At 48.1% G+C, this 143,389-nt stretch overlaps 1 protein-coding gene across 1 annotated transcript; it reads left to right on the forward strand.

Moving 5' to 3' along the window:
• The first annotated feature begins 49,082 nt into the window (after positions 1–49,082).
• On the forward strand, positions 49,083–103,172 carry SLC1A4 (solute carrier family 1 member 4). The gene is made up of 8 exons (XM_060230704.1): positions 49,083–49,603; positions 74,955–74,997; positions 76,803–76,862; positions 85,290–85,456; positions 89,290–89,523; positions 93,377–93,571; positions 94,243–94,377; positions 102,607–103,172. The coding sequence occupies exons 1-8, from the start codon at positions 49,083–49,085 to the stop codon at positions 102,845–102,847; spliced, it is 1,596 nt and encodes a 531-aa protein (XP_060086687.1). The 3' UTR covers positions 102,848–103,172.
• The last annotated feature ends 40,217 nt before the right edge of the window (positions 103,173–143,389 follow it).

The raw sequence follows: 143,389 nt of genomic DNA on the forward strand, positions 1-143,389 counted from the left end.
TCCTGGAATTGCAACTAACCCCTAGGTGACAGAGATCGTGATACCCCACTGAAGTCCTTTATACCCGGCCCTTCTCTCTGATTCAGAGAGAAGTCCCGCCCCTCCCCAAGCCACACCCTCCTCAAGCCGCCTCCCCCCCCCCAAAAAAATCTCCAGGTATTTTCCAACCCAGATCTGGCAACAGCAATTCAAGAATAAGGGCAGTCCCCCATGGGGGACTTGGCAACCCTAATCTCCACACACACACTAAATGGACAAAAAAGCTCATTTTTTGGGTAAACAAAAGAGGGCCTTTTTGGTGGTAGCCCCACAATTCTGGAACAGCCTCCCCAGGGAGGTGTGCCTGGCCCCCTCACTGATGGTCTTCAGATCAGAAATCTCCTTCTGCTTCAGATATAATTCTATATAAAAGTAGCAGAAGAGACGGGGGCAGAGAACCTGCTGCCACAGTCCTCTTTAACTGCCCTCCACTTTTAGTCCACAATGCACACACACACACAACTGCACCCAGGCATCTCCACTAGGGCTCCGAAGTTGGTGAGCCCCGACTCGCCGGCAAGAAGGAAGTCTTCGGGGCGGGGGGGGGATCGCTGTCCCACCCAAGAGTCTGTCGCCGTGCGGCATGATGACATCACCTGAAAGAGACATATCATGTCAGGCACATCCCATGGAATGTTCTAGAAATTCAGGGGGCCTAACTCTAGGAATTAGCTGGAAATGCTATAGTTTTGTGCAGGGACGCTCCAGGGATTTGTGGTACCACAGAGTCCACCACAAATCCCTAGAATGTCCCTGCACAAAACTATAGCATTTCCAGCTATTTCCTAGAGTGTCCTGCACGACACGCCCGGCATGATACATCACTTCCTGATATCTGTGCACGCACACGATACCAGGAACAAGGGCCGTCCCCCATGGGGGACTTGGCAACCCTAATCTCCACACACTTACACACTAAATGGACAAAAAAGCTCATTTTGTGGGTAAACAAAAGAGGGCCTTTTTGGTGGTAGCCCCACAATTCTGGAACAGCCTCCCCAGGGAGGTGTGCCTGGCCCCCTCACTGATGGTCTTCAGGAGGCAGGTCAAGAGGGGCAGTCTGTCTACAGGAACAGGAAAAAAGCAAGAGTCCAGGAGCACTTGAAAGACTAACATTTAACTTCTTCAGATAGCAGCACCTTAAGGACTGAAAAAATTGTGGCACGGTAGGACCTTTCACGAGTCACGGCTCACTTCTTCATCGAAGTGAACAGCAACTCAAAAAGCTCCTTGTTGTTGTTCAGTCACACAGTCGAGTCTGACTCTTTGCGACCCCATGGACGAAGTCACGCCAGGCCCTCCTATCTTCCACCATCCTCCGAAGTCTGCTCAAATTTGTATTTGTTATATTAGTAATACTGTCCAGACATCTCCTCTTTTGCCATCCCCTTCTTCTTTTGCCTTCTGTCTTTCCCAGCATCAGGGTCTTCTCCAGGGAGTGCTCCCTTCTCATTGGGTGGCCAAAGGATTTGAGCTTCAGCTTCAGCATCTGACCTTCCAGGGAACAGTCAGGGTTGATTTCCCTTAGGACTGACTGATTGGATCTTCTTGCAAGGGACTCTCAAGAGTCTTCATCACAGCACAAAAGCTCCCATCCTACCACAAACTTTGTTAGTTTTTAGGGAGCTACTGGACTCTTAGTATGTTTTCATAAAGACTTTAAAATCACAGAACATTGAATTTGGGGGTCAACGAGGAGTACGCTTGAAGAACTTGAGGTTCGTTTGGCAGTGCTGAAGTTGTAAGTCGTTTCTCCTTCCCTTGGGAGAATTTGTGTCTGTGAACACACAGGTGAACACGGCCCCACAAAAGGGACTTGTTCTCTGCTTCTGTGCAGCCAACAGGGGCAGTTTATGGCTGTCTTTGTTTCTCTGGAAGTTGGCAGCTGTCCATCTCTTGTAAACAGCTGCCTGACATCAAGGTACTCACAGCGGCTAATAGTAGCAGAACGGGAGGGGGACTTTTTCGGCTGGACAAGCCGCCGAAAGCCCAGGGTCGGCTCTGATCATCTTTGACCGCGCTTTAGAGGAGCTGGAGTCATAGGGATGGATTGGCTAATGAAGAAGAAGACGGCAGATTTGTACCCCGCCCTTCTCTTTGAATCAGAGACTCAGAGCGGCTTACAATCTCCTATGTCTTCTCGCCCCACAACAGACACCCTGTGAGGTGGGTGGGGCTGCAGAGGGCTCTCCCAGCAGCCGCCCTTTCAAGGACAACTCCTGCAATAGCTTTGGCTGACCCAAGGCCATTCCAGCAGCTGCAAGTGGAGGAGTGGGGAATCCAACCCGGTTCTCTCAGATAAGAGTCCACGCACTTAACCACTACACCAAATGACTGAAATAACGCACCGGTTTTTGATAATATTGCATGCAACAGAGCTGGAAGGGTTAAATGTGAGGGCTTTTTTCCTTTTAACTCACCATTTCTGACTCTGTAATCATTCCATTTGTTGTGTTAGAGATAAGAGCCGGATCAAAAATGCTACACTTTTGATACGCTTGCATTTTTTTCCCCTTTGTGGCAGTGTTGAAACCAGCTGATAACCTTTTTTTTATATAGGCAGCTCTTCAGAGAATGAAGCAGTATATAAAACTAATATTTTACCAAGTGTATACAATTAATTTTTGCTTTGACTTTTTTTTTTTTTTAAAAAAAGGTAAAGGCAGTCCTCTGTGCAAGCACCAGTCGTTTCCGACTCTGAGGTGACATTTTCACAATGTTTTCACGGCAGACTTTTTACGGGGTGGTTTGCCATTGCCTTTCCCAGTCCTCTACACTTTCCCCTCCAGCAAGCTGGGGACTCATTTGACCGACCTCGGAAGGATGGAAGGCTGAAGCAACCTGGAGCCAGCTACCTGAACCCAGCTTCCCCTGGGATCGAACTCAGGTCGTGAGCAGAGCTTAGGACTGCAGTACTGCAGCTTTACCACTCTGCACCAAGGGCTTCTTTCTTGCTTTGATTAGGGATCCTTTTAAGCTCTTTTTAAAAAACTTTTCATGTTCCCTGGTATGCACCTCTACATTCATTTCGGTGACCTGTAGTCAGGGGGGGGTTTTGTAGCAGGAACTCCTTTGCATATTAGGCCACACCCCCATGTAGGCAATTCTCCAAGGTCTTAGAAGAGGCCTGTAAGCTCGTGGAGGATTGGCTACATCAGAGGTGTGTGGCCTAAAATAGGAGAGCCAGTTTTGTGTAGTGGTTAAGTGGTGTGAGGACTCTTATCTGGGAGAACCGGGTTTGATTCCCCACTCCTCCGCTTGCACCTGCTGGAATGGCCTTGAGTCAGCCATAGCTCTGGCAGAGGTTGTCCTTGAAAGGGCAGCTGCTGTGAGAGCCCTCTCCAGCCCCACTCACCTCACAGGGTGTCTGTTGTGGGGGAGGAAGGTAAAGGAGATTGTGAGCTGCTCTGAGACTCTTTGGAGTGGAGGGCGGGATATAAATCCAATATCTTCATCTACCTCACAGGGTGTCTGTTGTGGGGGAGGAAGGGAAAGGAGATTGTGAGCCGCTCTGAGACTCTTCGGAGTGGAGGGTGGGATATAAATCCAATATCTTCATCTACCTCACAGGGTGTCTGTTGTGGGGGAGGAAGGGAAAGGAGATTGTGAGCCGTTCTGAGACTCTTCGGAGTGCAGGGCGAGATATAAATCCAATATCTTCATCTACCTCACAGGGTGTCTGTTGTGGGGGAGGAAGGGAAAGGAGATTGTGAGCCGCTCTGAGACTCTTCGGAGTGGAGGGCGGGATATAAATCCAATATCTTCATCTACCTCACAGGGTGTCTGTTGTGGGGGAGGAAGGTCAAGGAGACTGTGAGCCGCTCTGAGACTCTTCGGAGTGGAGGGCGGGATATAAATCCAATATCTTCATCTACCTCACAGGGTGCCTGTTGTGGGGGAGGAAGGTAAAGGAGATTGTGAGCTGCTCTGAGACTCTTCGGAGTGGAGGGCGGGATATAAATCCAATATCTTCATCTACCTCACAGGGTGTCTGTTGTGGGGGAGGAAGGTAAAGGAGACTGTGAGCCGCTCTGAGACTCTTCGGAGTGGAGGGCAGGATATAAATCCAATATCTTCATCTACCTCACAGGGTGTCTGTTGTGGGGGAGGAAGGGAAAGGAGATTGTGAGCCGCTCTGAGACTCTTCGGAGTGGAGGGCGGGATATAAATCCAATATCTTCATCTACCTCACAGGGTGTCTGTTGTGGGGGAGGAAGGTAAAGGAGATTGTGAGCTGCTCTGAGACTCTTCGGAGTGGAGGGCGGGATATAAATCCAATATCTTCATCTACCTCACAGGGTGTCTGTTGTGGGGGAGGAAGGTAAAGGAGACTGTGAGCCGCTCTGAGACTCTTCGGAGTGGAGGGCGGGATATAAATCCAATATCTTCATCTACCTCACAGGGTGTCTGTTGTGGGGGAGGAAGGTAAAGGAGATTGTGAGCTGCTCTGAGACTCTTCGGAGTGGAGGGCGGGATATAAATCCAATATCTTCATCTACCTCACAGGGTGTCTGTTGTGGGGGAGGAAGGTAAAGGAGACTGTGAGCCGCTCTGAGACTCTTCGGAGTGGAGGGCAGGATATAAATCCAATATCTTCATCTACCTCACAGGGTGTCTGTTGTGGGGGAGGAAGGGAAAGGAGATTGTGAGCCGCTCTGAGACTCTTCGGAGTGGAGGGCAGGATATAAATCCAATGTCTTCGTCTTCGTCGTCTTCTTCGTCTTCTTCTTTGCAAAGGCCTGCCTGTAGTGGTGAAAGCTGAGTCTGTGTTGCCTTGTGCTGAAAGACTAAATTAATGTAATTGTTTGATTAGATTTTTATCCATCCCCTCCCTCAGAATGGCGCTCGGGGAGTCTCACAAATTGACAATACAGTGACGGTAATAAAACCATAGTTCTGCTCCAGGCTCTTTTTTTGGTAGAAAAAGCCCAGCAGGAACTCATTTACATATCAGGCCACACCCCCTGACACCACCATTGTTTCACACAGGGCTTTTAAATTTGCATATTAGGCCACACCCTGATGCCGAACCAGCCGGAACTGCGTTCCTGTGCGCCCCTGCTCAAAAAAAAAAAAAGCCTTGGGTCTGCTAAAATCCAATTAAATTAAAATCCAATTAATTTAACACACAGCCTTGGGCTCAAAAAAACCACCGTGTTGTTAGTAGAGTCCACCAGAATTACATTTGGGGAGGGAGGTGGCTCAGTGGTAGAGCATCTGCTTGGGAAGCAGAAGGTCCCAGGTTCAATCCCCGACATCTCCAAAAAAGGGTCCAGGCAAATAGGTGTGAAAAACCTCAGCTTGAGACCCTGGAGAGCCGCTGCCAGTCTGAGAAGACAATACTGACTTTGATGGACCAAGGGTCTGATTCAGTATAAGGCAGCTTCATATGTTCATATGTACATTGCTGAAATGCCTGACGGAATAACTCTGTCTCAATGCAGATACGTCCCACAGGGTATGAATGTCCACAGAGAAAGCACTCCACCAGGCGGGGGGCCAAAGCAGAGAAGGCCCTTGCCCTTGTTGCACTCAGGGGGGCAAATCAAGGGCCAGTCATCGCTAACCCCGCCCCCCCCCACATGTGGCTTTATAGTTGGCATACGGGAAGCTTAGTGTAGTTACAGTTGCCCGCCTCTAGGTGGCATCTGGAGATCTCACTTTTGTAATTGCTTTTCAGCTTTTACAAAAAAAATTGTTTGATGTAGTCTGCTTGCAGAGCTACGCAAAGTCCAAGAAATTCCAAAATAGATAGGGCTGCTTCCCAAAACTGGGGTGGCTGCAAACGGACTGTGCTTCTGCCCTCTTTTCGGAGCTGTCCCTTCTTCAGGCAGCTCGCCGTAAGGGCAGGCATGTCATAAAAATATTAAACGGTATTTTCAAACAATGTTTAAATCCATATTTTCTTGAGTCTTATTCGAGATACTCCCCTGTATAAAAAGGTCAAGGTAGTCGCCTGCGCAAGCACTAGTCGTTTCCAGCTCTGGGGTGACGTTGCTTTCACAAGGTTTTCACGGCAGACTTTTTACGGGGTGGTTTTGCCATTGCAAGAGCCCCGGGCACAGAGTGTTAAAGCTACAGTACTGCAGTCCTAAGCTCTGCTCATGACCTGAGTTCGATCTCCAGCGGAAGCTGGGTCTTCAGGTAGCCGGCTCGAGGTTGACTAAGCCTTCCATCCTTCCGAGGTAAGTAAAAGGAGCCCCCAGCTTGCTGGGAGGGAAGCGTAGATGGCTGGGGAAGGCAATGGCAAACCACTCTGTAAATAGTCTGCCATGAAAACCTTTCCTTTTCTTGCCATTGCCTTCCCCAGTCATCACTAAATTATTTCAATTGGCTGTGCTCTTGTCTCCAATGGATCTGGCTCAATGCTCCTTTTTGCCCTGAGCTTCTCTTGAAAAGGCCAGACAAAGAATCCAAAGGAGTCCAGTTTATGAAATCTAATAGGTGTATCTAATTGATTTGGGAGCAGAGTTGGGTGGGTGGGCAAATTCCAAACATTGGATGGGTAGGTGGGCAGACAGCCCCACCCCCTGCTCCAAGCAGCCCTTAGTCCGGCCATGAAAAGCTAGAGACTCCATGTGCTGCCTTGTTTCCCACCGACATGAGCCTGAATGGCCAGTTCTTGGGTGGGTGGGAGGCCTAGATTTCACAGGCTGCAAGGGCAGCTAGAGGCCTTTCTGGGTGGGGAGGGAGGGCGGGGTGGCCAGTACATGTCTCCCCCAGCCAGTATGTACAAGCCGCGCACGTTCCATTCTTTTCCTGGTTAGGACACAGGAAAGCCGGGAAATGGGGAGGAAGCGCAGAGATACAAATCAGCCTTCTTTTCTTTATTTTATTTTTGTACATTTATAGTCCCTCCTTTCCCATAAAGGGCTCAGGGCGGATACCAACAAGCTAAGACATTAAAAGAAACAATACAAAACATCAGAATAGTTAAAACGATGAAGCCAATAAATGAAAATTAATTATTTAAGACGGCATGGATGGTTTGAACGCATATGGCGTAATTATCAGGGGCAGCTTTTTGCCCAAAGATGTCAACTGTATCGGCCCCAATTGAAGGAGCAGTCATTGCTGGGAAACCAGTTAGATGGTATAATAGGATGAGGACGTCCGCTTGCCTCACCATAGACCTGGCGGAACAGCTCCATCTTACAGGCCTTCCGAAATGGGAACAAATCCGGGAGGGCCCGAATCTCTATAGGGAGCTGATTCCACCAAGTTGGGGCCAGGGCCGAAAAAGCCCTGGGCTGGTTGGGCCGGGCCATCTGTGTACCTATTTAAAATTAAGTAACAGAAATATAAACTTTATAAAGGACACAGACACTATTGAAGATTTTTTTAAAAAAACAAAACATGCTTAAAACATTAGTACTTGATCTTAAAAGTGCTTTTTTTGTATTTCTCCCATGGGATCCAGGGATCTGGGCAAAGGAAGCTCTGGCTTTTTCCTTCCTTCCCCAGGGGACCAGGAGGGCGAGAAGCCTCAGCCAAAAGAAGGAAGACAGGCTTGGCTTAGTAGCTCTGCTGTGAGCTTGAGAGAACCTGTCAAAGTAGGTTCTGCCTCCCCCCCCCTTCCTCTCAAGACCAGGAGGGGGAGGAGCCTCAGCCAATGGAGAAAATAGAGGTTCTGCTCTGTAGCTCCCGTGCGACTAAACAAGCCTTGCAAAGCAAACTGTGATGCAGAAGGAAGCAAGAGAGAGGGAGAAGAAAGGAGACGACAGCTAGTTGCTCAGGGGCCTGATACAGCCCCTGGGTCGCATGTTTGACACCCCTGAAATCGTAAACAGCTTACAGGAAATATTAAAACATTAAAATGATATAAGACATATTCAGGTTTGGCTCACCAGAGGTCGACATGACTTCCAGGTGCACACACATACAAAAATACATAACAAAAACAAAAAACAAAACCCCACCCAAATCCTGTGATTAATAGTAATAGCAGGAGATCTCCAGGTGCTACCTGGAGGTTGGCAACAGTAGGAGTGGTGTCAGGAGGGTTCTAATACCTTAGTGCGCAGTGCTCCAAAGCAGCCATTTTCCAACTGACCTCTGTAATCTGGAGAGCAGTTGTTATGTTAGGAGATCTCCAGGCCCCACCTGGAGGTTAGCAACCCAATCAGGGCTTTTTTTGTAGCAGGAGCTCCTTTGCCTTTTAGGCCACACCTCCCTGATGTAGCCAATCCTCCTGGAGCTTACAGTAGGCCCTGTACGAAGAGCCCTGTAAGCTCTGGGAGGATTGGCTACATCAGGGGTGTGTGGCCCAGGGAAGGAATTCTAGCAGAAGCTCCTTTGCATATTAGGCCACGCCCCCTGATGTAGCCAATCCTCCTGGAGCTTACAGTAGGCCCTGTAAGAGGAGCCCTGTAAGCTCTGGGAGGATTGGCTACATCAGGGGTGTGTGGCCCAGGGATGGAATTCTAGCAGGAGCTCCTTTGCATCTTAGGCCACGCCCCTTGATGTAGCCAATCCTCCTGGAGCTTACAGTAGGCCCTGTACGAAATGCCCTGTAAGCTCCAATAGGATTGGTTACATCAGGGGCGTGTGGCCTAAGATGCAAAGGAGCTCCTGCTACGAAGAAAGCCCTGATAGGTCCGCTACTTTTAAGCTCCACCCCACTGTCTGTCCACTTGGGTCCCAAGTGAAAGGTTGCCTAGCAACCTCCGGTGGCTTCCCTTGCTGTGCCTAGGAGCAGGAAGATTTGCAGCTCTCTCCTCCCCTCCCGCCTTGAGCAATGGGAGCCAGAGACCAGCACGTGTTCTGCGGTCGGTGGAAGGCCTATAAATAGAAAGTGAAGTATTGCAACGCCACGCCTAGCAGCTCCCTCACTTCCAGCATAGCACGCCAGCAAGCAAAGCAGCGGAAACGGAGCTGCCGCAAATCGGGTTGCCAATCTCCAGGAAACGGATGGCGATCGCCTGCTATGACAAGCGGACGGCGTGGTAGGGTTGCCAATCCCCAGGTGGAACAGGGGGGATCGACAGCAGAAAGCTTCCATGAAAACCAGCCTCCTAACAGAAACAAAACTGACACATTGTATAAACAATAAATACAGTATATTCTCAAATAGACAACTCCATCCGTCCTTAATGCAAAGCAAGGAACGTGTTTCAGCAAATTAATGCCAAAGAACATCAAGGAAATCCAGGTGAAGTAAAAGGTGGTGTCAAACTGTCCAGTATTTCTTGATATGTGCAGCCAGCAGTCCATATGGCAACAGTTTCACATTTAGATAAGATAAGATTTTTATTTATATCCTGCTTTCTCAAGCTGCATAATAAAATTTTAACAATGAGTATAAGATTGCAACAATTAATGCAACATTTCAAAAAATTCAACCCGTGTACATACAAGCAAAATAAAGTTGGCGTTTAAATACCTTCTCACAAATAGTTCCTTCCACTGGGTAAGAATGCCAACAATCTTTCAACAGTGCATAACACTTCAATTGTGATACAGACGAAACCTCACATTCACTTAATATATACACTTTTGTTTGTTGTTCAGTTGCACAGTCAATTCCGACTCTTTGCGACCTCATGGACAAAATCACGCCAGGTCCTCCTGTCTTCCACCATCCTCCAAAGTCTGCTCAAATTCGTGTTTGTTACAGCCGTAGCACTGTCCAGCCATCTCATCTTTTGCCATCCCCTTCTTCTTTTGCCTTCTGTCTTTCCCAGCATCAGGATCTTCTCCGGAGAAAGCTCCCTTCTCATTTGGGGGCCAAAGTATTTGAGCTTCAGCTTCAGCATCTGACCTTCCAGGGAAGAGTCTGGGTTGATTTCCCTTAGGACTGACTGATTGGATCTTCTTGCAGTCCAATACACAGGCGTTCCTTAAAGATACCAGGCGTGCCTTAAAGATACCAGGTGGAGGCAGGGGATCCCCCATTTTTTAGGCCCTCCCTCCCGCTTCAGGGTCATCAGAAAGCCGAGGGGGGGGTGGAAATGTCTGCTGGGCACTCCATTATTACCTATAGAGACCGATTCACAGAAGGAATAATGGAGAATTGATTGGTGGATATCTGGAGCTCTTGGAGGGGGCTGTTTCTTAAGGTAGCAGCACCAAATTTGCAGCATAGCATCAAAAGACCCTCCAGGTTTCAAAATGATTGGACTGCAGGGTTCAATTTTATGAGCCCCAAAAGAAGGTGCCCCTATCAATTATTTCCAGTGGAGGGAAGGCATTTAAAAGGTGCATGGTCCCTTTCAATGGGATGGCCAGAACTCCCTTTGGAGTTCAATGATGCTTGTCACACCCTTGCTCCTGGCTCCACCCCCAATGTCTCCTGGTTCCACCCCCAAAGTCCCCAGATATTTCTTGAATTGGACTTGGCAACCCTACTCCGTGGTCATGGATCCAGAAGAGTTAGCCCTCTTAGTCCACTGCTCCAAAGCAAGAAAGAGCCCAGTAGCACCTTTGAGACTCACCGATTTTATTGTAGCGTAAGCTTCCGAGAAACACAGCTCTCTTTGTTGAATGCATTCTTCCATGCATCTGACGAAGAGAGCTGTGTTTCTCGAAAGCTTGCGTTGCAATAAAAATTTTCAGTCATAAAGGACTCTTTCCTATTTGCAGCTGGACTCTGTATGATAGATAACAGCTCACCTGGAGAGAATGGCTGCTTGGAACATGCGAACATCAGAAGAGCCCTGCTGGAACAGACCAGTGGCTGAGGCCTTCACAAGAACTTCAGAAGAGCCCTGCTGGATCAGACCAGTGGTCCATCCAGTCCAGCCTCCTGTCTCATACAGTGGCCAATCAGCTCCTCTGGAGGGCCAAAAACAGGGCAGAGAGGTTGAGGCCTTCATAAGAACTTCAGAAGAGCCCTGCTGGATCAGACCAGTGGTCCATCTAGTCCAGCCTCCTGTCTCATACAGTGGCCAATCAGCTCCTCTGGAGGGCCAACAACAGGGCATAGAGGCCGAGGCCTTCTTAAGAACTTCAGAAGAGCCCTGCTGGATCAGACCAGTGGTCCATCTAGTCCAGCCTCCTGTCTCATACAGTGGCCAATCAGCTCCTCTGGAGGGCCAAAAACAGGGCATAGAGGCCGAGGCCTTCTTAAGAACTTCAGAAGAGCCCTGCTGGATCAGACCAGTGGTCCATCTAGTCCAGCCTCCTGTCTCATACAGTGGCCAATCAGCTCCTCTGGAGGGCCAACAACAGGGCAGAGAGGACGAGGCCTTCATAAGAACATCAGAAGAGCCCTGCTGGATCAGACCAGTGGTCCATCTAGTCCAGCATCCTGTCTCACACAGGGGCCAATCAGCTCCTCTGAAAGGCCAACAACAGGGCAGAGAGGCTGAAACCTGATGTTGTCACCTGGAACTGGGGTTCAGAGATTGATTGTCTCAGAACATGGAGGTTCCCTTTAGTCACTGATAGACTTCCTGTCAGAGTTTAGGAAGTTCTTTGTGTAGAGCAGACTGATCAGCCCAGCCCCAGCTATAGTTCTAGTGAAGACAAACTCAACAGCAGCCAGTTCAAACAGTATATTTGGGTTCAGGCAATAAGCATTAGTCAAAGTCAGTCCAATGGTCAGGTCACTCACATTCAGTCCAGCCAGTATAGAGGTACAATATCACAGTCCAGAAGAATAGTCGTTTACCAGTCCATAAATTCAACGCAGTCCATCAATCCAACAGAATAACAAGCCACTCTCCAAGCCACTCTCCACGTCTCTCCTCCAATATTCACCCACAAAAGTTAGAAGTGTGGCCACTGTTGTTATACTTCCATTAGCCAATCCCATTGCCCAATTAGCTAATGAGCAGCACATGTTGCTCACATGCTTCTAGTTTAGCTGTATAGTGGGAGTTACATAATCTTACCACAGTATTATGAACCCTTAAAGTGACATATACTGTCACTTCCCCTCTCTGAATCCGTCTAATCACCTTTTAAAGTTTGTTGTTGAGAGCTCTAGCAGGGAAATTTAATGGTGCATTTTTCAAAACTGACACACCAGGCTCAAATTATAAATGGTGACGAGAAATCAGATAATGACAGTGACCTAAGAGAGACCCAGTTTGGTGCAGTGCTTAAGTGGGCAGACTCTTATCTGGGAGAACCGGGTTTGATTCCCCACTCCTCCACTTGCACCTGCTGGAATGGCCTTGGGTCAGCCTTAGCTCTTGCAAAGCTGTCCTTGAAAGGGCAGCTTCTTTCAGAGCTCTCTCAGCCCCACCCACCTGACAGGGTGTCTGTTGTGGAGGAGGGAGAAGCTAGAGAAGATTGTGACCGCTCTGAGACGCTGAGATTCAGAATATAGGGCGGGATATAAATCCAGTTTTTTCTTCGAACACCAATTAAACCATGAACTCAATAAAAATAAATAGCAGTTGCTAATATATTATCCACCCTAACAGAAAGCCTTAAAAAGCAACAGTACAGAAGATCTCAACACCCCCCCCCCAAAAAAATCCAAAAATAAAACAGTATCAAGGCAGCAAAGGCCCTCCAAATAAAACCTGGAATAAAAGGGTTATGTGGGGGGGAGGGATTAAGAAGAAGACTGCAGATTTATACCTCGCCCTTCTCTCTGAATCAGAGTCTCAAAGCTGTATACAATCTCCTATATCTTCTCCCCCCACAACAGACACCCTATGAGGTGGGTGGGGTTGAGAGGACTCTCACAGCAGCTGCCCTTTCAAGGACAACTCCTGCAAGAGCTATGGCTAACCCAAGGCCATTCCAGCAGCTGTAAGTGGAGGAGTAGAGAATCAAACCCGATTCTCCCAGATAGGAGTCTGCGCACTAAACCACTACACCAAACTGTCTGTCTTTTAAGACTGTTGAGAATCATTAGATCTCCAGAAAGCTGTCCATGAAAAGGCCACCTGCATCTCCTGGGGGAGGTTATTTCAGAGCCTGGGGGGACACCACTGAGAAGGACCTGTCTCCTACGTATTTTTTACATCCACTTACACAATGCATCATCAAAGTCAGAGAAATGCTGATGGATGTTCAAGCATGGATCAGCCCAGTGACAACATCTATGTAGGAAAAAAATGCATGCCATGTTAGAAAAAGATATTGGATTTATATCCCGCCCTATACTCTGAATCTCAGAGTCTCAGAGCAGTCACAATCTCCTTTACCTCCCCCCCCCCACACAACAGACACCCTGTGAGGTAGGTGGGGCTGAGAGAGCTCTCACAGCAGCTGCCCTTTCAAGGACAGAGTCTCAGAGTGGCCTACAATCTCCTTTACCTTCCTCCCCCCCCCCCCCAACAGACACCCTGTGAGGTGGATGGGGCTGGAGAGGGCTCTCACAGCAGCTGCCCTTTCAAGGACAGAGTCTCAGAGGGGCTAATAACCTCCTTTACCTTCCTCCCCCACAACAGACACCCTGTGACGTGCATGGGGCTGGAGAGGGCTCTAACAGCAGCTGCCCTTTCAAGGACAGAGTCTCAGAGGGGCTCACAATCTCCTTTACCTCCCCCCCACACAACAGACACCCTGTGAGGTAGGTGGGGCTGAGAGAGCTCTCACAGCAGCTGCCCTTTCAAGGACAGAGTCTCAGAGGGGCTCATAACCTCCTTTACCTTCCTCCCCCACAACAGACACCCTGTGAAGTGGATGGGGCTGGAGAGGGCCCTAACAGCAGCTGCCCTTTCAAGGACAGAGTCTCAGAGGGGCTCACAATCTCCTTTACCTCCCCCCCACACAACAGACACCCTGTGAGGTAGGTGGGGCTGAGAGAGCTCTCACAGCAGCTACCCTTTCAAGGACAACTCTTGCAAGAGCTATGGCTGTCCCAAGGCCACTCCAGCAGGTGCAAGTGGAGGAGTGGGGAATCAAACCTGGGTTCTCCCAGATAAGAGTCCACTCATTTAATCACTACACCAAACTGGCTGTTATTGGGTTTCTCACAAAAGTGTAGAGTTGTGATCTTTGAGTTGGGAAATACCTGGAGATTTGGGGGGAGGGGGTAGAACTTGGGGAAGGGGAAGATTTGGGGAGGGCAAGCACTTCAGCAACCTGAAGGGATGGTGGCTCAATGGTAGAGCACCTGCTTGGTAAGCAGAAGGTCCCAGGTTCAATCCCCAAATCTTGAGTTGGCATCTCCAACTCAAAAGGGTCCAGGCAAGTAGGTGTGAATAACCTCAGTCTGAGACCCTGGAGAGCTGCTGCCAGTCTGAGTAGACAATACTGACTTTGATGGACCAAGGGGGTCTGATTCAGTATAAGGCAGCTTCATATGTCCATATGGTACAATGCCAAAGAGTCCACCCTCCAAAGCACCCATCTTGTCTAGGAGAACTGACCTTGGATGTAATTGTGGGAGGTCTCCAGGCCCCACCTGGAGATTGGGAATCCTATAAAAGTGGTTCTAGTGGGACGCAGATCTAACATCCGGAGATCTCTTGGATCTTTTGCGGCAGAAAATAACAGACTGCCCTTCTTACATTATGAAAAACACATGCTTTCCCACATAGAACATGAATCAGCCCTGCAGCTATGTGGCATCGCTGGAGAGAATTTTGTCTGAGTTCTTGCTGGCTTCTTCGTCGTCATCCTTTTTCTCCCACAAACAACAGATGGAGCCAGAGAATTTCACTCCGGGGAATCGGACTTCCCACAGCGTTTGTACGTTTTGTCAGCGCAAATTGCTCAGGGAAAGCTAGTTCCCTTTGGTTCCCTTCGAGGCCAAAGCGGCACACCAGGACAGAAAAGCCGTGAGGTAATTTTTTATTTTTTTAATAATACATTAAAATATTTATACGCTTCTTTCTCTAGTAAGTCAATTCCAAGATCCGAAACATCCAAAGTACAATTTACGTATTTATTTAGTTCCATTTATATCCCGCCCTCCCCGCCGAAGCGGGGATAAAAAAAATGAAATACCCAAAGCGCAATAAAATACAAGCAAGCCCCCATTTAATTCCCTCCTCCCAAAAAACGCTGGCAGGGAAACCCTGTTAAAAGCCCTCACAGGTGAAACCGCCTTGTTGCAACTTCTAGAAACTTCTAAAGGTAGCAAACCCCTTCATCCTCTCACTGAGCGAAAGGCTGGCCCTATCAGTAGGCAAACTAGCCAATTGTCTAGGGCAAAGGCCTTCTGGGGGCACCAAATTGGGTGCCCCCACCCACCCACATGAGTCAGAGACGGGCCTGATCAGCTTCTGAGATCAAACAAGATCAGGGCTGTGCGGGTTAGGGAACAATTTCAAGTTCTGTGCTTTTCATTTTCATTTCTGTTTTTGAAAATTGTTATCACTGCTGGGCGTGGGGATTGCCTTGCCTAGGGTGCCAGATAGTTTAGGGCCAGTGGCTTGGAGAATGCGTTTAAAGTTAAAGTTGCTTTCTTTCCACCTCTCCTTACCCGCCATTTATTTTCCTTCCTTCCATCTTGCGCCACTTGCTTAATATAAGAGTCACATAGAATAAACATCAGAGGATTGAGAGCCAACAGACATGAACAATCAGGTGTCTGAGAGCCGAAGGAAGGAAGGAAGGAAGGAAGGAAGGAAGGAAGGAAGGAAGGAAGGAAGGAAGGAAGGAAGGAAGGAAGGAAGGAAGGAAGGAAGGAAGGAAAATAGATGGTGAGAAGGGAGGGAGAGGTTGAAAGAAAGCAACTTTAATTTTAAATGCATTCTCCAAGCTGCTGGCTGGCTTGGCTTGGAGAAGTGATTTAACGAGATAAATACTTTATCCAAGTTGGCTGGTGGGGACTTTGAGAGCCACACAAAATGTGTGAAAGAGCCATATGTGGCTTCTGAGCCACAGTTTGGCCACCCCTGACCTTGTGGCTTTCAAACCTCTGACATTCACGTCTTACAGCTCTCAAACATCTAACGTTTTATTCCATGTGGCTCTTACGTTAAGCAAGTCTGGCCACCCTGGACTAAAGCATCAGGCAATGAGATAATTCCTCAAGGACTTTTTAAGCTTCCTGCACTGCGACCTGTTAGAAAGGTGTTTCTTTTAGCCTTGTGCCACTGACCACTCAGACACAATTGCTACAGATGTCGGTATATGGGATTAATGGTATTCGGGGGACCGTGGCCAAAATAAAGATCCGAAGCCACTGCCTCCCCTCCCCCGCCCCAACTGTCCAACCCATTGAGCAGCTGTTTACTCCTGCGCAAAACCAAGCGTGAAACGCAAGCCCATTCATGCTGCAGCCGGCCTTGGGATATCTTCTTTGTCCATGGACCCATGGGGCTCTGAGCAAGAATGGAAGCAGCTGCTGCCCCGTACAGACACACACACATACACAAATGCACATTCCCCCCTCCCAGTTTATATGGTGGAAAACTGGATTCAGAACTGGGGTGGTAAGGCAGAAAACTGTTTTGGAGCTGGCGTGAGGCAAGGCCAAATGATCCCTTCTCTGTTCACCCTGTCTATTTAGAAAGGCTTTTTGAAGGTGGTGGATTCTCCATGCTAAAAAAATAAATAAATCCAATTCTGGGAGGAGGAGCAAGAGTGGGAGAGCTTCTAGTGTCCTGGTCCCATTAGTGGACCTCCTGATGGCCCCTGGGTTTTGGCCATTGTGTGACACAAGAGTGCTGGACTGGATGGACCATTGGCCTGATCCAACATGGCTCCTCTTATGTTCTTACATCTGGGGCAGTGATGCTCTATATTCTTGGTGCTTGAGGGGGGCACAGAGGGAAGGCTTCTACTGTTCTGTCCCCACTGATAGGCCTCCTGATCGCACCTGGCTTTTTTGGTCACTGTGTGACACAGAGTGTTGGACTGGATGGGCCATTGGCCTGATCCAACATGGCTTCTCTTATGTTCTTATGTGACACAGTGTTGGACTGGATGGGCCATTGGCCTGACCCAACATGGCTTCTCTTATGTCCTTATGTGACACAGAGTGTTGGACTGGATGGGCCATTGGCCTGACCCAACATGGCTTCTCTTATGTCCTTATGTGACACAGAGTGTTGGACTGGATGGGCCATTGGCCTGATCCAACATGGCTTCTCTTATGTCCTTATGTGACACAGAGTGTTGGACTGGATGGGCCATTGGCCTGACCCAACATGGCTTCTCTTATGTCCTTATGTGACACAGAGTGTTGGACTGGATGGGCCATTGGCCTGATCCAACATGGCTTCTCTTATGTTCTTATGTGATCCAGAGTGTTGGACTGGATGGGCCATTGGCCTGACCCAACATGGCTTCTCTTATGTCCTTATGTGACACAGAGTGTTGGACTGAATGGACCATTGGCCTGATCCAACATGCCTCCTCTTATGTTCTTACATCTGGGGCAGTGATGCTCTGTATTCTTGGTGCCCTGGGGGGCACAGAGGGAGGGCTTCTAGTATCCTGGCCCCACTGATAGGCCTCTTGATGGCACCTGGCTTTTTTGGCCACTGTGTGACACAGTGTTGGACTGGATGGGTCATTGGCCTGACCCAACATGGTTTCTCTTATGTGACACAGAGTGTAGGACTGGATGGGCCATTGGCCTGACCCAACATGGCTTCTCTTATGTTCTTATGTGACACAGAGTGTTGGACTGGATGGGCCATTGGCCTGATCCAGCATGCCTTCTCTTATGTTCTTATGTGACACAGAGTGTTGGACTGGATGGGCCATTGGCCTGACCCAACATGGCTTCTCTTATGTTCTTATGTGACACAGAGTGTTGGACTGGGTGGGCCATTGACCTGACCCAACATGGCTTCTCTTATGTTCTTATGTGACACAGAGTGTTGGACTGGATGGGCCACTGGCCTGATCCAACATGGCTTCTCTTATGTTCTTATGTGACACAGAGTGTTGGACTGGATGGGCCATTGGCCTGACCCAACATGGCTTCTCTTATGTTCTTATGTGACACAGAGTGTTGGACTGGATGGGCCATTGGCCTGACCCAACTTGGCTTCTCTTATGTTCTTATGTGACTCAGAGTGTTGGACTGGATGGGCCACTGGCCTGACCCAACATGGCTTCTCTTATGTTTAGAGGAGAAGCAGAAGTAGAAGAAGAAGAAGACTGTAGATTTATACTCTGTCCTTCTCTCTGAATCAGATCATAATAAAGCTACTGTGAATACTGGAGCATCTCTCTTTAAGGCTCCAGCCACCGAGCCTGCTTCCGTCTTCTCTTTTTCCTCCCTTTGAACAATCGGCGTTTTGATTTTGCATTGATGGACCGGAAACGCCAGTGGTTTGTGGTGCAGGAGGCCATGCTGGTGCTCCCGTGGCCTTTCACAGAAAGGCAGAGATAATGAAAACACTTCATTACTCTGAGTGGAGATCCGAAGGCAGGCAGCTCGTCAACGATGAGTGTCCCGCTAGTGCCTCAGATACATCAGTTTCATGCAGAGCCCTGCCTTTCCCCTTCCATGGTACGGCAAAATGATAAACTGTGGGAGACCCTCGGCTTATAAGTGCCCCCCATGGCATTATCTCATGCAATGGCAGAGTTTCTCTTTGGCTAATAGCAGATTCCCCACCTGAGACCAGATTTGCAGTATCCTTACAGTATGGATTCTGGAGGAGTTCTGAATGCCAGCTTCCTGAATTCTGGACAATGCCTCTGTTGCAATTGGTATTTGTGATCAGAGCTCTTCCTTCCTTCCTTCCTTCCTTTCTTCCTTCCTTCCTTCCTTCCTTCCTTCCTTCCTTCCTTCCTTCCTTCCTTCCTTCCTTCCTCTTTTTCCACTGTGCTCTTCCTGCCTGCCTTCCTTCCTGCCTTCCTTCCCTCCTCCTTTTCTACTGTTCATTTTCTTTCTTTCTTTCTTTCTTTCTTTCTTTCTTTCTTTCTTTCTTTCTTTCTTTCTTTCTTTCTTTCTTTCTTTCTTTCTTTCTTTCTTCCTTCCTTCCTTCCTCTTTTTCCACTGTGCTCTTTCTTTCCTTCTTCCTTCCCTCCTCCTTTTCCACTGTTCATTATCTTTCCTTCCTCTTTTTCCTTCCTTCCTTCCTTCCTTCCTTCCTTCCTTCCTTCCTTCCTTCCTTCCTTCCTTCCTTCCTTCCTCTTTTTCCACTGTGCTCTTTCTTTCCTTCTTCCTTCCCTCCTCCTTTTCCACTGTGCATTATCCTTCCTTCCTTCCTTCCTTCCTTCCTTCCTCTTTTTCCACTGTGCTCTTTCTTTCCTTCTTCCTTCCCTCCTCCTTTTCCACTGTTCATTATCTTTCCTTCCTCTTTTTCCTTCCTTCCTTCCTTCCTTCCTTCCTTCCTTCCTTCCTTCCTTCCTTCCTTCCTTCCTCTTTTTCCACTGTGCTCTTTCTTTCCTTCTTCCTTCCCTCCTCCTTTTCCACTGTGCATTATCCTTCCTTCCTTCCTTCCATCCATCCTCTTTTTCCACTGTGCTCTTTTTTTCCTTCTTCCTTCCCTCCTCCTTTTCCACTGTGCATTATCTTTCCTTCCTTCCTTCCTTCCTTCCTTCCTTCCTTCCTTCCTTCCTTCCTTCCTTCCTTCCTTCCTTCCTTCCTTCCTTCCTTCCTTCCTTCCTTCCTTCCTTCCTTCCTTCCTTCCCTAAAACAAACAAGCAAAAATGGGGGGGAAGGATACATTCAGAACCTGATCATAACGTCTGGAGTCTGTGCGTCTCACTGAGCTTAAAAAGACCATCTGTGGGCTCATATAATTATTCTGTGACCTTAACAATCCCCAACTCCCTTCTTGTGCAAATTACAGTTAATACGAGAAGGGAAATTTTCAGATGCGCAGATTACAAACTAAAATAGTATAGAGGACAGCTGGGAATATTTAACCTCACTTTATACAAACTCTGTGTGTGTGTGTGTGTGTGTGTGTGTGTGTGTGTGTGTGTTACAGATGCCAGCCTCCTGGTGGGACCTGGGGATCCCCTGGAATTACATCTCACCTCCAGCCTGCAGAAAACAGATGCTTTGGAGGATGGACACTGCAACACTCCCCCACTGAGGTCTCTGCCCTCCCAAGGTTCCAACCCCAATTCTCCAGGAGTTTCCCCACCCTGGAGCTGGCAACCTTATCTTCTCCTTCCCCCCCTCCCCACAGCAGCTAGGGAGACCAGGTGACCCTCGAGTGTGTGTTTCCTTGCTTCTCTTTCCCCAAGGACTAGAACAGTTGCCTCACTGTTGAACTTGAAGTTCAGGATTATTTGCGTAGGGAACGTTGGCAGGAAAAGCTTCTGGCCGTGTGCCCCTAGAAGACCGTGCAGGATCTCCGAGTACAAATTGCAGCGGTGTAACCTAACAGGAGATGTGGGGCTTGAGGTTATTCCACTGGAAAGATTGAATTCTTTGGGGAAATCGCTACGCAGCAGTCAAAGGTATTTCTGGAGCAAAGGCGAGCGGCACCGTTTTAAATCCGCAGTACGGATTTTGGAAATTAGGAGAACCGATTTGGAGTCGAGTGGGACCTTTGAAGACCAACAGAAGTTTATTCATGGAGTGAGCTCTGGCAGGGAGCACTGCCCCTTTAAATATGATGGCCAGAACTCCTTTTTGGAGTTCAGCCATGCTTGTCACAGCCTTGCTCCTGGCTCCACCCCCAACGTCTCCTGGCTCCGCCCCCAAAGTCCCCAGATATTTTTTGAGTTGGACTTGGCAACCCTAGACAGGTAGGTCCGCTTGGACCTCTGTTGATAGAGGAGGAAGAGGAAATGGGATTTATACCCCACCCTTCACTCAGAGAGGCTTCCAAGAGAGCCGGTTTGGTGTATTGGTTATGTGTGAGGACTCTTATCTGGGAGAACAAGGTTTGATTCCCCACTCCTCCACTTGCACCTGCTGGAATGACCTTGGGTCAGCCATAGCTCTGGCAGAGGTTGTCCTTGAAAGGGCAGCTGCTGGGAGAGCCCTCTCAGCCCCACCCACCTCACAGGGTTTGATTCCCCACTCCTCCACTTGCCCCTGCTGGAATGGCCTTGGGTCAGCCATAGCTCTGGCAGAGGTTGTCCTTGAAAGGGCAGCTGCTGTGAGAGCCCACTCCAGCCCCACCCTCCTCACAGGGTTTGATTCCCCACTCCTCCACTTGCAGCTGCTGGAATGGCCTTGGGTCAGCCATAGCTCTGGCAGAGGTTGTCCTTGAAAGGGCAGCTGCTGGGAGAGCCCTCTCAGCCCCACCTACCTCACAGGATGTTTGTTGTGGGGGAGGAAGGTAAAGGAGATTGTAAGCGGCTCTGAGACTCTGATTCAGAGAGAAGGGTGAGGTACAAATCTTCAGCCTTCTTCTTCTTCTCCTTCCTTTCCTCTCCCCACAACAGATACCCTGTGAGGCAGGTAGGGCTGAGAGAGAAGAAGAAAAGACTGCAGATTTATACCCCACCCTACTCTCTGAATCAGAGACTCAGAGCAGCTCACAATCTCCTATATCTTCTCCCCCCACAACAGACACCCTGTGAGGTGGGTGGGGCTGAGAGCGCTCTCACAGAAGCTGCCCTTTCAAGGATAGAGTCTCAGAGCAGCTCACAATCTCCTTTATCTTCCTCCCCCACAACAGACACCCTGTGAGGTGGGTGGGGCTGAGAGGGCTCTGAGAGAACTGTGACTGACCCAAGGTCACCCAGCTGGCTACATGTGGAGGAAGAATGGGGAATCAAACCCAGTTCTCCAGATCAGAGTCCACCCCTCTTAAGCACTTAACCACACTGATTTTACTAGAAAAACCACAGATAAATAAAAGATTTCTTCCTTACTTCCCCCCCCCCCCAAAAAAGAGCATTTTTCAAATAAACTGTTTTGTTAGAGAATTTTCCCTCCTCACCTAGGGTTGCCATCCTCCAGGTGGGGCCTGGAAATACCCGGATTTTTAACTGGTCTCTGAAGGAAATGACTACTTTAGAGTGAAAATAATAATAATAAGTTTTTATTTATACCCCGCCCTCCCCGCCAAGGCAGGCTCAGGGCCGCATGAGAACCAGTTTGGTGTACAATCATAGAGGTGGAAGGGACCTCCAGGGTCATCTAGTCCAACCCCCTGCACAATGCAGGAAACTCACAAATACCTCCCCCTAAATTCACAAGATCTTCATTGCTGTCAGATGGCCAGCTAGCCTGTGTTTAAAAACCTCCAAGGAAGGAGAGCCCACCACCTCCCGAGGAAGTCTCTTCCACTGAGGAATTGCTTTAACGGTCAGGAAGTTCTTCCTAATGTCAAGCCGGAAACTCTTCTGATTTAATTTCAACCCACTGGTTTTGGTCCTACCTTCTGGGGCCACAGAAAACAATTCCACACCATCCTTTATATGACAGCCCTTCAAGTACTTGAAGATGGTGATCATAGCAGTTAAGTGTGTGGACTCTTATCTGGGAGAACCAGGTTTGATTCCCCCCTCCTCCACTTGCAGCTGCTGAAATGGCCTTGGGTCAGCCATAGCTCTTGTAGGAGTTGTCCTTGAAAGTGCAGCTTCTGGGAGAGCTCTCTCAGCTCCACCTACCACACAGGGCGTGTGTTGTAGTTGGGGGGGGGGAAGTAAAGAAGATTGTCACCGCTCTGAGACTCTGAGATTCAGAGTATAGGGTGGGATATAAATCCAATATCTTCTTCTCTGAACCCTCCCCCAAGATCTATCCCCTCCCCCCCCCAAAAAAATCCAGGAATTTCCTAACCTAGAGGTGGCAACCATATCTGCACCACGTGCAGTTAATATCCAGGGACAGGCCACTCCAACAACAAAAAGCTCCAGCCACAGCCCACAACCTTGGCATCGGGTTGAGGCCCAAAACGAAACCTTCCCGAATCAGGATTTCTTGTGCCTTGGCTTCCCAAGAAGTTCCCAGAGGGCCTGCGGTTAGCGTAAGGAGTGGGAAGAACTATTTTTAACTCAGCCCAAGACACTGCTTAATAAAACTTTTCCACCCAGAAGTCACTGAACCGGAGGCTGTTACCGAAGGGGAAAGAAACCCCTTCCACCACAAAAATACACAGCCGAGGAGGATTTTAGCCTGGGGGTGTGCTAGACCGCAGCTCCTACCAGTAGGAAAGCCCGGCAAAAGGAAAACATCTGTCTCTCTGTCCGCTGTGGGTGGATTTCAGACATATGCTGGAGACAATCTGCAGCCTTGGACATGCAAACGCTTTCTCTTCCGTACATCTCGCACTGTGCAAGTGTGAAATGTGACCAAAAACTAAGGTCTCTCTTATGCAGCAGCCAACTGTCTCGACTATTTCTCAAGCGAGGCCTCCAGCAACGGATGTCTAAGTCTGTGGATTGGGGTCACACTGACATTGAACAGATTTTCTTGCAAACTTGGGGGAACCCCCGAGGTTTGCAGAAAAATCATATATATGTGTGTCATTTCATAGAAAAAGAGGTGCCGGAGCTCATGAGCACAACTCATTTGCATATGAGCAACCACAAGGCCTGTAAAACCGCACTCTTTCAACTTGTCTTCAACTGAAAAATAGTATAAGAGGATGCCCTGCATTGCTGAACACATTGGAACTACTGTACTAGCACCAGAATTGTTTTTTAAATTGTTTTAAATTATTTTAATTGCTATTACTTCTTGTTGTTCAGTCGCGCAGTCGAGTCCGACTCTTTGTGAACCCGTGGACAAACTCACGCCAGGCCCTCCTGTCTTCCACCATCCTCCGAAGTCTGCTCAAATTTGTGTTTGTTACATCCGTAACGCTGTCCAGCCATCTCATCTTTTGCCGTCCCCTTCTTCTTTTGCCTTCTGTCTTTCCCAGCATCAGGATCTTCCCCAGGGAGTGCTCCCTTCTCATTGGGTGGCCAAAGGATTTGAGCTTCAGCTTCAGCATCTGACCTTCCAGGGAACAGTCTGGGTTGCTTTCCCTTAGGACTGACTGATTGGATCTTCTTGCAGTCCAAGGGACTCTCAAGAGCCTTCTCCAGCACCATATCTCGAAAGCATCTATTCTCCTGCGCTCGGCCTTCCTTATGGTCCAGCTCTTGCAGCCATACAATGGGAATACCATTGCTTTAACTATACAGACTTTTGTTGGCAGGGTGATGTCTCTACTTTTCATTAAATCCGCAGGTTCCCCATAGCTGTCCTCCCAAGGAGCAAACGTCTTTTAATTTCATGGCTACAGTCACCATCTGCAGTGATCTTGGATCCCAGAAATGTGAAGTCTGTCACTACTTCCCTGTCTTCCCCTTCTATTTGCCAAGGTTTGATGGGGCTGGATGCCATGATCTTAGTTTTTTTGATGTTGAGTTTCGAGCCTACTTTTGTGCTCTCTTTCACTCTCACCAAGAGGTTCTTTAGGTCCTCCTCATTTTCTGCCATTAGAGTAGTACCATCTGCATATTTGAGGTTGTTGACGTTTTTCCCAGCAATCTTAATTCCGGCTTGTGCTTCTTCCAGGCCAGCATTCCGCATGATGTACTTTGATATAAATTAAATAAGCAGGGTGGCAATGTACATCCTCGTCAAACTCCTTTTCCAATTCTAAACCAATCAGTTGTTCCATATCCCGTTCTGACAGTTGCTTCTTGTTAAACTACATCCAGCTTACCTTGATTCATAGATCTTCCATTCCACGTTCCGATGCAGTATTGTTGTTTGCAACATCGGACTGTTCTTTCACCATCAGACACATCCACAGCTGAGCGTCCTTTTGGCTTTGGCCCAGCCACTTCACTCTTTCTGCGGTTACTTGGACTTGCCCTCCGCTCTTCCCCAGTAGCATATTGGGCACCTTCTAACCTGAGGGGCTCATCCTCCAGCGCCATATCTTTTAGCCTTTTGTTACTGTCCATGGGGTTTTCTTGGCAAGGATACTAGATCCTTCTTCTCTAATTATTCTGTGTATTCTTGCCACCTCATCCTGATCTCTTCTGCTTCTGTTAGGTCCCTACCATTTTTGTCCTTTATCATGGCCATCTTTGCACGAAACGTTCCCTTGATTTCTCCAATTTTCTTGAATAGATCTCTTGTCCTTCCCATTCTATTATTTTCCTCTATTGCTTTGCATTGTTCCTTCAGGAAGGCCTCCTTATCTCTCCTTGTTGTTCTCTGGAAATCCGCATTCAGTTGGGTGACTCTTTCCTTTTCACCTTTGTCTTTCGCTTTCCTTCTTTCTTTCTGTTTGTTTCCTTCTCCAGTGGATCGCATTTTGTCTGGGTTCTCAGCCGTGGCCTGTCCATCTTGGGTGGCCCTTCGTGGCACAGCCCACAGCCTCACTGAACCGCGCAAGCCCTCTCGCCAAGACAAGGCAGCAATCCACGAGAGAATTGTTTTTAAATTGTTTTAAATTATTTTTAATTGCTATTACTTAATTTGTCCGAATTGTTAAATCCTAGTGTTCAGCTTCTGTTTTAATGTTTCGGTTTACTTGCTGTGAGCCGCTTGGAGCCTGCTTCAGTGGGGAGGGTGGGATATAAATCCAATCAATAAAATCAATCAATCAATCCAATTAATAAAGCAAACAAACAAATCCAATGAATAAAATAAAATAAATAAATCTACCATACACCCCTGACATCTCTGGAAGGTGGGCTCAATTATATCAGCTCAGCATCTACCTTTAAATGCTTCTTGAATTAGAATTGTCAGAATAAAACCTGACTCCCGTCCAATGTTCCCTCTAAGCTGCAGAGTCTTGTGAGCAAAAATTCTATTTTGTGAGCTACCGGTGTTAAAGCTGTGAGCTCCTGGCATTAAAGTGGTGACCTGCTGCATAAATTATTGTGCTCCGGGGTCATCCTTCCTGAGCTAAGGCAAAAAATGTGTGAGCCGGAGGCTACAAAACTGTGAGCTCGCTCACGCTAACTCAGCTTAGAGGGAATGCTGCTTCCGTCATACTTTTTAAATGACTTTCTCCTCGGTGGCCGCAGTGGAATGAGGAAGATTTCCATCTGTCTGCTTTAGATGTTTTGGCTCTTCCCCCATCGGTTTGTGGGGGGAAATATGAAAATGAGATCTGTCGGAGGGATCGCTGGTTTGAAACCATCAGGAAATAAGTGCTTTTCTTCACTTTTCAAAATATGGCAACCCGACACCCACGTGGACAGAAACGAAGCCGTCTTCTACTGAGTGAGAACCTGATTCCGGGATTGTCTCCTCAGACTGGCAGCGGTGCTCCAGGGTCTCCAGTTGAGGTCTTTCCTGTCACCGACTACCTGCTCCTTTTTGACTGGAGGTGCGGGGGATTGAACCTGCGTCTTTCTGCATGCCAAGCAGAGGCTCTGCCACTGAGCCACAGTAAGGACTGCAAAGACCTGTCCACAGAAGCTTCTGCTAGAATGAAAACTTTTTTTTTTGTAAGTGTTCCAGACTCCTGTTGTCTTTGTCTTCTGTAAGTGATGCTGTCCCCTCCTTACAAGAAACTATAGCGCTGTCTAGCTGTTTTTTAAAAAGTGTTGACATTCTTCAGGGGGGGGGTTTTGCAGCGTGTGTGTGTGGGGGGCTTAAGTGAACAGGAGACTCACATGGTCTTATACCACTGAAGACGGCCAAGTGAATAGCCTGTTTAAAAAGCAACTAAAATAAAAACCCCGTGGTGCAGAGTGGTAAAGCTGCAGGACTGCAGTCGGAGCCCTCTGCTCACCACCTGAGTTCGATCCCGGCAGAAGCTGGTTCAGGTAGCCGGCTCCAGGTTGGCTCAGCCTTCCATCCTTCCGAGGTCGGTCAAAGGAGTCCCCAGCTTGCTGGGGGGAAGCGTAGCTGACTGGGGAAGGCAATGGCAAACCACCCCGTAAAAAAGGTCTGCCGTGAAAGCGTTGTGAAAGCAACGTCACCCCAGAGTGCTTGCACAGGGGGACTACCTTTACCTTTTTAAAATAAAAACCGCTAGCAAAGTTGCAGCAGAAACAATTCCCTACCCATCTTGGCCACTAGGTGGCACTGTTTGTTTGTCAATAAGAGAAAAAGAGAGGGTTTGGGTTTGTTTGTTTTAAATGTTCCCAGTAATGCAAACTGACTTCTGGTGGTATAAAAACACGGTGGAAGCCAGGATCACACCTGCAGTTGCTTCTTTTACCTGCCCAAAGCACTGCAACTAAGAAGAGCAAGAATAATTGCATGGAGGCAAAGAGGGACAGCAAATGAAGGGGTGGAATTCTAGCAGCAGCTCCTTTGCATATTAGGCCACACACCCCCCCCCCCTGTGTAGCCAATCCTCCAAGAGCTCACAAGGCTCTTTTTGGTAAGCTCTTGGAGGGTTGGCTACATCAGGGGTGAGCGGCCTAATATGCAAAGGAGCTCCTGCTAGAATTCCACCCCTGGTTATTAGGCAGGGCTTTTTCTGTAGCAGGAACTACTTTGCATATTAGGCCACACCCCTCTGATGTAGCCAATCCTCCAGGAACTTACAGGGCTCTTAGTACAGGGCCTACTGTAAGCTCCAGGAGGATTGGCTACATGGGGGGGGTCTAATATGCAAAGAAGTTCCTGCTACAGAAAAAAGCCTTGGTTATAGGTGTCCCAAACCTCTTTTCCAAAAAGGTTGCCAACTCCGGATTGGCAAATTCCAGGAGATTTGAGGATGGAAACCAGGAAAGCAAGGTTTGGGGACAGGCTTCAGCAGGGTATAGAGCCATAGAATTCTACCCACACTCCAGAATGACTATTTTTCCACCAGGGGGACGGATCTCTGTCACATGATGTAGTTCTGGGAGATCTCCAGTCCCAGCCTGGAGGCTGGCAACCATTGGAGGGCAAAGGGAGGCACTGCCCCACCAAGCCCGTCCCCCTCATGTTGGTTCACTTTGTCTAAGGCAGGGGTGTCAAACTCATTTGTTATGAGGGCCGGATCTGACTAGGGTTGCCAAGTCCAATTAAGAAATATCTGGGGACTTTGGGGGTGGAGCCAGGAGTCTTTGGGGTGGAGCCAGGAGACATTGGGGCGGAGCCGAGAGCAAGGGTGTGACAAGCATTATTGAACTCCAAGAGAGTTCTGGCCATCACATTTAAAGGGACTGCACAAATTTTTAAATGCCTTCCTTCCATAGGAAATAATGAAGGATAGGGACACCTTCTTTTGGGGCTCATAGAATTGGACCCCTGGTCCAATCTTTTTGAAACTTGGGAGGTATTTTGGGGAGAGGCACTAGATGCTATACGGAAAATTTGGTGCCTCTATGTCAAAAAACAGCCCCCCCCAGAGCCCTGATACCCGTGGATCAATTCCCCATCATTCCCTATGGGAATCGTTCATAGAGGTGCATGATGGCTCTGGGGGCGGGGCTTCCCCCACCGGCCAGCTGTCTGGGGGAGGGGGGAAGCCGGTAAAACCGGGGATCCCCCGCTGGGACCTGGGCATTGGGAAGCCTAGATTTGACATAAATGAGACCTTGTTGGGTTGGCTTGGACTGGGCCGGACCAGGGCTGTACCTATTTGAGGTTAGGTAGCAGAGGTCTCTCTCTCTCTCTCTCTCGGCTTGGCTTCGCGAACGAAGATTTAAGAAGGGTGCAATAGTCCACGTTTGCTGCAGGCTCGCTGGTGGCTGACAAGACCAATGTGGGACAGGCAGGTCCGGCCACAGCGGCTGCAGGGAAAAGGCTGAGGTATAAACTTTATAAAGGACACAAAAAAACACAAATAAGTTTTGTTTCTTTGTTTTTTAAAAAAAACAACCTTAAAATAAAACACGCTTAAAACATTAGCATTCGTTGGTCTTATAGGTGCTTTCTTTGCTTTCTCCCATGGGATCCAGGGAACTGGGCAAAGGAAGCTCTGGCTCTTTCCTTCCTTCCCCAGGGGACCAGGAGGGGTAGGAGTCTCAGCCAATAGAAGGAAGAGAGGCTTGGCTCAGTAGCCCTGCTGTGCGATTGAGAGAGCCTGGCAAAGCAAGCTCTGCCTCCTCCCTTTCCTCTCCAAGGGAGGCGCCTCAGCCAATGGAAAACATAGAGGCTTTGCTGTGTAGCTCCTGTGCGATTGAGCAAGCCTGGCAAAGCAAGCTGTGACGCAGAAGGAAGCAAGAGAGAGGAAGAAGGAAGCAGATGGCAGCCAGTTGCTTGGGGGCCTGATAGGAGCCCTCCAGGGGCCTGATTCGACCCCTAGGGTGCACATTTAACACCCCTGATCTAAGGTCAGCCTGAGTACATCAATGCAACCTGGAAAAGAAAACTCTAGATCACTCAAAGGCTGAAGGAACTCGTACTGAGGCTAAGAATCTTTCCACTTGGGCAGCTGACTGAAAATGTATAATAACAATACCGGGTTACTTCTGCAGCCTTATCTTTCTGCATGAGAATGGGAGAGAAGCAGACCTCAGATTCAGCAGGAGCTCACAGGAACGCAGCTCCTGAACCTTTCTGAGGATCCCCCTTCTTCCTCCCACCTACCTTGTCCATTGAATAGAAGGTGCAGCTGCATAACAATCCTTGGATTAGGAGAGCGGGCAGCCAGCCAGCCAGCCACCAGGGGCTTTGCCACACCCCCAGCAGCCCTCATTAATCCCTGGGAAGCCCACACCACCCTTTCTCCACTTCTCATGTGATTTTGGTGGCTTGCTGGCCTTTTGACGGGGGGGGGGGGCAGCTCAGGAGAGCCCCAGGTGAGCGAGGCCTGTTTGGGCTTGCTGAATCTCTAGCCACCCCAAGCAGGCCTCGCTCGCCTGGGGCTCTCCTTTCTTGCATCGGGTTGTTTTTGGCTGGGGAGGGCGGCATATGCTAATGTTATGCTAATGAGCTCCACCACCTATCTGTCTACCAACTGACCCCTGGAGAGAAGTAATGTTAGACAGGGAGAGTGGGGAAAGCTTGAGGAAAAATAAGAAAACTTATGGGAAAACCTGGTAAGCATCATAGCTTCTGGGAAGAGAAGCATTTGTCTGACCCAGGACTGTATATTTGGAGGGAGAAGCAAACCAAACCACCCAAACCTCCCAGTTTGGTGTAGTGGTTAAGTGTGTGGACTCTTATGTGGGAGAACCGGGTTTGATTCCCCACTCCTCCAATTACAGCTGCCTGAATGGCCTTGGGTCAGCCATAGCTCTCTTATCTGGGAGAACCGGGTTTGATTCCCCACTCCTCCACTTGCAGCTGCCAGAATGGCCTTGGGTCAGCCATAGCTATTGCAAAGGTTGTCCTTGAAAGGGCAGCCGCTATGAGAGCTCTCTCAGCCCCACCCAGCTCACAGGGTGTCTGTTGTGGGGGAGGAAGATAAAGGAGATTGTGAGCCGCTCTGAGATTCGGAGTGGAGGGCAGGATATAAATCCAATCTTCTTCTTCATAACCTGGTTTAGGGGATATTTTTTTAAACCCCATCCAAAATTCCCAAAGGGGCTGCAAGAACAGAGACTTTTTGTACAACGAACTCTCTGGAGAACTCTGCAGCACACAAGAGACAAAGAGGGCTTCCCGCGGCTTCTACGGAGTTTGTGGTGACGTGATGTGAATGACAACGAAGCGTCCGGGGACAGCTGTTTTCTCCCAGAAGTGTGAACTCCTGACGGATCTCGATTGTCTCTCAGGCTGGGTTGGGAGAAATCCGTGGATTCCTTCCGAACTTGAACGGAGAGGGGGTGAAAAAAGATTGTCTGGTCTCTCTATAGAAGGAAGCGTGCCATAAAAAGGAAAGTTAAAGGCAAACCTTACCAATCGTTTATTGCCAGGCGAAAGGGAAGCATTTGAATCTGAGAGAACAAGGGTGTATGAAAATTCCAGGGTCACAAATCGGGTTGCCAATCTCCAGGTGAGCCCTGGAGATTTTCCGCTGTTACAGCCACACTCCAGACTACAGAGATCAGTTCCCCTGAAGAAAAGGGGCTGCTTTGGACGAGGCTGAAGTTTCCAAGTTCGTTTATGAATCTAAAAACAGATATTAGGCCACACACCCCGGATGTAGCCAATCCTCCAAGAGCTTACCAAAAAAAGCCTTGTAAGCTCTTGGAGGATTGGCTTCATCAGGGGGTGTGGCCTCACATGCAAAGCAGCTCCTGCTAGAATTCCACCCCCTGGGAACAACCACCCCTAAGAGTCAACCAAATGGTACAGTTGCGAATCAATTCCACCAGCCATGTCTGAGCGTGGCTGGCTTGGACACAGGGTTGTGTCAGCAAAAAAATCCAGAACATGCTGAAGACACAACTCAACAAATATCCGGTCTTATAATTCATTGCCCTGCCCTTTGGAATCGGTTTTTTCCTTGTTCAACAATCTAGTCAACAATTCTACAAACCTCAGCAGAAGACGCTCAAGGGAAAGGGTTTTAAGTTTTGTGTAAAACTTGTTGTTAGAGGTAGCGGGTAGCCCTGTTGGTCCAAAACACAGTCTTCAAGATCATGGCCAGACACACACACATTTCTCCTCTCCTTCAAAAACATTCCAATCAGAAGGAGGAGAAAGAGAAGAAAAAGGAGGAGGAGAAAGAGAAGGAGGAGGAGGAAGAGGAGGAGAAAAAGGATTAGGAGAAGGAGAAGAAGTAGAAGTAGAAGAAGAAGAAGAAGGAGATGGAGGAGGAGGAGGAAGAGGAAGAGGAGAGGAGAAGGAGGAGGAGAAGGAGGAAAAAGAGGAGGAGAAGAAGGAGGAGGAGAAGAAGCCTGCAGATTTATACCGCACCCTTCTCTCTGAATCAGAGGCTCAGGGTGGCTTACAATCTCCCCTATATGTTCTCCCCCCACAACAGACACCCTGTGAGTTGGGTGGGGCTGAGAGGGCTCTCACAGCATCTGCCCATTCAAGGACAACTCCTGCAGAGAGCCATGGCTGACCCAAGGCCATTCCAACAGGTGCAAGTGGAGGAGTAGGGAATCAAACCCGCTTCTCCCAGATAAGAATCCGCACACTTAACCACTACATCAAGCTGGCTATCGAAAGCTTTGGTGCCATTTTGGTTGGTCCCAGGGCTTTTATTTTTGTAGCTGGAACCTGTTTGCACACCCCTGATGTAGCCAATCCTCCAAGAGCTTACAGGGCTCTTCGTACAGGGCCTACTGTAAGCTCTTGGAGGATTGGCTACATCAGGAGGATGTGGCCTAACATGCAAAGGAGTTCCTGCTACAAAAAAAAAGCCCTGTCTCTACTTCTATTCTTATGTAGTGGATTGTCCCATACATCTGGTCCGGTGGTGGAAAACTGCCATCCATTCATGATCAACTTATGCCGACCCTATAGAGTTTTCAAGGCAAGAGATGTTCAGAGGTGTTTACCATTGCCTGTCTGGGTCAAAACCCTGGACTTCCTTGGTGGTCTCCCATCCAATACTAATCAGAGGCAGCCTAGTTTAGAAGAAGAAGAAGAAGATATTGGATTTATATCCCGCCCTCCACTCCGAAGAGTCTCAGAGCGGCTCACAATCTCCTTTCCCTTCCTCCCCCACAACAGACACCCTGTGAGGTGGGTGGGGCTGGAGAGGGCTCTCACAGCAGCTGCCCTTTCAAGGACAACCTCTGCCAGAGCTATGGCTGACCCAAGGCCATTCCAGCAGCTGCAATTGGAGGAGTGGGGAATCCAACCCGGTTCTCCCAGATAAGAGAGCTCTGGCTGACCCAAGGCCATTCCAGCAGGTGCAAGCGGAGGAGTGGGGAATCAAACCCGGTTCTCCCAGCTTAGCTTCCAGTGATGAGATTGGGCTAAGCCTGGGCCATCCAGCCCTTTTAAAAACCGGCCAGAAAAGTGAACACCAAGATGGAGGGGTGAAGAGCGATGATCCAATGTGGAGGCGAGCTGGCAGATTATTTTGCCACCCGAGGATGTAGACCAAGCTGGAATCGCTGGTTTGGTGTAGTGGTTAAGTGCGCGGACTCTTATCTGAGAGATTCCTCACTCCTCCACTTGCACCTGCTGGAATGGCCTTGGGCCAGCCATAGCTCTGGCAGAGTTGTCCTTGAAAGGGTGGTTGAAAGAGCCGGTTTGGTGTAGCGGTTAAGTGCGCGGACTCTTATCTGGGAGAACTGGGTTTGATTCCCCACTCCTCCACTTGCAGCTGCTGGAATGGCCTTGGGTCAGCCATAGCTCTCACAAGGGTTGCCCTTGAAAGGGCAGCTTCTGTCAGAGCTCTCTCTGCCCCACCCACTTCACAGGGTGTCTGTTGTGAGGGAGGAAGGTAAAGGAGATTGTGAGCCATTCTGAGATTCAGAGTGAAGGGCAGGATATAAATCCAATATCTTCATCTTCTTCTTCTTCTTCGGTGTAGTGGTTAAGTGTGTGGATTCTTATCTGGGAGAACCGGGTTTGATTCCCCACTCCTCCGCTTGCACCTGCTGGAATGGCCTTTGGTCAGCCATAGCTCTCTTATCTGGGAGAACCGGGTTTGATTCCCCACTCCTCCGCTTGCACCTGCTGGAATGGCCTTGGGTCAGCCATAGCTCTGGCAGAGTTGTCCTTGAAAGGGCAGCTGCTGTAAGAGCTCTCTCAGCCCCACCTACCTCACAGGGTGTCTGTTGTGGGGAGGAAGGTAAAGGAGATTGTGAGCTGCTCTGAGACTCTGAGATTCAGAGTAAAGGGCAGGATATAAATCCAATATCACCATCACCATCACAGTCTTCTTCTTCTCCTTCTTCTCTGTCATAGCAATTACACTTTCATCCATCCATAAATCTGCAAAGCGAAGCAAGAATTTCATAAACCGACGGCAATAAAGTAGGGTCTACAGAAGGACTATGCAAGCAGAAACCACATCAGGTCAACAGAGTTTCTCCCCGTTCGTTTACCCCACGGTGGACAAAGTCCTAACAAAATTCTCTAGTAGCTATTGGAGCTCTTAATGATCAACTGCTCAGATTTCATGGTAGGCTGGTTGCTTAAAATGAAAACCCCCAGCCATCTATTAACTGCCTGCCTCTCAACCCCCCCCCCCCCCCCCCCACAGCTTCCCCATGTAGCTTTCACCCCCTTGTGGAGCATTTTGGTTTCTCAAGCCCAGGGTTGCTATGCTAAGAGGCAGGCAATGGGAAAAGACTTCTGCGCATGTCCGGACACCTCAGGGTAGCTTAATCTCATCAGATCTCAGTAGCTAAGCAGAGTCAGCTGTGGTTTGTATTTGTGCCAAAACAATTACAAACAGTCTCTATTTCATTAGAAAAAATATATACACAGATACCCTACGAACAATTTATTCAACGAGGGACAGTAAAGTCCATAAATTCAGGTTGCAACAAATTGGCTCCTCAGTAATAAAGTCCATAAATTCATGTGGCAACCAATTTACTCCTGAGTAGTTGAGGAACAAGATCCCCTCAAAAGAAGGCTCGATGTATCCTTAACGTGCCTGTCGACTTCTTGGTACACGTTTCACATCCAGATGCTTTCTCGTAGAGCCAGTCCTGAGTGGAATTTTTTAACAGAAATATTTCACCGATGGCAAGCTATGTCTTCACACAACTTATAAAAGGCACACGCTTGTTGAATATATCGTTCATGGGGTATCTGTGTACATATTTTTCTAATGAACATATGAAGCTGCCTTCTACTGAATCAGACTCTTGGTCCATGAAGTCAGTATTGTCTACTCAGACTGGCAGCGGCTCTCCAGGGTCTCCAGCTGAGGTTTTTCACGCCTATGTGCCTGGACCCTTTTGAGTTGGAGATGCCGGGGATCGAAATTGGGACCTTCTGCTTACCAAGCAGATGTTCTACCACTGAGCCACCATCCCTCCCCAAATATGAAGCTGCCTTCTACTGAATCAGAGGCCGTTTTCCCACTTACCTTACCCTGGAGCGACGTCCCTCTTCACCGCGCTGCGTCTTCGCGGATTTCGCACAAACTGCTGCGCAGCACCAGGAAGAGCCGCGTGGTCCCGGGGCTTTTGCGTCGCAAATGTAAACCGCCAAAAAGCAGGTTTACATTTGTGACGCAAAAGCCCCAGGACTATTCGGCTCTTCCTGGTGCTGCGCAGCAGTTTGTGCGAAATCCGCGCAGACGCAGCGCGGTGAAGAGGGACGTCGCTCCGGGGTAAGGTAAGTGGGAAAACGGCCAGACCCTCGGTCCATCAAAGTCAGTCTTGTCTCCTCAGACTGGCAGTGGCTCTACAGGGTCTCGAGCTGAGGTTTTTCACGCCTATTTGCCTGGACTCTTTTTAGTTGGAGATGCCGGGGATCGAATCTGGGACCTTCTGTTTACCAAGCAGATGCTCTACCACTGAGCCACCGTCCCTAATAGAGACTGTAATTGTTTTGGCGCAGTTGGGGTTTTTTTTTTTTGGTCTATCATTGTGCAGCCACTCTGTTATTTTGCTGGTTTGTATTTGGGCAGGAGGCCACCAAAAAAGTTCAGGGTCACTAAGCAGAGGCGGGCAATGGCAAACCACCTCCAGTTTGGTGTAGTGGTGACGTGCGTGGACTCTTATCTGGGAAAACCGGGTTTGATTCCCCACTCCTCCACCTGCACCTTCTGGAATGGCCTTGGGTCAGCCATAGCTCTCTTATCTGGGAGAACCGGGTTGGATTCCCCACTCCTCCACTTGCACCTGCTGGAATGGCCTTGGGTCAGCCATAGCTCTCCTATCTGGGAGAACCGGGTTGGATTCCCCACTCCTCCACTTGCACCTGCTGGAATGGCCTTGGATCAACCAGTGCTCTCTTATCTGGGAGAACCGGGTTTGATTCCCCACTCCTTCACTTGCACCTGCTGGAATGGCCTTGGGGCAGCCATAGCTCTCTTATCTGGGAGAACCAGGTTGGATTCCCCACTCCTTCACTTGCACCTGCTGGAATGGCCTTGGGGCAGCCATAGCTCTCTTATCTGGGAGAACCGGGTTGGATTCCCCACTCCTCCACCTGCACCTTCTGGAATGGCCTTGGGTCAGCCATAGCTCTCCTATCTGGGAGAACCGGGTTGGATTCCCCACTCCTCCACTTGCACCTGCTGGAATGGCCTTGGATCAACCAGTGCTCTCTTATCTGGGAGAACCGGGTTTGATTCCCCACTCCTTCACTTGCACCTGCTGGAATGGCCTTGGGGCAGCCATAGCTCTCTTATCTGGGAGAACCAGGTTGGATTCCCCACTCCTTCACTTGCACCTGCTGGAATGGCCTTGGGGCAGCCATAGCTCTCTTATCTGGGAGAACCGGGTTGGATTCCCCACTCCTTCACTTGCACCTGCTGGAATGGCCTTGGGGCAGCCATAGCTCTCTTATCTGGGAGAACCCGGTTGGATTCCCCACTCCTCCACTTGCACCTGCTGGAATGGCCTTGGGGCAGCCATAGCTCTAATAGAGAGCCAGTTTGGTGTAGTGGTTAAGTATGTGGACTCTTATCTTGGAGAACCGGGTTTGATTCCCCACTCCTCCACTTGCACCTGCTGGAATGGCCTTGGGTCAGCCAGAGCTCTAATAGAGAGCCAGTTTGGTGTAGTGGTTAAGTATGTGGACTCTTATCTGGGAGAACCGGGTTTGATTCCCCACTCCTCCACTTGCACGTGCTGGAATGGCCTTGGGGCAGCCATAGCTCTCTTATCTGGGAGAACCGGGTTGGATTCCCCACTCCTCCACTTGCACCTGCTGGAATGGCCTTGGGGCAGCCATAGCTCTAATAGAGAGCCAGTTTGGTGTAGTGGTTAAGTATGTGGACTCTTATCTGGGAGAACCGGGTTTGATTCCCCACTCCTCCACTTGCACCTCCTGGAATGGCCTTGGGGCAGCCATAGCTCTAATAGAGAGCCAGTTTGGTGTAGTGGTTAAGTATGTGGACTCTTATCTGGGAGAACCGGGTTGGATTCCCCACTCCTCCACTTGCACCTGCTGGAATGGCCTTGGGGCAGCCATAGCTCTAATAGAGAGCCAGTTTGGTGTAGTGGTTAAGTATGTGGACTCTTATCTGGGAGAACCAGGTTTGATTCCCCACTCCTCCGCTTGCAGAAGCTGGAATGGCCTTGAGTCAGCCATAGCTCTCATAGAAGTTGTCCTTGAAAGGGCAGCTTCTGTCTGAGCTCTCTCAGCCCCACCTACCTCACAGGGTGTCTGTTATGGGGGGAGAAGATATAGGAGATTGTAAGCTGCTCTGAGTCTTTGATTCAGAGGGAAGGGCGGGGTATAATCCAATATCTTCTTCTTCAAACATCTCCTGCCTTGAAAACCTTGCTGGGTCTCTAAAAACCAGCTAAGACTCGATGGCATCTCCCACCCGGAAGGATCCACATTGCGACTCTAACCTATCAATTTTTGGAAAGAATTTAGGGTTGCCAATCCCCATGTGCGGGCAGGGGATCCCCCAATTTGGAGGCCCTCCCCCTGCTCCAGGGTCATCAGAAAGCGGGGGCAGGGAGGGAAATGTCTGCTGGGCACTCCATTATTCCCTATGGAGACTGGTTCCCATAGGATATAATGGAACATTGATCCATGGGTACCTGGGGCTCTTGGGGGGGGCTGTTTTTTGAGACAGAGGCACCAAATTTTCAGCATTGGTGCCACTCCTCAAGATACCCTTCAAATTTCAAAAAGATTGGACCAAGGGGGACTGTTTCTCCCCACACGTTCCCCAGAGGGTACTTAGATCTGGATCCCAAAATCTATTCGCGATCCCTGGGCCGAGGGAGACAAGACTGAAGTCCACCAGAGACAGAGCCTTCTCGATAGCGGCCCCCTACTGGTGGAACCAACTGCCGGAACTTCTGCAAGGCCTGTAAGACCACACTCTTCCAGTTGGCCTTCAACTGATTCCGAGTCACCCCGTTCTTGTAGGAGAAAATCGAAGAAATACTGAAGCCATCGGAAGTGAAACGACACCAAATGACGTTCGCGCCAGATTGTTTTTAACTGTTGCATTTTAAATCATGGTGTATTAACGTGGTGACGTTTGAATGGTTTATTGTGATTTTATTGTTGTGAGCCGCCCTGAGCCTGCTTCGGCGGGGAGGGCGAGATATAAATCAAATCAAATAAAGTAAGTAAATAAATAAACAAATTCTATGAGCCCCAAAAGAAGGCACCCCCTAGCCTTCATTATTTCTAACGGAGAGAAGGCATTGAAAAGGTGCGCGGTCCCTTTCAATGTGATGGCCAGAACTCCCTTTGGAGTTCAATTATGCTTGTCACACCCTTGGTTTTGGCTCCACCCCAAAAGTCTCCTGGCTCCACCCTTGAAGTTTCTTGGCTCCACCCCCAAAGTCCGCAGATATTCCTTGAATCGGACTTGGCAACTCTAAAGGAATTCCAGGAGGCAGAAACCCAGAATTGGAGAAACGCTGAGGGAATCATTAGATTTGTGTCGCTTTGCCGCTTCTTCATAGCCAAGAGCGACGGACTCCTTTCCTTTTTGCAATCGGAGGGGTTGCCTCTTCATTTTCACTCAGATTTCTGATAGCGCTGGCCCTTCTCCCGAATCCCAGACAAAAGTATTTCAGAAGTGGGTGTTTTGGTGTGGGTGTGTGCCGGGTTTACTTTAGGTCAATGCGGTTGTTTGACATTCTTTGTTCTTTTCCAACAAACGGTAGGTCAGCTGACGGCCTGCTCCCCTCGCCTGTTTTTCCAAGCTAATAAAGCGTCCCTCCTCTTCCCTGGCGTCTTTTACTTCTAAAAGAACTTTGTTTGATCTTGTGTTTTGCAGTTTTCGAACCAATCCAAGAGGGGATATTGAATAATGAAATAAGCAGGGCTCTTCTGGTGTCCTTAGGAAAGCCTCGGCCCCTCTGCCCTGTTGTTGGCCCTCCAGAGGAACTGGTTGGCCACTGTGTGGGACAGGATGCTGGACTAGATGGACCACTGGTCAGAGCCAGCAGAGCTCTTCTAATGTTCTTAGGAAGGATTCAGCCTCTCAGCCCTGTTGTTGGCCCTCCAGAGGAACTGGTTGGCCACTGTGTGAGACAGGAGGCTGGACTAGATGGGCCAATGGTCTGATCCAGCAGGGCTCTTCTGATGTTCTTCTCAGAGGAAGGCCTCAGTCTCTCTGCCCTTTTGTTGGTCCTCTGGAATAACTGGTTGGCCACTGTGTGAGACAGGAGGCTGGACTAGATGGACCACTGGTCTGATCCAGCAAGGCTCTTCTGATGTTCTTAGGAAAGCCTCGGCCTCTCTGCTCTGTTGTTGCCCCTCCAGAGGAACTGATTGGCCACTATGTGAGAAAGGATGCTGTACTGGAAGGACCCTCACTGGTCTGATCCAGCAGGGCTCTTTTGATGTTCTAAGGAAGGCCTCGGCCTCTATGCTCTGTTGTTGGCCCTCCAGAGGAACTGGTTGGCTGCTGTGTGAGACAGGAGGCTGGACTAGATGGACCCTCCCTGGTCTGATCCAGCAGGGCTCTTCTGATGTTCTTATGAAGTCCTTGGCTTCTATGCTCTGTTGTTGGCCCTCCAGAGGAACTGGTTGGCCACTGTGTGAGACAGGAGGCTGGACTAGATAGACCCTCACTGGTCTGATCCAGCAGAGCTCTTCTGATGTTCTTATGAAGGCCTCAGCCTCTCTGCCCTATTGTTGTCCTTCCAGAGAAACTGGTTGGCCACTATGTGAGACAGGAGGCTGTACTGGAAGGACCCTCACTGGTCTGATCTAGCAGGGCTCTTCTGACGTTCTAAGGAAGTCCTCGGCCTCTCTGCCCTGTTGTTGGCCCTCCAGAGGAACTGGTTGGCCACCGTGTGAGACAAGATGCTGGACTAGATGGCCTCTCTGTGTCACCACACCCCCCCTCCCCGCCCTCCAGCTTTGCTTGTGGGGGCCGTCCCTGGGTGTTCACTATGGGAAGGAGGCCCAAGGCTCATTTTGTAGCAGGAGCTTCTCTGCATATTAGGCCACACCCCGCTGATGTAGCCAATCCTCCAGGAGCTTACAGGGCTTTTAGTACAGGGCCTACTGTAAGCTCCAGGAGGATTGGCTGCATCAGGGGGGCGTGGCCTAATATGCAAAGGAGCTTCTGCTAGAATTCCATCCCTGGGCCACACACCCCTGATGTAGCCAATCCTCCAAGAGCTTACAGGGGTCTTAGTACAGGGCCTACTGTAAGCTCCAGGAGGATTGGCTGCATCAGGGGGGCGTGGCCTAATATGCAAAGGAGCTTCTGCTAGAATTCCATCCCTGGGCCACACACCCCTGATGTAGCCAATCCTCCCAGAGCTTACAGGGCTCTTCGTACAGGGCCTGCTGTAAGCTCCATGAGAATTGGCTACATCTGTGGGGTGTGGCCTAATATGCAGAGGAGCTCCTGCTACAAAATGAATCCTGGAAGGAGTGGTTGGGTTTTTGCAAGTTCCTTTCCTGAATTCACTAGATAATTAACTGTTTGGTTATGCGCCTTGATGTCTTCGCTAGGTTAAGGTTACAGACCAATAAAATCGCCTTGACGTATTTGCAGCCGCCAGAGCTAGGCGAGAAAGAATATGCATAATTAGCTAAATCAGACTTTTCCCTGCAGCCGCTGTGGCCGGACCTGCCTGTCCCACATTGGTCTTGTCAGCCACCAGCGAGCCTGCAGCAAACGTGGACTATTGCACCCTTCTTAGATCTTCGTTCGCGAAGCCAAGCCGAGAGAGAAATTAGCTTGTATTGGGATGCTTCAGTTGGGTAATCAACCCATTGGGGTTGGACTGGAGATTAAGGATTGAGTTTCCTTTTTAGGCCCTTTGTGAATCTCTAGAATGATGCCTTCCCTCGAGCTCTGATAACTTATGGCATGAACTAACCGTCACATCACCCTGCCAACGAAAGCCTGCATAGTCAAAGCAATGGTATTCCCAATAGTAATGTATGGCTGTGAGAGCTGGACCATAAGGAAGGCTGAGTGCAGAAAAATAGATGTTTTTGAGCTGTGGTGCTGGAGAAGACTCTTCAGAGTCCCTTGGACTGCAAGAAGATCCAATCAGTCAGTCCTAAGGGAAATCAACCCTGACTGTTCCCTGGAAAGTCAGAGGCTGAAGCTGAAGCTCAAATACTTGGGCCACGAAATGAGAAGGGAGCACTCCCTGGAGAAGACCCTGATGCTGGGAAAGACAGAAGGCAAAAGAAGAAGGGGACAGCAAAAGATGAGATGGCTGGACAGCGTTACTGATGTCACAAACATGAATTTGAGCAGACTTCGGAGGATGGTAGAAGACAGAAGGGCCTGGCATGACTTTGTCCATGGGGTCGCAAAGAGTCCGACTGTGCGACTGAACAACAACAACAAACATCCCACAAGGGAGCATGAATACAGCAGTGTGACCCTGGGTCTAAGTAACACTTGGCCTATTTCCCCCCTTCCCCAAATGTCACACAGGTTACTCAGACACCGAGATCCCTTGATGATACCGCATTTAGGTCCTGCTAAACTGTTGACATTTCTCCGTATTTCTGCCACATGGCCGGGGAGAAAGAGATGCATGTTTGTTTTGCTCTCTCTTATCTCCTTGCCGTTCTGTAAAGGCCAGCCGTTTTCTCCTGTGTGTGACATTTCTTGCTCCTGAGAGGCTAGGGCATTTTCACAGCCGGGAGGAGCAAACAGAAAGGCCGTTGAAGACAGCAGAACCAGAGGAAAATATCTCACCCTGGAAGCAATTTGTATGTGAATTCTAGGGTTGCCAAGTCCAATTAAAAAAAATATCTGGAGACTTAGGGGTTGGAGCCAGGAGACTTTGGGGGCAGAGCCAGGAGACATTGGGGTGGAGGCAGGAGCAAGGGTGTGACAAGCATCATTGAACACCAAAGGGAGTTCTGGCCATCACATTTAAAGGGACCACACACCTTTTAAATACCTTCCCTCCATTGGAAATAATGAAGGGTGGGAGCACCTTCTTTGGAGTCTCATGGAATTGGACCCCATAGTCCAATCTTTTTGAAACTTGGAGGGTCTTTTGAGGAGAGGTGCTGGATGCCATGCTGAAAATTTGGTGTCTTTACCTCACAAAACAGCCCTCACAGAGCCCCAGATAACTGCAGATCAATTCTCCATCATTCCCTATGGGAAATAATGGAGTGCCCAGCAGACATTTTCCTCCCCCCCCCCCCCCGCTTTCTGATGACCCTGAAGTGGGGGGAGGATCTCCAAACCAGGAGATCCCCTGCCCCCACCTGGGGACACAATTAACTTGCTGACCAGATGGAGGCAGCAGAGTTCCAATTTCGTGCATAAATTTGTGAAAGATTTGAATATTTTCTACATATATACCACAAGTTTTGCAAGACACTCCCTGGAGGAAGGACCTGCCATCCAAAATGAGCTTTACTCTGATAGCAGTCCATTGGAGCTCTTTTTGGACTTTTTAATGATCTGGACTACTTGCACACTGTTGTATATATGTGCATAAATATGCACATGCGGTATGTAAAATGATGAGGTTGCTAAGATGCACTTTTTTCCTTGTATGAATTACATTTTATAATAATATTTTTCACAGAGTGGTTTTGATTTGGTTGCAACTTTATTCCTCTGTGTAACCTATTGTGTATCTTCACCCACCTGGGGATTAGCAACCTTAGTCAATTCACAGAAACAGAAAGGGTGGGCTGAACTGCAGCAAAAACCTGATGTGGAAAAAGCCTAGGGTGGTGTAAGGGTTAAAGTTCTGGACAAGGATCTGGGAAACCTGAGTTCGAATCCCCACTCATGCCACAGAAGCTCGCCTGGAGGCCTTGGGCCAGTTGCCCTCTCTCAGCCTGACTAACCCGGCAAGATTTTTTGTGAGGATAAAGGCGGAAGAAAGAACGATATATGCTGCTGTGGACCACACAGAGTAAACGTCAGATGTTTGAGAGCCACAAGACATGACTGCCATTCCAGCAGCTGCAAGTGGAGGAGTGGGGAATCAAACCCGGTTCTCCCAGATAAGAGAGCTCTGGCTGTCCCAAGGCCATTCCAGCAGCTGCAAGTGGAGGAGTGGGGAATCAAACCCGGTTCCCCCAGATAAGAGAGCTATGGCTGACCCAAGGCCATTCCAGCAGGTGCAAGTGGAGGAGTGGGGAATCAAACCCAGTTCTCCCAGATAAGAGAGCTCTGGCTGACCCAAGGCCATTCCAGCACGTGCAAGTGGAGGAGTGGGGAATCAAACCCAGTTCCCCCAGATAAGAGAGCTCTGGCTGACCCAAGGCCATTCCAGCAGCTGCAAGTGGAGGAGTGGGGAATCAAACCCGGTTCCCCCAGATAAGAGAGCTATGGCTGACCCAAGGCCATTCCAGCAGGTGCAAGTGGAGGAGTGGGGAATCAAACCCGGTTCTCCCAGATAAGAGAGCTCTGGCTGACCCAAGGCCATTCCAGCAGGTGCAAGTGGAGGAGTGGGGAATCAAACCCGGTTCTCCCAGATAAGAGAGCTCTGGCTGACCCAAGGCCATTCCAGCAGGTGCAAGTGGAGGAGTGGGGAATCAAACCCGGTTCTCCCAGATAAGAGAGCTCTGGCTGACCCAAGACCATTCCAGCAGCTGCAAGTGGAGGAGTGGGGAATCAAACCCGGTTCTCCCAGATAAGAGAGCTATGGCTGACCCAAGGCCATTCTAGCAGGTGCAAGTGCAGGAGTGGGGAATCCAACCCAGTTCTCCCAGATAAAAGAGCTCTGGCGGACCCAAGGCCATTCCAGCAGTTGCAAGTGGAGGAGTCGGGAATCAAACCTGGTTCTCCCAGATAAGAGTCCACACACTTAACCACTGCACCAAACTGGCTCGGAAGGAAGGAAGGAAGGAAGGAAGGAAGGAAGGAAGGAAGGAAGGAAGGAAGGAAGGAAGGAAGGAAGGAAGGAAGGAAGGAAGGAAGGAAGGCAAACAGATGGGCGAGAGGTGGAAAGAAAGCAACTTTAACTTTAAATGCATTCTCCAAGCTTCCGGCTGGGAAGTGATTTAAAAAGACAAATGCCTTCTTCTCCAAGCTGGCCAACAGGGTGGTGGGGGCTTTGAGAGCCACACAGTATGTGTGAAAAGGCCACATGTGGCTCCCGAGACCCAGTTTGGCAACCCCCGGCATAGATCAAGATGGGTTACCATGTTAGTCTGTTAGTAGCAGTAGGAAAAAGCAAGAGTCCAGCAGCTCCTTAAAAGATTAAAAAAAATTGTGGCACAGGATTAGCAGGGCTCTTCTAATGTTTTTATGAAGGCCTCGGCCTCTCTGCCCTATTGAACATATGAACATATGAAGCTGCCTTATACTGAATCAGACCTTTGGTCCATCAAAGTCAGTATTGTCTTCTCAGACTGGCAGCGGCTCTCCAGGGTCTCAAGCTGAGGTTTTTCACACCTATTTGCCTGGACCCTTTTTTGGAGATGCCAGGGATTGAACCTTGGACCTTCTGCTTCCCAAGCAGATGCTCTACCACTGAGCCACCGTCCCTCCCCTATTGTCGGCGATTGCTTTTAAATTCACATCCCAGGAGGATTAACTGGAAATTCTTCTCTGTTGGGATATTTCTGTCTAAAGAAATCCTTAAGGTGCCATTGGGCTCTTCTCTTTTCTGACTTTAGACCCAACGGCACTTTGCAACGAGTTTATGCGCGCAACGTTTGTGCAAGGCAATCGATTGCCGTTTGCTATCTGAAATTATTTTAGACCCAAGGATGCATTTTTCAATGTGTCTTTCCACAAGGTGTGAGAACTGAAACAGATTCAGACCATGTGAAGAAAGAACAAACCGACAGATGGGATTGTGGTTAAAATTAAACACTGCGGAACGGGGAAGGTATAGAATTAACAACTCACAGATACACGGCAGAATGTTGGTCATCGTCTGAAGCCAGATATTAATGAGGGCTAGCGACTTTTACAATGCAATGCAGTGGCCGCATTAACATACCTGCCAACTGGACTAATATTGTAACATGCTCTATGATCTGGGGTGTCGAACTCATTTGTTATGGGGGCTGGATCTGATATAAATGAGACCTTGTCGGGCTGGGCCGTGTCGAGCCATTTGTGTACCTATTTAAGATTAGGTAGCAGAGATATAAACTTTATAAAGGACACAGACAAACACGACAAAAGAAACCAGCCCCTAAAATAAAACATGCTTAAAACATTAGTACTTGTTGGTCTTAAAGGTGCTTTCTTTTCATTTTTCCCATGGGATCCAGGGAACTGAGCAAAGGAAGCTCTGGTTCTTTCCATCCCTCCCCAGGGGACTAGGAGGGGGAGGAGCCTCAACCAATGCAGAAAATCGAGGTTTTGCTCTGTAGCTTCTGTGTGGTTGAGCAAGCCTTGCAAAGCAAGCTGAGATGCAGAAGGAAGCAAGAGAGAGGGAGAAGGAAGCAGACAAGAACCAATTGCTCGGGGGCCTGATAGGAGCCCTCCGGGGGCCTGATTCGGCCCCCGGTCCACATGTTTGACACCCCTGCTCTGTGTGCAACGGTTTTTGTAAAGTTCTCAAGGTACTCCCAGTACAATCCTGAGAGCCCAGTTATATCCTTCTGAGCCCACCAAAGGTCGATGAGCTTCTGTGTTTGTGCGCTACGCGCTGTCAAGTGGATTCCGACTTATGAATTAACAACTTCCGAAACGTCAACGGGCTTAGAAAGGTGTCATTCAGCTGAGGATTGCACAGTCAAATCAAGCTCAATATGTGCTTACTTCGTGGACCGTTGTAGCAAACCGCTTTCGCTTCCCTTACAAAAGGTGCTCTGTTTGCCTGGATTACAGGAAGAATAGTTTGGACATCCAGCCGTTGTTTATTGATGGTGTTATGGTAGAACAGGTGACAGAATGGAAGTTTCTGGGAATTACCATGAAACAGGATCTAACATGGGGGGCAAATACTTTAGCTCTAGAGAAAAAGGCCCAGCAACGACTATACTACTTAAGACTCTTAAGATCACAACAACTGTCAGGGAGTCTGCTGGTTGCCTTTTATCGTAGTTCCATTGAGAGCATTTTATCTTATTGCCTCTGCGCATGGTTTGGGAGCTGCACGGAAGCAGAGAGAAGGGTGCTCCAAAGAGTGACGAGAAGAGCACAAAAGATTTGTGGATGTTCTCTCCCCTCATTGGTGGATCTGTATAATATGGGATGTAAAAGGAAGATACAAAAGATCCTAAGGGACCCTTCACATCTGGGCCATTTGCTATTTGAGATCTTACCGTCAGGTAGACGATATAGAGTGTTGAAGGCTAGGACAAACAGATTTAAGGACAGTGTCTATCCAAGTGCTGTGGTTAGGCTAAATGCAGGGTTATGAAGGATTATCTGTTTTAGATGTATTTAAATGGTTTAAATGGTTTTATGAACGTTTATCTGTTTTAGATGTATTTAAATGGTTTTAATGGTTTAAATGGTTTTAGATGTATTTAAATTGTATGAATATGAATATGTGTGTTTGATGTGTTGGTGTGTTTTGTGGAAGAGCGCCTCATTTCGTTGCTCTCTTTTTGTTGAGAACAATGACAATAAATCTATCTATCTATCTATCTATCTATCTATCTATCTATCTATCTATCTATCATCTATCTATCTATCTATCTATCTATCTATCTATCTATCTATCTATCTATCTATCTATCATCTATGTCTGTCTATCTATCCCTGTCTGTCCGTCTGTCTGTCTGTCTGTCTGTCTATCTATCTATCTATCTATCTATCTATCTATCTATCTATCTATCTATCTATCTATCATCTATTCCATTCGTTGTTGTTCAGTCGCACAGTCGAGTCCCACCCTTTGCGACCCCATGGACCAAGTCACGACATTCCGTTGCTGTTGTAAACATTCCCTCTCCGCAGTACCTACTTCTGTAAGGTTTTGCCCGGAATCTGTCCCAGGACTTCTTGAGTAAATGCAGAAAAAGCTTTAATGAAAAAACAGTCACATAGCAAACACTCGTAGCATGTGTACGCAAGACTGATATAAAACAAAACTTACAATCGGGGTAGAATTCTAGCAGGAGCTCCTTTGCATATTGGGCCACACACCCCTGATGCAGCCAATCCTCCAAGAGCTTACAAGGCCCTTTTTTATAAGCTCTTGGAGGACTGGCTACATCGGGGGGGTGTGGCCTAATATGCAAAGGAGCTCCTGCTAGAATTCCAGCCCTGTTTACAATCCAAATACAGAATCTAGGAGTTAAATTCCGATGTTACCTTCGTGTTAGTTCAAATTAAACTGGCTCTCAGGTCACATGTTTTGCAAGAGATCATTAACAGCTGGAAGGTTTAGACGTGGAGTCTGCTGACCTAACTGGCTAGTTATGCCCTGTTTTCGCTTGTCTTGGCTCTTGGATGCTATCCAAAATCTATTCTTTGTTGAGTCAGCTGTGATGGCGGTTGCATTTGACATGTAATAGGGAAGGCTTATAGGGTATGGATTGATTTAAGAGCTGATTTGGCTTTGACCGAATAATAAGGCTTTGCCCGAATACTATGGGTGAATTTTTATTTGTTTTTATTTATTTAACTTACCGTACTTCCCGCCCTACGCCACAAATTGGCTCAGGGTGGCTCACTTGATAAAAATCCAATAAAACCAGTGATTGTAAAAACAGCTAAGCAATGTAAACGATTAATCCAAGGTGGCATTAAAACAGAAATCATCTAATGCAGGGGTGGCCAAACTTCCTTAGCGTAAGAGCCACGTAGAATAAATGTCAGATGTTTGAGAACGTAAACAAATGCCGGGACCATGGAGGTTTACAACCAGGAAATGACAAGAAAATACTCTCCATGTACAAAACAATATCAAAATATTATAAAAGTGATTCCTTCTTTGCAACACAATATACAATGGCCACAATACAAATTTACAGTGACAAAAATACCATCCTGAGTACACACCTCCACTACCGGCCATAAAATAATTTGTGCACTATTCACTCAATACAGTCCAACGATGAGACCAGAACTGGTCCAATCTCATTTCGGATCTAGATAATCCTTCTTCCGGGACCATGCTTTTTGCTTATAGGTGCAGTAGTTTGGTGCTGCCTTAATTCGTTACAATTCACTGTATGCCAGGCTTTTGAAATAGGAAAATAAATTAGAGAAAGCCGAGCATACAGTGAATTATTTTATTTTATGGACAGTAGCGGAATTGTGTGCTCGGGATGGTATTTTTGTCACTGTAAATTTGCCATCATATATTGTATTGCAAAGAAGGAAAAGAAAGGTGCCCCGTGCAAGCACCAGTCATTTCCGATTCTGGGGTGACGCTGTTTTCACAACGTTTTCATGGCAGACTTTTTACGGGGTGGTTTGCCATTGCCTTCCCCAGTCATCTACACTTTCCCCCCAGCAAGCTGGGTACTCATTTTGCCGACCTCGGAAGGATGGAAGGCTGAGTCAACCTGAGCCGGCTACCTGAACCCAGCTTCCGCCGGGATCGAACTCAGGTCGTGAGCAGAGGGCTCCGACTGCAGCACTGCAGCTTTACCACTCTGCGCCACGGGGGAATTACTTTAACAATATTTGGTATTTTTAAAATATAAAATAATAATATTTTGATATTGTTTCGTACGTGGAGAGTATTTTCTTGTCATGTTTGAGAACTGAAAGATATGAGCATCAGAGTCTGAGACAAGGAAGGAAGGAAGATTGGAAGCAACTTGGGGATCGCTGCCTCCGACTGAGCAGGCTGACACCCGTGTAAATAAACTATCTACACCAGGGGTGGGGAACCTTTTTTTCTGCCAAGGGCCATATGGATATTTCTAACATCATTTCAGCCTGGAAACAAGGAACGCGCGCCCAGGATTACGGAACGCTCCCTCCTCTTCCCTCTGCAAGAGCGCTCGCGCCAAAAGCCCTAATCAAGCAACCTGCGCGCGAGAGAAGTGCTCCCGCCTTGCAGCTATCTATCTATCTATCTATCTATCTATCTATCTATCCATCCATCCATCCATCCATCCATCCATCCATCCATCCATCCATCCATCCATCCATCCATCCATCCATCCATCCATCCATCCATCCATCCATCCATCCATCCATCCATCCATCCATCCATCCATCCATCCATCCATCCATCCATCCATCCATCCATCCCCCACCCCTGCTTGTGGTGCCGCCCTGCAGCCGGCCGGGGCTTTAAATCCCCGCGGCCCGTTCCACGAGCCGCATCCGAGAGGGGGGGAAAGAAAGCCAGCCGAGCCGGGAAGCGCCATTGGCGGCTCTGCACGCGGGAGGCGGGCGACGCGTCTCTGATTGGAGGAGCATCCCTTTCCCCCCACCCCCGGGAAGGGAGGGGCCTAGGAGGCCGGGGCTGAGCTCAGCCTTCCTTCGCCTTGCATCAGCCTCGCGCCGGTGGGAGGAGCGCGGGGCGCGAGGGAGCCCGCTCCGGCCGCCTGGAGCCGTGCGTAAAAAGGCGCGCGCGGAGGGCGCACGGCGCGCGCGCGCTGCGCTCCTCCTGGGTGCTGAGGCGAAGCGGAGCGAGAGAGAGACAGACAGAGCGCGCGAGAGGCCGCCTTCCCTTCGCGCTTCGCCGCCGACATGGCCAAGCCCTGCGAGAACGGCTACCTGGAGGCCGGCCTGGAGGAGGCGGAGGCGGCCAGGCGGCGTCCCCGGGGCCCTCGGCCGTGCCAAGCCGGCTGCTGCGGGCGCTTCGTGCGCAAACACTGCCTGGTGCTGCTGACGGTCTCCGGGGTGGCGCTGGGCTTGGGGCTGGGCGCCGGCGTGAGGCGGCTGGGGCTGTCCCGCGCGCAGGCGGCCGCCTTCGCCTTCCCCGGCGAGCTCCTCTTGCGCATGCTCAAGATGATCATCTTGCCTTTGGTGGTCTGCAGCCTGGTCTCGGGCGCCGCCAGCCTGGACACCCGCTCGCTGGGCAAGCTTGGCGGGGTCGCGCTCGCCTACTTCCTGCTCACCACCCTGGGCGCCTCCGCCCTGGCCGTCGCCCTGGGCTTCATCATCAAGCCCGGCGTGGGGGCCGGCGCCCTCAACTCCCAGACCCTGGGCTTGGGCGACGCCCTGCCCACCAGCAAGGAGACCGTCGACTCCTTCCTCGATCTGGCCAGGTAAGCTCCCCCGGCCGTGCCACGAGGCAAACTAGGCGGTTGCCTAGGGCGCCGGCCTTCTGGAGGGTGCTGAATTGAGCACCCCCGTGTGACTCAGTGACATTATCAGTGCTTAGGGGGGGGGGGGCGCCAAAAGTTAGCTTTGCCTAGGGTGCCAGAGTCTACCCCTTAGGAAAAAACCTGTCTTTCATATTACTAAATACATGTATTGGGGGATGTTTTGGGGAGAGGTACCAGATGCTATGCTGCAGATTTGGTGACCCTAATTTAAAAAAACAGCCCCCCAAACCCTAGATACCCTATACATGTATTTAGTAATATGAAAGACAGGTTTTTTCCTAAGGGATACCATAAAAGGGGGAAATACCTTATAACAGTACAGTACCGGTCTTTTATCCAGCTGTCTTCCCCTGTTGCTCATTTTAAATACCTTTTGTGTATGAATCTAACCTTCACACTCAAAGGAAAGGAAAGGTCCCCTGTGCGAGCACCAGTCGTTTCCGACTCTGGGGTGACGTTGCTTTCACAACGTTTTCGCGGCAGATTTTTTATGGGGTGGTTTGCCATTGCTTTCCCCAGCCATCTACACTTTCCCCCCAGTAAGCTGGGGACTCATTTTACCAACCTCGGAAGGATGGAAGGCTGAGTCAACTTTGGGCTGGCTACCTGAATCCAGTTTCCATGGGAATTGAACTCAAGTCCTGAGCAGAGTTCAGACCACAGTACTGCAGCTTTACCACTCTGCGCCACGGGGCTGCTGAGGGGAAAGAAGCACTGTTGCATATCAGAAGGCCCGCTGGTCAGAAGGGTGGTTAAAACCTCTCTTCTCAGAAAAGACATTCCTAGTTTTAAAGCAAGCTTTATTGAGGTTTGCCATTGCCTTCCCCAGTCATCTACGCTTCCCCCCCAGCAAGCTGGGGACTCATTTTACTGACCTCGGAAGGATGGAAGGCTGGGTCAACCTGGAGCCGGCTACCTGAACCAGCTTCCGCTGGGATTGAACTCACATCATGAGCAGAGTTTAGGACTGCAGTACTGCAGCTTTAATACTCTGTGCCATGGGGCTCTTGGGTAAAAGGTGAAGGTAGTCCCCTGTGCAAGCACCAGTCGTTTCCCACTCTGGGGTGATGCTGCTTTCACAACGTTTTCAAGGCAGACTTTTTATGGGGTGGTTTGCCATTGCCTTCCCCAGTCTTTTACACTTTCCCCCCAGCAAACTGGGTCCTCATTTTACCAACCTCGGAAGGGTGGAAGGCTGAGTCAACCAGGAGCCGGCTACCTGAACCCAGCTTCCGCCGCGATTGCTATTGCCTTCCCCAGTCATCTACACTCCCCCCCCCCCCAGCAAACTGGGTACTCATTTTACTGACTTTGAAAGGATGGAAGGCTGAGTCAACCTCAAGCCAGCTGCCTGAAAGCCCAGCTTCCGCCAGGGATCGAACTCAGGTCGTGAGCAGAGCTTAGGACTGCAGTACTGCAGCTTTAACACTCTGCGCCACGGGGCTCTTTAAAACAATAAAACAATCAGATAAATGCCACTAGGCAAACTAGGCGGTTGCTTAGGATTGCCAAGTCCAATTCAAGAAATAGCTGGGGAATTTTGGGGTTGAGCCAGGAGACTTTGGGGGTGAAGCTGGGAGACATTGGGGTGGAGCCAGGGGTAAGGGTATAAGAAGCAGAATTGAACTCCATAGGGAGTTCTGGCCATCACATTTAAAGGGACTGCACACCTATGAAATGCCTTCCCTCCATTGTAAATAATGGATAGGGGCACCTACTTTGGGGGCTCATAGAATTGGACCCCCTGGTCCAATCTTTTTGAAACCTGGAGGGTATTCTGGGGAGAGACACTGGATGCAGTGCTGAAAATTTGGTGCCTCTACCTCAAAAGATAAGCCCACCAGAGCCCCAGATACCCGCAGATCGATTCTGCATTATACCCTATGGGAATCTGTCTCCATAGGGAATAATTTCCCTCTCCTCCCGCTTTCTGACGACCCTGAAGCAGGGGGAGGGCCTCCAAACCAGGGAATCCCCTGCTCCCACCTGGGGATTGGCAACCGTACGGTTGCCTGGGGTGCCTGGCCGTCTGGGGGTGCCCAATGAGCTGCCCCCCATGTGACTTGGTTATGTTATCCATGCAACAAAACAGGAGTCAAGGGGCACCTTTAAGACCAACCAGGTTTTATTCAGAACGTAAGCTTTCGTGTGCTAAAAACACACTGCTTCAGACTGAAGAAAGTGTGTTTTTAGCACACGAAAGCTTACGTTCTGAATAAAACTTGGTTGGTCTTAAAGGTGCGCCTTGACTCCTGCTTTATTCATCCACTTCAGACCAACATGGCTGCCCGCTTGGAGTTATCAGTGCAGGGGAAGGGACAGAAGTTAGCTTTGCCTAGGATACCAGGCAGTCTAGGGCTGGCCGTGCCTCTGCCAGATGTGCTGCTGCAAAGCCACAGCTGCCTGGAATTGCTTGAAGAGACCAGCAAGAATTGCCAGGGAGTGAGCTTTCCAGTATCAAAGATCCAAAGGAATTAGCGTCGATAGTGTGTTGCTGCAGAACAGGAAAGAGCCCAGTAGCACCTTTAAGACTAACACATTTTATTGCAGCGTAAGCTTTCCAGAAACGCAGCTCCTCTTCACCAGATGCATCTGACGAAGAGAGCTGTGTTTCTCAAAAACTTAGTGCTACGATAAGATTTGTTAGACTTAAAGGCGCTACTGGGCTCTTATCTTGCAGCAACAGACTAATATGGCTAACTCCTCTGCAGCAGACGCCCTGCCCACCAACAAGGAGACCATCGACACTTTCTGGCCCTGCGTCTGTCAGATGTGTCGCTCCAAATTGACAGCTGGAGATCTGGCCAGAATCACCTTAAGAGCAGTGTTCTCTCCAGGAGGGGTTTTTTTTTGTAGAAAGAGCCCAGCAGGAACTCATTTGCATATTAGGCCACACACCCTAACATCACCATTGTTCCGCACAGGGTTTTGGGGTAGAAAAAGCCCAGCAGGAACTCATTTGCATATTAGGCCACACACCCCGACGGCACCGTTGTTCCGCACAGAGGGGGTTGGTAGAGAAAGCCCAACAGGAACTCATTTGCATATTAGGCCACACCCCTGACGCTAAGCCAGCCAGAACTGCATTCCTGTGCCGTTCCTGCTCAAAAAAAGAGAAAGCTTATGTGCTTCTCAAAAGCTTATGCTGCAATAAAATTTGTTACTCTTATAAGTGCCACTGGACTCTTTTCTACTTTCCGATGTCAAAGTTCCCTTCATGAGATGGAAACAGGAATGGAGATCTCCCAGTCCTTATAGCCCTCCCAATAAGACATTATTATTGTTGTGATTAATTAGCTGCCTTATAGTGAATCAGGCCCTTGGTCCATCAAGAGGAGTTAAGTGTGTTACTGCTGCTGCAAAATAGTAAAGAGCCCTGTAGCACCTTTAAGACTAACAAATTTTATTGTAGCATAAGCTTTTGAGCAACACAGCTCTCTTCATCAGATGCATGGACAAAGAGAGCTGTGTTGCTCAAAAGCTTACGTTACTATAAAATGTGGCAGGCAGAGACTCATCAATGGAGCCACAGTCCCTCCCTGCATAAAAGACTCCAGATGCTAAACTGCAATGCACGCGTTATAACCAGCTTGAGTTGAGCAGAGGAGAAGCGTTCAGGGGCAGAGAACGTTCGCATCTGTTAAGAGATAAGCTAGATTTGAGGCAAGCAGCACTATAGAAACCAGCAAGATTTTTTTTTTTTAGGTGGGAAGAGTGAGCTTTCAAGAGGAAAGTTCCCTTCGTCAAATGCAAGCCGGAATGGAGATCTCTGAGTCTGAAGGCAGGAGAGATGTTGCAAAAAAAGGAACTCAGGAAGGGCGTGGAAGTCCCACGCACGCTGCAGTCAGATAAGAACAGAGGGGAAATTACAGTGTGTTTTATACCTCTGCATCCTAGACTCGTGCTTTGAAAGCTGATTTCTCCTTCTGACTGGTATATAAGCACCCAGGATCTCTGTTCTTGTATCTGACGAAGGGTGCTTTGACTATAGAAGGCTCATGCTGTGAAAACCTTGATCCGTCTCTAAGCTGCTACAGAACTCAGCTGTAGCAAGAGGTTGTTTTTGTAGAAAAATAGGTGGTGGAGCTCATCTAGGGATTGTTACGCAGGTGCACCTACTATTCAGTGGACAAGGAGGTGGAACTCTCAGAAGGAAGAGGTGGAACTCTAAGAAAGGTTCAGGAGCTGCGCTCCGGTGAGCTCCCACTGAATCCGAGGCCTGGCTGTAGCCTTTCTATTGCAGACCCGTGTGGGTATCCTTCTCTGAGGCTAGCTGCAAATGAAAAATCCTAAAACCCAGAGCATGATGCAATCAACGCCTTTTATTGAGGCAGAACAGTTGGCACCTAACTGCACGCAAGCTCTCAGATTCCTACAGAATTCTTCTTCAGCCTTGGATGCTGTTGTGTCTCAGTAATAATAATAATTCTTATTGTTATTATCATTATTATTATTATTATTCGCAATGAAGGCACAACAGATTCATGGCAACTCAGGGCGAAGGCAAGCAGCTTGGTGTAGAGAGCTGGTTTGGTGTGGTGGTGAAGTGCGCAGACTCTTATCTGGGAGAACCGGTTTTGATTCCCCACTCCTCCACTTGCAACTACTGGGATGGCCTTGGGTCAGCCATAGCTCTGGCAGAGGTTGTCCTTGAAAGCGTAGCTTCTATAAGAGCTCTCTCGGCCCCATCTACCTCACAGGGTGTCTGTTGTAGGGGAGGAAGACAAAGGAGATTGTGAGCCACTCTGAAATTCAGAGTGGAGGGTGGGGTATAAATCCAATATCTTCTTCTACCTCACAGGGTGTCTGTTGTGGGGGGGGAAGGTAAAGGAGATTGTGAGCCACTCTGAGACTCTTCAGAGTGGAGGGTGGGATATAAATCCAATATCTTCTACCTCACAGGGTTTCTATTGTGGGGGAGGAAGGGAAAGGAGATTATGAGCCGCTCTGAGACTCTTCGGAGTGGAGGGCGGAATATAAAACCAATATCTTCATCTACCTCACAGGGTGTCTGTTGTGGGGAAGGAAGGGAAAGGAGATTGTGAGCCGCTCTGAGACTCTCCGGAGTGGAGGGCGGGATATAAATCCAATATCTTCATCTACCTCACAGGGTGTCTCTTGTGGGGGAGGAAGACAAAGGAGATTGTGAGCCACTCTGAGATTCAGAGTGGAGGGTGGGGTATAAATCCAATATCTTCTTCAAGCAGAAGAGTTTCGCCGTTGCCTTCATCCGCACAGCAGGCCCAGCCTTTCTTAGCGGTCTTCCATCCAAGTAGTAACCGTTAGTAACCCTGCTTAGTTTCCAGTCTCTGACAAGCTATTCAGCCTGCTTCAATAGACTTAATAGCAAGCGTATGCCAAGTGGCAACTCTGGGATCGTGGGGTTTTTCCAGGCTAGAGACGTTCAGAGGTGGTTTGCCGTTGCCCGCCTCTGCGTAGCGACTCTGGGCTTTCTTGGTGGTCTCCCCTTCAAGTTCTGACCACGATCAGCCTTGCTTCGCCAACAGGATTGGCCTATTCAGGCTGCTGGTCAGTTGTAATAAAAGTTGTTGTGAGAATTTTGTTCTGGTGAGGTAAGCCGGGCCTGGGAAGGGTGCCAAAAGGGAAGCCAAAAAACCACAGGACTCAAATATCTTCTAGGGATCAGTGCCGAAGGCTAAGTCCACAGCAATGACTATGTTATAGAGTGCAAGTCTGTATGTGTCTACTCGGGAGTAAGCCCATTATGTTCAAGGGGGTACGTGTGCAGCCAGAGGTGAAAAAGTTTACTCACTTTCCATGGTTCTGTCAATATCTTGCCCGCTTTAGACTTGAAAGTTTGCCTGCTGTTTTTTTTCCCTTTGTTTTGGTTGGTTAGTCAAAGGACTTGCATGGATTTTTTTTTTTGTTTAGGTGGGTAGCTGTGTTGGTTTGAAGCAGTAGAACAAACTTGGAGTCCAGGGTATAAACGTTCATGTGTATGCACGCTTCTTCTAGTCCGTTGACATTGTAGCACCAGCAGCGTATCTCTCTTCCCTGGAAATCCCGTTCATCGTAGAGCCTTTTCCCTAGCTAGGTGGCATGTACTCTGCAGTTTTAGAGGGGAGATAAAGAAAGGTTCTGACGAACGAGAGAGTCTCTCCTTGTTGAGCAGGGTCCATCTAAACTGTCGAACATGTTCTCCTCTCATTCCAATTTTACCAGGAGATAACTAGTCCCTTAATAATGAGAGCCGGTTTGGTGCAGTGGTGAAGTGTGCAGACTCTTAGCTGGGAGAACCGGCTTTGATTCCCCACTCCTCCACTTGCACCTGCTGGAATGGCCTTGGGTCAGCCAGAGCTCTCTTATCTGGGAGAACCGGGTTGGATTCCCCACTCCTCCACTTGCAGCTGCTGGAATGGCCTTGGGTCAGCCAGAGCTCACTTATCTGGGAGAACCAGGTTTGATTCCCCACTCCTCCCCTTGCCCCTGCTGGAATGGCCTTGGGTCAGCCAGAGCTCTCTTATCTGGGAGAACTGGGTTTGATTCCCCACTCCTCCACTTGCACGTGCTGGAATGGCCTTGGGTCAGCCAGAGCTCTCTTATCTGGGAGAACCGGGTTTGATTCCCCACTCCTTCACTTGCAGCTGCTGAAATGGCCTTGGGTCAGCCAGAGCTCTCTTATCTGGGAGAACCGGATTTGATTCCCCACTCCTCCACTTGCAGCTGCTGGAATGGCCTTGGGTTAGCCATAGTTCTGGCAGAGGTTGTCCTTGAAAGGGCAGCTGCTGTCAGAGCTCTCTCAGCCCCACTCACCTCACAGGGTGTCTGTTGTGGGAGGAGAAGATATAGGGGATTGAAGCCGCTCTGAGTCTCTGATTCAGAGAGAAGGGTGGGGTATAAATCTGCATTTCTTCTTCTTAATTAGTAGATTTTAGGGCCTTTTCAGTCTTTCTAATTTTTAAGTCACTAAGAAGTTTCTTATGGGAGTGAACCCTCAGATGATAGGTTCAATTGCATATAAAATTCGCAATGATATATTATGTTCTGAAGCCAGATGTTAATTGCTATTTTATATACCTTATTTACGGTTATCTTATGCAATATTCGAATATTTTGTAAGTATTTTAGCTTTGTTTTTTAGCTTTCGTAAAAAAATTTCTGATTTGTTCTGGTCATCGACTGTATTAAAATCGAACAGACGAATGGTCCATTGAAATAGACTTTGCCCAGCCGGAGATTATACAGGCTTAACAGAGATATCGGGTTCTTATCTCATCACAAGTGCCGAGTCCTATTCTGTCCTCACTTCTGTTTGTCATTATCTGCATGCTAATTTGCTGCTGTTTGCAGGTCTTAACTGTTTTAATCCAATATTGGCTGTATTCATTTCTCAGTTACTTATGCATCTTGATTCCGACCAGCTCTTTCCGGCAATTAAACTCCCCCCCCCAATATGTAACTGTCCACAAAGTCTGTTTCAATGTTTCTGAAGAAGGTTGGCTCAGTGGTAGAGCATTTGCTTGGTAAACAGAAGGTCCCAGGTTCAATCCCCGGCATCTCCAACTAAAAAGGGTCCAGGCAAATAGGCATGAAAAACCTCAGCTTGAGACCCTGCAGAGCCGCTGCCAGTCTGAATAGACAATACTGACTTTAGGGAGGGATGGCGGCTCAGTGGTAGAGCATCTGCTTGGTAAGCAGAAGGTCCTAGGTTCAGTCCCCGGCATCTCCAACTCAAAAGGGTCCAGGCAAATAGGCGTGAAAAACCTCAGCTTGAGTCCCTGGAGAGCCACTGCCAGTCTGAGGAGACAATACTGATTTTAGGGAGGAACGGTGGCTCAGTGGTAGAGCATCTGCTTGGTAAGCAGAAGGTCCTAGGTTCAATCCCCGGCATCTCCAACTCAAAAGGGTCCAGGCAAATAGGCATGAAAAACCTCAGCTTGAGACCCTGGAGAGTCGCTGCCAGTCTGAGTAGACAATATTGGCTTTGATAGACCGAGGGTCTGATTCAGTAGAAGGCAGCTTCATATGTTCATATATGCATGCACACAAAAGCTTATAAACTTAGTTGGTGTTAAAGATGCCAATGGACTCAGTCTTCGTTCTGTGAATTTTTGTGTGTGTGTGTTCAGCTTTTCTCCCCAGAATCACCCAGTTTGTTATTTAACCTTTATTCTGTTTTGGCTTTTCCCTCCACCCCAATTTTTTCTCTTTGTAGTTTTCAGAATAGTGAATGATTTTTAAAAAAATTCTGCCCCAAATGCTCTAGCAAGGGTTGGATGCATCCCAAACAAACATTATTGAACAATTGGCCTCCTGTCGCTATTGAATGTGGTGTAACAGCGAAGAATGTCAGTTTACGATTCGGGGGGGGGGGGGTCACATCTGCGCTCCTCTGTGCACTGAGAGATCTTGGGCCGGTCAGGTCTACTTTGCAGGAGTGTTGTGAGATTAAGTGGGGAAAGAAAGCAGATCTCGGCAGCTAAGCAGGGTCGTCCTTGACTGGTACTTGGAAGGGCGATCTCCAAGAAATACCAGGATCGTGACCCAGGGGCAGGCAATGACAAACCACCTCTGAAATAGAGGAGTCAGCCATGTTTGTCTGTTGCTGCAAAATATTATTATTATTTGTTTGTTTATATTCCGCCCATTCCCCCATTGGGGGCTCGGCGTGGAGTACAGCAAATAGAAATAAAAGCATAATGAAACCAATTACAGCGTTCATCAAAGTGCAGCAAGATGTCATGACAGCAAGGTGGAATAGCACAAAAGAGTACCGCAATACAGTATCACAGTACAGTAGCGCAGTGGAGCAGCAGAACAGTAGGGAGGAGGCCAACCAATCGATAAAAAGATGCCCGCTGCCTCATCCAAAGACCTGGCGGAACTGCTCCGTTTTCCAGGCCTTATTAAAGGCCAGCAAGCCAGGTAAGGCCCGGATCTCCATAGGGAGCTGATTCCACCAGGTCGGGGCCACGACTGAGAAAGTCCTGGCCCAGGTAGAGGCAAGACGGGCATCTCTTGGGCCGGGGACTGTCAGAAGATCTTGGGAGGCCGAACGAAGCGACCTCCGGGGCGTATATGGAAGGAGACGGTCCCGTAGGTATGTTGATCCCAGGCCGCGCAAGACCTTAAAAGTCAAAACGAAGACCTTGAAACGGATCCGGTACCAGTGCAGGTTGTGGAGCACCGGTTGTATGCTCACCCGTAGAGGTGATGCAGTCAGCAGGCGAGCTGCCGCATTCTGCACCCGCTGCAGTTTCCGGATCAGTTTTGGGGGAAGGCCAGCGTAGAGCGAGTTTCAGTAGTCCAGCCTGGTGTCCAGTGTCTGACGAAGAGAGCTGTGTTTCTTGAAAGCTTATGCTGCAATAGCATTTGTTAGTCTTAAAGGTGTTTCTGGACTGTTTCCTATTTTGCACCTCTGACTCGTCTCTTGCCTTAAAAACAAGTCTAGCTCGCTACCTAGTGGTGCTCAGCGCTAAAGGAGCTAGAACTTCTGGCTGCCAGACAATTTTATGATCTCCTGGCTATACCACACACAATGTCGCGATTGATCCAGGTGGGCAGCCATGTTGGTCTGAAGCAGGGGTGGCCAAACTGTGGCTTGGGAGCCATACGTGGCTCTTCCACACATATCGTTTGGCTCTCAAAGCCCCAACCGTCATATTGGTCAATTTGGAGAATGCTTTTAAAGTTAAAATTGCTTTCTTTCCACCTCTCTCTCCCCACCTTCCTTCCTTCCTTCCTTCCTTCCTTCCTTCCTTCCTTCCTTCCTTCCTTCCTTCCTTCCTTCCTTCCTTCCTTCCTTCCTTCCTTCCTTCCTTCCTTCCTTCCTTCCTTTCTTCCTTCCTCCCTCCCTCCCTCCCTCCCTCCCTCCCTCCCGGCTCTCAAAGTCTGACGTTCATGTCTTGTGGCTCTCAAACATCTGATGTTTATTCTATGTGGCTCTTCTGTTAAGCAAGTTCGGCCACCCCTGGTCTGAAGTAATAGACTATCTGTTACTTCAATTCTTACATGTTTGTTGACTTTGCTGTTTTCCAACACAACAAATGGTAGCTAAACCAAACTGGTTGTTTTCAGTTTGTTGATTTCACTGTTTTGCCATGGCATTTCTAACTTTGTACTGTTTTGCATGCTTAACCGCTGCCCACCAGCTCTGTGTAGCTCTGCTCGCTGTACCTGGTTTCATCGTCTGATTAAGTCTGCATGCACACTAAAGCTTACATTCTGAATAAAACTTTGTTGGTCTTAAAAACTGATGATGATGATGATGATGGTGGTGGTGGAAAGAAAGAGCTGCATTTGCTGCCCTGTGCTCTTTGAAGGGCAGGGCAGGGCAGGATAGAAATGTACTAGTTAGACCAGGGGTGTTTACCTCATTGGTTACGAGGGCAAGATCTGACATGTGAGACCTTGTTGGGCCAGGCCATGTATGTGTCAAGTCTGTCTATAACTCTGGCTCAGTCAAGGAGCATTCTGGGTAGAACCAAAGTATAACCAAATGCTGCTAGCTCACTCTTTCCCTACCCCCCTTTGCTGTAGAGAGTAGCTTTGCTTTGAAATGGAAATATGTGAAAGTCTTATCTGTGCCTTCTCAGGCCTGGGTCACAGAAGGGAGTCAGGAGCCCACTACGATCAAGGCCATGCAAGCCTGAGAACGAATTGGTAACATCAATGTGTGAATGTGCCCTGCATAATCCCCCCTTTAGGGAATCCCTTTGAAGTATCCCTTATATGCCATGTATCTACAGTATGCTCTTTAGTCTTTTCAATGCTTGCCTTAGACCTCAAGTAACAGTATCAATAGTTTCTTTGTATCAACGACAACTCGTTATTGAATCTGCCGACTTGACAGTATGTACCTATTTAAGATTCAGTAAGAGATACAAATTTTATAAGGAACACACAAATATATATATATTTAAAAAACTTAAAACCTGCTTAAAACATTAGCACTCATTTGTCTTAAAGATGCTTTCTTTGTATTTCTCCCATGGGATCCAGGGAACTGGCCAAAGGAAGCTCTGGCTCTTTCCTTCCTTCCCCAGGGGACTGGGAGGGGGGAGTCTCAGCCAACAGAAGGAAGAGAGGCTTGGCTCAGTAGCTCTGTTGTGCAATTGAGAAAGCATGGCAAAGCAATCTATTCCTCCCCCCCTTCCTCCCCAAGGGAGGAGCCTCAGCCAATGGAGAAAATAGAGGCTTTGCTCTGTAGCTCCTGTGCGATTGAGCAAGCCTGGCAAAGCAAGCTGTGATGCAGAAGGAAGCAAGAGAGAGGGAGAAGGAAGCAGATGACAGCCAGTTGCTCGGGGGCCTGATAGGAGCCCTCCAGGGGCCTGATTCGGCCCCCGAACTGCATGTTTGACGCCCCTGAGTCAGACTTAAGAAATGCCACATTTGAACTTGGGGGTAAAGGTATTCATGCTGGGGAGAAATGCTGATTCACAAACAACAAACCTGATGAGAGCAGTTAAAAAAAAACCACTCTGTCTTGTATATGAGATTCTTGCAGCTGATAACCTGTCACTGGGAAAAAGCTCTGTTGCCGATTTCAAATGACCTAATTTAACAAGGATTTGGGAAGTAGATTCTAGGTGGGGTTCTTCTTGTGTTTGACTTAAGCACTAACTAGCGCAACTGCTAACTTCAGTGCTAATTACCGCTATCGCTGAAGAAAAGAGGTCTAATTTATAAAAGTTTATACTTGGATAAACTTGGTAAAAAACCGTGCTGCTTGATTTCTGTTTTACTTTGCTGGAACATGTATTTGGAGAGCCAGTTTGGTGTCGTGGTTAAGTGTGCGGACTCTTATCTGGGAGAACCGGGTTTGATTCCCCACTCCTCCACTTGCACCTGCTGGCATGGCCTTGGGTCAGCCATATCTATCACAGGAATAGTCCTTGAAAGGGCAGCTTCTGTCAGAGCTCTCTCAGCCCCACCTACGTCACAAGGTGTCTGTTGTGGGGGAAGAAGGTAAAGGAGATTGTAAACCACTCTGATTCAGAGAGAAGGGCGGGGTATAATTCTCCAGTCTTCAGTCTTCTTCTCACGCTCCTGAATGTCCCTGACGATTTTGTACAGACTGGCTTGAAAAGATCCAGAATACTAGATAATACTTCTGTCATTCCTACAGGTTTCCCTCTGTCTCAAATTCTGTGAGCAGGACTCTACAGTCCCCGGAATATATAATATTAGTTGCTTCAGGGATTAATTCCAATGACCAGCTAAGTCGCCTCAGAGTTTTCCTCCTTGCAGTAGCTCAAACGAAGGGCCGGATGGCAAGAAGCCGTCTGGTGAGAGTTAGTTGCTATGGCATATTAACACAGCTGTCCTTTTGAAATGATTGCTGTGTGCGTGACTGACGCAATCAGAGAGGCTGTGACCCTTCAGCAGTTTGTGATTTTAAACCTGAGACGGTGTGTGAGTGATTTAATAGAGCATTTCTTTTCCCCACCTGGTGTGTGTGCTTAAGCACTGTCAAGTCACTTCCGATTTAGGGCGACTCTATTAATAACTGGCCTCCAAAATGCCCTATCGTTAACAGCCTTTGCAAGACCTGAAATTTGCTCAGATCTAGCAAATGGAGGGCCTGTCAGAACTTGTAACTGTTATGTATGCAAGCCCAGTGCTCTTGGCATAACCGACTCCATATTGTAACTGCTTACTAACATTTGCCCTAGTAATAAAATGTACTAACCCAAGTATCTTGCATTTCAAACAAACTGTGATCACTGAAGGGTGACCGATAGCCTCTGGAAAACATCTGCAGGTGTCCTTTGAAGCTGGCCTGCCAGAACAGCACAGCAAGGCCTCTTCCTCCTACATGGAGATAAGGGACCCTGGGAACAGACAACTGTCTCCCTAAGTGTGAGAAATGGTTTTATTGTTGCTATTGCAAACCCTTAAGAATGTATCAATCCCTGAACCCATTATCAGAGTCAACTTGTATCTCCATGAATGTAGTTCTCAATAAACGTCTTAAACTTTTGCTACAAAGTAATAAGCGTTGACTGAAGTTCTTCAAGTTCTGACAGGGCCTTTACGGCTTCCTTTTTGGTGTCAACCCATCTCACTTTGGGTCTTTCTCTTCGGCTGCTGCCTCCAACTTTTCCTAGCATTGTTATATTTTCCAGAGTCTCACCTTCCCATAGTGTTTGGTGTAGTGGTTAAGTGCACAGACTCTTATCTGGGAGAACTGGGTTTGATTCCCCACTCCTCCACCTGCACCTGCTGGTGTGACCTTGGGGCAGTCATAACTCTGTCAGAGCTGTTCTCGAAAGAGCAGTTTCTGTCAGAGCTCTCTCGGCCTCAGTTATCTCACAGGGTGTCTGTTGCTGGGAGGGGAAGGAAAGGAGATCCAGTCAGAAAGGTCTGCTCCAGTAGAGCTCTCTTCCTGTATTTTTGTCTTTCTGATCACAATTCAGTAAAACCCTGGTTTCACATGATGTCTGAACCGGGGCAGTGTATCTGTTAAGAGAACCTGAAAAAAGTCTTAAGTTCCTTTGAAATATATGCATGTCCACTGTGCCTTACACACAGCGGACTGATAGTAATTGAATACTAAATGTCTCTCTGAAACATGCATGACAAGTTTTCTTTCAAGGAAGATTTTGCTTAAATGACTTTTGCTGCTTAAATATTAAGCAAAGTCAGTGATCGGGAACGAGATGGGTAGCCGTGTGAAGCAACAGAAAGGAGCAAGAGTCCACTTGCACCTTAGGGACAAACAAAATACCCTGCTGCAAATGCTGAAGAAGAAGATATTGGATTTATATCCCGCCCTGTACTCTGAATCTCAGAGCGGTCACAATCTCCTTTACCTCCCCCCCCCCACACACACACAACAGACATCCTGTGAGATGGGTGGGATTGAGAGAGCTCTTGCAGCAGCTGCCATTTCAAGGACAGCTCTGCGAGAGCTATGGCTAACCCACGGCCATCCCAGCAGCTGCAAGTGGAAGAGTGGGGAATCGAACCTGGTTCACCCAGATAAGAATCCGCGCACTTAACCACTACAGCAAACTGCTGTTAGTCTTTGGACTTTTGCAGTATCCTAGAAGTGAATCAAGAGACGTGTGAGCTCTTTGGGGTATATGCCTACTAAAACATCTCACTTTAGCCTCATGTTTGGTTTAGTATGTCAGAAAAGGCTTGCAGGTAACTGTATTGGCCCATGCAAAAGCCAACAAACAGAATTCCTGTAATAACTTTTATTGTTGGTGGAAAGTTCCAGCAAGCTGCGACTGATAACCCCATAGGGTTTTCAAGATAAGAGGCGAACAGAGGTGGTTTGGCCTTGCCTGCCTCTGCGTAGCAACCCTGGGCTTCTTTGACAGTTTCCCACCCAAGTATCTAACCAGGGTTGACCCTTCTCAGCTTCCAAGATCCGATGACCAAGAATACGGGGGTCTTAGTTTTATGTGAGATAGCCACAGATTCCTAACCCAGTGAAACAGCACTGTTTCTGGTATTGGTGATTATTGGGTTGACATAACAAAGACTGAAAAGGTAGTTTTTATGGGAAGTATTGTTACTATTAATCATAGGCATTTTCATGAATAGGAGAGCCAGTTTGGTGTAGTGGTTAAGTGTGCGGACTCTTATCTGGGAGAACCGGGTTTGATTCCCCACTCCTCCACTTGCACCTGCTGGAATGGCCTTGGGTCAGCCATAGCTCTGGCAGAGGTTGTCCTTGAAAGGGCAGCTGCTGTGAGAGCCCTCTCCAGCCCCACCCACCTCACAGGGTGTCTGTTGTGGGGGGGGAAGGTAAAGGAGATTGTGAGCCACTCTGAGACTCTTCGGAGTGGAGGGCGGGATATAAATCCAATATCTTCTTCTTCTTCTAGCTGCAGGGTTGGAATTCTAGCAGGAGCTCCTTTGCATATTAGGCCACACACCCCTGATGCAGCCAATCCTCAAAGAGCTTACAAGGCACTTCTTTGTAAACTCTTGGAGGATTGGCTACGTCAGGGGTGTGTGGCCTAATATGCAAAGGAGCTCCTGCTAGAATTCCACCCCGGAGTAGCTGGACATGATAGAATTGTCTCTGGAACAAGGAGAATGCCCAGTCACATTCTAAGACATATTCTTTCTGATAATTTATATGGCAGGGAAATGTCTCATAAGTTCACCTTGAGTTATCAATATTCAGCGTGTTCTGTTTGTTCCAAGATTTGGCAATTAAGATTAAGAAGAAAAGGAGATTGGATTCATAACTTGCCCTTCGCTCAGAGTGGTTTACGATCTCCTTTCTCTTCCTCTCCCACAACAGGGACTTCTTGTGAGGTAGGTGGGGCTGAGAGAGCTCTGACAGAAATTGCTCTTGAGAGAACAGCTCTGAAAGAACTTGTGGACTGATCAAAGCCACGAAGTAATACACCGTCTTTCAGTTTGCAAAAATATATTAAAATGATTTTATTTATTTATTTTATTTACGTTATATTTATATCCCGCCCATTCTATACAGACTCATGGTGGCTAACAACATAAAATAGACTTAGATAGAGAACCTCCGTCTCATGAATAATTCATTCAGGGATGGGGTTTTTTGGCCCCTTGGGGTTTCTGTTACTTTAAAAGGCCCTAGCACCGCCGGCCTTTATTATTATTGTATTGTTTATTATGTGCTGTACACAATCCTTGTAATATATTTTTGCAAACTGAAAGACAGTGTATTACTTGGTGGCTTTGATCAGTCTACTAATTACACCAATTGCCCTTCAAGCAACAGACTGAAAGAACTTGTGGCTGATTCAAGGTCACACCAGCAAGTGCATGTGGGGAATTGGGGACTAATATAGTGGAGACAGTGAGGGTTTTCACTATGCATTTCCTCCAGAGTTTGTGACAGCAACTGAATTAAGGAGATCTTCATATTGCTGTCCTGTGATTAATCCCCTTGGGATTGTTAGGTTGTTGTTTTTTTTAAGGTATTGAAGGCTGTGATAGAATGAGGTATGGAAGAAATCGTCTTTCGAACCTGTGCCTTTTATTTACTTTATTTATATGCCCTCTTTCTCCCCAGTAAAGTCTTCCTTCCTTCTCCTTCCCGCCATTTTATCCTCACAATAACTCTGTGAGGTGGAGTGGGTTAGGCTGAGAAAGCGTGATTGACCCAAGATCACCCATTGAGTTTCCGTGGCACAAGCAAGGATAAGAACATAAGAGAAGCCATGTTAGATCAGGCCAATGGCCCATCCAGTCCAACACTCTGTGTCACACAGTGGCAAATTTTTTTTGTGGCTAATAGCCACTGATGGACCTCTGCTCCATATTTTTATCTAAACCCCTCTTGAAGGTGGCTATGCTTGTGGCCGCCACCACCTCCTGTGGCAGTGAATTCCACATGTTAATCACCCTTTGGGTGAAGAAGTACTTCCTTATAAGAACATAAGAGATTCGAACTTGGATCTCCCAGATCCTACTCCAAAACTAACTCTGCACCACACTGCCTCTCAGTCTTGCTGTGGCCCCATCTTGCAAGGTACGAATCTCTTTTATGAACCAAGAACATAAGCAAAATGGGAAGCGCAGTTAACTTAAAAGGATATGAAGGCAACAAGTGGATTGGCGTTTGGGAGCATACAATTGGCATAAACATCTTGACAAGGGGGAAAGACCACATGTAGTAAGGAAAGCTTTTGGATGGCCATGAAATAATTCCAGCTTAGCTTGTGCCAGTTAGAATCTGGCCCGAAAAGGATATTGAGACTGGAGGCTGAAATCTAAATGGAAACACAGATCGTGGGTTATGTAACAAGGCCAAGTTTCATTTGTAAGAGGTGACTTTGTTCTTTGTGGTTACACGGTGTTTCTACAAGTTCAGAGATGTTTCAGGATTGGGCATTTCAGGACTGTGGCCTATATATTTGTATGTTAAGTGCCATGACAGAGTTTCCAAGGTTTCCATCCCTGTTTAGCTTCTGAGATCTGATGAGATTGGCTTAGTGGGGGCCGGATCTGACATAAATGAGAGCTTATTGGGCCAGGCCATGTGTGTTCCTATTTAAGATGAGGTAGCAGAGATAGAAACTTTTATAAAGGACACAGACAAAGATAATTTTTAAAAAAACTTAAAAATAAAACACGCTTAAAACCTTAGCACTCGTTGGTCTTAAAGGTGCTTTCTTTGTATCTCTCCCATGGGATCCAGGGAACTGGGCAAAGGAAGCTCTGGCTCTTTCCTTCCTTCCCTAGGGGACCAGGAAAGGGGAGGAGCCTCAGCCAATAGAAGGAAGAGATACTTGGCTCAGTAGCTCTGCTGTGTAGTTGAGAGAGCCTGGCAAAGCAAGCTGTGCCTCCCTCACCTTTCTCCCCAAGGGAGGAGCCTCAGCCAATGGAGGAAATAGAGGTTTTGCTCTCTAGCTCCTGTATGATTGAGCAAGCCTCACAAAGTAAGTTGTTATGCAGAAGGAAGTGAGAGAGAGGGAGGATGAAGCAGATGACAGCCAGTTGCTCGGGGACCTGCTAGGAGCCCTCCCGAGCTGCACGTTTGATACCTCTGGCTTAGGGTGTGCCATCTAGGGAAGGCCATGGACGTGCATGTACTTTAGAGAACTGGGAATTAGCGAACTGCAGCCCATGTTAAGTAAGGAGATCGTGGAACAGTGAGGTCTTTCGCATCACCTACCGCCTGGTCCTTTTTTCCTTTTAGAAAAAAAAACACCTTCAACTTTAATGTCTTGCCAAGACTTGATTTCCACCTCTGTCTGGTCCCTTGGTTAAGCTGGGGATTGAACCTGGGGACTTGGGATCTTCTGCATGCCAAACGAATGCTCTGCCAGGGAGTCGCAAGAGATTTCCTTCAAACTGGCAGCTTTTACCTAGAATCACCCGCCAACCCCTCTCTGAAAAGGAGGCTTAACGCGAAGAGGCCAAGTTTGGTGTCTGATCGCAAAGACGTATCCTACTTCTGATTTTTCACATGCGTTGAATGTTTAACGAAGCCAACCTAATCTGCTGTGCTTGGCCTGAAGGTACCCTTGGTGATTTCTTAGGATAAATCATAAGTTGTTTTTGCATCTTATTTTCGGCTGAGCAAGATTTAAGAGACCGAGGCGTTGGCCTTTGTTCTTTAAGATTACAATCCTAAACAGACTTACACCCTTCCAAGTCCAGTGAAGTCAGCTAAGGACAGCACTGTAATCAGTCCTCGGTGAGCCAAAATAGCCTTTTTTTAGATGTTTTCCCTTCTAGTATGAAGGCCTGATCTGATTGGCCAGGGCTAGCCTGATTTCGGAGCCTAAACAGGGTTGGTCTTGATAAACACTTGGGTGGGAGACCACTGAAGACGTCCAGGGTTGCTCTGCAGAGGCAAGCAATGGCAAACTACTTCTTTTTGCCTCTTGCCTTGAAAATGCCACAGACGTCAACACTTGATAAACACTTGGGTGGGAGTGTGACTTAGCAATACCTTCCACCATCTGAGCAGAGATCCGTGAGTGGCTTTTATTGAGAAGGTTTAGATGGAACTCTATGTCTGGGGAAGTAGGCTCTATTCTTGGGGCTTGGGGGGAACAGTGGGAGGGCTTCTGGAGTTCTGACTCTGCTGGTGGACCTCCTGATGGCACCTGGGTTTTGGCCATGTGTGACACAGAATGTTGGACTGGATGGGCCATTGACCTTATCCAACATGGCTTCTCTTATGTTCTTATGTTACACAGAGTGGATGGGCCATGGGCCTGATCCAACATGGCTTCTCTTATGTCCTTCTGTGACACAGAGTGTTGGACTGGATGGGCCATGGGCCTGATCCAACATGGCTTCTCTTATGTCCTTCTGTGACACAGAGTGTTGGACTGGATGGGCCATTGGCCTGATCCAACATGGCTTCTCTTATGTTCTTCTGTGACACAGAATGTTGGACTGGATGGGCCATTGACCTTATCCAACATGGCTTCTGTTATGTTCTTATGTTACACAGAGTGGACGGGCCATTGGCCTGATCCAACAAGGCTTCTCTTATGCTTTTATCTGGACATGTTCATGGAGGGCATTGGGAAGAACTTAATTCAAATAAACTTGACATATATTTGTAGGGTTCCTTGCTGTAAAGACTAGAGAGCCCCATGGCACAGAGTGGTAAAGCTGCAGTACTGCAGTCCTAAGCTCTGCTCACGACCTGAGTTCGATCCGGTGGAAGCTGGGTTTTCAGGTAGCTGGCTTGAGGTTGACTCAGCCTTCTATCTTTCCGAGGTAGGTAAAATGAGTCTCCAGCTTGCTGGGGGGAAAGCGTAAATGACTGGGGAAGGCAATGGCAAACCACCCCGTAAAAAGTCTGCCGTGAAAACGTTGTGAAAGCAACGTCACGCCAGAGTCGGAAACAAGTGTTGCTTGCACAGAGGACTACCTTTACCTTTTACTTGCTGTAAAGAAAATGGATTTTATTTTTTAAAAAATTCTTTTATACCCCACCACATTGTTCCCCTCTTTTCTGTTTTATTCTCACAACAACCCTGTGAGGTAAATTAGGCTGAGAGTGTGTGACTGGTCCAAGGTCACCCAACAAGTTTCCAGTTTGGTGTAGTGGTTAAGTGTGCGGACTCTTATCTGGGAGAACCGGGTTTGATTCCCCACTCCTCCACTTGCACCTGCTGGAATGGCCTTGGGTCAGCCATAGCTCTGGCAGAGGTTGTCCTTGAGAGGGCAGCTGCTGTGAGAGCCCTCTCCAGCCCCACCCACCTCACAGGGTGTCTGTTGTGAGGGGAGAAGACATAGGAGATTGTAAGCCGCTCTGAGTCTCTGATTCAGGGAGAAGGGCGGGATATAAATCTGCAATTCTTCTTCTTCTTCTTCTTCTTCTTGGTGAATAGAGAGTCAAACCTTGGGTTGCCCAGATCTTAATCCAACACTAAGAGCTGCACCATACTGGCTCTTATTATTATTATTTTTTAAAGACTGAATTATTTCCATTCATGTCTCGTTCAGCAGCAAGGGAAGGGCATAAACCAACAGAAGGGCCGAAAGACGCTGATAGAAGCCGTTTCCCAGCCAGCTGTGTACTTTAGCGTATCATCATGACTGTGGGAAAGTTTGCTCGCTGTGACTTGGTGAAAGAGCTGCAGAGACCAAAGAGTTTATCGCTGGGACAGATAACAGCTCTTCCCTTTGTCAGCCCCAGCTTTTCTGGCTCACTTTCCCTCGCCTACAATAGTCCCTGGAAGCTATTATTGTGTTTCTACCCCTCTGTAGAGACTTTAATCTAGGATCTCTTTCAAGTCCATAGCAGCATAGTGGAACTATTGACTTTGCAAGCATTCTTTTTCCTCTCTGTTGCACCTTTTCTCTATCTTTTGTTCTGCATGATCTGAGTTTCTTGTATTGATCTGGGGGTGTGCAGGGGGGGGGCTACATTTGTAGGCATGAGTGTATTTCTAATCTTTATTTTACTCCATTTAAAAAGTAAAGGTAGCCCCCTGTGCAAGCACCAGTCATTTCTGACTCTGGGGTGACGTATCACGTTTTCACAGCAGACTTTTTACGGGGTGGTTTGCCATTGCCTTCCCCAGTCATCTCCACTTTCCCCCCAGCAAGCTGGGGACTCATTTGACCGACCTTGGAAGGATGGAAGGCTGAATCAACCTTGAGCCGGCTACCTGAACCCAGCTTTCGCCGGAATCTAACTCAGGTCATGAGCAGAGAGCTCAAACTTCAGTACTGCAGCTTTACCACTCTACGCCACGGGTCTCCTTTTACTTCATTTATACCCTAGCTTTTCCCTCCAGTGGGAGCCTGAAGTAGCTTGCATTGCTTTCCAATCCTCCGTTTTATCCTCACAACCACCTTGCGAGGAAGGTTAGCCTGAGAGTGTGTGATTGCGGCCTGAGGGCCAAATCAGGCCTTGGGAGGGCTCCTATCAGGCCCACGAGCAATTTACTGTTGTCTCCTTCCTTCTTCCTCTCTTGCTTCCTTCTGCAGCACAACTTGCTTTGCCAGGCTTGCTCAATCGCACAGGAGCTACAGAGCAAGGCTCCCCCCTTGGGGAGGAAGTGCAGGAAGGAGATCTAGCTTTGCCAGGCTCTCTCAATTGCACAGCAGAGCTACTGAGCCAAGCCTCTCTTCCTTCTGTTGGCTGAGGCTCAACAAGCCAGTGAGGTGGATTAGGCTGAATTTGTGTGTTTGTCTGTGTCCTTTATAAAGTTTAAAAGAGCCCCGTGGCACAGAGTGTTAAAGCTGCAGTACTGCAGTCCTAAGCTCTGCTCATGACCTGAGTTTGATCCCCGGTGGTAGCTGGATTTTCGAGGTTGACTCAGCCTTCCATCCTTCTGAGGTCGGTAAAATGAGTACCCAGCTCGCTGGGGGAAAGCGTAGAGGACTGGGGAAGGCCATGGCAAACCACCCCGTAAAGAGTCTGCTATGAAAACGTTGTGAAAGCAATGTCACCCCAGAGTCGGAAAAGACTGGTGCTTGCACAGGGGACCTTTCCTTTTCCTTTTTAAAGTTTATATCTCCCCTACCTGGCATATTTTATGACACAGATGGCCTGGCCCGACAAGGCAACGATCCAGCCCTCATAACGAATGACTTTGACACCCCTGCTCTACTTTGAAACAGATTGCAATAGAGTGTACGTAGGCACCTTAACATAACCTCTTTTTGCAAACAGTCTGCAGTAGAATAAATCAGAGGCACTCTTTTTTTGGATTCCACATGCAATGACGTAAAATCCTCACATCAAACAAATTCTTCCACTTTGGAGTCATACACGCTCAGTCCTCTATTAATTTCAGGGATGTGTTAGGATAAAGCATATGTTCGTTCCCATAAAGCCAGTCCACGTTAGCCGGTGTCAAATATTTCGTTGCCTTTATCAAGACTGATGCCTTTTAAGTGGAACCCAGAAATCCTGTCACTTTCTCACAAGGGTCTAGCTTAGGGGTGTCAAACTCATTTGTTATGAGGGCCGGATCTGACATAAATGAGACCTTGTTGGGCCAGGCCATGTATGTACCTATTTAAGATTAGGTAGCAGAGATATAAACTTTATACAGAACATAAACAAACACAAATATATATATATAAAGATTTTAAACATGCTTCAAACTGGAGAGCCAGTTTGGTGTAGTGGTTAAGTGTGCAGACTCTTATCTGGGAGAACCGGGTTTGATTCCCCACTCCTCCACTTGCACCTGCTGGGATGGCCTTGGGTCAGCCAGAGCTCTGGCAGAGGTTGTCCTTGAAAGGGCGGCTGCTGTGAGAGGCCTCTCCAGCCCCACCCACCTCACAGGGTGTCTGTTGTGGTGGGGGGGAGGAAAAGGAGATTATGACCACTCTTGAGACTCTGGGATTCAGAATATAGGGCAGGATATATATCCAATATCTTCTTCTTGTTCTTCTTCGTGTAGTGGTTAAGTGTGCCGGACTCTTATCTGGGAGAACTGGGTTTGATTCCCCACTCCTTCACTTGCACCTGCTAGCATGGCCTTGGGTCAGTCATAGCTCTGGCAGAGGTTGTCCTTGAGAGGACAGCCGCTGTGAGAGTCGTCTCAGCCCCACCCACCTCACAGGGTGTCTGTTGTGGGGGAGGAAGGTAAAGGAGATTGTGAGCCGCTCTGAGACTATTCGGATTGGAGGGCGGAATATAAATCCAATATTATCTTCTTCTTCTTCAAACATAAGCACTCATTGGTCTTAAAGGTGTTTTCTTTGTATTTCTCCCATGGGATCCAGGGAACTGGGCAAAGGAAGCTCTGGCTCTTTCCATCCTTCCCCAGGGACTTGGAGGAGAGGGGAAGGAGCCTCAGTCAATAGAAGGAAGAGAGTCTTGGCTCAGTAGCCCTGCTGTGCAAATGAGAGAGCCTGGCAAAGCAAGCTATTCCTCTCCAAGGGAGGAGCCTCAGCCAATGGAGAAAAGAGAGATTTTGCTCTGTAGCTCCTGTGCTGTTGAGCAAGCCTTGCAAAGCAAGCTGTGATACAGAAGGAAGCAAGAGAGAGGGAGAAGGAAGCAGATGACAGCCAGCTGCTTGGGGGCCTGATAGGAGCCAACCAGGGGCCCGATTCGGCCCCCGAACTGCATGTTTGACACCCCTGCTCTAGCTCATTCTTTGTGAAGGCTGAGTGGGTCCACATGCAGCCAGCTGGGTGACCTTGGGTCAGTTGCAGTTCTCTAAGAGCTGTTCTCTCGAGACAGAGCAATTCTCAAAGCTCCACTTGCTTCATAAGGTTGTCTGTTGTGGGAAGAGGGAGGGAAGGAGATTGTAGGCCGCTCTGAGCGAAGTGTATAAATGTAGTCTCTCTCTCCCCCCCCTCCTCCTCCTGCATTCTTTGTGATTTTTATTTTGCATGGTTTGTGCTAACCTTTAGCTCTGTTTAAAGAATTTGGAGGAAACAAACTTTTTTTTTTTTTTTAGTAACTTCATTCCACATTCCCCTGGCCGTTTATTTAAACTTTGCAGTTGCTGGGACTTGTGCCTCAGCGTTCAAGAACTCTGCAGCCTGTTACACTCTGGATTGCCTGTAATTTACTGTAAACTAGAGATCAAGTTTACAGTTTGGTAAGCCAGTTTGGTGTAGTGGTTAAGTGTGCGGACTCTTATCTGGGAGAACCGGGTTTGATTCCCCACTCCTCCACTTGCACCTGCTGTAATGGCCTTGGGTCAGCCATAGCTCTCTTATCTGGGAGAACCGGGTTTGATTCCCCACTCCTCCACTTGCACCTGCTGGAATGGCCTTGGGTCAGCCATAGCTCTGGCAGAGGTTGTCCTTGAAAGGGCAGCTGCTGTGAGAGCCCTCTCAGCCCCACCCACCTCACAGGGTGACTGTTGTGGGGGAGGAAGGGAAAGGAAATTGTGAGCCGCTCTGAGACTCTTCGGAGTGGAGGGCGGGATATAAATCCAATATCTTCATCTACCTCACAGGGTGTCTGTTGTGGGGGAGGAAGGGAAAGGAGATTGTGAGCCGCTCTGAGACTCTTCGGAGTGGAGGGCGGGATATAAATCCAATATCTTCATCTACCTCACAGGGTGTCTGTTGTGAGGGCGGAAGGTAAAGGAGATTGTGAGCCGCTCTGAGACTCTTCGGAGTGAAGGGTGGGATATAAATCCAATATCTTCATCTACCTCACAGGGTATCTGTTGTGGGGGAGGAAGGTGAAGGAGATTGTGAGCTGCTCTGAGACTCTTTGGAGTGGAGGGCGGGATATAAATCCAATATCTTCATCTACCTCACAGGGTGTCTGTTGTGGGGGAGGAAGGTGAAGGAGATTGTGAGCCACTCTGAGACTCTTCGGAGTGGAGGGCAGGATATAAATCCAATATCTTCATCTACCTCACAGGGTGTCTGTTGTGGGGGAGGAAGGGAAAGGAGATTGTGAGCCGCTCTGAGACTCTTCGGAGTGGAGGGCGGGATATAAATCCAATATCATCTTCTTCTTCTTCTTCAAAGTAGGAGCCAAGTGCATCTTTAAGAGCAACGAAGTTTTATTCAGAATGTAAGCTTTCACATGCAGGCATACGTCTTCAGACGAGGGGATAAGGTACAACGGGCTGAAGTACATGTAGTTTAAAAATTAGAATACCATTTGGTCTAGGTAGCAATAGAAGGCAGGGCTTTTGTTTGTAGCAGGAACTCCTTTGCATATTAGGCTACACCCCCCCCTCCCGATGTGGCCAGTTCTCCAAGAGCTTACAGTAGGCCCTGTAAGAACAGCCCTGTAAGCTTTTGGAGGATTGGCTACATCAGGGGTGTGTGGCCCAGGGATGGAATTCTAGCAGAAGCTCCTTTGCATATTAGGCCACGCCCCCCTGATGCAGCCAATCCTCCTGGAGCTTACAGTAGGCCCTGTAAGACAGCCCTGTAAGCTTTTGGAGGATTGGCTACATCAGGGGTGTGTGGCCTAATAAGCAAAGGGGGTTTCTGCTACAAAAAAAAGCCCTGATAAAAGGTAATAAAGGTTGCCTGTTAATCGCTGCTGCAGCAGGTCTAGGTAAAACAAAAGGACATGTATTTCCTAGCAAACTAGAGACGTCTGTGAATTCATCAGGGTTAACATGAAGATGGGACTTCTAGGACCGCCTCTGAGGGGCATTTCACACCATGCGTTAAGCTGCTCTTTCCCCCTCCAATGCATTTTACAGTCCAAGGGAAATCTGTCTGACAGTTGATGGAAATACTTGTTTATTCAATCAGAATTCATTTGTGTGTTCTCTAGCAGCCAGTGTCTCAACGCCGTTGATGCAGAAAAAAGATGGCAGGCCGTTGTGTCTCTTAAATGCTGAATTGGCGTTTTGATCGCATTACAGAAATAATATTGGCCTAATGCAAAAACAAATAACAAAGCTTTATGCAGCAGTGATGAAACCCTAATCTGTTTGTTTTTTTGTTTCTCGTTCCTTTGCAGAAACTTGTTTCCCTCAAACCTGGTTGTGGCGGCCTTTCGATCGGTAAAGTCGCTTCTCCTGTTTTTTTGCGTTTGTGTGATGTTTGTTTTTAAACCTGAAATTTCTGGAGTGTTAGCATCAAGATGCATTTTTCCTTATCATCTGTTTGATTTCCACGGGGTTAAAACAGCCTGATTCTTAAAAGTACGGAAGCAAGTTAAGCTGTGCTCAGTGGAAATAGCTTTCTTTAAGGACAGAAGCTTCAGTACAAGTAACTGAATACAGGACTGCAGCCGTAGAGCACAGTACTTCTGGAAGCTGTGTGTCTTGAATGCAGTTTAATTTCCCCATTTGGAAATTAAAGCAGTTGTAAAGCAGTTTTAAAAAGGTGAAGGTAGTCCCCTGTGCAAGCACTGGTCATTTCCGACTCTGGGGTGATGTTGCTTTCACAACGTTTTCACAGCAGACTTTTTACGGGGTAGTTTGCCATTGCCTTCCCCAGTCATCTCCACTTTCCCCCCAGCAAGCTGGGGACTCCTTTTACCGACCTCAGAAGGATGGAAGGCTGAGTCAACCTCGAGCCAGCTACCTGAAAACCCAGCTTCCACTGGGGATCGAACTCAGGTCATGAGCAGAGTTCAGGACTGCAGTACTGCAGCTTGCCACTCTGCTCCACGGGGCTCTTATAAAGCAGTTTACAGCCCCTCTTTCTGTGACTGACTAGAGCGGGGTGGCCAAATGGTGGCTTGGGAGCCACATGTGGCTTTTGCACATTCTCCAAGCCAAGCCCAGGCAATGGCCTGAAGAATTCATGCCTTCCTCTCCCATTAGGGGTGCGATCAGTAGGTGCGATGCTACGCCCATCTGAGTGTGAATACTGTGTGCACTTTCAAAGGTCTGCCCAGCCCTTTGTGAGCTTCAGCCCTGAAATAAAGGACAGGGGCATTAAAAACTACGGTGGCTGCTTTTCACCACCACCATGTGTAGCGTGGGAGAAGCTGGAGTTGGCATTGCAAGATATACTGTACTAGAGCTACTCTTATTTCTGGCTTGCTGGGGGCAGAAAACAAACTTTGATTTTGCCACTTGCAATGAGTGGATACTCCGAACTGAACACCTCAGACATTTGTCATTCTCTGTCAAAATGGGAAGTGTAGAGGTGGCCAGAAAGTCTCCTTTAAGTAGGATTAACAGGGCTTTTTTTTGTAGTAGGAACTCCTTTGCGCATTAGGCCACACACCCCTGATGTAGCCAATCCTCTTGGAGCTTACAGTAGGCGCTGTATTAAGAGCCCTGAAAGCTCTTGGAGGATTGGCTATATCAGGAGAGTGTGGCCTAATAATCAGGGCTTTTTTTGTAGCAGGAACTCCTTTGCATATTAGCTCACACACCCCTGATGTAGCCAATCCTTCTGGAGCTCACAGTAGGCCCTGTACTGAGAGCCCTGAAAGCTCTTGGAGGATTGGCTACATCAGAGGGATGTGGCCTAATATGCAAAGGAGTTCCTGCTACAAAAAAGCCCTTAGGATTAATTGTTTATCAGAAATTCCACTGACTTAAGAAACATGATGCTAGTGTTAATAAAAGTCTACTGAAGGGTTTATTGTGTGTTTGTGGGGGGGGGGGGGTGAAGTAGAATAAGGGCTTTAACTTGGAAAAAAGATTTCTCATTCTAGGAAATCTGTTGTAACAGTGAAGCCCGATCTCTTAATCTATATTGCTTCATTACTTGTCTGGCAGTTTCCAAACTCAGATTTTTTATTTTTTTGGGGGGGAGGGGGACCCAAATGCAAGTTGTAAAATAACAAATCTATATACTGGTTCAGCAAAGCATAAGATATTAATCGAAACATTTATTTTATTTACAGTATGCCACAGACTATAAAATGATAATACGGAACACAACTCTCGGGAATGTTACTGAAAAGGTAAGGAAATGGTATTTGATGCAGTCATATTCTTTTTCATTTTATTCTTATTTATTTACTTTAGATTTATATGCTGCCTACTCTGCAAGCGCACTCATATGTGCATTAACTACTTTGTTACGTCTTCAGAACATGCATTGTATGTTAGTAATTACGACGCATGAAAAACATGAAGCAGACCCTTAGTCAATCAACAACATATGAAGCTGCTTTATACTGAATCAGACCCTCAGTCCATCAAAGTCAGTATTGTCTACTCAGACTGGCAGCGGCTCTCCAGGGTCTACCACTGAGCCACCATCCCTCCCCTAAAGTCTTGTCTTGTCAGTCTTGTCTTCTCAGACTGTCAGTGGCTCTCCAGGGTCTCAAGCTGAGGTTTTTCACACCTATTTGCCTGAACCCTTTTCAGTTGGCGATGCCGGGGATTGAACCTGGGACCTTCTGCTTCCCAAGCAGATGTTCTACCACTGAGCCACCGTCCCTCCCCTAAAGTCTTGTCTTGTCAGTCTTGTCTTCTCAAACTGTCAGTGGCTCTCCAGGGTCTCAGGCTGAGGTCTCTCCCATCGTCTACTGCTTGTTCCTTCGACTGGAGATGCCAGGGATTCCGCCTGGGACCTTTTGCATGCCTAACAGATGCTGTACCTCGGAGCCTCAGGGTGAATATTCTACCCTGGCCACACTTCTGGGCGACAGAGTACATAGAGAAGCAACTCTGCACTCAGTAACTTAGGACATCGTCTCTTGCACTTTAGTAAACAACTGGCTAGATCCTGTAAGTTTTCATTGGTGAAGTTGGGAGGAGTGGCCTCTTTTTGATATCTGAAAAAGGCTCTGGGGTGGAGGCTACAGTGTAGAAGGGCGTTAGAAGGGATTGGTCAGAAAAGTTGGTAGGAAACGTCCCCTTAGCTTTTCTTTCTGTAAACAGATAATACAAAACAACCCCTATTGTCTACTGGTTTTTCTTTTTGCATTTGAGGTTGTGTTTTATACCTCTACCATGTAGTGTAGGGGTGCAAAAAATATACTGAGTTCTTCCTCACGGGAAAACAGCAACACAGTTCTGGGAAGCATTTCTAAATGCTCTGGATAAATTGGTGAAAATCTGCCTCTCGCAGATATATTCTTTAGGGTACAGAAATACTCCAGATACAAACAAGATTTGCAGCTATTTATGTTATCCATGCAGTTACTTCTCACCTCATGCAAATCAGGCTCCGGTTATTGGAATACTTTGAAACATGATTACTTCTGGAAGCAGAGATACAACCTTTATAAAGCAGTGGTTCCCAACCCCTGGTCTATGGACCAGTACAGGTCCATGGCCTGTTACCAACCGGACTGTGAGTCAGCATCATCTCAGAGTCGGAAACAACTGGTGCTTGCACAAGGGTCTACCTTTACCTTTTTAGTAGTAGTAATAATAATAAGACATTGGATTTATATCCTGCCCTCCACTCCGAATTTCAGAATCTCAGAACAGCTCACACTCTCCTTTACCTTCCTCCCCCACAGTGGACACCCTGTGAGGTGGGTGGGGCTGAGAGAGCTCTCCCCAGAAGCTGCCCTTTCAAGGACAACTCTGAGAGGTATGGCTGACCCAAGGCCATCCCAGCAGCTGCAAGTGGAGGAGTGGGGAATCAAACCCGGTTCTCCCAGATAAGAGAGCTCTGGCTGACCCAAGGCCATTCCAGCAGGTGCAAATGGAGGAGTGGGGAATCAAACCCGGTTCTCCCAGATAAGAGAGCTCTGGCTGACCCAAGGCCGCTCCAGCAGCTACAAGTGAAGGAGGGGGGAATCAAACCTGGTTCTCCCAGATAAGAGAGCTATGGCTAACCCAAGGCCATTCCAGCAGGTGCAAGTGGAGGAGTGGAAAATCAAACCCGGTTCTCCCAGATAAGAGAGCTATGGCTAACCCAAGGCCATTCCAGCAGGTGCAAGTGGAGGAGTGGGGAATCAAACCCGGTTCTCCCAGATAAGAGAGCTCTGGCTGACCCAAGGCCATTCCAGCAGGTGCAAGTGGAGGAGTGGGGAATCAAACCCGGTTCTCCCAGATAAGAGAGCTATGGCTAACCCAAGGCCATTCCAGCAGCTGCAAGTGGAGGAGTGGGGAATCCAACCTGGTTCTCCCAGATAAGAGAGCTATGGCTGACCCAAGGCTATCCCAGCAGCTGCAAGTGGAGGAGTGGGGAATCCAACCTGGTTCTCCCAGATAAGGGTCCACATACTTAACCACCACACCAAACACTTTAGAAATAAAGTGCACAATTGTATCATCCCAAACCCATTGCCCCGCCCTCCCAGTCCATGGAAAAATTGTCTTCCACAAAACCCATCCCTGGTGCCAAAAAGGTTGAGAACCACTGTTATAAAGGATGTGGATTCTTGCTTGCTTGCTTTCTTGCTTTGGTGCTTGCTTGCTCTCTTTGGTGCTTTGTTTGTATCTCTCTCATGGAACTGAGGGAACTGGGCAAAGGAAGCCCTGGCTCTTTCCAACCCAAGGGACAAGGAGGAGGAGTAGCCTCAGCTAATAGAAAGAAGAGAGATTTGGCTCGGTAGCTGTGCTGTGCGATTGAGAGAGCCTGGCAAAGCAAGCTCTCCTTTCCCCCCCATCCTCCCCAAGGGAGGAGTCTCAGCCAGTGGAGAAAATAGAGGCTTTACTCCATAACTCCTGTGCAATTGAGCAAGCCTGGCAAAGCAAGCTGAGATGCAGAAGGAAGCAAGAGAGAGGGCGAAGGAAGCAGACTTGCTCGAGGGCCTGATTAGGCCCCTAGGCCATATGCATGACACCCCTGGATCACTGCAGTACCCTCTACCTGGGGTTGCCCTTGATAAGTGTTTGAAAACCTCAGTTGATACAGAATGCTCTAACCAGGAAGTTGACTAAAGTGGGTGGTAAGGACTGTATCGTTCCAGTTTACACTGGTTCTGAATTTGCCTCTGAGCACTAATCAAGCTGCTGATGCTGATATTTAAAGCCCTGAATGGTTTGGGACCAACATACCTGAAGGACCACGTGCTCCCTTACATATTTGTTAAGCCATTGCAGTTGCTGCTTTAGGACCCTAAAAAGGGTCCAGGCAAATAGGCGTGAAAAACCTCAACTAGAGACCCTGGAGAGCCGCTGCCAGTCTGAGTAGACAGTACTGACTTTGATGGACCCAGAGTCAGATTGAGTGAAAGGCAGCTTCATATGTTCATATACGTGTCTCGACTTCTGAAATTAGACAAGTTGGCAACCCAGGAGACAGCCATCTTGGTTGTGAAGCTCTGGGGTCAGGAGTAGAGTGGCCAGCTCCTGATTGGGGAGATGTTAGAGGCAGTTCCTGGGGAGGGGAGGGACTTCACTGAGGTAAAGTGCCAAAAAGTCCTCCTTTCAAAGTGACCATTTTCTCCAGGAGAACTGATCTATGTAACCCGGAGATCAGTTCAAATAGCTGGAAATCTCCAGCTACCCCCTGGAAGCTGGCAACCGTAGGGTGTTGAAAGAATCCTTCAACTAGTTCCTCACATCCATGCCCCATTCTAGCTTTGGTTTTTGGATCTCGGTTCTCAGCGCCACAGGGGCAAACCATTTTATGAGATTAAAATAAGTTGTTTTTAAAAGTCAAGAATTTTGTCATGCCTCTGCCAGCCAAGACCTTGGACGTACATTCTTAATAAATTTTTGTCTTTCCTCATAGCTTATGTTGGAGCAAGGGCCTGCAAATTTCATATGTCTTCCAATAAAAGCAAGACTGATCTGATCCAGCAGGGCTCTTCTGATGTTCTTATGAAGGCCTCGGCCTCTTTGCCCTGTTGGTGGCCCTCCAGAGGAACTGGTTGGCTCCTGTGTGAGACAGGATGCTGGACTAGATGGACCACTGGTCTGATCCAGCAGGGCTCTTCTGATGTTCTTAGGAAGGCCTTGGCCTCTCTGCCCTGTTGGTGGCCTCCGGAGGAACTGGGTGGCCACAGTGTGAGGCAGGTTGCTGGACTAGATGAACCACTGGTCTGATCCAGATGGGCTCTTTTGATGTTCTTATGAAGGCCTCAGCCTCTCTGCCCTGTTGTTGGCCCTCCAGAGGAACTGGCTGGCCACTGTGTGAGACAGGAGGCTGGACTAGATGGACCCTCACTGGTCTGATCCAGCAGGGCTCTTCTGATGTTCTTATGAAGGCCTCGGCCTCTCTGCCCTGTTGTTGGCCCTCCAGAGGAACTGGTTGGCCACTGTGTGAGACAGGAGGCTGGACTAGATGGACCCTCACTGGTCTGATCCAGATGGGCTCTTCTGATGTTCTTATGAAGGCCTCGGCCTCTCTGCCCTGTTGTTGGCCCTCCAGAGGAACTGGTGGGCCACTATGTGAGACAGGAGGCTGGACTAGATGGACCCTCACTGGTCTGATCCAGCAGAGCACTTCTTATGTTCTTATGAAGGCCTCAGCCTCTCTGTCCTGTTGTTGGCCCTCCAGAGGAACTGGTTGGCCACTGTGTGAGACAGGATGCTGGACTAGATGGACCCTCACTGGTCTGATCCAGATGGGCTCTTCTGATGTTCTTATGAAGGCCTCGGCCTCTCTGCCCTGTTGTTGGCTCTTCAGAGGAACTGGTTGGCCGCTGTGTGAGCCAGCGTGCTGGACTAGATGGACCACTGGTCTGATCCAGCAGGGCTCTTCTGATATTCTTAAAACAACAAGAGTATTTGTAAATGATAGAACACCCAAAGACATCACTTCTGGTGTATACGGGAAGTGACATAAGTTGTTGTGCTTGCTAGCCCCCCTGCCCCCATATATCCAGGGAATCCCATCTGTGGCTTGGTGGCCCTATGATTTAACCTTTCCCTGTCGGTCACTTTTGTTTGAAATACATCCCCTCTCCACCTTACACACCATACTCATGAGCCATATTTACTGTTCACACACCGGTCTTGCATCTCATTGGATCTGCCTTACCATACACTGGTTTGGGCTTTGCATGTAGCTATAGAGTAACATGTTTGTCTTGTGGCTTTAACATTCTCACCACTTGCTCTATAGCTGCAGATACTTCTAAATGCTTTTTTTCCAAGCATGTATGTGTAAGGGAAATTTAAATGGGTGAACAGTTAGCTTCAAGTCCAGTAGCATGTTAGACACCAACAAGATTTTTAGGTTACAGACGTTCAAGAGTCCAAGCTCTCCTTCAGACTTTGACTCTCGAAAGTTTATATGCTGAAAATTATGTCCAGGGGTGGAATTCTAGCAGGAGCTCCTCTGCATATTAGGCCACACACCCGTAATGTAGCCAATCCTCCAAGAGCTTACAAAAAGGAGCCTTGTAAGTGAAGCAGAGATATAACGGGGTCCGCATACATTGCCGGTATGAAACGAATTTTACTTTGGCACCAAAGCAGAACTTAGTTGGCCATAAGCCTCTAAAATGACTAAGTTAAAATCATCCCCCATCCAGCCAGTTTTTATTCACATCCAAAACAAGCAGGCTGCGCCCCCTCCAAGCTTATCTGACTCACCCTCCTGTCTCCATGCGTTATCAGCTTGATTAATTATTCAGGGGTCCCCCTTCGTAAGCTCTTGGAGGATTGGCTACATCAGGGGGTGTGGTCTAATATGCAAAGGAGCTTCTGCTAGAATTCCGCCCCTGATTATGTCAGTCTTTAAGGTGTAACTGGATCCAAATCTAACTGTTCTACTGCAATCTGATATCTCTACCCCTTGAAACTACCTTAAATGAATGAGTAGAGCAAAAAAAATGGAGTAACTGGGCATCCTAGCCCAGTTTGAGTGCCTTTTGTAAAAAATACTGTGCCACAAAAGGTAAGAATAGTATGTTTTTATCAGGGTTAATCTGCAAAATGTAGCAGTGTGTATACTTTGAAATTGCTTCTGCTCTATTTGGGTTTTGTCATAAGATCTGAATGTGGATTTTGGATGTTTTAGCGTGCAAACACCTTGTTCTTAAGCTTTCTGGGCGTTCTGATATAATGAAACGCAGAGTGACCGAAGAACACAGCATGATACTTTAGATTGTATCTAAAGTCTTTTCCATTGCTTAAGTTTATTATTTTTTTTAAAAAAAAACCGGTTGGAATACTGGTCTTTTTCAAGCATCTCAAAAGGATGAGTTAGTGAAGGAACCGTTTGCGCTTTGGAGTCTTGTCTTATCTACGTTGTAATCTTAAAAGGTTTTGTTAATGATTTTTAGGGAACACTGAAAAGCAGCAGAACTTCTGTGTCAAACTCAGTTCCCCACAACACTGGGGCCACTACTGAGAATGCCCTGCTACTAGATGTCAATGTGACATCCTTCTTTGTAATGCATGGGGCTTCATTGACAGATCTAAGTGAGCAGGACAGTATAAATGAAGAAGGAGAAGAAGAAGTAGTTACATCCCTATCTATACTCTGAATCTCAGAGCAGCTCACAATCGCCTTTATCTTCTTCCCCCACAACAGACACCCTGTGAAGTAGGTGGGGCTGAGAGAGCTCTCCCAGAAGCGGCCCTTTCAAGGACAACTCTGTGAGAGCTATGGCTCACCCAAGGCCATTCCAGCAGGTGCAAGTGGAGGAGTGGGGAATCAAACCCGGTTCTCTCAGATAAGAGTCTGCGCACTTAACCACTACACCAAACTGAGAACAGACTAGGGTTCCCATTTGTCCGCTTATGGCAGGAGACCTCCAGCTAATTGAACCCCTTGTCTACTGATGTTTACGTGTTCAGAAACCGGTGGCCAAATTGGGGGTGACATGATCATCCTAGGGAGAGAAGTTAAAAAGAAAAATGAGATCCTGTCTGCGGACAGGAAGTTCTGACCATAAAGTTCATGGCGATTCCTAGAGCTACCCTTGTCACTTCTGAGGAACTCTAGGAAACACTTGGAACTCGATGGTCACTACTTTCTATAAGTAGATGGGGCCTTTTTTATTTTTCTTCTGGGATACTGCTTCCCCCACAACCCTCCTACTCTTCAGCTCCTCAAAAGCAAGTCTCACCGTGCTTGCTTCCATTTAAGTGCGTATCAGATTTCAGCCACTATAACAGTAACTAATATCCTGCATTTGTTGTTAGTGGGATGTTCCCTTTGGGATAAGGAAATGTTCTTTGAGTGTTGTTTTACGGCTGGCATGTTCTTGGGGAATTTACACGTGCCCAAACTTACAACTTACATAAACTTAAAGCGGTTTTAGTTAGCTTTGGCTTAAATAACTCCTAAATGTGAAATTAAATCTTAACATTACACACAAAGTATACTTGTGTGTGTGTGTATGTTTATTTTTTGTCATGCATGACTAGGAGAAGAAGAAAACCGTAGATTTATACCCTGCCCTTCTCTCTGAATCAGAGTCTCAGAGCGGTTTACCATCTCCTATATCTTCTTCCCCCACAACAGACACCCTGGGTGGTAGGTGGGGCTGAGAGGGCTCTCCCAGCAGCTGCCCTTTCAAGGACAACCTCTGCCAGAGCCATGGCTGACCCAAGGCCATTCCAGCAGGTGCAAGTGGAGGAGTGGGGAATCAAACCCAGTTCTCCCAGATAAGAGTCCGCGTACTTAACCGCTACACCAGACTATCATTTACTTGTGGGGCAAATACTGTAGGATATGTTCAGTAGCTTACTTGATCATTGGTAGTTAAATCTCTTTTTGATACCGTGTACTGGGGATACCGGTCTTCAGAAAAAACCTGCCTACCCCACCCCAAGTTACAGCTCATTTCCAGACAACAGAGATCAGTTCCCCTGGAGAAAATGGATGTTTTGGAGGGTGGACTCTAGGGCAGTGCACCTCTATGGTCCCCCCACCCCCATTCCATCCCTAAATCTCCAATTGTTTCCCAACCTGGATCTGACCAGCCCTACCACCCCCCATCCTACCCCAGTGGTAACCTTGCTTTGTACAGAAATACAGCGTTAAGTAACTCTTTGGCTTTTTAAAACAAGTTTATAAAAGCGTTTAAAAACATCCTTATTGAGTCTTCCCTCGCAATAACAATACGACATAGTTATGCACTATCTCATTTACCATTTAATTATCTTTGTTTTATACAACTTTGTCCTTCTCCCCACCCCAGCCTAATGTAGAGGAAATTCTTAACCACTGAAATCTTAGTGTAGTATTTCACAATAATCCATAAAATGGTCTCAGGAACTGTGGTCAGTAATGATTTCTCTCTACTGTCTTTCAGGTCAAGTTAAAATTTCCCAGAGTAGTGATACGTAGTACCACAAGGATTAGCCTAAAAATGATGAAGGATCTACATCTTTTTTTTCCCTGCATCTTCTTCAGACACCCCATTTCGGTGTCCAGAGACAGGCTATTTTCAGATCGATCCACACGACTTATAATATTTTGCATGACCTGTTCATCTGACAATCTAATACCAATGCAGAGATTAAAATGCATTCATCTGTAGCCTGGAGTTATAAGACTTTTGATTGTTTGTGTTCCGCAGGTCCCTGTCGGTACTGAAATCGAAGGAATGAATATTCTGGGTCTGGTCCTATTTGCACTGTTTTTAGGAGTGGCCTTGAAAAAACTCGGCCCCGAAGGAGAAGAGCTGATTCGTTTCTTTAATTCGTTCAACGAGGCGACCATGGTTTTAGTGTCCTGGATTATGTGGTGAGTGTCCTTGAAAAAAGTATTCTCTGGCAAAAATTAGGTGTACCTTATTTGTTTACTTCATTTGTACCTCGACTTTCTCCCCAAGCTGGAGAAAGGAAATTCTTAACCACTTAACCATTAGGGTTTGTTGAGTCTTTCGGGAGCAAGCGCCGTGTTCTACTGGAGAAAGTTTTTCTTCCAGACGTTTCGTTCTCAGCTGCGGAGAACATCCTCGGTGGCGTTGCAGCCGGAGCAGGTGCTCAGACCTTCTTGGCTGCTGTGCATTGAGTGCACAATGCACAGCAGCCAAGAAGGTCTGAGCGCCTGCTCCGGCTGCAACGCCACCGAAGATGTTCTCCGCAGCTGAGAACGAAACGTCTGGAAGAAAAACTTTCTCCAGTAGAACCCGGCACGATCCCGAAAGACTCTACAAACCCTAATGATGTTACCAGCCGTGAAAACCTGAAATTTTTGATAACACTTAACCATTGTTCTCGTCTCATCCATTTTCATCGCAACAACCCTTTTGAGGTAGGGTAGGCCAAGAAAGTGTGACCAGCTCTAGGTCACCCAGCGAACTTCCGTGGTTCAAGTGGGGATTCGAATCCAGGTCTCCCAGATCCTAGTCAGATACTCTTAACTACCATGCCACACTGGCTTTCCAGCAGGTGGATTTTCTTTTGTCTTCTCAGTGTACTACACAGTTTTTGAATGTGTGGTTTTGCAGAATAGATGAAACCTGGAGGGGTTTACTTAAGGCTGAAACTGACATGAGTCTATGCAAGGGGCTTTCAAGGCCAGTGAGCAGAGGTGACTGGCCGTTGCCTTCCTCTGCGGAGCCTTTCTTGGTGGTCTCCCGTCCAAGACTTATAGTGACCCAAGCGAGGGGCTTTCAAGGCCATTGAGAAGCAGAGGTGGTTTGCCATTACCTTCCTCTGCGGAGCCTTCCTTGGTGGTCTTCCTTCCACGTACTGACCCTGCTTAGCTTCTGATGTCTGACAAGATCAAGGTTTACTATACTACCTTCCCTCCCCTGCCGCTCTCAGTAAGTGAGAATTTTACAGCTGTTATTTGAAAGAGAGAGAGAGAGGTTGGTCCTCAAGCAGTGGAACAAATTCAGACAGGAATTGGGCTTTTATGTTAACACCCATTGCTAGGGATTTGTACTAAAGCAGCTTAAAGGCTCTTAATTCTCAAGTGTAATACATGTGATATTCAGCAAACGGGCAGGTGTTGATGGCTTTTTGTTTCTGGCCTCTCAAGCCAATGCCGAAGTTAATCTTTCACCGTATAATCCCCTCCTTTATAGATTAGGGGCATATTTTTTTCAATTTGGACAACAGTGAGCAGAAATTCTTTGCAGCCGCTTTGTTAATTTTTTCTGGTATTTGGAATCTCTTTGAAATCCTAATTAGCAGTCTGTAGAAAAACCTCTCTACTTAAGATTAAAGGGTCAGACAATTTAAGAGAAAAACCTGCTATTAGATGGGGGGCTTTATGAACACGCATGAATTATCCTGTGCAAACCTTGGTCAGTGTTTGCCTCCCCGTTTCTGAGGGCTTACTGTACATTTTTTAAAAATAGGATTACATTTCTTAGTTCATTCCACAGTCCATACCCTAGGGCATTTTTTTTTGATAGCAGGAACTCCTTTGCATATCAGACCACATACCCCTGATGTAGCCAATCCTCCCAGAGCTTACAGGGCTCTTATTCCAGGGCCTACTGTAAGCTCCAGGAGGATTGGCTGCATCGGGGGGGGGCGTGGCCTAATATGCAAAGGAGCTTCTGCTAGAATTCCATCCCTGGGCCACACACCCCTGATGTAGCCAATCCTCCCAGAGTTTACAGGGCTCTCTGTACAGGGCCTACTGTAAGCTCCAGGAGGATTGGCTACCTCAGCGCTGTGTGGCCTAATATGCAAAGGAGTTCTTGCTGCAAAAAAAAGCCCTGCCATGCCCCAGTCCAACACCAATACTAGCCTGATCTCATCAGATATTGGAAAATAAGCAGTGAGCCCTGGTTATTACTTGGGTGGTTAGTCCTTGGCGCCCTCAGCTTCACCTGGTTAGGACTTTACCCCCTCAATTTCAGTTACACCTACTCAGGGGTGGAATTTTAGCTGGAGCTCCTTTGCATATTAGGCCACACACCCCTTGATGCAGCCAATCCTCCTGGAGCTTACAGTAGGCCCTGTAAGAAGACCCCTATAAGCTCTTAGAGGATTGGCCACATCAGGGGTGTGTGGCCTAATATGCAAAGGAGTTCCTGCTACCAAAAAGTCCTTTTTATTGGACTTTTGTCCAGTTTGGCTGTTCGGACCATTCTAACCTAACAGCTGGAATGTTTGCGCCATTCCAACCTAACAGCTGACCTGTTAGGCTTAAATGGCTGCAAGCCATTTCACCAGTCAGTTTTGCATCCTCCCCTTTTCAGAAGCTTCAAAATGGAGGGAAGCAAAATGGACAGGTGATTTCCACCACCACCCCACCCCCTTCTGTAGCCCAGAGAAAGGAGGACCCAAATTGGCCAATTTGGGGCATTTTGGCACGGTTGGGTTGGGGGCTGCCCCGAACTGAACTGGAATTTCTAAGTTTGTGCCGGTCCCTGCTAGATCACTAATGGTTTGTTAAATCTTCACGGACAAACCTTCGTGATTATGAAGATTTCTCACTGCCGGAGGCAGAAAAAAACTGGTATATTTTCCTAGGTATGACAGATAGTCCTCTGAGTGAAATTTCTAGTATTCCCACAATAGAAACTCAGCCATGAAGGAAGATAATCTGAGCAAGAAATAACAGGCAATAAATACACTTTTTATTTTGCCTGAGAGAACTCAGAAGCGTTGCCTCTGGCAAATGTTTCCCCTTTGAGGTGGGGGATCTCCTCTAGTGGAACTTGACAACATATCTTTCTGGCTCGACTTCCTCTAACCTTCGTAGAACCTTCATGTTAGCACACTTTAATGTCCTCCCTTCTGCTGTGCTGTATGGGACGTTTAAGAAGAAGAAGAATTGCAGATTTATACCCTGCCCTTCTCTCTGAATCAGAGATTCAGAACAGCTTACAATCTCCTATATCTTCTCCCCCCCACAACAGACACCCTGTGAGGTGGGTGGGGCTGAGAGGGCTCTCACAGCGGCTGCCCTTTCAAGGACAACTCCTGCAATAGCTCTGGCTGACCCAAGGCCATTCCAGTAGCTGCAAGGAGGAGGAGTGGGGAATCAAACCCGGTTCTCCCAGATAAGAGTCCGTGCACTTAACCACTACACCAAACTGACTGAAAATCCCATATTCCAACAGGTTTTATGGTTGTGGTTCAAGAGATATAGAATGTACTGAATGTGTTGTCCAGCATTGTACATTTTACCGTAATATTCGTGCCATGTACTTAGATCCTCTTCTTCAAAACCATGAGGGGCAATTTGATGGTGGTAAGACACTCTTCCTATTGTTCTCTCATAATCCTGAGATCATTGAGACTGTGGTTAAATATCTGTGCTGTGCTTCTGAGAGGAGAGGGATGTTTCAAATGTTGGGGTAATATATGTTTTTTCCATTGCTGATTGTGCACATCTATGCTGCTAGGCCAATAAAGGTTGTTGTTATCTTGCTTGAAAGGACTCCTGGTTTCATAGAAAGGAGGGGTTTCATTGAAACAACAATGCCAGTCTTGGTGGGTTTTTTAAAAACTGCAAATGTTTAGTTGGCTGTTCTTGTGAACCTAAAAGAAGCTGTGGTGTTCCGTCAAGATTTTGGTGAGCGCAGCAAGACATGCTTTGGTTCAGCTTTGAGCTTTCCGTACTGAAAATCTGATTCTTAATGGATGTTTGCCGTTAATCCCATGCAGGTATGTACCCCTGGGCATCACGTTCCTTGTCGGAAGCAAGATTGTAGAAATGGAAGACGTCGTCCTGCTGGTGACCAGCCTTGGAAAATACATCTTTGCATCCATTCTAGGCCACGTCATCCACGGAGGAATCATTTTACCCCTTATTTATTTTGCGGTCACACGCAAAAACCCTTTCTCTTTCCTCCTGGGGCTCATAACACCGTTCACGACAGCTTTTGCTACTTGTTCCAGGTTGGTTGTTTGGGGGTTTTTTTGCTATTATTCTTAGAACAAGAATCACGTTGCTCTAAATCAGAGTAATTCTGCCCACTTTCCTGCAGGCAGAAGACTCTTGCAGTGTGGCTTTTGCAGTTCTCAAAGTGAAAAAGGAAAGGAAAAGTCCCCTGTGCAAGCACCAGATGTTTCTGACTCTGGGGCGTCGTTGCTTTCACAACGTTTTCACGGCAGACTTTTTACAGGGTAGTTTGCCATTGCCTTCCTCAGTCCTCTACACTTCCCCCCCCAGCAAGCTGGGGACTCATTTTACTGACCTCGGAAGGATGGAAGGCTGAGTGAACCTTGAGCCAGCTACCTGAATCCAGCTTCTGCTGGGGATCGAACTCAGGTCGTGAGCAGAGCTTAGGATTGCAGTACTGCAGCTTTAACACTCTGCGCCACGGGGCTCTTTTTCTCAAAATGGGAGGCAGACTTTTAGAAGCGTATGTAGTCTGTATCTGAATATTTTAAATTACCTTGAATTACCGATCTGCTCCCATGCTCAGTTTAAGGTGTTGGTTTTGTCCGTTAGGACTCAACTTAACTTGGGACGGGGGGATCTGAAGGATCTGGGTGATCTGAGACTGACCAAGAGAGAGATCTTGGGGTCATGGTAGAGAACTCACTGAAAATGTCAAGACAGAGTGCGATTGCAATAAAAAAGGCCAACGCCATGCTGGGAATTATTAGGAAGGGAACTGAAAACAAATCAGCCAGTATCATAATGCCCCTGTATAAATCGATGGTGCGGTCTCATTTGGAGTACTGTGTACAATTCTGGTCACCCGCACTTCAAAAAAGATATTATAGTATTGGAAAAATTGCAGAAAAGGGCAACCAGAATGATTCAAGCGTTGGAATACTTTCCCTATGAAGAAAGGTTAAAACACTTGGGGCTCTTTAGCTTGGAGAAATGCTGACTGTGGGGTGACATGATAAAAGTTTACAAGATTATGCATAGGCTAGAGAAGGTAGAGAAAGAAGTACTTCTTTCCCTTTCTCACAATACGAGAAATGGGCATTCAATGAAATTGCTGAGCAGCCGGGTTAGAATGGATAAAAGGAAGCACTTCTTCACCCAAAGGGTGATGAACACGTGGAATTCACTGCCACAGGAGGTGGTGGCGGCTACAAGCATAGCCAGCTTCAGGAGGGGATTGGATAAGAATCTGGAGCAGAGGTCCATCAGTGGCTATTAGCCACAGTGTATTGTTGGAATTCTCTGTCTGGGGCAGTGATGCTCTGTACTCTTGGTGCTTGGGGGGGCACAGTGGGAGGGAGGCTTCCAGTGTCCTGGCCCTACTGATGGAAGTCCTGGTGGCGCCTGGTTTTTTTTTGGCCACTGTGGCCCATCCAGGCCACAAAGAGAGTGTTGGACTGGATGAGCCATTGGCCTGATCCAACATGGCTTCTCTTATATTCTTATGTGACACAGAGTGTTGGACCGGATGGGCCATTGGCCTGATCCAGCATGGTTTCTCTTATGTTCTTATGTGACACAGAGTTGGACTGGATGGGCCATTGGCCTGATCCAACATGGCTTCTCTTATGTTCTTATGTGACACAGAGTGTTGGACTGGATGGGCCACTGGCCTGATCCAACATGGCTTCTCTTATGTTCTTATGTGACACAGAGTGTTGGACTGGATGAACCATTGGCCTGATCCAACATGGATTCTCTTATGTTCTTATGTGACACAGAGTGTTGGACTTGATGGGCCATTGGCCTGATCCAGCATGGTTTCTCTTATGTTCTTATGTGACACAGAGTTGGACTGGATGGGCCATTGGCCTGATCCAACATGGCTTCTCTTATGTTCTTATGTGACACAGAGTGTTGGACTGGATGGGCCACTGGCCTGATCCAACATGGCTTCTCTTATGTTCTTATGTGACACAGAGTGTTGGACTGGATGAGCCATTGGCCTGATCCAACATGGATTCTCTTATGTTCTTATGTGACACAGAGTGTTGGACTGGATGGGCCACTGGCCTGATCCAGCAGGGCTTCTCTTATGTTCTTATGTGACACAGAGTGTTGGACTTGGATGGGCCATTGGCCTGATCCAACATGGCTTCTCGTATGTTCTTATATTCTTATGTTCATATGTTCCTGCTTGGGAATTAAAATCACGGAGTGTCCCTCCTGGCTGTCCCACCAGTCAAAGAAGTTCTTTCAGTGGGTGCACAAGACAGGACTTAACTTCCTGTCACATGCTTTCAGCTTCCTGGGACTCTTACTTAGCAGGTCCCAGTTCTAGAAAAGGTTGAAGACCACTTCTTTGCTGAATAGATGTCAAGACTTAAATGGCTGGCTATAAGCACCTCAGCTGTAGGCTAGGCTGGAGATACGCAGTTTCGGTCGGCAGAAATGCGCCTGTCTGTTTAAGCCTTCTCTGGTTTTGCTACCCATGTAAACACTGAAATCCAGTCCAGCCTAAATAATCTAGGTTTTCAACTCTGACTCACTCAGACCAAATAACAGTTCCAAATGTATTCCAGACCTCTTTATTTTGTTAAATACAATTTGGATGTGTCTTTTGGACGTGTAAAAGTACGCTGGCTTCCTGGAATGACACGTACCCATGCTGCATAGTCCTGACCCAGACAGCCCAGGCTAGCCCAGGCTTGTTTGGTCTTGGACGCTAAACCAGGGTCAGCCTTGGTAAGCAGGGCTCTTTTTGAGCAGGAACGCAGTCCCAGCTGGCTTGGTGTCAAGGGGTGTAGCCTAACATGCAAATACTAGGTTTTCTATAGAAAAGTCCTGTGTGAAACAATGGTGATGTCAGGAGGTGTGGCCTAATATGCAGATGAGTTCCTGCTGGACTTTTTCTACAGAAAAGCCCTGTGTGAAACAATGGTGATGTCAGGGGGTGTGGTCTAATATGCAAATAAGTGCCTGCTGGGCTTTTTCTACAGAATAGCCCTGTGTGAAACATTGATGTCAGGGGGTGTGGTCTAATATGCAGATGAATTCCTGCTGGGTTTTTCTACCAAAAAGCCCTGTGTGAAACAATGGTGATGTCAGGAGGTGTGGCTTAATATGCAGATGAGTTCCTGCTGGGCTTTTTCCTAGAGAAAAGCCCTGTGTGAAACAATGGTGATGTCAGGGGGTGTGGTCTAATATGCAAATAAGTGCCTGCTGGGCTTTTTCTACAGAAAAGCCCTGTGTGAAACAATGGTGACGTCAAGGGGTGTGGTCTGATATGCGAATGAGTTCCTGCTGGGCTCTTTCTACAGAATAGCCCTATTCAAAACCATGGTGATGTCAGGGGGTGTGGTCTAATATGTAGATGAATTCCTGCTGGGCTTTTTCTTCAGAAAAGCCCTGTGTGAAACCATGGTGATGTCAGGGGGTGTGGTCTAATATGCAGATGAATTCCTGCTGGGCTTTTTCTTCAGAAAAGCCCTGTGTGAAACAATGGTGATGTCAGGGGGTGTGGTCTAATATGCAGATGAATTCCTGCTGGGCTTTTTCTTCAGAAAAGCCCTGTGTGAAACAATGGTGACGTCAGGGGGTGTGGTCTGATATGCAAATGAGTTCCTGCTGGGCTTTTCCCGCAGAAAAGCCCTGTGTGAAACAATGGTGATGTCAGAGGGTGTGGTCTAATATGCAAATGAGTTCCTGCTGGGCTTCTACTACCAAAAAACCCCTGCTGGCAAGTACTTGGATGGGAGACCTCCAAGGAATACCAGGGTCGTGATGTGGAGGTCAGGCAAAGGCAAGCCACCTCTGAATGTCTTCTTGCCTTGAAAATCCTACAGGCTTGCCGTAAGCTAGCTGGGACTTGACAGACGTCTTTTTCTTTTCCTCCTTGATCGCCTATAGCTCAGCCACCCTTCCAACTATGATCAAATGCATTGAAGAAAACAATGGCGTCGACAAGAGAATTAGCAGGTTTATTCTGCCTATTGGGGCGACTGTGAACATGGATGGAGCTGCTATTTTCCAGTGCATGGCCACAGTATTCATTGCTCAGCTGAACAACTTCGACCTGAACGCTGGACAGATTTTCACCATTCTGTAAGTTTACGTGGTATTCGGACCTGTATTTCCGTGACCGTGAAATTGATTTGTTCACTTTATCTGTACCCCACCTTTTACCCCACTAGAATAATAGAATTGTTAGTTCTTAAGAAGAAAACGACTGCAGATTTATACCCTGCCCTTCTCTCTGATTCAGAGACTTAGAACGGCTTACAATCTCCTGTATCTTCTCCCCCCACAATAGACACCCTGTGAGGTGGGTGGGGCTGAGAGAGCTCTGACAGAAGTTGCTCTTTCAAGCACAACTCCTGTGAGACCTACAGCTGACTCGAGGCTATTCCAGCAGGTGCAAGTGGAGGAGTGGGGAATCAAACCCGGTTCTCCCAGATAAGAGTCGGCACACTTAACCACTACACCAAACTGGCTCTCTAAGGAGCTACTGGACTCTTGCTCTTTTCTATGTTTTGAATGTATTTTATTTTAAGTATTCCTTCTGTTTTGGAAAAGCCACCTTGAGGCTCTCATCAGGAAGAAAAGGGGGTAATAAAATTTTAAATAAATTAGTAAACATAGCCTTCTTGAGCATGTGTTGTGGGTGACAAAAACACCCATGCAAAGTAATTTGTTGCATACTTTTAGAATTTTAAAAAAATGCATATGTGCAAGTGGAGTGTGGTTGTAACCTTATATCTGCTTCACGTTGACAGCGTGACGGCCACCGCATCCAGCGTAGGAGCAGCTGGAATCCCTGCGGGAGGCGTTCTGACCATTGCGATTATCTTGGAGGCCATTGGACTTCCCACCAATGACATCTCCCTCATTTTGGCAGTGGACTGGATTGTGTAAGTACCACATATCTGCCTTTTATGTAGGTGAGAGCATGGGGGGAGGGGCCGTGGCTCAGTGACAGAACATCTGCTTTGCACGCAGAAGGTCCCAGGTTCAATCCCTGGCATCTCCAGCTGAAAGGAGGTGACGTGAAAGACCTTGGCCTAGAGGTCTTTCTGAGCTCCTCCCTCCCTTCTCTCACACTTTTCTCCCCATCTTTTTTCTACCTCTCCTTTCCATTCTTTCTCTCTCTCTCTGTCTTTTTGTCTTTTTCATTCTGTCTACCTCCTTCCTTCCTTCCTTCCTTCCTTCCTTCCTTCCTTCCTTCCTTCCTTCCTTCCTTCCTTCCTTCCTTCCTTCCTTCCTTCCTTCCTTCCTTCCTCCCTCCCTCCCTCCCTCCCTCCCTTCTCTCACACTTTTCTCCCTATCTTTTTTCTACCTCCATTCTTTCTTTCTCTCTGTCTTTTTGTCTTTTTCATTCTGTCTACCTTCCCCCTCTCTCCCTCCCTCCCTTCCCTCTCTCCATCTCCCCCTCCCTCCCTTCTTTCCCTCTCTCCATCTCTCCCTCCCTCCTCTTACAGCTCTCAATCACCTTAAGCAAGTTTCGCTACCCCTGCTTCAGAACAACTGGATTTGGGTTCGATATACCTCTGAAGTACTTTTGAGCATTGTTTCCTCTAAGCCGTGGAGTCTTGTGAGCAAAAATTCTTCTTTGTGATCTACTGGCATTAAATCATAAATTAGTTTGCTCTGGGGCCATTTTTCCTGAGTTAAGACAAAAATGTCTGAGCTGGAAAAAAATTGTGAGCTAGCTCACACTAACTCAGCTTAGAGGGAACATTGCTTTTGAGTGGTCCAAAATGTGAGTTGAGTGGTCCAAAGCGTGAGAATCCCTGAGTTCCTTGGAAGAAAGGGCAGGACAGAAATAAGATAGAAAAGTGACCGGTATGTGAACCGGACCCTGTTGCGGAAAATGGATGAAGTCGGGACTATTTATATACAATGCAGAAAACAAAGCAAAACTGATATTGCACTGATTTTTCCCCAAGCAATGCAGTATCTTGAGATTTATCCTCTTAGCGGTGCGAGTCCCAACCAGGATCCAGTTAAGTCAGAAGAAAGTCTGATGCAATGCTTGTGCCCATGTCTTTCTTTCTAGCAGGAGCTCCTCTGCATATTACACCACGCCCCCTGATGTAGCCAATCCTCTAAGAGTTTAGAAGGCTCTTAGTACAGGGCCTACTGTAAGCACCAGGAGGATTGGCTACCTCAGGGGGGCGTGGCCTAATATGCAGAGGAGCTCCTGCTAGAAAAAGAGCCCTGCAGTGTGCCTAATACATCTGGCGAGCGAATGCTCTCTGAGAACAGACTGTGATTGGCAGAGCTGAGGAATATCTGGTCCTGTCTGTGAGGCAGACAGAGCAGTGGACTCTGTGTGTTTTCATTTTATACCAGGGATGTATCTTCTGTCTGTGTGCCGGGCTGGTGCATGAGAGTCAGCAAACTAGGTGATCGTCTAGGGCGCCAGCTACCGGCAGGGGCAAGGGGGGGTGCCCCTCCCCCTCATGCCGTCCCTGAGCCTGCCGCTAATTTTTTCTTGGCTCTGAGGGATTGGAGGAGATCCCCGAATCCCTTGGAGCTGAAAGAGCGGTGTTTCCCTTCCCCAGCATCCTCTGAGGGTGCTGGCGAAGGGCCAAGCAGTCTGGTCCTGTGCCGCCTTCCCACGCCACAGAAAGGTCGATAAGGGGGGAGGGGGGCGTTTTCACAGAAGGCTCCTCAAGAGAAGCCCTCCGTGCAAACAGGGCCTGATTTGGGCTGGCGTTGAGGCCCCTCCCCCAGTGGAGGGTGGGGGGCGGAGCCTTGCCTGGGGCGGCAAAAAACCCAGCACCAGCCCTGTCTGTGTGAGAGCCAGTTTGGTGTAGTGGTTAAGTGTGCGGACTCTTATCTGGGAGAACCGGGTTTGATTCCCCACTCCTCCACTTGCACCTGCTGGAATGGCCTTGGGTCAGCCATAGCTCTGGCAGAGGTTGTCCTTGAAAGGGCAGCTGCTGTGAGAGCCCTCTCCAGCCCCACCCACCTCACAGGGTGTCTGTTGTGGGGGAGGAAGGTAAAGGAGATTGTGAGCCGCTCTGAGACTCTTCGGAGTGGAGGGCGGGATATAAATCCAATATCTTCTTCGTGGTCTCTGTGCATTCACACATATGGGTAATCCGCAGGATTGGCCCCGACCTCGGAGAGTTCAAAGCAATCTTGATCGTAGATCTGGCGCGCCTCCCACTTGTCCTGGGAGGAGACAGCTACTGCGCATGCCTGGACAAGGGGGAGGTGCTTAGCCACTCAGTTTCTTCCTTACCGCCGACCGGATCGCACCTTCCTCGTTGATCTCCAACTTCTTCATTGCAATCTCCAACAACTACCTTCTCTTCGCTTCAATTCTTCATCTTCTACTTCTCCTGGTATCGTATAAAAAAAAAAAAAAAAAAAAAAGCCTCCTCTTACTATCTTTCTGGACTTTCCCCCTCCCTCCCCCCCCCCCCTCCCGGGCGGATGGAAGGAAGGGACAAGATAATCTTTAAACGCTGTACCAGCTGCTCCTCAAAAATCCCCTCGTCCGACGGCCACTCTCTTTGCTTGTTCTGCCTTGGAGAGGCACACCGTCCAGACTCCTGCGTGCACTGCAGCCAATTTGGCAAACAGGCCCGCAAGAACCGCGCCGCGAGACTCAAGAGCCACCTCATGGAAACCTCACTCCGACCGGCCATGCCGCGTGGCGGACAACAACAACCCGCGCCATCTTCCCCACACCTCGTGGGAGAGGCGCAGTCGGCAGCTTCCGTGGCACAGACTCCCTGTAAGCCTAAGACCGGCAAGCACTCTAAGAAGTCGGACGACCCCAAAAAGCGTCGCCGCTCCGATTCCGCCCACTCGGACCCGACGGGCAGCACTAGCTCAAAAAAGCATAAGACCCGCCCTCTCGACTCGGCCTCGAACCCGACCACCAAACCGAAGGCCTCGAACCCGACCGCCACTGCCTCCGGATCGATGCCGAAGACTCCGACGTCGAAGTCGACGGCAACACCGTCAATCACTCCGTTGGAAATCATCCGCATCTCATCAAAGTCGCCGTCCATTCCGAATTCCCCACCAGACCAGCTGCTGGATACGCACTCTACCGCATCCGTTAGGACCCACACTCTCGACCCCACTAAATTCGTAGATCTCTCACAGCCGATAGACGCCCACGCGCTCACCAGAGAACCCTCGACCCCGAGAGATCCCCTGACTAGACCTCGATCTCACAGTCGCAAACGCACCAGGTCCCGCAGTCGCCGACACACCAGGTCCCGCAGTCGCCGCCGTACCAGGTCCCGCAGCCGCCGCCGCACCAGGTCCCGCAGTCGCCGCCGCACCAGGTCCCGCAGCCGCCGGCGCTCTCGCAGCCACCGCAGGGGGAGACACTACTATTACTCTCCATCGAGATCTAGGTCTCCATCCCCACGGCACCGAAGACGGCACCGACGATCACCATCCCATGATCGCCATTACCACAGCTACCAAGAGTCTCCGCGCTACCGAGATCGCACACACAGACTCCAAACTGCTTCGATCGAATCGCTTCACCATGACGACCCTACGGACCTCGGCGCCGAACCGAAGCTCCCGTCACCACTAGAATCCCTACACACGGCTCCCAAGACAACACAGCCCGACCTACCTCAAGGAACCGACGACGGATCCGAGGAGGAACTCTCCGACTCCGACCACTCTTCGGGTTCGGACCTACAATCCCCAGACTCCGACATAGCCAAGCCAGCAGACTTATCACCGTCTGAAAGCCCAAGATCCTACCTCGACCTGGTAGCAAACATGGCAAGCTCGCTAAATCTAAAGCTCAATACGGACGCCCCCAGAGTCTCGGACGTCGTTTTTGATCTAGTCCACGCGGATCTTCCATCCAGCTCTTCTCTCCCAATGCTCCCCGTTCTACTAGAAACACTCAAAGAAGCATGGGACAAACCGGCATCGGTACCGCCAACATCCAAGAGGGTTGAAGCGCTGTACAAGATACACGCACCTGATTCCAAGTTCCTGTTCACCCACCCGGCTCCGAACTCGATCATTGTACATTCGTCCTCGAAGTCGAAGCAGACTAGACACCCGGTACCACCAGAACGGGAGGGCAAAAAACTCGACACCATCGGAAGAAAGATTTACGCCCTCACTACAGCCACAACCAAAATCCTCAACTACATGGCATGCTTCTCCGCATACACCCACAACCTGACCACCTCCCTCGCCGCATTGGTACCATCCCTGCCCGAGGCATCCCAAAAGTCAGCCACCACGACCCTGCAGGAGATGGCCAGAGTAACCAAACAGCAAATCAACACTGCCCGTCACGCTGCACAGTGTTCCTCCAGAACCTTGGCCTCAGCCATAGCACTCCGCAGACACGCGTGGCTCAGGTCCTCCTCCCTCCAACCAGACATCAAATACAAAGTTGAAGATTTGCCCTTTGATGGCCTTGGCCTGTTTAGCTCCTCTACAGATGACATCCTCACATCTGTAGACGATGGCAGGAAGAGGGCAAGACGACTGGGAGTCTCCCAACCTCTGACCCAAACCAATCGACAAAGGAACTGGAGGTCCAACCAATACAAAGGGAACAGATCCCCACGACAACAGGAACCATGGAAGCGCAAACCACCGCAGTCCAAGCCTTCCTTTCAACACAGACGCCAAACAACCAAGAAACCTTCAACCACACCCAAACCGTCTCTCTGACCTCCCTGCCCCGAGCCGTCCAGTCTCCCTCCATCAGCCAAACCCATCAACACGACTACAACCATTCTACACTGCCTGGAGGACCATAACATCCGACGCCTGGGTCCTCGCCATCATTCAAAGAGGCTACCTAATAGAGTTTACGTCCACTCCAAAGCACCACCGGTTCCTCACCACACCCCCGTCCGCACCCCTGCAGACGGAAATCGCGTCTCTGCTGGACAAGGGCGCGATAGAACCAGTCCCACCCCAATACCATCGCACCGGCTTCTACTCCCGGTACTTCCTGGTGCCAAAAAAGGACGGAGGACTCCGACCCATTCTCGACCTCCGCAAACTCAACCTACACATAACCTACAAGAAATTCCGTATGGTCACGCTTCAGGCAATCCTCCCGCTCATCCCAGAACGAGCATGGATGGCGTCCATAGACCTCCAGGACGCCTACTTCCACATTACAATCAACCATCATCACAGAAGATTCCTCAGGTTTGCCATAGGGAAGCAGCACTTCCAGTTCTGCTCCCTTCCCTTCGGTCTCTCCACAGCACCAAGGGTCTTCACCAAGTGCATGGCAGTAGTAGCAGCCACATTACGCCAGCAACAGATATCAATCTTCCCGTACATAGACGACTGGCTGATCGTCGCCCATTCCAGGGAGCAACTACAACTGGACGTCTCGACCACCCTCTCCACCCTGGCCACCTTAGGCCTCCTAGTCAACCTCTCAAAATCCAAACTAGTCCCTACCCAAAGGATCCAATTCATAGGAGCAGACATCTCCACGCTCTCACAAACGGCTTTCCTACCTCAGGACAGGGCACTCGCCATAATGTCACTGGCCAGCACTATCATCGCCCAGCGTTCCCAAACAGCGCTCACCTTCCAGAGAATGTTAGGCCTCATGGCAGCAACCACAGCAGTTCTGCGGTTTGCGAAGCTGCACATGCGTCCCCTCCAAATGTGGTTCGTAAGAACTTTCCGCCCTCACACACAACATCAATCCACACTGCTCACCCTTCCACTACACATTGTACCATCCCTCAAATGGTGGACCAAGGAACATCACCTCTACAAGGGCATGCCATTCAAGCAGACACCGCCCTCGGTGATTGTAACCACAGATGCCTCCAACTGGGGATGGGGAGCCCACTTGGAAGACCTCACGGTGCAGGGCCAGTGGACAGACTACGAACGCTCTCTCCACATAAACTGCCTGGAGCTCATCGCAGTGCACAAGGCTTTGCGGTCCTTCCTCCCATCGCTAAGGAACCAGCACGTCCAGGTCACCTCCGACAACATCGCCACAGTCTTTTACATCAACAGGCAGGGCGGCACCGCCTCCGTCAGACTCTGCAAGAGAGCCCTAGCCCTGTGGCACTGGAGCATAAGCCAGGGCATCTTCCTCACGGCCGTACACCTACCAGGGGCCGAGAACACCCAGGCAGACGCCCTGAGCCGCCACTCCACCAACAACCACGAGTGGTCTATCAACAGCCGATACATCAGACAGATATTCAGCATCTTCGGACAACCGAAGATAGATGTATTTGCTTCACCGTCAAATGCCCAATGCACCCGCTTCTACATGAGAGGTCCTCCATCCCACCTCTCCAGGGGGGATGCCTTCATACAAACTTGGAAAGGAACACTCCACTACCTCTTTCCGCCCATTCCACTTATCACCAGAGTTCTACAGAAGATTCAGGTAGACCACACAAACTGCATCCTCATAACTCCATGGTGGCCGCGCCAACCCTGGTTTACGACCTTGCTGCTCCTGTCCAACAATACCTTCATCCAGCTCCCTCAAACACGGGATCTCCTCTCTCAACAGGGCGGCAGGGTCCTTCACCACAACCCGGCATCGCTCAAATTAACAGCCTGGAGAATCAGTTTCTAGACTTCCCTCCGGAGGTCCGTCAGGTCCTAGTGAACTCCAGAAAACCATCTACTAGGAAATCCTATCTATTTAAGTGGAAACGCTTCTCACACTATGCCTCACAGCACAACTTCGACCCCAACCTCGCCACTATACCTCAGGTACTAACTTACACCTTAACGCTATCCAGAGCGGGTCTGTCGTATTCTTCCCTGAAGGTACACCTGGCAGCCATCTCTGCCTTCCACCCCCGCATCGATGGCACAACGGTATTCTCTCACCACGCGACCAGAGCTTTCCTCAAGGGCATCATTCGCCTACACCCACCAATCAAACAAGTTCTACCCACCTGGAGCCTGTCCCTAGTCCTGAGCCAACTCATGAAACCACCCTTCGAGCCCATGGCCTCCATCCCACTACACCTGCTGTCATGGAAGACGGCACTACTTACGGCCCTCACCACAGGCAAGAGGGCCAGTGACATCTGCGCATTCAGAGCAGACCCACCGTATACGATATTTCATAACAGTACGGTGGTCCTCCGACCTGACCCGACCTTCCTACCCAAGGTCGTCTCTACCTTTCACCTAGGAAGACAGTCCACTATACCAGCCTTCTTCCAGCACCCCGCGGACGCGGGACAAAGGGCACTCCACAACTTGGATGCACGGAGAGCCCTAGCCTTCTACATAGACAGAACCCGCCAAATCCGTAAAGACCCTAGACTCTTTGTCACCTACGCTACCCATAATAAGGGCAGCAGAATATCTACCCAGAGACTCTCCAAATGGATTGTTGCTGCCATCGAACTCTGTTACCAGCTGGCAAAGCAACCAATCCCTCAACATATACGAGCCCACTCAACCAGAGCCGTGGCTACCTCGTCTGCCTTCATGAAAGGCATCCCTATAGAGGACATATGCGCTGCAGCCGTCTGGTCCTCCACATCTACCTTCGCCTCGCACTACGCTCTCGACGTCCGTGCCCGGCGAGATGCCTCCTTCGGACAAGCAGTGCTACGATCGATCTTCGACTAACCACTGTGAGTACCACTATCATTACGTTACGCTCTAACCCTTCATGTTCTTACAGGTCCAGCACCCACCTCCGAAGAAATGGCTCGCTAATCACCCATATGTGTGAATGCACAGAGACCACGAAGAAGATGGACAGGTTTCTTACCTGTAACTGGTGATCTTCGAGTGGTCATCTGTGCAATCACACAGACCCACCCAGCCTTCCCCGCTGCTGGAAGCTAGTAAGCACAGTTATTTCCACCTATCCGGCGGCGGGAAGAAACTGAGTGGCTAAGCACCTCCCCCTTGTCCAGGCATGCGCAGTAGCTGTCTCCTCCCAGGACAAGTGGGAGGCGCGCCAGATCTACGATCAAGATTGCTTTGAACTCTCCGAGGTCGGGGCCAATCCTGCGGATTACCCATATGTGTGATTGCACAGATGACCACTCGAAGATCACCAGTTACAGGTAAGAAACCTGTCCATCTTCTTCTTCTTCTTCTGTGTGTAAAAAGAACAACAAAACTCCCTCATGTTAAGCTTTACTGCTGCCTTTGCCCAGGGACCGGACGACCACTGTTGTGAACGTCGAAGGGGACGCGTTTGGAGCTGGCATCCTTCATTACCTGAATCAAAAAGAAATGAAGGGGAAAGAGCCGGAGCTCAGCGAAGTCTACGTGGAAGCCGTTCCAAACTGCAAGGCTGAAGCGGAAACCTCCCCTCTGGTCATGCACAAGGACCAAACCCCGCCCACTCCGTCACCTTGCACTACGGACGTAGAATCGAAAGAATCGGTCCTCTGAAGGCGAAGGAGAAGAAGGATTATGGGAGTGGGGAGGCCTCCTCTGTGATGCTTTTCAGAGGCGATTCTGACCAGACTTTGCTGCTGTGTGGAGTTGAGCCGGACGTCTTTCTTTCTCTGTTTCAGTGGTACGAAATCCAACGATGGCCAGCCATGGACTGTTGAGTGTGCGTGTGTGTATTTGACAACAGATGCTTTTTTTAAAAAAGTGGCAAAATGGTGAGGCTTTGTATTTATGCACGTGCGTGAAATACGCGTGGGCGAAAGTGATTTTGAGCAAAGCCCTGCTTCCTTTTGTTTGAAATGAATATCAGAGATCTGCTCTGCAAGATGAGTTTTTTAAAAGTCGGAAGGTAACGATCGAGACCCTCTTGCCCCGTTGGGCTTGTGATGTAGCTCAGGCTAACGGGAGTTGCGCTGGGGATGCTGTATTTGGAAGGCGGGCTTCCCTCTGGGATATCTTGGTCTTTCCTAGAATGCATATTGGGGGACGCTTCTCTCAGTTCCCATTACTACTCGTACCAGTTGCAGCTTGGGGAAATAAAAAGGTTAGGAGAGAGCTACGTGTTACGTGTAGCTCTGTCATTTTCTTCAGAGATTTCTTTTTTGTTAACGCGGTGTTGTCTCTGAGGCTGCAGTATTGTCGCGGAAGGTGAGACTGGGGAGATGGGCTTTTAAAATCCTTTTCTTGTCTGCCACGCGTTGCTGAAAATCATTCCTATCTCTTCACTGGCGGCAAAAGGACAGATCTGTTCGTGTCTCTTATTCCAGTGTAGCTCTGTGATTTTCTTCAGAGATTTCTTTTTGTTAACGCAGTGTTGTCTCTGAGGCTGCAGTATTGTAGCGGAAGGTGAGACTGGGGAGATGGGCTTTTAAAATCCTTTTCTTGTCTGCCATGCGTTGCTGAAAATCATTCCTATCTCTTCACTGGCGGCAAAAGGACAAATCTGTTCGTGTCTCTTATTCCAGTGAAGGTAAAAAGAATTGGAGAGGGAGGGGGGGACGGTGTAAAGGAGGAAAGATGGTACCCTTCCCCACACACACGCATATCACCTCAAACCATGAGATCTATGGTTATATTGTATTACTATTATTCCCTCCCAGTGTAGGACTGCCTGTGGGGCTCTTTAAGATGTAGAATGTAACAGAACTAACGTATGTGAGAGATATTGGTGACACAGCAGTTATCTAAAAATAATGTTTTGGTTTCTGTTCTCCTCCGCCACTCCCCAAGCGTTTCCAAACCTCTGCATGCATTGAAAATTGGGCATTATAAAACAGGGGTGGCCGACAATAGCTCCCCCCCATTCCACCCATTTCAGTCTTCGAGTCAACTCAAAGTAACCTTCAGTGGCACACGACCATTTCAGTCTTCACGGAGAATTGTCAAGACGTAAACCGATGCAATATCAAATTGTCCACTACAGGGAGCAAAGTAGGTGCGGAATAGGAAAAAAAACCCGGAAGACTCACGAGAACAAACAAGTTAGGGAAATCATAATGCAGAAAAGCTCATCGTTAGGGTTGTGAATAAAAGAAACGGCCACAGTCTCAACATTCCTCCTGTTACTGAGCACAGAAAGCCATACGTGACCTTGATGGTGTTAGCTGTTTCTTCTAAGATGCTGAAGTCCTTTTAAGCATCTGTTGGTTGTTTGTGGACATCTGGATGTCGCATACGTTAGAGAAGAGACGTTTTGTCACCCTGAATGGGGCATTCTGGCTGCTGGGGCATTTATGTTTTCATTGGAGATCCAGTTTTAAACAAGAGACACTTAAAAAGTTTCCTTTGAAAATTCCTTGCTCTTCTCCTTTTTGTGCAAAACTAGGTGATTTTTGTGTTGGTAAATTTCACATACTCTCTTCTTGTCTTATGGAAAGAACTCCGATCATTTAAAGCCCTGTTTCTTTTCCATCGAGAAAAACATGGAGGGGGAGAAAACAGATTTACTTTCTGCACAGAATTGTGCCAAGGGGGGCTGAGCTCCACCGTCATTTCCCTGTGCCTCAGAGCACCCAGGGTTCATCTGAATTCTGCCCAGTGGCAAGGCGGAGTCTTCTCCATGACACCTCTCCCCCCTCCCTCCCCCCCCCCCCCCCGATTGTGCTGCCAATAAGTAGCAGTAAAGTCCTGTAGGAAAACAGGACCAGTTTGGTGTAGTGGTTAATCGTGTGGACTCCTGTCTGGGAGAACTGGGCTTCATTCCCCACTCCTCCGCTTGCACCTGCTGGAATGGGTTAGCCATAGCTCTTGCAGAGTTGTCCTTGAAAGAGCAGCTTCTGTGAGAGCCCTCTCCAGCCCCACCCACCTCACAGGGTGTCTGTTGTGGGGGGAGAAGACATAGGAGATTGTAAGCTGCTCTGAGTCTCTGATTAATAGAGGAGGGCGGGGTATAAATCTGCAGTTGTCTTTCTTTCTTTCTTTCTTTCTTTCTTTCTTTCTTTCTTCTTTCTTTCTTTCTTTCTTTCTTTCTTTCTCTCTTTCTCTCTTTCTCTCTTTCTCTCTTTCTCTCTCTTTCTCTCTCTTTCTCTCTCTTTCTCTCTCTTTCTCTCTCTTTCTCTCTCTTTCTCTCTCTTTCTCTCTCTTTCTTTCTCTCTTTCTCTCTCTTTCTTTCTCTTTCTTTCTCTTTCTTTCTCTCTTTCTTTCTCTCTTTCTTTCTCTCTTTCTTTCTCTCTTTCTTTCTTTCTTTCTCTCTTTCTTTCTCTCTTTCTTTCTTTCTCTCTCTCTTTCTCTCTCTCTCTCTCCCTCCCTCCCTCCCTCCCTGTAAACTGCTTTGCAGAATGTACCTTCGTAGGCGCAAAAAGCATCTCAGTTGGGCTTGTCCTGTTCTGTACCTCTGCCAGAACAAATGGCTGACTTCTCTTCTGCAACGTTGATAAAATATGTAAACAACCCCATTACCTTTCAGTCTAGACAATCATTAATTTGAAAGGTTGCATTCGTCCCTTGTTTTCATCCGTCAGACACTTTTGTTGGAAAGGATAAGTTTGTTTTACTCCGTTTTGACCCAGGCTGGTTCGATTTCGGGAGCTAAGCAGGGTCAACTGCAGTTAGTGCTTGGATGGGAGACCACTTACAGAAGTCCAGGGTTGCTACGCAGAGGCAGGCGATGATAAAACCACCTCTGCTCATCTGCCTTGAATAGCCCAGTCGTGTCAGTTTTCAGGAGGTCAGCAGGGAGACCACCAATGAAGCCCAGGGCCTCTATGCAGCAGCAGGCAACGGAAAACCACCTCTGTTTGCCTCTTGCCTTGAAAACCTCTTCGGGGGGGGGGTGTGTGTGCTTGAAGTCAGTCACAATTTGGTGGCACTTCGCACACAAACACACATTTCCATTTAGGTTTTGGGGTTCCCCAGCACCTCCTTAACGGCAGGAGGTCGTACTGAGAGTTTATGGCCAGAATTAAACTTTGTTGGTCTTAAAGGTTCCGCTGGAGTCAAACTTTGTTCTGCTGCTTCAGTCCAACACGGCTGCCCATCAGTGTTCCCTCCAAGCTGAGCTAGTGTGATCCGGCTCACAGTTTTTTATTTATGCTGTGCCTCACAAATTAATGCCAGTAGTTCACAAAGTGGAATTTTTGCTTACAAGACTCCACGGCTGAGAGCAGGGGTGTCGAACTCATTTTTTATGAGGGCCGGATGTGACATAAAAGTGACCCTTTTGGGCCAGACGATGTGTGTACCTATTTAAGATTAGATAGGAAAGGAAAGGTCCCCTGTGCAAGCACCGGTCGTTTCCCACTCTGGGGTGACGTTGCTTTCACAATGTTTTCACAGCAGATGGAGTGGTTTGCCATTGCCTTCCCCAGTCATCTATACCTTTCCCCCAGCTACCTGAAAACCCAACTTCCACCGGGGATCGAACTCAGGTCGTGAGCAGAGCTTAGGACTGCAGTACTGCAGCTTCAACACTCTGCGCCACGAGGCTCTTCCAAGATTAGATAGCAGAGATATAAATTTTATAAAGAACACACACACACACATATATTTAAAAACTTAAAACATGCTTAAAACGTTAGCACTCATAGGTCTTAAAGGTGCTTTCTTTGTATCTCTCCCATGGGATCCAAGGAACTGGGCAAAGGAAGCTCTGGCTCTTTCCTTCCTTCCCAAGGGGACCAGGAGGGGGAGGAGCCTCAGCCAATAGAAGGAATAGAGGCTTGGATCCGAAGCTCTGCTGTGCAATTGAGAGAGCTGGCAAAGCAAGCTCTTCCTGCCCGAGAGAGGAACCTCAGCCAATGGAGAAAATAGAGGTTTTGCTCTGTAGCTCCTGTGCGATTGAGCAAGCCTTGCAAAGCAAGCTGTGATGCAGAAGGAAGCAAGAGAGAGGGAGAAGGAAGCAGATGACAGCCAGTTGCTCAGGGGCCTGATTCGTCCCCCAAACTGCATGTTTGACACCCCTGGCTTAGAGGGAATATTGCTACCCACCTGAAACTATTAAAGATGATGGAGGTACACTTGGTTGGTTATGTAGAACAGGCTATCTTGAAGAGACCAGCATGTCCCTGTTTTTCAGTTTTTGGGAACAGTTTATAGCTTGGAATACAGCTGGTCAGGTTACAAATGGAAACATGCGAACAGAACAATTGTTAGTAAATATGCTTCATTGATTACCATGTTCACGTGCAGTGATGCTCTGTTTTCTTGGTGCTGGGGAGGTACAGTGGGAAGGCTTCTAGTGTCTTGGCCCCACTGGTGGACCTCTTGATGGCGCTTGGGTTTTTTGGCCACTGTATGACACAGTGTTGGACTGGACAGGCCATTGGCATGATCCAACATGGCTTCTCTTATGTTCTTATGTGACACAGAGTGCTGGACTGGACGGGCCATTGGCCTGATCCAACATGGCTCCTCTTATGTTCTTATGTGACACAGAGTGTTGGACTGGATGGGCCATTGGCCTGATCCAACATGGCTTCTCTTATGTTCTTATGTGGCACAGAATGTTGGACTGGACGGGCCATTGGCCTGATCCAACATGGCTTCTCTTAGGTTCTTATGTGACACAGAATGTTGGACTGGACGGGCCATTGGCCTGATCCAACATGGCTTCTCTTAGGTTCTTATGTGACACAGAATGTTGGACTGGATGGGCCATTGGCCTGATCCAACATGGCTTCTCTTATGTGACACAGAATGTTGGACTGGATGGGCCATTGGCCTGATCCAACATGGCTTCTCTTATGTTCTTATGTGACACAGAATGTTGGACTGGATGGGCCATTGGCCTGATCCAACATGGCTTCTCTTATGTTCTTATGTGACACAGAATGTTGGACTGGACGGGCCATTGGCCTGATCCAACATGGCTTCTCTTAGGTCCTTATGTGACACAGAATGTTGGACTGGATGGACCTTTGGCCTGATCCAACATGGCTACTCTTATGTTTTTGAGTAAGAAATGTCTGTGTTCCCCTTCTGACCATCTTTCGGTTCAGCCAAAAAGCATATTTCCAAACTATCCTAATTAATCCCAACATGAGCAATTTCTAAGTCCAGTAGCTTTCGAGGAAGTGTCCTAATTTCTCAGCTGTTATTTTTTCTGTCTTTTTTTAGCCCTGTGTTGTCACTTTCCCCCAAGAACAGCTAAACCAATCTGTCTTCTGCAGACAGCAAGACCGTTCTTCTGTCTGATGCAATCTTAATGTTCTGTGAGCCTTTAAGGAAGCCAGATTAGGATCTTTTGAGATCAGACTCTCCGGCAGCCAGGTCAGAAGTTCATATGGGCCTTTAATATCAGGGGCCTGAATAGGATAGGAAAGTAAATATAGCAGAGTTCACAGAAGATTTTTTTTTTCCGTGTTGCCTTTCCTTCACTTCTGTCACCCCACTGACATGCTCCTGAGTCTTAAAGGACCTCAAAATGGTTGTAGAGGGACAGCCCCAGGACTGGATCTAGGGGGGAGCAGAGTGGGTGCTTGCCCCGGGTGCCGCCAGAGGAAGGGGCACCAAATTGGGTACGGAATCCATTCTATTCTATGGGTCCATAAGGGGGCATCATTTTTTTTATTCCCCCCTCTCAAAAAACACCTAGATCCGGTCCTGGGCAGCCCACGGGTTTTTGGAGCCCTAGGCAAATTACTGCTCTCTGAACGCATGCATGCTGTGGGGCAGCTGTCCTTACAAGGGTTGGTCTGGGGTGCATGGAAAGTCAGTGCAAAGGTTGTCAGCTTTCTTTCACAGAGTGGGAGAATAGCTTTGCCTGCCTGGGAAGAATGTTGCTGGAAAAAAGCGCAACCAAGATGACGAGGGGTTTGGAGCAGCTTCCCTAGAAGGAAAGGCTGAAGAGTCTGGGACTTTTAGTTTAGAAAAGAGGCGACTAATGGGGGACATGAGAGAGGGTCAGGGTTTGTTTTGGTTTTTTTTTTTAGCAGGAACTCCTTTGCATATTAGGCCACACACCCCTGATGTAGCCAATCCTCTTGGAGCTTACAGTAGGCCTTGTAAGAAGAGTCCTCTAAGCTCTTGGAGAATTCTTGGAGAAGGTGTGTGTGGGTTTGTGACCTAATATGCAAAGGCGCTCCTGCTACAAAAAAAAAAAAAGAGCCCTAGAGAGGTTTATAAAATTATGCATGGGGTGGAGAGAGGGACAAATAAAACATTTTTCTTCCTCCCCCAAAATGCAAGACCTCCGGGGAATCCAATGGAGCTGATGGGGCATCCAATGAAGCTGAAGATTCAGGATTGACAAAAGGAAATAATGCTATATACAGTGAGTGATTAAAAAGTGGATTTAGCTGCCAGAGGATGTAGCGACGGCCAAGCAACTTTAAAAGGGGATTAGATAAGTTCATGGGGAATAAGTCTATCAATGGTTACTAGGCGTGGTGTCTGAGGGGAACCTCCGTATTCAGATGGAAGTCAGCCTCTGAATCACAGAGTCAGGAGGTAACGTCAGGAAAAGGCCTCAGCCTCCCTGCCCTGTTGTTGGCCCTCCAGAGGAACTGGTTGGCCACTGTGTGAGACAGAAGGCTGGACTAGATGGACCACTGGTCTGATCCAGCAGGATTCTTCTGATGTTCTCTTGAAGGCCTCAGCCTCTATGCCCTGTTGTTGGCCCTCCAGAGGAACTGGTTGGCTATTGTTTGAGGCAGGATCATGGACTAGATGGACCACTGGTCTGATCCAGCAGGGCTCTTCTGGTGTTCTTAGGAAGGCCTCAGTCTCTCTTCCCTGTTGTTGGCCCTCCAGAGAAACTGGCTGGCCACTGTGTGAGACAGGATGCTGGACTAGATGGACTATTGGTCTGATCCAGCCGGGCTCTTCTTACGTTCTTCTGTAGTGAATTATGTAAGAACACGGCAAGATTTTGGAGACTTTAAAACAAAAACCCTGTTCACCCCACGAGTCCTGCAATCTCTGTGTCTGATTGCGAGGATAATAGAGAACAGATCTTAGTCGAGAGGAAGAACAGTTTACTTTGTCCCCCTTGACTGAAAACTGGGGTAAGCGCCAGCAAAATTTCTGAAAATAAGCCTGCTCTTCCCTTGTTTTGGGAAAAAAAAAAACACTTCCCATCTACTAATACTTCTAGCAAATGCTTTTCTAAGGGCAAGTTACATTTCTTTTGGGGGTTTTGTCCTGTAGAACATCGTGCTAAAGTGCAAAAGATAACAGTACAGGGAAAATATTCTTGGCAGCCGTCAAATGCCCTACTGGGCAGTCTCTGGATCAATTCCGAGGTTATATTATCCTTGCTCTCCCCAGTACTTCTGTTGTGTACGTGTGTCCTTGTGTTCTGCCAGAGTGTAAATGTGGCTGCCTTTTGCACACGAGTGATGTCCTTTACGCACCTTTAAAAGTTGCTCATGTCTGTTGGTTAGCCATGCTGCGAGTAACAGGACTGAGTGTTCTGACTTACGCAGGGCCCTTTTTGTAGCAAGGACTCCTTTGCATATTAGGCCACACCTCCTTGATGTAGCCAATATTTCTGGAGCTTACAGTAGGCCCTGAACTAAGAACCCTGTAAGGTCCAGGAGGATTGGCTACATCAGGGGTGTGTGGCCTAATATGCGAAGGAGTTCCTGCTACAGAAGAAGCCCTGGATTTATGCCAGTAGTGTGGTTTGTTGTGGTTTTAGGGATGCCAGTCTACAGCTGGTACCGCCTCACCTCACAACAGTGGCGACACAGTATAGAGCAGAAAAAAACAACTGTGCACAAAACACACAATAAAAATATAAATATGTGAAGTCTCTCTAGTTTGTCTCTGTTTGTTTCCAACGATACCAAATCCACAATATACAAAAATGTCTCACAAAAGAAAAGGAACCACAAAACTTCAACTCTCCACAGGATATATAGTCCTTCACATCTCCAAACTTGTGCCTAATGTGAATTTGATTAAGTGGTCTTTGTTGTCGTTCAGTCGCACAGTCGAGTCCGACTCTTTGCGACCCCATGGACCAAGTCACGCCAGGCCCTCCTGTCTTCCACCATTTTCCGAAGTCTGCTCAGATTCGTGTTTGTTACATCAGTAACACTGTCCAGCCATCTCCTCTTTTGCCGTCCCCTTCTTCTCTTGCCTTCTGTCTTTCCCAGCATCAGGGTCTTCTCCAGGAAGTGCTCCCTTCTCATTTGGTGGCCAAAGTATTTGAGCTTCAGCTTCAGCATCTGACTTTCCAGGGAACATTTAGGGTTGATTTCATGTTAGTCACATCAGTAACACTGTCCAGCCATCTCCTCTTTTGCCGTCCCCTTCTTCTTTTGCTTTCTGTCTTTCCCAGCATTAGGGTCTTCTCCAGGGAGTGCTCCCTTCTCATTTGGTGGCCAAAGTATTTCAGCTTCAGCATCTGACCTTCCAGTGGTCTTAGTTGACATCAAAAAGTAAAATTGAGCAGGTGTTGCACTTTATACAACAGATTGGCTCTTCGAGGAAGCACTGAATGCGAAACATGATCCAAGTTGACGGGCACGTAAAGGGAGCATCACCTTTGGAGCCTGGATTTGAATGGAATTTGGATCCCACACAGAATTGAATAAGAGAAGGACTATATATCGTCTGGACATTTGAAGTTTTGTGGTTCTTTCTGTGAGACATTTTCGTATATTGTGTATTTGGTATCATTGGAAGCAGAGACTATACCATACCATACCAAAAATGGCATAATAGTTGCAAATAAAAATACACAGAATATAAAAATTTAAACATTGGCGATAAAATCAAAATGAAACCGAGCTTACAGATGCATTCATACACGGTCAGATTTAAATTTAAGGATGTCAGCCAAAAATTTTGCCACAGCCTCGCTACCCCCCCCCCCCCTCAGTATCATTCAATAAATAATAACAGGGTGGCAGAATAGACAAATCTGGGGGAAAAGAAAGCTTACAAAATAAATCTTTACGGAGACTATGATAAAAGGAACAATCAAGCAATATATGCTGAATTGAGTCGGGAATATTCGCTCCACAGGAACGGAGTCTGTCGCCTAAAGGGACTCGATGATATCTCCCTTGTAAAACTTTGGAGGGAAACGCATTTGGTCTAGCCAACATAAACGCTCTGCGATAACTTGGAATGGTTAAGTTGGATAGATAATGGGGCATTTTGCCGCAGAAAACATAAAGACCTAAGGAAGCTGGGGAGCAAATATAAGGGTCTGTTGGCCATAGTTTCGTGTCCTCCAACTCCCACAGTCTCAGTTTAATACATCTGAAGATATATGACTTATCAGAAGTAAAAAAATCATCAACCTCTATCCCCAACTGGTTAAGTTTGGACATAAGCACTGCTGTCCAGGATGAAATATATGGGTCTCTTTTCATACAATCAAGAAGGCTGTTAGGATCTGTTCTAAAGTGAATTTTGAGCCAGAATTTAAACACTGCAATCCAGGCTTTTGTCTCCACCAAAGGCTGACCCACTTCAGAGCAGAGAGCAAAGTAGGACACACATTTTGTTCTCTTTCATCGATCTGCACAAACAGAGACAAACAAGAGAGACGTTACGTATTTATATTTTTATTGTGTGTTTTGTGCACAGTTGTTGTTTTTCTAATCTACAGGTGGTGGCTGGAGAGCTCTTGGGATTACAGCCGTTCTCCAGGTAGCAGAGATCAGTTCCCCCGGAGAAAATGGCTGCTTTGGAAGGTGAACTCTGCCATTATACCCCATTGAAGCCCCTCCCCTCTTCAGGCTCCGCCCCCAAACTCTCCAGCCGATTTACCTGGAGATGGCAGCCCTAGTTGCGATTTCAGAATCTGTAATAAATTGTTGCCCGTGCTCTTGTGTGGTTCAAAACATTCCAGCCCTACAGTGGGTTTCCATAGACAATTCTGGTTTCAGCGGGTAGCCGCATTGCTCTGCATCAGAAGAGCTGGATTCGAATCCAACAGCACCAATAAGATTTTTTTGAAGTAAGAGCTTTCAAGAGTCAAAACTCCACGCTGGGGACCCACATGCGCTGCTTTCTGCAGTGGAGTGGCTAAACTCTGAAATAAGATCGTTGGTAACTCTGGGAGAATCACACTCATTTTGAGCTAGAATTGGTGGGGGGGGGGGGGTAAGTAGAAACGTGAGGACTTCGCAGAAAAGGATTAGGAGGGGAAATGTAGGAATGCCAAAGGTATGTGGCCTGGGGCGGCTTTTTGGGGGCAGGCAGGGCAGGATTTAAAAAATGGATGTTGTATACCACACACACTGAGAACTTTCAACTCCTCATTCCAGCTAAGCAAGGATTTGTCGCTAAGAATTGCTACAGCCAGAGAGGGGCTTTCGTGCATGGTAAAACTGAACCAAAAATAGCAGAGGTGTAGTTTGAGGGAAAGCAGTCGAGACACGTACAGGTCTCACCCTCCCCTATTCCAGGAATTAAACTGAATCTGAACTCTGGCCTGAAAACAGACTCAGGTCGTTTTTTTCTGGGAATAACCCAGATTTAAAATCTTAGTCTTGAACCTGAACCCAGTGCTCTCAGGTTGTCACCTCTGCTAGTTTGTTTTTGGACTATTAGCAGGGCTTTTTTTGTAGCAGGAACTCCTTTGCCTATTAAGCCACACCCCCTGATGTAGCCAATCCTCCTGGAGCTTACAGTAGGCTCTGTACTAAGAGCCCTGTAAACCGGGGTGGAATTCTAGCAGGAGGGCCTTTGCATCTTAGACCACACCCCCCCTGATGTAGCCAATCCTCCTGGAGCTTACAGTAGGCCCCGTAAGAAGAGGCCTATAAGCTCCAGGAGGATTGGCTACATCAGTGTTGTGTGACCTAATATGCAAAAGAGTTCCTGCTACGAAAAAAAGCCCTGATTTAGCCAGGGGCTAGCGACACAGTCTCTACAAGTCTTGTGGGTGTTTGAGGTACTCTCTGAACACACCTTTGCTCGTGTATGTCAGAATAATGTTATTTCTCTCTCGGTTTTTTGCGGGCTGTCATGGTAAGATTCAAAACGGTGTTTCCATGCCCTGTGATTTCCTCAGACCGGATAAGGTCTCTCTCGTTTTCCTTCTGCCCTGTTATTCAGCAGTCCCCGTGTTTATATCCTTTTGGAGTGTTAGAACAAATTTGAGTCCAGTGGCGCTTTTAAGACCCACAAAGTTGGGTGAAAGATTTTGGGTGCACGTTTGGAAGTAGAGACACACGGAAACGTGTACCCAGAATTAAACTTCGTCAGTCTTAAAAGTGCCACTGGACTCAAATTTTGTTCCGTTGCTTCACGCCAACACAGCAGCACACCTGAATCTTTTAGTGTGGTGTTATTCTTTTTTTTTTTTAATGCTTTAATTGTGCCTCAACAGGAGAAATGTGTGGCTTGGCAGTTTGTACCTACCCTTAAAACATTCTAGCGACTTCCCCAGATGCTTCTATGCAACTATGACCCCCTCCCCTCCGTTTTGTTAAATGGGGGTTTTATGTGGTAGAAATTCACACCTTTATTTAAAAATCTGTCCTGTTTTCTAAGAGGCAGGTAATGGTGGAAATGCTCCTAATCTGGTACACTGGCGGTGGATTGCCAGTTAGCGCAAGGACATTTATTTGAGCAAAAGGAAGTCGACACTGTGAAAATTTCCTGATTCCAAAACAGAGCTATGTACCTCCTGCCTTATTGTATACGAGATGCCTTGGTCTGCTCACCCTCTGATATTTCAACTTCCATTCCTGCTTAGAATTACAGTTTATCACTTCATGAAGCGGATTCTGCTGTTGCTAATGAAGACTTGGGCCATATCTTAGGAGACTGACATCTTTGTTATTGGATATTTGTCTTTGCTGGTAAACATTTATATCTGCTTCCTTTGGGGTAGGGCACAGGGGTGTGTTTTGTGGGAGAACCGAGTCATTTTTTTTTTTAAAGTAATGATTTTATGCACTTATATCTTTCAATGGCGTGTTTTGAAACCAGCGGTCCTCAATTTTTTTTGTTTTTATGCCTTTGGGCACCTTTAGAATTCTGGGACAGTCCCAAAATGGCTGCCACAGAAGATGGAACTAGCCACAAAATGGCTGCCACAGAAGATGGAACTAGCCACAAAATGGCTGCCACAGGAAGTGGAGCCAGCCATAAAATGACTGCCAAAGGAGGCAAAGCCAACCGCAAAATGGCTGCCACAGCACACATTTAGTCGCACAGTGCTGTGGTGGCAGCTGCTGTCAAAGCAGTTTTTAAAATCTGCACAGCCAATCAGAAGCCATTTGAGGCAAAAAGCCCTATCTGGCCTTGCCCACTTTCTGAAAACGCTTGGCAGGTGCCAAGAAAGCTATTGACATGCACTATGGGGCCCATGGTCTAAGTTGGGATCTATGGTCTAAGCATTGATGGCACAGGGCTTTTACTGCCTGCTGGCCTTTCCTCAATTTTGTTGGGGGGCAGAGGAAATTAGTGGAATCCTAGCAACAACATAGGGGGAAGAGTTGGGGGTCTGGAGCAAGGGGGGAAGTGGATGGTAATCACCACACCCTCTTCCTCAAATGGAAACGCCATTCCGTGAGAGGAGCTTTGTGGTTGGACATACACAAATGAACATTAGTCCACATGTTCCACGTTTGATGGGCATCTAGAATGTGTCCCTGAAAAGGAATAATTATCAGATACAGCATTATAGGCTGATTAATCCGCATCTGATAAACCACACTGGTTTTCTTTTTTTTAGTTTTCTTTCTTATGTGGTTCTGTGCAAAAGAAACTTTAACATGTATTTTTTTTTTCTGTGCTGCTCTGTCGTGTTCAGATCGCTAGTGTCAAGAACAGAGTTGAACGTGTGTGTGCAATGTGTATATAAAGACAGCAGCGCGACGTGTCGTTCTTGTGATTGTACAGCTGATGCCACTGTTTGTGTCTCGGCTTTTGCGCGCGAGCTGATTCCTGCTGATTGTCCTGAAAGTAGAGTGCCTCTCTAGTACGTCAAGATGGCTGAGTGACTTGATATTAATATCTGATGGAAATTCTCACTCCCAATCATGTATTTTGGTTGTTTTGTTCACTCCCCCCCCCCGAGTCTGAAATAAAATTCCTTTAGACCGAATGCATTACTGTTTCTGGTTTTTACCCAACAAAGGCTGCATTATTGCTCATAAAGTTGTTAAAGGAAACACAAGGTATCTATTTGTAGTTAGACTCTATGCCAGCCAGTGCAGAGACGACTTATTCACCCGGGCCTTCCCAGTACTTACAGCTAAACTAACCATATGGAATTGGGGACAGAACCAGTGTTGAGAGCACCTGACTTTAACAAGGAATTCATTTTGTACACCGATGCATCAAACATTGGTATAGGTACAATGCTGAGTCATTTTACTGAGGATTAGTAGAAAACTGATAAAGAGGGAACAGCACATCTCGGTGATGAAAAAAGAGTGCTTGGCAATTGTTTGGGCCATAGGTAAGTTAAAACCATACCTATGGGGAAGGAAGTTCACACCGTGCACAGACCATTCACCACTCAGGTGGTTGAATCAGGTAAAAAGCACAAACGGCAAGCCAGTGAGGTGGAGTTTGCAACTCCAGGACTACAACTTTGACATACAGCACATCCAAGGTAAAGAGAACGTAATTGCAGATGCATTATCCAGAATGCAAAGGTAACCATATGCTTGTATGACAAAGAAAACCTGAAAATTTTGTATATAGTGTTTGGTACGTCTTTTATAAGGTTGTAATGCAATGTGTTTATATAGTGTTATGGATATTTTTGGTGTGTTTGAAATCCTGCAACAAGGGTTTGGTTTATTGTTTTGCATGTGCCCATTGTTTTGGGAACAGTCAGATAACTTTACCCATGCACAATGTTCTTAAAGGGTGGGACATGTGATGGACTCAGGCCCTTAGCCTGAGTAGCTGAGAAACAGGCTTGCAGTGATTGGCTGGAACGTTGTCCGAGCAACGGAAAAGTATCCTTTGGAGGTTTGCTCATCAGAAAAATCACCTTAGAATTTTTAGTCTTAGCCAGGGAGTCTTTGAGAGAAGTCTTCAGAATACCAGTCTGAATTGAAAAACAGTGGGCTTAGACTGGCCAGTTGTAAAACCCAACTGGACGAGGGGCTGAGAGCAGCCAAAGTGGCTGAGCTCCTTGTGGAAGACAGAGTTGAGTGGACTCTGTCTGGAAGAGGGAGTTTTCAGATTGTTTGAAACTCTCTGAGGGAGATTTTGCCAGCGCACCAGGCAATCTTCAAGTACAAACTAGATCACACATTTACACACTGAAGGGAGATCTGGATTCTGGGAGTCAGCAGAGGTACTCAAGACTCAGACCAGAGGACTAGCTGTGGGGCTGAGACGCATCGGTATTGAGAGGTGCGAGTCCTGGAAGATAGCTAGTGTGGAAGGGTCTGTGAGGGAGAATACTGACATCAGTCAGGAGTTCTCTGTGTGTGTGTGGAAGAGTGACTGAAGTTTGTTATTTAGATGATTTGGCACTGCCGAAGCTAGGGCTTAAACAACTGAAGGAACAGCATTCTGAGTGCCCAGAAGGCACAGCCTGTGTGAAGTAGAATCCAGTGGGATTCTGAAACTTGCCTGGTTTATTGTTTATTTTTTAAGATCTTCTGCCAAAGTCTTGTTATATTTTTACCTCAGCCTGAAAAAGTCTCTACTCTCTGTAATTATTCTGCCAGCCAGCTGCCAACTGATTTGCCTTTTAATATTGAACAGTTATAATCGATATTATTTCATCCCCCTCCTTGCCTTTTGTTACCTAATTAATATTTTGTGGTTTTTGCCTTTAAAACCGTCTGGTGCCAATTATTAAGAGTTCTGACAGGATTTCTGGGAGTGTTACTGTGGGACTGAGGGAAGGTGACCGGGGAGAAATTTACAGTGCTCGCCCTCCCAAGTAAAGCCTCTGACGGGGTTCCTTACAGCCACGTTTTCAACTTATTTATTCATTAAAACATTTATATTCCACCTTACTTTAAGGTTCAAGATAAAGGTGTGCAAACACATAGTTGTTACCGACCCATGGGGTGATGTCACAGCGTGATGTTTTCTCGGCCTCTCTGCCAGAGGAACTGGTTGGCCACTGTGTGAGACAAGATGCTGTACTAGATGGACCACTGGTCTGATCTAGCAGGACTCTTCTGATGTTCTTAAGAAGGCCTCAGCCTCTCTGCCCTGTTGTTGGCCCTCCAGAGGAACTGGTTGGCACCTGTGTGAGACAGGATGCTGGACTAAGATGGACCACTGGTCTGATCCAGCAGGGCTCTTCTGATGTTCTTATGAAGGCCTCAGCCTCTCTGCCCTGTTGTTGGCCCTCTGGAGGAACCAGTTGGCCAATGTGTGAGACAAGATGCTGTACTAGATGGACCACTGGTCCGATCCAGCAGGACTCTTCTGATGTTCTTAAGAAGGCCTCAGGCTCTCTGCCCTGTGGTTGGCCCCTGTGTGAGACGGAATGCTGTACTAGATGGACCACTAGTCTGATCCAGCAGGACTCTTCTGATGTTCTTAAGAAGGCCTCGGCCTCTCTGCCCTGTTGTTGGCCCTCCAGAGGAACTGGTTGGCCCCTGTGTGGGACAGGATGCTGGACTAGATGAACAACTGGTCTGATCCTGCAGGGCTCTTCTGCTGTTCTTATGAAGGCCTCAGCCTCTCTTCCCTGTTGTTGGCCCTTCAGAGGAACTGGTTGGCCACTGTGTGAGACAGGATGCTGGGCTAGATGGACCACTGGTCTGATCCAGCAGGGCTCTTCTGATGTTCTTATGAAGAATGACCGACAAGAATGAATTTTGTTGAAAATGACTATATAAAAACATTATTTTTATGGTTTTTATTTTTAATTCTCTATGTAAGCTTTCAACATCTACGGGGGATTCCACCACCACTCCACAGCGTCAACAACTTTAACTGATTCCAATATAAATGTAGAGCACTAAATAACATCTAGCAATATCAATACCGATCGTGGAGTCTTATGGACTGTAAACTATGAAATGACTTTTATTGTATATCTGTTTTCAGGAGTGGAATTTTAGCAGGAGCTTCTTTGCATATTAGGCCACACACTTCTGATGTAGCCAATCCTCCCAAGAACTGGTAAGCTCCAGGATTGGCTACATCAGAGGTGTGTGGCCTGATATGCAAAGGAGCTCCTGCTAGAATTCAACCTCTGTCTGTTTTTAATGTTCACGTTGTTTTAACTGCTGTTAGCCGCCCTGAGCCCGTTTGGGGAGGGTGGGGTATAAATATGATAAAATAAATTAAAAATAAATAAAATAAAAATTTATTTATTTATTTAATTTATATCCCTCCCTGCTGAAGGCAGGCTCAGGGCGGCTCACAAACCAAGGGTCGACACGAGCACATTAGTGTGACCGGTAAAATATACAACAATAAAAGCATAAAAACAATTGGTTAAAACATTTTGCATGTGCTGCTATAATAGTTTCAGGCAGCGATTGAATTCTGGTGGTTAGCTCTACTCAGAGGTCTCGGGATTGCCGTAGCGTGAGAAGAGAGGCCATTGAGGGTGTTCTTATGGGCCAGTTCCGTTGCTGCAGATGAACATATGAACATCTGAAGCTGCCTTCTACTGAATCAGACCTTTGGTCCATCAAAGTCAGTATTGTCTTCTCAGACTGGCAGCGGCTCTCCAGGGTCTCAAGCTGAGGTTTTTCACACCTATTTGCCTGGACCCTTTTTAGATGGAGATGCCAGGGATTGAACCTGGGACCTTCTGCTTCCCAAGCAGATGCTCTACCACTGAGCCACCGTCCCTTCCCTGCTCTTCAGGGTCTCAAGCTGAGGTTTTTCACACCTATTTGCCTGTACCCTTTTTAGATGGAGATGCCGGGGATTGAACCTGGGACCTTCTGCTTCCCAAGCAGATGCTCTACCACTGAGCCACCATCCCTCCCCAAACATATTAACATATGAAGCTGCCTTATACTGAATCAGACCTTTGGTCCATCAGACTGGCAGCGGCTCTCCAGGGTCTCCAGCTGAGGTTTTTCACACCTATTTGCCTGGACCCTTTTTTGGAGATGCCGGGGATTGAACCTGGGACCTTCTGCTTCCCAAGCAGATGCTCTACCACTGAGCCACTGTCCCTCCCCAAATGTTACCATCATGTAATGTTACCATCGTGTAAATGCCTGGTGGAAGAGTGCCGTTTTGCAGGCCCTGTGGAACTGTAAAAGCTCTCGCAGGACCCTAACTTCCTCCGGCAACTCATTCCACCAGCTAGGGGCAGCAACAGAAAAGGCCCTGGCTCTAGTTGACCTAAGCCTGGCTTCTCTCGCGCTGGGGACTGTCAGCAGGTTTTGAGACCCGGACCGAAGTGCTCGCTGGGGCATATGCAGGGAAAGGCGGTCCCGAAGGTATGTAGAACCCTGGCCATATAGGACTTAAAGGTAATGACCTTTAAATAAATTAATGATATTTGTGAAATTCATAAGTAGTTTTATTTTAAAAGTATAGTAACCCATATATAATAGTATGGTATTCACACTGTGATCCCATTTAATTGTTTTCAACTTCTGATGTAAAGGCAGGATAGAAATACCATTTACGGTGTTCAGTTGCTGGGCACACGAATCCTTTTTCAAAAATTGTAATTCAGCATAAGAACTCTTGGTTTGCTCTACTTCCTCGTAAACCAGAGACAAAAAGAGTTTTTGGCCTTTCTCCTCTGGTAACCAAGTCATCCTGCCCGTTAAGATTAGAAAATTTGCTTTGCTTTTATTATTTGTAACGACCTCTTTCCTGCGTAGGAAACAGGTAGCTGTGATTCTATCTTCGTCTCCGACAGAGAGCAAATCTCCCATAATCTCCTTCCACCCTTTATCCTCTTAACAGCAACCTCGAGCAGGGTTGTGAGATCCTTGTTGAGAAACACCTGGAGATTTGGGGGTGGAGCCTGAGAAGAGGTGGGGTTTGGGGAGGGGAGGGGCCTCAGCGTGGTACAGTGCCATAGAGTCCACCTTCCAAAGCAGCCATTTTCTCCAGGGGAGGTGATCTCAGAAGAAGGATGTGGCGCTACTTCACCTCATCAATTCTCTCTTCGACCAGGAGGCCCCAATCGTCTTAAACCTAGCAGCGCCTCTCAAATTTTGAGCACAGGGAGGGGGCAACACAACAACAAAATGGCTGCCATGAGGGAGAACCACTAGCAAAATGGCTGCCGTGTGGGCTGGGTTCCTCTTCAATTACAAACCGTTGGGCGGGGCCTCAGTTGAATATGGCGTCCTATAATCCGCCATCCAAAGCAGCCGTTTTCTCCTGGGGAACTGATCTCTGTACGCTAGGGATCAGTTTGATCCAGGGGGAATTTCAGCCATCCCTTTTATAAATTCCATTTTTGTAGTTATTTGTTTACGGTTGGGCTCTTTATATTATCCCCTGGAGAATGGGGAGGGAGGGGGGGAAATCTCAGCATGTATGAAGCGAATAACCAAGAAACGCCAAGAAGGAAAACCATCAATGCTGTATATGAATTAAAGTTTCCAGGGACTTTTTTTTGAGGAAAAAACCCTGCATAAACTCATTTGCATATTAGACCACACCCCCTGACACCACCATTGTTTCACACAGTGCTTTTTTTTTCTGTACAGAAAAGGCCCAGGAGGAACATTTGTGTATTAGGTCACACCAGGGCCTCTTTGTGTAGCAGGAACTTCTATGCATATTAGGCCACACAAACCCTGATGTAGCCAATCCTCCAAGAGCTTACAGGGCTCTTCTTACAGGGCCTACTGTAAGCTCCAGGACGATTGGCTACATCAGGGCAATACTCCCTCTAAACTGCGGAGTCTTGTGAGCAAAAATTCGACTTCGTGAGCTATTGGCATTAAAGTTGTGAGCTACTGCTTAAGTTAGTTTGCTCTGGGGCCATTTTTCCTGAGCTAAGACAAAAATGTGTGAGCCAGAGACTAAAATACTGTGAGCTAGCTCACGGTAACTCGGCTTAGAGGGAACACTGCATCAGGGGTGTGTGGCCTAATATGCAAAGGAGTTCCTGCTACAAAATGTATGTTCCTGCTACAAATATGTATAATAAAATGTTTAAAGCAGTGCATTTAGTTGTTTTTTCATACCATAATGATATTATCAGATATAATGTCAACGATATATAGAAGCTGGTGGTAACAACAATACCACACAAAACATCCTCGCAGGCGCTTAAACGGATATTTAAAGTGACCAGTATGTGCACAGGCACACAACAGAAGTTTGTCTTGAACTGTTCTTCTCGATTAAAACTCCCACGAGCGGTACATATAATCTTATAATTACAATAGCTAGTCAAAGGAGTCCAGTAGCGCATTTAAGACAGGGGGTGGCCAAACTGTGGTTTGGGAGCCACATGTGATTCTTTCACACAGATTGTGCGGCTCTTGAAGCCCCCATTGGAAGAAGAAGAAGATGAAGATATTGGATTTATATCCCGCCCTCCACTCCGAAGAGTCTCAGAGCGGCTCACAATCTCCTTTCCCTTCCTCCTGCACAACAGACACCCTGTGAGGTAGATGAAGATATTGGATGTATATCTCGCCCTCCACTCCGAAGAGTCTCAGAGCGGCTCACAATCTCCTTTCCCTTCCTCCCCCACAACAGACACCCTGTGAGGTAGATGAAGATATTGGATTTATATCCCGCCCTCCACTCCGAAGAGTCTCAGAGCGGCTCACAATCTCCTTTCCCTTCCTCCCCCACAACAGACACCCTGTGAGGTAGATGAAGATATTGGATTTATATCCCGCCCTCCACTCCGAAGAGTCTCAGAGCGGCTCACAATCTCCTTTCCCTTTCTCCCCCACAACAGACACCCTGTGAGGTAGATGAAGGTATTGGATTTATATCCCACCCTCCACTCCGAAGAGTCTCAGAGCGGCTCACAATCTCCTTTCCCTTCCTCCCCCACAACAGACACCCTGTGAGGTAGATGAAGATATTGGATTTATATCCCGCCCTCCACTCCGAAGAGTCTCAGAGCGGCTCACAATCTCCTTTCCCTTTCTCCCCCACAACAGACACCCTGTGAGGTGGGTGGGGCTGGAGAGGGCTCTCACAGCAGCTGCCCTTTCAAGGACAACCTCTGTGATAGCTCTGGCTGACCAAAGGCCATGCTAGCAGGTGCAAGTGGAGGAGTAGGGAATCAAACCTGGTTCTCCCAGATAAGAGTCCACACACTTAACCACTACACCAAACTGGCTCTTCTGGTAGAAGGTGTTTGGCTCTTTAAATCACTTTGCCAAGCCAGGCAGTGGTTTGGAGAATGCATTGAAAGTTACAAGTTATTTTCTTTTCACCTCTCCCTCCTTCCCCCTCCCGCATTGATTTTCCTTCCTTCCTTCCTTCCTTCCTTCCTTCCTTCCTTCCTTCCTTCCTTCCTTCCTTCCTTCCATCCATCCATCCATCCATCCATCCATCCATCCTTCCTTCCTTCCTTCCTTGTGCTTCTCAAACATCTGACATTTATTCTACGCGGCTCTTATGTTAAGCAAGTTTGGCCACTCCTGTTTAAAGACCAACAAAGTTTTATTCAGAACGTAAGCTTTCGTATGCATGCAGACAATGGAACTGGGTGATGGAAGTCTGCATGTGTATTCTGCCCAAACTTCACATCTCGTTAAATGGGTCAACTTTCAGTGGGAACCTTAAAAAGGTAAAGGTAGTCACCGAGTCATTACCAACCCATGACGTTTTCTTGGCAGACTTTTTACAGAGTGGTTTGCCATTGCCTTCCCCAGTCTTTTACACTTTCCCCCCAGCAAGCTGGGGACTCATCTGACCGACCCTGGAAGGATGGAAGGCCGAGTCAACCTGGAGCCGGCTACCTGAACCCAGCTTCTGCTGGGATCCAGCTCAGGTCGTGAGCAGAGCTTGGACTGCAGTGCTGCAGTTTAACACTGTGCCACAGGGCTCCAAAATCCTGTATAAAGGCTACTGTACTGGAATAAAGGAATATCTGAGGAAGTGCGCGCGCAAATGGGAGCATATCCCCAAAATAAAACTTCATTGGTGCCATTTCAGACCGACAGGCCTTCCCACCTGGATCTGCTCTAAGCAGTTGGTGAAGACTGGAGCAAGACTGCCCTCCTGTGGTTAAACAGCAGAAGTGCAATTCTGCTTGTTCATTTACTTCACGTATTCCCCCACCAAGTGAAGACTCAACCAAGTTTGCATGGTTCTTTCCCATTTGATCATTGCAACCACTTCTGGGGGGGGGGGGGGATATTTGTGAATTTCCTACATCATCCAGGAGGGGGGGGGGGAAGGTTTGGACTAGATGACCCTGGGCAACGTATTGATATACAAACGCAAGACCCCCATGCTATTGTGTAATAGCTCAAACTAAGCTTTCAGACCAAACCAGGGATTCAAACTGGGGTCTCTCAGATCCTAGACTGACACAGTGCGCTATGCCACATGAGGTTTCTCTAATATACAGGGATCAAGAGAGCCTACAAGCATAGACAGTTTCAAGAGGGGATTGGATAAACATATGGAGCAAAGGTCCATCTGTGGCTATAGTTGGAACTCTCTGTCAGGAGCAAGTGATGCTCTGTATTCTCTGTGCTTGGGGGACACTGGTGGACCTCCGATGGCACTTGGGTTTTTTGGCCACTGTGGGACGCAGAGTGTTGGACTGGATGGGCCACTGGCCTGATCCAACATGGCTTCTCTTATGTGACACAGAGTGTTGGACTGGATGGGCCATTGGCCTGATCCAACATGGCTTCTCTTATGTGACACAGAGTGTTGGACTGGATGGGCCACTGGCCTGATCCAACATGGCTTCTCTTATGTTCTTATGTGACACAGAGTGTTGGACTGGATGGGCCACTGGCCTGATCCAACATGGCTTCTCTTATGTTCTTATGTGACACAGAGTGTTGGACTGGATGGGCCATTGGCCTGATCCAACATGGCTTCTCTTATGTTCTTATGTGACACAGAGTGTTGGACTGGATGGGCCACTGGCCTGATCCAACATGGCTTCTCTTATGTGACACAGAGTGTTGGACTGGATGGGCCATTGGCCTGATCCAACATGGCTTCTCTTATGTGACACAGAGTGTTGGACTGGATGGGCCACTGGCCTGATCCAACATGGCTTCTCTTATGTTCTTATGTGACACAGAGTGTTGGACTGGATGGGCCACTGGCCTGATCCAACATGGCTTCTCTTATGTTCTTATGTGACACAGAGTGTTGGACTGGATGGGCCATTGGCCTGATCCAACATGGCTTCTCTTATGTTCTTATGTGACACAGAGTGTTGGACTGGATGGGCCACTGGCCTGATCCAACATGGCTTCTCTTATGTTCTTATGTGACACAGAGTGTTGGACTGGATGGGCCATTGGCCTGATCCTACATGGCTTCTCTTATGTTCTTATGTGACACAGAGTGTTGGACTGGATGGGTCATTGGACTGATCCAACATGGCTTCTCTTATGTTCTTATGTGACACAAAGTGTTGGACTGGATGGGCCACTGGCCTGATCCAACATGGCTTCTCTTATGTTCTTATGTGATGCAGAGTGTTGGACTGGATGGGCCATTGGACTGGTCCAACATGGCTTCTCTTATGTTCTTATGTCTGGGGCAGTGATGCTCTGTATTCTTGGTGCTTGGGAGGGGCAACAGTGGGAAGGCTCCCAGTGTCCTTGCCCCACTGATGGACCTCCTGATTGCACCTGGGGTTTTTGGCCACTGTGTGACACAGGGTGTTGGCCTGGATGGGTCATTGGCCTCATCCAACATGGCTTTGCTTATGTTCTTATAATAATTTCCTTCTTATTGGAGAGTCAGAGAGTTGCAGTGATTAAGAGTGTCGCATTAGTATTTGGAAAACCCCGGTTCGAATCCCTGCTTCTGCCCTGGAAAGGAACTGGGTCACACCCTCTCAGCGTAACCTACCTCTCAGAGTTGTTGTAGAGGATAAACTGGAGGAGAGGGGGAAAGTTGAGGTATAAATTAATAAACACATAAATGACCTCTTTGGTCAGGCAGCAACAGGAGGAACGTTGAGCTGTGCTACCATCTTCATTTATAAGGTTGCCACCTTGAGGTGGGGCCTGGAGATCTCCTGGGATTACAAATGATCTCTAGGTGACAGAGATGAGTTCCTTGTAAGAAAATGGCAGCTTTGGAGGGGGGAATTCTGTGGTACGGTACCCTGCCAAGTTCCTCTCCTCAAACCCCACCTTCCCCAATCTCCCCAGGAATCCCCCAAACTGAAATTGGCACCAGTGTTCCCTCTAAGCTGAGCTAGCTCACAGTTTTTTAGCCTCCAGCTCACACATTTTTGTCTTAGCTGAGGAAAATTGGCCCCAGAGCAAGCTAATTTATGCATAATTATGCAGCGGCTCACAGTTTTAATGCTAGTTGCCAAGTCCCCTCCACTCTCTGGCAGGGAACTTTTGCACGTAACGCGATGACATCACCCGGAAGTGACGGCACGGTGACGGCACTCGTGGGCGCTCTAGGCGTTTCTGGGGAAACTCTATGGTTTTTCCCGGACGCTCTAGCCATTTGGGAGGGGAAAACTCTATGGTACCTGTTGTACCATAGAGTTTTCCCTCCCAAATGGCTACAGCGTCCGGGAAAACCATAGAGTTTTCCTGGAAACTTCTACAGCAGCTGCTGCACACCGGCGCCAGTGTGATGACACTACTTTCGGGTGATGTCATCACGCCGACGATTTTGGGGGAGGTTCCCCCTGCCAGCCCAATGTGGGAGCTTCCGGGCAGGAGAATCCCCACCCGGATCAGGGGCTTGGCTGTCCTAATAGCTCACAGAGTAGAATTTTTGCTCACAAGACTCCGCAGCTCAGAGGGAACATTGGTCGGCACCAGTGTTCCCTCTAAGCTGAGCGAGTGTGAGCTAGCGCACAGTTCTTTTAGCCTCCGGCTCACACCTCTTTGTCTTAGCTCAGGAAAAACGGCTGCAGAGCACAAGAATTGATGCAGCAGCTCACAATTTCAACGTCAAGAGCTCACAAAGTAGAGTTTTTGCTCACGAGGCTCCGCAGCTCAGAGGGAACATCGGTCGGCACCCCAGCCAACTAATATAAATTTCAGCGGCATTTGCAGAAATCTTCCGGCATCTACCCGCTAAGTGCGCGCGTGCCTAATTTGTGATCCGTCTGGGACCGACTGTTCCCAGAGTTGAATTTAGCAGGCCCGGCTCTCTGGGACTTTGTTTCTCGATTCAGCCCCCTGGGGCAGCTGCAAACTGGCCGGGTCCTTTTGTCTGGGCGTGAAAGGCCCCTTGAGCTGCCGTCAGGGTGTCCAGAGGACATCTGGCCACTTAGCTTTTTTGAGGGGTGGGGGAAGAGAGCAGCCTTCTTTGCATAGCTTTTGATGCACTCCAGCAGCCACAGAAATGTGTGTGTGTGGGGGAAAGAGCACGGTTTTGAAGAGGTCTGTTTCTGGCTGCTTAGCAACAGATATTTTGGCCGGCAGTCGGTGTGAAGCAGAGAAATGCCTCAAACACTCCCGGGTAGGGCTTTCTACAGGCCCAGGGTCTACAGTAAACTGGGCCTATGTCCCTTCCCTGTGCATAGCAGCTATGGGGAGAAGAACCCACATGAAGCAAAACGCTGCACCAAAACCCAGTGCAAGTGGTTTTGTATGCTCTTACTCTGCGCAGGAAGCATATATGAAAGAACCAGGGTTTTTTTTTTGCAGTAGGAACTCCTTTGCCTATTAGGCCACACACCCCTGATGCAGCCAATCCTCCAAGAGCTTACAGGGCTCTTCTTACAGGGCCTACTGTAAGCTCTTGGAGGATTGGCTACATCAGGGGTGTGTGGCCTAATTGGCGAAGGAGCTCCTGCTACCAAAAAAGCCCCGGAAAGAACCAAAAGGCTATAGTGACCCAATAACTAAGATATAATACATCAAATTGCAAAAATTACAAACACGCAAAGCTTAAGGGTGCAAGACCCAATAGATAATTCCAACAAGGAGTCCTGACGTGCAGGGAGTTGTCTTGAAAACTCCTGCTTCGATCACTCTTCCAGCATACAAACGGCCATGTTAGAAGGAGACTTTAAAGAAAAAAAACAAAAGCTGGGAATAACAGTCCCCATAAAACCAGCATAGGGAAAGGTTAGGGAATTATTTTTTGGCACCAGTTGCAGAACGAAACACATATAAATCACTGACCACTGTTTGCATCATTATGCATCTCTCTTTGTCTTGACACCAAGATTAGTACATACAGCTCCGACAAGAACTATGAAACTAAGGGGAAACTTTGCACCACCTTCTTTAATTCCAGTGGCTCCCTCGGCTCTTGTGCTCTCTTTTCCACCTCTGTGGTGGAAGAGAAGAGCTGACAAGCCTTCCTATTCCCCCCTCCTTCCCTGTTTCACACACAGCGGAAATAGCCATCTACCTATGGGTCAGTGCTCAGAGGCTGACCGAGGTCCCAATGCTAAGCATGCTTACTTGGGATTAAGCCTGCATTAAGTTCCACCTTGACCGCTGGGAACTTGGCTACCTCCGATCTATGGCACTATACCCTGCTGAAGTCCCTCCACTCAATAAAACCCTAATCTTCCCAACCCCAGTCCCCCTAATTGCCAGAAATTTCCTAGCCTGGAGTTGGAAACCTTTAGAGGCCACCCAGTTGCTTTCTCCCCAAGGGATAGCCCAGATTGAGAGAGACACTGCCTAATGTTTGGGCAAATGGGCTAAGCTTGCCACCTCTGGCTTGGGAAATTCCTGGAGATCTGGGGGTGGAGCCTGGGGGAGGTGTGTGGGGGGGTCCTCAGCGGGGTATAATGCTATAGAGTCCACCTTCCAAAGTAGGGTTGCCATCCCCAGGTGGGGGCAGGAGATCCCCCGGTTTGGAGGCCCTCCCCCCACTTTAGGATCATCAGAAAGTGGGGGTGGGGAGGGAAATGACTGCCGGGCACTCCATTATTCCCTGTGGAGACCGATTTCACATTGGATATAATGGAGAATTGATCCGTGGGTATCTGGGGCTCGGGGTGTGTGTGTGTGTGTTAGATATAGGTACCAAATTTGCAGCTGAGCATCTGATGCCTCTCCTCAAAACACCCTCCAACTTTCAAAAGGATTGGACCAGTGGGTTCAATTCTATGAGCCCCCAAAGAAGGTGCCCCTAGCCATTATTTCCAATGGGGGGAAGGCATTGGAAAGGTGTGCGGTCCCTTTAAATGTGACGGCCAGAACTCCCTTTGGAGTTCAATTGTGCTGGTCACATCCTTTCTCCTGGCTCCACCCCAGTGTCTCCTGGCTCCACCCCCAGTGTCTCCTGGCTCCACCCCCAAAGTCCCCAGATATTTCTTGAATTGGACCAGGCAGCCCTATTCCCAAAGCCACCTTTCCTCCAAGGCAAGTGATCTTAATAACCCCCAAGGGACCAGTTGCAATTCCGGGAGATCTCCCGCTGCCACCTGGAGAACGGCACCCCACGCCGAGCGGCTGCTTGGCGCGGGAACGAGCCCGGGGGACCAAAGCAGGTTGCAAATGCAAATCTTCCACGCCCGAAGACCACCCCCCCCCCCAAAAAAAAGCCAAGCGAGAGGCTCTCCCTCCCTCCTCCTCCTCCTCCCTCTCCCTCCCCGGTGCGGGACTCCAACATTCCAAGCGAGCGCCGCGCAAGCAGGAGAGGCGCCTCCCGATTGGCTGAGACGCTCCCTCGATGTATCTATTTCAGCTTCCGAGAGCGCCGATTGGTCGGGGCGCGGGGCTGAGCGGGGAAAGGGGGAGTCGCGAACGTTCGATTCGCTTTTGGTTGCAGCCGCGCTGGGAGGGACCCGGAGCGGGACTCGGGGATCTGGGGCGGGAGCGCGGAGGCACCCTTTCTCCTCTCTTCGGGTGCAGCTGGAAGGTAGGTGCCGCTTCTTTGGGGCGGGTCCTGGGACTGGCTGGCTCTGCTTTCAGGGGAACCGAGAGAGATCCGGATCAGGCCCAGCGGTTCTGGGGATGGGGGTTTGGAGTGGGTGTGCATGCGTTGCATGTTTGTTTGTAGCCGGAAAGCCATCCCTCCGGCCCGCTGCGCTGGGAAGTCTCTCCACCCCTTTTCCTTTTGTTGGCTTTTCTGTTGTGGGAAACAAAGGCAGGCATTCAGACTGTTGCGGGGCGGGCGATGAGGCTGGATTCTCCCCCTTGCTCGAGGCGTTCCGGCGATCTGCTACGTGCGGGGCCCATTCTTGCTGGGAGCAGGATCTGACCCGTGGTGGGCCCTTCCCGTGAAATTTTTCTTCCTTCGCCTGCTGTTAGAATCAGTGTTCCCTCTAAGCCAGGGGTGGCCAAACTTGCTTAAGGTAAGAGCCACGAAGAAGAAACGTCAGATGTTAGAGAACTGCAAGAGAAGGAAGGAAGGAAAGAAAACAGATGAGGGGAGGGAGAGGTGGAAACAAAGCAACTTTAACTTGAAATGTATTCTCCAAGCTGCCGACTAGCTTGGCTAGGAGAAGTGACTTAGAGAGAGAGATGTTGTTCCCAAGTCAGTTGATAAGGCGGTGGGGGGGGGGGGGGTTGGTAGGTTACCCCAGAGAAATTATCAAAAATGAACTCGAATAGCTCGAATAGATGTTGGAAATGTCAGAAGGTTGTTGGTTCGTTACCACATGTGGTGGCAGTGTGAGAAGGCAAAGACATATTGGATCCAAGTACATACGTGGTTGCAAAAGGTACTTAAAATAAGCTTAAAGCACCCACCAGAATTTTACCTTTTGAGCGTATGTCAAATTTCCATCTCCAAATTGCAGACTAGATTTTTTGGCATGTGCAACTAAGGCTGCGAGGATTGTGTATGCAAGGCATTGGAAGACACCACTGATACCCCCAAAAGAAGAATTCGTACAGAAATTGCTTGAAACAGCAGAAATGGACTTTTTTCCTCAGTAAAATTGTCTGAAGGAAACATAAGCCACTGCAAAAAAGTATGGCAACCTATGTATGATTGGTTGGATAAGGAAGACTAGGTAAAATGAGAAAGAGGGGTTAAGTAAAAAGAGGGTTTGTATATATGTAAGATGAAATAAGTGATATACAATTGACTTCTCACCCCCCCCTCCCCCAATTTTTGGTTCATTTGTAGTTGTTTACTTGGTATTGTTTATTGGCTTTCTGGTTTTTGGTTGTTGTTGTGTTGTTATTGTTTTGATTTTATGTTGTGAATATTCTTACAATTAAAAAAGATTTCACGCCAAAAAAAGACAAGGCGGCGGGGGCTGAGAGCCGCACAATATGTGTGAAAGACCCACATGTGGCTCCCGAGCCACCGTTTGTCCACCCCTGCAGTCTAAGCTGAGTCAACGTGAGCCATCTCACAGATTTTTGGCCTCCAGCTCACACGTTCTTGCCTTAGCTCAGGAAAAACGACTCCAGAGCAAACTTAGTTATGCAGCAGCTCACCCCTTTAATGCCAGTAGCTCCCAAAGTAGAATTTTTGCTCACAAGATTCCATGCCCACCCCTGGCTTAGAGGGAACCTTGGTTGGAATGGCGGTTCAGTCCCCTGCATTTTGTGAAAGGTAGTAGCATCCACATTTTATTGCCAAAAGCGATGCGCACACACCCCAATTTCTACACAATCTGAGGCGGGTCAGACATCTAAAGATGACTCCCCCCCCCTACCCCGCCCCCCCCGGCCTCAAGTATTAACAAAGCCGTTCACGCTGGGTAACGGCGTTGGCCTAAAGCTGGAAATGCATTAAAATGCATTGTTCTTAGCTTAAAAGTAAAAAAATTCTAGCCCAATTATCGGTTAATTTATCCTTAATAAGATATTTATTTATATATGTATTTATCTATCGATTGGCTGGCAAACTGGACGTCAGCTTAAATGCTAAATAAGATGTTCTACAAAAGTTATATATACCATAGAACTTTATGCACAGAGGAATTTTGTTATGCGTGGAATTAATCTACTTGATACTACTTCATCCAACAAAGTTCTGTATGACTTGGAATTTTAAAAAATAAACTTATATGTTCAAAAGAAGAAGAAGAAGAAGAAGCAATGCTTAAATGCTTAAATTTAGACTGGGCCCTGAGCTGAATAGACAGCGAGCCATTATTGGCCCATATCTCGAGGTTATCTTATCTGAGTAAATGCAAGGAGAACTTCCCCGGCATCTTTTTAACATTGTGCTTTTCTTCAGACAGAGTGTGGCAGTTGCCATGGTTATCGGGCCCTTGGCTTCCAGTGTTTTCAATGTTGCTGAGTTTAACTTGGCATCCAAACACACTACTAGGTTGATTGGGAGTGGAGGAGATGCTTTCTGCCCAAATGAGGTGCCACTGGACTTCTGTTTTATTTTGACGCAGTGGGCTGTCATTGGCTGCCCCACTGGAGTTCTGTGTCCTGACAATGCACTTCTTTTGGTTTACTGTGAATTTTTTTTGTCAGTTCCCCCCCCCCCTCACCAAAAAAATTAAGATATATGAGCTAAAATACCATAGGGTGCATAAGAATATTACAAGAGCCCTGCTGGATCAGGCCAGTGAGAGTCTGTCTAGTCCAGCATCCTGTCTCATACAGGAGCCAACCAGTTCCTCTGAAGGGCCACCAACAGGGCAGAGAGGCCGAGACCTTCCTAAGAACATCAGAAGAGCCCTGCTGGATCAGACCAGTGAGGGTCCATCTAGTCCAGCCTCCTGTCTCACACAGGGGCCAGCCAGTTCCTCTGGAGGGCCAACAACAGGGCAGAGAGGCCGTGGCCTTCATAAGAACATCAGAAGAGCCCTGCTGGATCAGACCAGTGGTCCATCTAGTCCAGCCTCCTGTCTCACACAGGGGCCAACCAGTTCCTCTGGAGGGCCAGCAACAGGGCAGAGAGGCCGAGGCCTTCATAAGAACCTCAGAAGTGCCCTGCTGGATCAGACCAGTAAGAGTCCATCTAGTCCAGCCTCCTGTCTCACACAGGGGCCAACCAGTTCCTCTGGAGGGCCAGCAACAGGGCAGAGAGGCCGAGGCCTTCATAAGAACCTCAGAAGAGCCCTGCTGGATCAGACCAATGAGAGTCCATCTAGTCCAGCCTCCTGTCTCACACAGCGGCCAACCAGTTCTTCTGGAGGGCCAGCAACAGGGCAGAGAGGCCGAGGCCTTCATAAGAACCTCAGAAGAGCCCTGCTGGATCAGACCAGTGGTCCATCTAGTCCAGCCTCCTGTCTCACACAGGGGCCAACCAGTTCCTCTGGAGGGCCAGCAACAGGGCAGAGAGGCCGAGGCCTTCATAAGAACCTCAGAAGAGCCCTGCTGGATCAGACCAGTAAGAGTCCATCTAGTCCAGCCTCCTGTCTCACACAGGGGCCAACCAGTTCCTCTGGAGGGCCAGCAACAGGGCAGAGAGGCCGAGGCCTTCATAAGAACCTCAGAAGAGCCCTGCTGGATCAGACCAGTAAGAGTCCATCTAGTCCAGCCTCCTGTCTCACACAGGGGCCAACCAGTTCCTCTGGAGGGCCAGCAACAGGGCAGAGAGGCCGAGGCCTTCATAAGAACCTCAGAAGAGCCCTGCTGGATCAGACCAGTAAGAGTCCATCTAGTCCAGCCTCCTGTCTCACACAGGGGCCAACCAGTTCCTCTGGAGGGCCAGCAACAGGGCAGAGAGGCCGAGGCCTTCATAAGAACCTCAGAAGAGCCCTGCTGGATCAGACCAGTAAGAGTCCATCTAGTCCAGCCTCCTGTCTCACACAGGGGCCAACCAGTTCCTCTGGAGGGCCAGCAACAGGGCAGAGAGGCCGAGGCCTTCATAAGAACCTCAGAAGAGCCCTGCTGGATCAGACCAGTAAGAGTCCATCTAGTCCAGCCTCCTGTCTCACACAGGGGCCAACCAGTTCCTCTGGAGGGCCAACAACAGGGCAGAGAGGCTGAGGCCTTCGCCTGATGTTGCCTCCTGTGCTGGTTCTAGGATTCATGCGACTGCTTACAGTTCTGTTGTACCAAGGAAGTGCAGGGCTGCTATGCAGAGGCAGGCAAAGGCAAACTACCTCTGAGTGTTTTTTGTACTTGAAAACCCCATGGCACGGTGGCCAAACTTGCTTAACATAAGAACGACAGAGAATACAGATCAGATGTTTGAGAGCCATGAGGCATGAATGTGAGATGTGGAGCCATGAGGGATGGAGGGAGTGAGGAAGGAAGGCACATAGATGAGAGGAGGGAGGGAGAGGTGGAAAGAAAGTAACTTTAAATGCATTCTCCAAGCCACCATTTGACTTGGCAGAGTGATTTAAAGAGAGAAATGCTTTCTCCAAGCCAGCTGACGAGGCGCTGGGGGTTTCAAGAGCCACACAATATGTGTGAAAGAGTCACAGTTTGGGCACTGTCTAACGTCCTAGTTTGCATAAAACAATGGCCATGTGGATTTCATGTAGTGTGATGTCCCCTTCGAAGAAGAAGAGGACGAGACTGGATTTATATCTCACCCTTCCCTCAGAGCAGCTTACAATTTCCTTCCCTTCCTCTCCCCACAACAGACACCCTGTGAGGTAGGTGGGGCTGAAAGAGCTCTGACAGAAACTGCTCATGAGGGAACAGCTCTGAATGGATTGGCCCAAGATCACCCAGCTGGCTGCATGTGGAGGAGGAGCAGGGAATCAAACACAGTTTTCCCAGATTACAGTCCGCCTTCCTAACCATTACACCGAACTGGCTCTTGAGTTACCCGGTTATAACCAATGAACACCATCTTCAAGTACTTGAAGGGCTGTCATATAGAGGAAGATGTGGAATTGTTTTCTGTGGCCCCAGAAGGTCAGACCAGAACCGATGGGTTGAAATTAAATCAAAAAAGTTTCTGGCTCAACATTAGGAAGAACTTCCTGACGGTTAGAGCGATTCCTCAGTGGAACAGGCTTCCTCGGGAGGTGGTGGGCTCTCCTTCCTTGGAGGTTTTTAAACAGAGGCTGGATGGCCATCTGACAGCAATGAGGATCCTGTGAATTTAGGGGGAGGTGTTTGTGAGTTTAGAGTAGTTCCTCAGTGGAACAGGCTTCCTTGGGAGGTGGTGGACTCTCCTTCCTTGGAGGTTTTTAAACAGAGGCTGGATGGCCATCCGACAGCAATGAAGATCCTGTGAATTTAGAGGGAGGTATTTGTGAGTTTCCTGCATTGTGCAGGGGGTTGGACTAGATGACCCTGGGGGTCTATTCCAACCAATGTTCCCTCTGAGCTGAGTTAGTGTGAGCTAGCTCACAGATTTTTAGCCTCCAGCTCACACATTTTTGTCTTAGCTCGGGAAGGATGACCCCAGAGCGCAACAATTTATGCAGGAGCTCACAACTTTAATGCCAGTAGCTCACAAAGTAGAATTTTTGCTCACAAGACTCTGCAGCTTAGTGGGAACGTTGCTTCCAACTCTGTGATTCTAACTGGGAGTGAGAGAGTTGCGTGCTGTACTGCTTGACTGTTATTACTGTTCTTGCTGTGTTAATAATAATTGCAATTTCAGGGTGAAATGTATAAAATCTGTATTTCTGAGATGCTAGAGCCAGTTTGGTGTAGCGGTTAAGTGTGCGGACTGTTATATGGGAGAACTGGGTTTGATTCCCCACTCCTCCACTTGCACCTGCTAGTATGGCCTTGGGTCAGCCATAGCCTCATAGGAGTTGTCCTTGAAAGGGCAGCTGCTGGGAGAGCTCTCTCAGCCTCACCCACCTCACAGGGTGTCTGTTGTGGGGGAGGACGATAAAGGAGATTATGAGCCGCTCTGAGACTCTTCGGAATGGAGGGCGGGATATAAATCCAATATCTTCATCTACCTCACAGGGTGTCTGTTGTGGGGGAGGAAGGGAAAGGAGATTGTGAGCCACTCTGAGACTCTTCGGAGTGGAGGGCGGGATATAAATCCAATATCTTCTTCTACCTCACAGGGTGTCTGTTGTGGGGGAGGAAGGTAAAGGAGATTGTGAGTCGCTCTGAGACTCTTCGGAGTGGAGGGCGGGATATAAATCCAAAATCTTCATCTACCTCACAGGGTGTCTGTTGTGGGGGAGGAAGGTAAAGGAGATTGTGAGCCGCTCTGAGACTCTTCGGAGTGGAGGGCGGGATATAAATCCAATATCTTCATCTACCTCACAGGGTGTCTGTTGTGGCGGAGGAAGGTAAAGGAGATTGTGAGCCGCTTTGAGACTCTTTGGAGTGGAGGGCGGGATATAAATCCAATATCTTCATCTACCTCACAGGGTGTCTGTTGTGGGGGAGGAAGGGAAAGGAGATTGTGAGCCGCTCTGAGACTCTTCGGAGTGGAGGGCGGGATATAAATCCAATATCTTCATCTATCTCACAGGGTGTCTGTTGTGAGGGAAGAAGGTAAAGGAGATTGTGAGCCGCTCTGAGACTCTTCGGAGTGGAGGGTGGGATATAAATCCAATTTCTTCTTCTTAAAAGCAGGCTTTCAAGTGGTTTTTCAGACCACTGGGGAGGGGGGCGGGGAGTAGAGAAAATGCCAAACACCATTACTACGGCAAAACGGTGACAGATGCTAGATTAAAACCCGACTCTTGTGGCACTCCAATCGCTGGTGCTAAAGACAGGCAGCAGATGGGAGAACTTGGCACATATTCTGTGTTGCTTGGGGCATTATTGAGGCAGCCAAATGCTGGCTGGTTTGAGGACCCAGATTGAACGTATGAACATATGAAACTGCCTTATACTGAATCAGACCCTCGGTCCATCACAGTCAGTATGGTCTTCTCAGACTGGCAGCGGCTCTCCAGGGTCTCAAGCTGAGGTTTTTCACACCTATTTGCCTGGACCCTTTTTTGGGGGATGCCGGGGATTGAACCTGGGACCTTCTGCTTCCCAAGCAGATGCTCTGCCGCTGAGCCACCATCCCTCCCAAATTTTTATTAATTTTTATCAGCAAGCAGTCGTGGGCCGGGGTTGCTTGTGAGGAAGTGAGCCACAGCAGCGCTGGTATCTGCCAAAGGGAGTTTTGATTTTTCAAAGCTGGACTCCAGTCTAGCCGTAATAAATCGCTGGAATTGAAATAGGAAATATATTTGGGCAGTGGTCAGCAAACTGTGAGAAACAGAGGTCCTCGCTAGTTTTTTCCCCCCCAGTGCAAAGAATACTTCATTCAAATATGCAAAAATAAATGAAACATCAGCAATCTTAGGAAATAATTCCAAGAAGTATAGTGATAAGTACAACATTATAGAACGGAGATAAGTGAAACAACAGAGCAAAATAACGCTACAATACCAGAGGAATCTGTTACAACCCAAAACAATATTGTTAGCGACTATCGATAGAAGCTAAGCACTAATAATAATAATATAATAATAAAAATAGTAACGATTAGGTAGAAAATTAAAGGCCTATTAAATGAAGAAATAAATGAAGAATTCCACTCCTGTCTCATAACATAAAAATTCTGTGCAAGAGAGAAAAGAGAGTGTTACAGATGTATGGTCCTAGCTAGTTTTGGAAGGAGCCCCGTGGCGCAGAGTGTTAAAGCTGCAGTACTGCAGTTGTAAGCTCTGCTCGCAACCTGAGTTCGATTCCGGTGGAAGCTGGGTTCAGGTCGCCAGCTCCAGGTTGACTCAGCCTTCCATCCTTTCAAGGTCGTTCAAAGGAGTCCCCAGCTTGCTGGGGGGGAAGCGTAGATGACTGGGGAAGGCAAGGGCAAACCACCCCGTTAAAAAGTCTGCCGTGAAAACGTTGTGATGCGACGTCACTCCAGAGTCGGAAACAACTGGTCCTTGCACAAGGGACTACCTCGACTTTTAACTAGTTTTGGTCTCAGATGTATATCAGTGTGGATATGTTTTCTGCATAGCCTGGTGCCATTGTAGAGTTAGAATAGCGAAAATATATTTTCCAGTGTTTTTCTGTGTGATGCTGCATTAATTCTTACAGAAGTGGTTTCTTCGTGAGTCGTTGTAGCAGGAGCTGGCAGGTAGAGATGCCAGCCTCCAGGTGGGACCTGGGGAGCCCCCAGAATTACAGCGGATCATCAGACTACGGAGATCACTTCCCCTGGAGAAAGGGGATGCTTGGGAGGGGGGACTCGGAGGTCTTGGACCCCTCTGAGGTCCTTGTCTTCCTCAGGCTCCTAACTCAAATCTTCAGGAGTTTCCCCACCTGGATCTGCCAACCCAGACACATACTCCCATCCAGTTGGTGGCCGGGGGGTGGGGTGGGGGTGGGAGCTGGCGATCCTAGTTCTCAATGATGTATGTGCATCCAAGAACCAACCTTCCTTCCTTCCATTCCTCCTTCCTCTCTTCCTCCCTCCCTCCTTCCTTCCATTCCTCCTCCCTCCTTCCCTCCCTCCTTCCTTCCATTCCTCCCTCCCTCTTTCCTTCCTTCCATTCCTCCCTCCCTCCTTCCTTACATTCCTCCTTCCTCCCTCCCTCCTCCTTCCATTCCTCCTTCCTTCCATTCCTCCCTCCCTCCTTCCTTCCATTTTTCCTTCCTTCCTTCCTCCCTCCTTCCTTCCTTCCATTCCTCCCTCCCTCCTTCCTTCCTTCCATTCCTCCTTCCTTCCTGTCTCTCCCTCCCCGTCTCTGTGTGTCTTTCTTCTTCTTCTTCTTCTCCTCCTTTTCTTCTTCTCCTCCTCCTCCTCCTCTTCTTCTCCTCCTCCTCCACCACCACCTGTCTGTCTGTCCTTCTATCTATCTATCCATCGCTTTTTTTGTAGCAGGAACTCGTTTGCATATTAGGCCACACACCCCTGATGTAGCCAATCCTCCAAGAGCTTACAAATAAGAGCCTTGTCAGCTCTTGGAGGATTGGCTAGATCAGGGGTGTGTGGCCTAATATGCAAAGGAGTCGCTGCTACAAAAAAGTCCTTCTGTCCGTCCATCCATCCACCCCACCCAATAATCTGGATAGTTTGGAGACCTTTGCAAGCAATGAAAATACTGCTCCTAGCCCTGATCAGTGGTATTTTATTTACTTTTTAAATACCCCCATCTCTCTCTTCAGCCAGTGTGGCTCACTTCATCTCCTGGCCTCCATTTAAGCCTCACAACACCCCTTTGAGGTGGGCTAATCTGAGTGTGTGTGTCTGGCCCAAGGTTAACCCAGTAAGCTTCCGTGGTGAAGTCCCATATCATTTATTGGGCGGGGGTACCCTTGGCCAATCGGTTAGGGGAGTATCCTATTGCAACTTTGTAAGCCCTCTGCTCACGACCTGAGTTCGATCCCGGTGGAAGCTGGGTTCAGGTAGCCGGATCGAGGTTACTCAGCCTTCCATCTTCCGAGGTCGGTCAAAGGAGTGCCCAGCTTGCTGGGGGGAAAGCGTAGATGACTGGGGAAGGCAATGGCAAACTACCCCGTTAAAAAGTCTGCCATGAAAACATTGTGAAAACAACGTCACCCCAGAGTTGGAAATGACTGGTGCTTCCACCTTTACCTTTTTTTAACCATCCTGTGCTTTTTTTTTCCTTTTCCCAATCTGCGGTCAAGTTCGGAGGAGGGTACGAAATCAAGGGTGTGTGCTTAAAATAAAAACTCCATTTGTTCTTACATTGAGCATTCAACGTGAACAAATTTGTGACGCGTCCACACCGACCCGCTCTTTGCTCCGGTTCCTTCTTCCTCGAATTTGTAATGCATTCAAAATTATTTCCTTCCCATAAAGAGCAACATTGGAGTGCAGTGGAACCTTTTAAGACCAACAGAGTTTAATTCTGAGTATGAGCTTTCGTATGCATGCAGACTTTATCAGATACCGGAATAAAACTTGACAAAAGTGGTCATGCGCACCAAAGCTATTGCCCAGAGTTAAACTCTGTTGTTCTGTCGCTTCAGACCAGGAGTGGCCAAAATTGCTTGATGTAAGAATCACCTAGAATAAACGTCAGATGTTTGAGAGCCCCAAGACGAGAGCTTCAGATGTTGGAGAGCTGCAAGAAGGAAGGTAGGGATGGTGGAGAGGTGGAAAGAAAGCAACTTTAACTTTAAATGCATTCTCCAAGCCAGCCAATGGGGCGGTAGGGGCTTTGAGAGCCACACAATGTGTGAGCCCATTCTGTCGTATCCCAAGCCAGTTTGGTCACCGCTCCTTCAGACCAACACGGCTACCTAAATCTTCCTTCTCATATGACTCTGTGGACGTGAATTCAGAGTCCTAAAAAGCTCGCGCTGGAATAAATATCGTTAGTCTTTAAGGCGCTGCCAGACTTCTCTTTTATTTTGCTACGACAGACCGATCCTCTCTGGGATTATCTTGGCTTCTAGCCGATCCGTTCTCCTGACACCCTCGATCTGACATCACGTTCTACATAGAACTTGCTTCAGGAATGCCAAAGACACTCTCTGTGCATGCTGCTTGGGGGACTGGTGTCATTTCCAAGTACGGTTGGGGGAAATACTCCCTCTGTGGAGTCTTGTGAGCAAAAATTCTACTTAGTGAGTTACTGGCATTAAATTTGTCAGCTCCTGCATCGATTAGTTTGCTCTGGGGCCATTTTCTCCTGAGCAAAGACCAGGGCTTTCCCCCCCTTTTTGTAGCAGGAACTCCTTTGCACATTAGGCCACGCCTCCCTGATGTAGCCAGCCCTCCTGGAGCTTACTAAGAGCCCTGTAAGAAGAGCCTTGGGAGTCTTGGCTTGGAGACGTGATTTAAAGAGAGAAATACCTTCTCCACGATGGCTGATGGGGTGGTGGAGTCTTCGAGAGCCGCGCAGTGTGTGTGAAAGAGCCACGTGTGGGCCCTGAGCCACAGTTTGGCCACCATTGCCTCAGACCAAAACTTGGCTACCCATCTGAATCTCTTGAATCTGAATCTATTGGTCTTAAAAGTGCTGCTTGGAGTCACAGCTGTTCATGTATTGTCTAATAAAAGCAATAGTCTAGACCAGGGGTGTCGAATTCATTTGTTATGAGGGCCGGATCTGACATAAAAGAGACTTTGTTGGGCTGGGCCATGTGTATACCTATTTAAGATTAGCTAGCAGAGATATACGTTTTTATAAAGAACACAGACAAACACATATTTTTTAAAAACTTAAAACCGTGCTTAAAACGTTAGCACTCGTTGGTCTTAAAGGTGCTTTCTTTGTATTTCTCCCAGGGGATCGAGGGAATCGGGCAAAGGAAGCTCTGGCTCTTTCCTTCCTACCCCAGGGATGGGGGGCGGGGAAGGAACCTCAGTCAACAGAAGAAAGAGAGGCTTGGCTCAGTAGTTCTGCTGCGCGATTGAGGGAGCCGGACAAAGCAAGCTATTCCTCCCCAAGGGAGGAGCCTCAGCCAATGGAGAAAATAGAGGCTTTGCTCTGTAGCTCCTGTGCGATTGAGCAAGCCTGGCAAAGCAAGCTGAGATGCAGAAGGAAGCAAGAGAGCAGGAGAAGGAAGCAGATGACAGCCAGTTGCTCGGGGGCCTGATAGGAGCCGACCGGGGGCCTGATTTGGCCCCCGAACTGCATGTTTGAAACCCCTCGTCTAGATAGCCCTTCAAGTACATTTTGGGGGGGGCTAATTCTTGTGTTCTGTTGCGGCATGATTTGTGTGATGAGAGACCTGCAAGTTTCCTGATTTCTGGTCTCTCAGGCCTGAATAACTTTATGCAAGTGCTGTAAAATTTATGAAGCATTTAATGTGTCCCTTTCGTGCTTCCTGATACTGGGACACAGGAATGGAGTGCGCTTCGTAACGGCAGACCTACCCTGCCCATTCTGTCGTATCCATGGATTGAGCAGCGCATGCATGGTGTTTTAGTCCTACTCGAAATCCTTGTTTCAAGATGGCTTTGTTCCCGGTGAGCAAAGTACTATCTGTTTGGGCAGTGTTCAGCATCTTTTGAGGACAGTTCAGAGCAGGGGTGATCAAACTGCGACTTGGGAGCCACAGCAGGAACTCATAAGAACATAAGAGAAGCCATGTTGGATCAGGCCAATGGCCCATCCAGTCCAACACTCTGTGCCACACAGTGGCCAAAAACAACCAGGTGCCATCAGGAGGTCCATCAGTGGGGCCAGGACACTAGAAGCCCTCCCACTGTGCTCCCCCAAGCACCAAGAATACAGAGCATCACTGCCCCAGACATAAGAAGGCAAGAGAAGCCATGTTGGATCAGGCCAATGGCCCATCCAGTCCAACACTCTGTGTCACATAAGAACATAAGAGAAGCCATGTTGGATCAGGCCAATGGCCCATCCAGTCCAACACTCTGTGTCACATAAGAACATAAGAGAAGCCATGTTGGATCAGGCCAATGGCCCATCCAGTCCAACACTCAGTGTCACACAGTGGCCAAAAACCCAGGTTCCATCAGGAGGTCCATCAGTGGGCACTCCCAGGACATTTGCATATTAGGCCACTCCCCCTGATGCCAAGGCAATCGGAACTGCTTTCCTGTGTGTTCCTTGTTAAAAAAAAAAGCCCTTTCTGATAAGAAAGTAGGTATTGCAAACTATGATTATTATTTATTGGAATTTCGACCACCCTTCCCGGAAACCAGGCTCAAGGCAGTTTGCCGTAATATAAAACCAGCAAAAGGAAAATTACGGCTGAAATAGCAGGCAATAAAACATTAGACTCTAGAAAAAACAAGATGGCACCCAAGTTCTGAATGGCATCACTATCTTGAGGGAGGAGGGTGAAAGAAGTGGGAGTGCTAGGTGGAACCTCTGCTGCCCTCAACCAAATGCCTGGCGGAACATCTCTACCTTACAAGCCATGCGGAACCCTGCTAAGTCTCGCAGAGCCTGGATGAAACTTGGCAGAGAGTTCCAGCAGATTGGGGCCAGAGCAGAAAAGGCCCTGGCCGAAGATAGCCGGATATATCTAAGGCCAGGGATCACCAGCGAATGCCAATCAGCAGAGTCCAAGGCTCTGTGTATTTCAATTTTACCAAAAATCTCCATTCCCTGCCCCAACGCAACACAGTTTTCCCCCTACTTGGGGCCTGGAGATCTCCTGGAATGACAACGGATCTTCAGAGAACAGCAAGCACCTCCCCTGGAGAAAATGGCAGCTTCAGAGAGAGCCCTTTATGACATTATACCTTGCTTGGCTTCCTCTCCAAACCCTGCTCCCTGCCCCCCCCAAAAAAAATCTTCAGGCACCCTAATTGGCAACCTTAATTGTGCTAGAAGTCTTGTTTTTGTAGGCTACCCAGCGAGTATGCTAATACGCAGGGGTGGCATTCTAGTAGGAGCTCCTTTGCATATTAGGCCACACACCCTGATGCAGCCAGTCCTCCGAGAGCTTACAAGGCTCTTTTTTG

Source organism: Heteronotia binoei, chromosome 1, assembly GCF_032191835.1.
Source record: "Heteronotia binoei isolate CCM8104 ecotype False Entrance Well chromosome 1, APGP_CSIRO_Hbin_v1, whole genome shotgun sequence".
NCBI lineage: Eukaryota > Metazoa > Chordata > Lepidosauria > Squamata > Gekkonidae > Heteronotia > Heteronotia binoei.

Bases quoted from the DNA above. Each gene is read 5' to 3' on its own strand.
- SLC1A4 (XM_060230704.1), top strand. From the start codon at position 49,083: ATGGCCAAGCCCTGCGAGAACGGCTACCTGGAGGCCGGCCTGGAGGAG. The intron at 49,604-74,954 runs GTAAGCTCCCCC...GTTCCTTTGCAG, and splicing joins TCCTTCCTCGATCTGGCCAG to AAACTTGTTTCCCTCAAACC. The intron at 89,524-93,376 runs GTTGGTTGTTTG...GATCGCCTATAG, and splicing joins GCTTTTGCTACTTGTTCCAG to CTCAGCCACCCTTCCAACTA.